We start from the raw sequence: 113,961 nt of genomic DNA, 5'->3' as shown, positions 1-113,961 counted from the left end.
AACGTCAGGTTGGGGATGGTCGCAAATTCTAGTTAGTCTTTTATGGGCGTAAATTATTTTATTTGACATTTATTTGTCTTCAGTTATAGTTACACAAAAGCCCAGCCTCAGCTGAACTTACTGATTTATACTGCATTGTTATTTATAGCGCCTCTCGCGTACCTTTTCCAAACATCTTGAGTAATGAGAGCAACTCAGCAGGTCGGGTAGCATCTATGGGAAAGAAAAAGAGTCGACATTTCGTGCCGATGCCCTTTCAAAATATCCCAGTGTTTTGTAGTTAATGAAGTCTTTTTGAAATGTGGTTCTTATTTCGCCGACTTGGCCATTACGTGCACCGGCAACGTAATAATTATATTTGGGTTGTAGATACAGGGATAAATGTTCACGGAAGTCTCAGTAATTACTTTCTCAAAATAATAGCATACCATATTTTACTTCAGCACAAGAGAGCAGGCAGGACTTTTATCTGAAAGATGATTGGTAACTCGAGAAGCAAAATCTGGTTGAACGGGTTAGATGTTTAATGCTGTGATCCTTGTTTGCATAGCAATTTCTGTTTGGAAACAACACTGCATTCATTGGGTGTGCAAATACTTTAGATTCCTGAAATTATTTTAGCACGGGTTAGCACAACACACTACAATACTAGCGACCTAGGTTCAATTCCTGCGGCTGCTTGTTTGTACCTTCTCCCCGTGAGCGCGTGAGTTTCCTTCAGGTGCTCCAGTTTCCTCCCACAGTCCAAAGATGTGATGTACTGGTTAGTAGGTTATTTGGTCTTTGTAAATTGTCCTGTGATTAGGCTAAGATTAAAATTGGGACTGCTGGAAGGGCCTATTCCAAGCTGTATCTCAATAATTAAATAAATTTCAACAAATGCAAAACATTTACACCACAATGCATGGTTTGATGCAGAGTACCTTGAACGTTATACAGCAAAACTCAGATAATCTTCCGTTCATTGTTTGGAAATCCCAGTGGTTCAGCATTTCACTAATAGGGCCTTGTTTCCTTCACTCCCTCCCTAATATCACTGGCATATGTCAGGAAATTTGATGTCTTTGTGGCAGCAGTACAATGCAATATACAATAATATTAAAAAGAACTGTAAGTATATTTTAAGTAGTGTAAAAAAGTAGTCAGGTAGTGTTCACAGGTTCATTCAGAAATCAGATGGCAGAGGGGAAGAAGCTGTTCCTGAATCGCTGAGTGTGTGCCTTCAGGCTTCTGTACCTCCTACCTGATGGTAACAGTGAGAAAAGGGCATGCTTGGGTGCTGAGGGGTCCTTAATAATGGAGGCTGCCTTTCTGAGACACCGCTCCTTGAAGATGTCCTGGGTACTTTGAAGGCTAGTACCCAAGATGGAGTCGACTAAATTTACGACCCTCTGCAGATTCTTTCAGTCCTGTGCAGTAGCCACCCCCCCCCCATACCAGACAGCGATGCAACCTGTCAGAATGCTCTCCACAATACATCTATAGATGTTTTTGAGTATTTTTGTTGACATACCAAATCTCTTCAAATTCCTGATGAAGTATAGTCGCTGTCTTGCCTTCTTTATAACTACATGGATATGTTGGGACCAGGTTAAATCCTCAGAGACCTTGACACCCAGGAACTTGAAACTGTTCACTCTCTCCACTTCTGATCCCTCTATGGGAATTGGTATGTGTTCCTTCGTCTTACCCTTCCTGAAGTCCTCAATCAGCTCTTTTGTCTTACTGACGTTGAGTGCCAGGTTGTTGCTCCACTAGTTGACATATCTCATTCCTGTATGCCTTCTTGTCTCCATGGTTATACCAACAGCAAATTTATAGATGGTATTTGAGCAATGCCTAGCCACACAGTATGTTTCAATGTAACTGGGACAAAGCTAATCTTTTAAAAATTAAAAGTGGGTTGGGTATTAATAGGAGTAATATTCAATGGTCTATAAAGCCAGTCTGGCTCAAGCAGTCTGAAGATTCTGGAATTTTGGAGTTATACTATTACATATCAGTGCTGCACAAGAATTTCAAGCCAAGAGTAAGTTTCCAACCTACAGTTCCTGGTTTCGAGGGAATGAGACAATCTCGACCAAAACATATTGCTTGAGTTGGCAGGGTTAGAGTGGGGACTGAGGCTTTGGCAAGATGAGGTAGCGGCCAAGGTGAGTTTCTAGTAAGTTTTGCTTTCTTTCTTCATTGCTGTATAAGTTGAGGCACTGTTGATGGAGGATAGGCAGAGGACAGGCCATAAATGCAGACAGTTGAGTGGGTTAAGTTGTGTTTAATGAGAGAAGTATTGGATTGATGAACTTGGGAGCATGGAGCAGTGCACTGATCTCCAATCTTGTGGCTATTAAGGAGATTTGGCTATCACAAGGCCAGGAATAGCTGCTGCCTGTTCCAGGGAAGTTTCAAAGGGAACAGGGAGGGAGGTAAAGTGGCAGGGGAGTGGCATTGCTAATTAGGGATATTATTGCAGCTGCTGAAAGGGGAAACATCATGGAGAGATTGCTGAATCAGTGTCAGTAGAAGTCAGAAATAGGAAGGGAACATTCATTCTATTGGGGGTATTCTATTCCCCCGCCCCCATACAAAAAGGTCATTGTGGACCAGATCAGCAGGCAGATTTTGGAAAGGTGCAAAAATAACAGGGAGCAGGGTTTTGCCATCAGCGACTTCAACTTCACTAACATTGATTGGCACCTCCTTAGAGCAAGAGGTTTAGCTGGGGAAGAGTTTTTTTAGACGAGTCCAGGAAGGATCCTTGACACAATATATAGACAGGTGAACTAGGAATGAAAGGGTTGTCATACGAGGAACGTTTGATGGCTCTGAGTCTGTACTTGCTGGAATTCAGAAGGATGAGGGGGGATCTCATTGAAACCTTTCAAATATTGAAAGGCCTAGGCAAAGTAGATGTGGAAAGGATGTTTCCCATGGTGGGAGAGTCTAGAATAAGAGGGCACACCTCAAGATAGAGGGGCACGCTTCAAAACAGAGATGTGGAGAAATTTCTTGAGCCAAGGGGTGGTGAATTTGTGGAATGTGTTGCCACATGCAGCTGTGGACGTGGCATCAAAGGTTACGGGGAGAAGACCGGGAACTGGGGTTGAGGAGCAGATTTTTAAAAATGATCAGCCATGATTGAATGGCAGAGCAGACTCGATGGGCCAAATGGCCTAATTCTGCTCCTATGTCTTATGATCTTACTAGAGGAGAGGCCATACTGCATCTAGTCCGAGGCAAAGAACCTGGTCAGGTGACAGATCTTTTGGTGGGTGAGCATTTCAGATACAGTGACTTCTGGCATTGCTTTGGACAAGGATAGGGGCAGACAGTATGGAAAAGTATTTAACTGGGAGAAAGCAAATTATGGTGCTATCAGGCAGGAACTTGGGAGTGCAAATTGAGAACAAATGTTCTCGGGAAAATGTTGAGGTTGTTTAGGGAAAAATTGTATGGTTCTGGATAGGTTTGTCACATGGATGCAGGGACTGGATGGCAGGGTAAAAGAACCATTTTTGACAAGAGAGGTGGAACATCTAGTCAAGAGAAAGAAAGAACCATCCTTCAGGTTTAGGAAGCAAAGATCAGGCAAAGCCCTTGAGAGTTACAGGGTAGCCAGGAAAGAGCTTAAGAGTGGACTTGGGAGAGCCAGAAAAGGAGGCATGAGATGGTCTTAGCAAGTACGATTAAGGGAAATCCCAAGGTGTTCAACCTGTATGTGAGGAACTGGAGTATAACTCGTGTGAGGGTAGGACCAATCAGGGATAAAAGAGGAAACGAGGAGTCAGAGGATGTAAGAGAGGTCCTTACTGAATACATTGCTTCAGTATTCACCGGTGAGCGGGACCTTGATGGATGTGAGGCCAGTGTGTAACAGGTGCTGGAATATGTCAAGGATGTATTGGAACTCTTGAAAAACATAAGGATAGATACTTCCTTGGGTCTGATAAGACATAATCCAGGTTATTATGGGAAGCAAGGGAAAAGATTGCTGCACTTTTGATGATGATCTTTGTGTCCTCACTGGCCACAGGAGTAATACCAAATGAATGGAGGATAGCAAAAGTTATGCCCTTGTTCAAGAAAGGTAATAGGGATAATCCTGAGAATGACAGATCAGTGAGCCTTAATTCAATGGTGGGTAAACTATTGGAGAGGATTTTTGGAAACAGGAGGTAAGAGCATTTGAAGAAGCATAGTCTGATTAGTGATAGTCCTGACGAAGGGTCTCGGCCCGAAACGTCGACAGTGCTTCTCCTTATAGATGCTGCCTGGCCTGCTGTGTTCCACCAGCATTTTTGTGTGTGTTGTTTGAATTTCCAGCATCTGCAGATTTCCTCGTGTTTAGTGATAGTCAGCATGGCTTTGTGAGGGGCAGTTCCTACTGAAAATGTTGATTGTCAACTCTCCTCATAAATGTTACTTGACCTGCTAAATTCCTCTAGCACTGTGTGTGATGCTCCAGATTTCCACATCTGCAGTCTCTCTTCTGTCAGAGACTGTAATTCTCTGCTTGATGGCTGATTCTTCTTCAGTGTTAGAATATCATTTCAGATTTTGTGTGTGAATCCAGAATGAAACTTAAAATCAACATTTCAGTACAAGATGAAATCACAACGGTACATGGAGCTTAGAAAAATAGAGGGCTATGGGTAACTCTAGGTAATTTGTAAGGTAAGGACATATCCGGCACAGCTTTGTGGGCTGAAGGGCCTGTACTGTGCTGTAGGTTTTCTTTGTTTCTACAACACATCTAAAGTACAGCTAAGATTTAATATTGTAACACAATGATAATACTTTGTATTAAAGTGAAGGCAGCCAACTAATAGCACCACCCTGTGGTTACAAATAATGTTGGGAGGTGGAGGTATGGGAGGAAAAGACAAATGGCCACCATGCAGACAAATGCTAAGAGTTCGTTGCATTTCATATCCCTATGTCTATCACATTCACTGGCTTTCTCAGCCAAGGTCTCTGTGCAACAGTTCTATCCTTTTTGCTGCCTTCAATTGTCATAACTGAGTTTAGGAATTCCAACCCTAAGGCTCTTTCATCCAATTTCTTTCTCTGTAACATTCCTTATGCCTCACACCTCTAAAAAAAACTCAGAGCAGAATCTCCTTGTTTACCCAGTCCTTCAAATCTTGTGGGAATGTTTTATTCTGTTGCAGATGTCAGATAAAGAAAAGTTGTTGTGACACGATGAACTGTACTTGAGTACCAAGGAAAGAGAAAACATGTTTTAACTCCTGTTTGTTAAACTATAATACCATGTAATCAACTATACACTGCAGAAGTGCATGGTTTAATAAGCGCACAAGTGAAGGTGATATAAAATTCAATTACAGTTTACAAGTTTAAAGAATAATTCAATCATCGTCACATTTCAAAAATGAAAATAAAATTAATTACAATTTATATTTTAATCAGCTAGGTGTAATTACTTTAGTGCATCATGACCACTTTAGATTCCACATGTGCTTTGCTCAAACACTTATTTTTAAATCCTTAACATAATTTTATGTGTGGAACAATTTTGTATTATATAAAGCAGCTGCTTTATATTGTGGTTCCCTAAGCTGTTAATAGCTGGGAGCGGTAATGGGTCAAGCTCCTACTGCTTATTAAATGCTCCCAATGGCGTGCATCTCAAATAGCCTCTGACAACCAAGTCCAGCTCCTGGCCTTCACGTGTGCTTCGCTACTAAGCCCTGTAAAACCATTTCTACTGACTGGAGAAAGGACAAAGGGGCAATGCAAACAGTGCAGAGCTGATCAGCAAAGTAGATTGTGAGCAGGTTTGCTAGAGCTGTTGGGAAGGGCTTAAACTAATTTGGCAGCGGGGTGGGAACCGGAAAAATAGGGCTGAGGATCAGGCAATAGGTATGGAAGTCGACGTGTAGTGAGACGGTGAGGAAGGACGCGCAGATGATATGGCAAAATTGCAGACAGTGGAATGAATTGGTGTAACACGGGTTGAAAATTGAAAAGGGCGATAAATACAAGGCTGAAGGTGTTATATTTGAATGCATGCAATTTCCAGAATAAGAAAGATAGTTTTGTAGTATAATTAGAAATCGGTAAGTATGATGTTGTGAGAAGATCATAGTTGGGAACATAACGTTCAAGGGTACGCATTGTATCGAAAGGACAGGCAGGTAGGTAAAGGGGGTAGGGTGGCTCTGTTGGTAAAAAATGAAATCAAATACTCAGAACAAGGTGACATAGGACTGGAAGATATAGATCCCTTGTGGATAGAGTTAAGAAACTACAAGGGTAAAAAGACACTGATGGGAGTTATATACAAGCCCCAAACAGTAGCCAAGATGCGAGATATTAAGAAGTATTCTAAAGGGAGGATGAAGGAAATGCAGCTGACCAGGGAAGTCAAAGAAAGCATAAAAGCAAAAGAGAGGGCATATAATGAAATAAATGGGAAAAAAAATCAAAATGAAAAATAAAATCAAAATGAAAAAAATGAAATCATATCTTTTTAAAGAGCTGTTGAATCTTTGTGGTTAGAGCTAAGGAACTGCAAGGGTAAAAATACCTTGATGGGAGTTATATACAGACCCCCCAAATAGTAAAGAGAATGTGGTCTACAAATTACAATGGGAAATAGAAAATGCATGCTAAAAAGGCAACGCTACAATAGTCATGGGGGTTTTCAATATGCAGGTAGATTGGAAAAATCAGGTTGGTGCTGGATTCCAGGAGGGGGTATGTCTAGAGTGCCTACAAGATGACTTTTTAGAGCAGCTCATGGTTGAGCCCCCTAGGGGATCAGCTATTCTAGATTGGGTGTTGTGCCAAAATTGATGACAGAAACCAGAATTGATTACAGAGCCTAAGGTGAAAGGGGTAAGCCTTAGGGGTAAGTGATCACATAATGATAGAATTCACCTTGAAATCTGAGGAGAAACTGAAGTCAGATGTATCTGTATTACAGTGGAGTAAAGGGAAGTTCAGAGGCAGGAGAGAGGAGATGGCCAGAAATGATTGGAGAAGAACACTGGCAGGGATGACAACAGAGCAGTGATGGCTGGAATTTCTGGAAGCAATTTGGTAGGCACAGGATATATACATCCCAAAGAGGAAGAAGTATTCTAAAGGAAAAATGACACAACCACGGCTAAAAAATGAAGTCAACGCCAAAGTAAGCTAGCTAATAGTATTAAAGAGGATGCCAAAAGTTTCTTCAGATACATAATATGTAAAAGAGAGGTGAGAGTGGATATCAGACTGCTGGAAAATGATGCTGAAGAGGTAGAAATAGAGGACAAGTAAATGGCAGAAGAATTGAATAACTATTTTGCGTCAGTCTCCACTGTGGAAGACAATAGCAGTATGGTGAAAGTTCCAGGTGTCATGGGTCATGAAGAGTGTGAGTTACCATAACTAGAGAGAAGGTTCTTGGGAAACAAAGGTCTGAAGGTAGATAAGTCACTGGACCAGTTGGTGTACACCTCAGAGTTCTGAAAGAGGTTGCTGAAGAGATCGTGGAGGCATTAATAATGATCTTTCAAAAATCACTAGAATCTGGAATGGTTCTGAAAGTCTGGAAAATTGTAAATATCATTCCACTCTTCAAGAAGGGAGACAGGCAGAAGAAAGGAAACTATAGGCCAGTTAATCTGACCTTAGTGGTTGGTGAGGATGAGGTCTCAGGATACTTGGAGGCACATGATAAAGTAGGTCATAGTCAGCATGGTTTCCTCAAGGGAAAATCTTGCCTGACAAATCTATTGGAATTCTTGGAAGAAATAACAAGCAGGGTAGACAATGGAGAATCAGTTGATGTTGTGTACTCAGATTTTCGGATGTCATTTGACAAGGTGCCGCACATGAGGCTGTTTAACAAGCTACAAGCTCATGGTATTATAGGAAATATTGTAGCATGGATAAAAGTGGCTGATTGGCAGGAGGAAAAGAGTGGGAATAAAGGGAGGCTTTTCTGGTTGGCTGCCGGTGACTGGTAGTGTTCCACGGGGGGTCTGTGTTAGCACCGATTCTTTTTATGTTATATGTCAATGATTTGGATGATGGAGTTGATGGCTTTGTTGCAAAATTTGTAGATGATATTAAGATAGGTGAAGGGACAGGTTGTCTTGAGGAAGTAGAGAGGCTACAGAAGGGCTTAGATAAGGAAAATGAGCAAAGATATGGAAGATGAAATATAGTGTCAGGAAGTATTATTCCTCCCAACTCCATTCTCCTGCCTCCTCCCCTTAATTTCTGATGCCTGAGGGGAGGGGTAACAACTTCTGAACCTGGTGGTGCAGGTCCTGAGGCTCCTGTACCACCTTCCTGATGGCAGCAGCAAGAAAAGAGCATGGCCTGGATGGTGGTCGTCCTTGAATTTGGTTGCTGCTTTCCTGCGACAGTGCTCCATAAAGATATGTTCAATGGTGAAGAGAGCTTTACTTATGATGAGCTGGGCCATATCTAATACTTTTTGTAGACTTTTCTCTACAAGAGCATTGGTGTTTCCATACCAGGCTATCATGCAACATGTAATCAAATATTACGGAAAGGCAGAGCAGGCTTGATGGTCTGAGTGCCTGTGTCTTATGGTCTGCCTTTTGAGTCAGTGATGGAGAGGAGGCTACTTCAAGAACACAGAGCAATAGACAAGACTGTGTGTGCATGTAAATCTATCTCACTTAGAATAGTTGTTTAGGTGAGACTGGATGGTAGTGGGGGGGAGGTGTATGGACAGTTGTTGCACCTCCCATGGTTGTAGAGGAAAAGTGCCTGGGGATGGAGAAGGATAAGTGAAGCAGAGTGTGGAGAAAATGATCCCCGTAGATAGAAGAGACTAGGGAAGGGAAATCATGACTGGTGGTTGGATCATGTCGCTGTCAAAAATGTTGAAGAATAATGTGTTGGATAGTCTGGCTGGGAAAAGGTTAGGACCAGGGTTTTGGCCCAAAATGTCAACTGTACTTTTCCATAGATGCTGCCTAGCCTGCTGAGTTCCTCCAGTATTTTCTGTGCTGCTTGGATTTCCAGCATCTGTAGATTTTCTCTTGTTTGGATCTCTATTCCTGTTGTCATGGGTGAGTTTGGATGAAGGGCTTATCAACCACATGTATTTAACAACATGGCTTTGTCATGGAAATTTATTGCTGGTTGGCAAAAGGCCTTTATTCAACACATTTCTAATTTAAGGCTCATTCTCTTGTATATTTTAATGAACAATGACATAAAGCATGGTACCTGTACCTACATTATTTACCTATTAACTGAGATTAAGGTGACCTTGATTCTGTAGGTTAGGAGACAAAGTGAGGATATGCTGTGCTGGTGAAGATGAGATTTAAAGGTGTAAAGATCCCCTGGAACTATTTGTAAAGCTGTACATAATGTCACTACCGACCAGGTGGGAATGACTGGAATATTACTTTGTGTGTAACATCTGGGAATTGCTGTGCTAAAATTGATAGAGGCTGATTTTATGTACATAATGTACTTGACTCACTGTATTTTTGGAGAAATTCCTCTGCTTTTAATAAAAGAATTTGCTGTAATTTCACTTATCAGCTTTAGTCATTCACTCTTTCAATAGACTTTCTTAAGAAAGTAACTGTTAGCTTAAAAATTTTGAAAAAACAAAAATCAAATTAGTTTGAAATATTTCCCTCTCTAATACATTAATGGAATAGGTGGGTTTTATGACAACTGGTCTCATATAATTATTTAAATTGTGAGGATTTTGAATTCATCTTACATCTACAGTTTTTGGAATCTGCAAACTTAAAAAGTCTACTGTGCATTGTATTAAAATTTTGCTCTCCATAGAGGGTGATGACTGGTCAGCTAATTATTTTCAGCAGTTTTGGCTTATAACCAAGGGAGCTGTAGTTGTATTTATTGTCAGAGGATTGGCTTGCTCATAGAAACATAGATTTTTAGATGGACTACACAGATGTAATATGTATCAGTGGATTCAATAAGCAGATATGAGTCAGCCAAACATCACCCTTCCAATATGTAAATTTCCACATAATTAATGCATTTTTGTATGGCGACTTGTTTCTTCACTAAGTTTGCACTTCAAATACACAAATCAAAATTCTTAATTCATTATACCCAATGGTAGCAGCGCCATGGTAGTGTAGCTGTTAGTCACATGCTATTACAGCTCAGGGCGCTGGACTTTGGAGTTCAATTCTAATGTCTTCTGTAAGAAGTTTGTACGTCCTTCCAGTGAGCATGTGAGTTTCCTTTGGGTGCTCTGGTTTTCTACCACATTCCAAAGCATATCAGTTATTATGTTATTCACTGTAAATTGTCCTGTGATTAGGCCAGGGTTAAATAGATGGGTTGCTGGGCTGTTCCAAGCTGCATCTCTAAATAAATAATTAAAATGTGTAAAAAAAACTATTTCCCTTCATGTTAAAAATTGATTACATTTAAGTACAAAATTTAAATGCTAAAGGTCAAAGTAAAACATCCAGGAATTTTTAAAAATACATGTTCAACTAAATTGAAAGATTCCCATTAAGTAGTTTTCATACACATTTTATCTTGCATTTTGGAATATCAGATGACCCTCTATTTAGCATAGTGATTGTTTTCAAATTACCTATTAACCTGTTGCTCACTCAAATTTCATTGAAACTGCTCAGCAATTATCAGTAGTGCCGAAAGAATACAGAAAGATTGCACTTCAAACACAGTGACTCTGTTCCTTAACCTTATTCAACTTATGACTAGTAACAGCCATTAGAATTGCACAGATAACTAACATCCGTTAAACACTAGTTCTACTAGTTACATCACATCTGATGATTTGTACCTTGATGTTATTTATTTTATTCAGAATCTCTTAATATTCAACAAAAATGCAAGTTACAGCTATTGAATTTCTCATTATAGAAAATCACTTCCACATAATGGAACAAAAGTACTGCATGGAAGCAAGGTGTTCACAACATTAATCCAGTAAATTGCACTCCCCTCTTCTGCATGATTCACAGAATTGGGCACAGTAGTCCCACTGTAGCTGAATTAGTTCTTACTAAATGTGTATCTTGATTTGCTCTTGCAGACATTATACCTGTTATGAAAGCCAGAATTCCATGTTTATTTTAAAACAGTAATTTTTTTCTTTCAATGATTTATGCACAACTCTTGGCAACAGATTTCACTGCTCCAGTATCCTCTATTTCTTCATCTTTCTTTATTATGCTAATAAAGTATAACACTTCATAGTTTCTGTTATTTTTTATGCCATATATCCCACTGCCTTTACTCTGGGAGGGAGCAGGGGACAAACAAATCATTCAGAATTCTTGCACCCGACTTAGTGATATTTGTGGTAAAATTTAAAGACTTTCAGCAAAACAGAATAGGAATGAGATTTGAAAAATGCTCAGTGTGTTACTATAGTGTGACCAGAACTTGCAACCTTCTAAATTGCATTTTGATTCACCACCTTTTAAAATGTGTTGAAATTGGAGGGGAAATGAACAAGGCTAGGATTCAAAGCTACCGGTATATGCAACACAAAAAGGAACAGAAACACCACAACACACAGTGAAATTCCGTATAGAACTTTATCTGTTATTGTTGTACTTAACGAGATCCTGACTGGTGACAGTTTGATAGCACTGTATTCTTGTGTGGATTAAATGAACAATGTCCCTCCTAAACTTTTTATTTAAATAATACAATGTACAAAGTTCCTGCAATTCAAATGCATTAAAAATGTTAAATCAGCAGAATATTCTGGGAGCAGTAGTATTCTATTGGGGAAGTACTATCCTTCATTATTATAAATGGGAAGATTACCATCCTTGTATTAACTTGTGGAAGGATGGCTAATAATAACAATTCATCACACCACGGATAAGGATAATTGACAAGTTCATTTTATAGGATCATTCGCAGTGCACTACCAGAAATTTATCTTTTTGTAAAGAGGGCGTACAACTTTTGCAATTACTTCTTCAAACCCGGAAACATTGCAAAAGGGATCCCCTGGCAATCAAAACTCCATCTGAGGAATCTGCAGTGCATGTTTTACGCATTTCCCCTTTGTTGCTGTACTTTGGCATGAAACCGTATTATTGACTTACAAGTAGGAAGGAATTTGACAAATCAAGTTATGGCAACTGATTAATTTAATCCTTCATAACATGGGATTTTAAGACTTGTAAAAATCAGAATTTCTGGATTGAATTCTGTGATGCAGCAAGTCCAATACGAGTTAATGGCTGAATGCATCTAATTCTCACAGGAATTTTCACTGGCATTTTTAAAATGGATTCAGTCCACAAAAAAATAGCTAACCTGTTGTTTTGTCCACATTGCAAAAGCTGAATATATGAACACAAAGAGGACACCAAAACACTTCCATGAATAGCTGTTGTAAATTTAAAAATAAGGAAATTGAAAAGAAATTAATGGAAATAGTTCACATAACATAAAAGAACCTTCATTTAATTTTATCCTTTTTACAACCAGGTTATAAACAATGGCTATAAATGAAGTTATTTTATTTCTATAGGCAGAACACTGCACTTGACATTGTTCAATATAGAACAGCCACTGTAGTCTGAAGTGGCTGAGATTATCAAATGGGACCTCAGACCCACAACCCATCCCCATTTCTTCACAATTACCCCCCAGTACTGCCAACAACTTAACCATAACAGTGAACAGTTAGATTTTGATTAATAACGTTATTTTTTTTTTACATGCACCGAGGGCCACACTGTAAAAGTATTTCCTAAATTTATCAACTACAGAATGGAAGTTAATTTTTGCTGTCAAGCTGGTGATGTCAGTGATATTTCAAACAATTGTCACAGGGTCACCTTAAGGATCATGTTCATTTCTTTGTTTAAAAAGCTAATCACAAATACGTGTAATGTTTTCATACAATCTTATACACAATTAAAGAAAATCTGAAAATCTACATGAATGAAAAACATGATGTTAATCATCCCATATGCTATATTAATTTAAACACTGACTCTTGCTGGTCTATTCTTCTAAAATTCTGGAAAAATATTTCAGCAACAGAAAAAAAATCTTAAGCTTTGCCAGCTAAACAGTTATCAACAAAAATGCCACTATTGTGAGAAGGCGAGGTATATAATCACTGCTGTTCGTTCAGTAGATTTTTCCCCCAAAGACAAAAGAATCTTGTATGTTGGCAGATGATCTGAAATGACAGTGCAGCTAGGCATTCCTCTGTGACAATTCTGGTTAAAAAAACTTGGAGATTCACAGAAAGCTCAACAGATGAATTTCACAAAAAGTTGATGAGATGCTTTTGCAAGCTGGAAAGCCCAGTTTTGTTTCAATTTCTTGTTTACAACTTGCTGGCTCTTCACCCCAAGTATTCGCCTGAACATGCAAGTGACAGTAGAAATCGTTATTTTGAGTTCCTGGTTGCAAAGATACCCTCGACTTGCAGAAGAACTAGTGGTAGTGGTAGTAAGGGTTGGGCTGGCTCACGCCTCCTGCAAGATTAAGAACATCCAAAAACAAAATATAAGAAATCTAAACAAAACATATTTGGTTTAACATTAAATTTACAACAATGTAGTTGAATGTATTTTCAATAGTGTCAGCCTCTTCTATGAAGCATAAAAACTGTCCATGTGCAAAACTAGAATCTGTATGGTTATAACAACAATGCCCTATTTACTCATTTCTGTACAGTTTAGTTAAGGGAAGGAATGGAATAGCATGCTGTTTAGAGTGAGAGGCACTAGACAGCAATCAGGGTCAGGACAGATGAACTCTTTCTGCCAGCTTGATCAATAACATCTAAGTCAGGACAGACTGAGGGAAACAAAACTGGAAACAAGTTAGCAGTAACAGTACTAGGAATGCACAGGCAAGCCAGTATCAGAGAGCCTCAAAATTCTGAATTTGCAGACTCCTAACTCCTGATGGATTTTTAGAGCATTTAATCAATCGTAAATTATAGTTCTGCCAGGGGAAAAGGAAGGAAGCAAAAATCTAGAGAATTGCACAGTGGGATTAAGAATCATTGATGTCTTTATTTAGTCTCATTTTAAAAAGTCTCTTCTAGAATGCCACCACACCTCCAATCTTTTGTTACGAACGATGAACAACTCTGATGGGCAGAAGGGTACAGAATCGCCAATGCCCCCCCCCCCCCTTTTGGAGAATCGCAAATCGCTACTATTCCGATGCTGTTATCAAGGGAGATGAGAGAGACACAGGAAAGCTGCCAAGACAGTTGTTATTGATAACAGCTCATACAAATTAATGAGAGAGAGGCACAGCTAAGGTGGAATGTCTCCAGCTAACAAAAGAGAACGGAACCATTGATTACTGCTATTGTCTTTTGGAGAAGGTTTGTGTACTTGGTATTGTTCTATTCATTGAAACCCCTCAGGGGGCAACCAGAGTGGGCTGGTTTGATGGGTTGCATCATCTCAACCTGATTGACACCTGAGACCCCATGAGTGGGGATAAAAGTGAGGTCTGGGGAAACACCCCTCAGATGCACCAGGAGAGACGCTATGAGACCGGTGGGGGCTTGTGTGTGTGTCCACCCTTGCCTGGGTGACGAGTCCATCACGGAAGAATGGTCTAGCTAAAGGACGGAGGGGTCATACGTGAATGGCCACAACAACAACGCATCGACGGATCAAGATCGTAAAGGAAAGTTGGCAAATCAATAGCTGTTACTGTTCTCTCTCTCTCTCCAACAATTGCAACACAGCGACCAACAACTACCGCAGCCTGCATGAACTGAACTGAACTTTATATTTCCATCGGACAATTCATTATCCCCTAGACAACGATAGAGCTTATTTCTTATTATAATTATACCCGCACTTTTAGGTTTAGTATTGATGACGTATATTATCTGTATATTTGCACTGATATTATTTTTGTGTATTTTTACTAATAAATACTGTTGAAAATACTATCACCAGACTCCAACGGACACTTCTATCTTTGCTGGTAAGACACCCAGTTACGGGGTTCGTAACACTTTAAATACAGTGGATTATGGTTAATTAGGACATATTGGGACCAGCACATTTTGGCAGCTGTCCCAATTAGCTGAAGTTTCATGAAAGTTATTAAAAAGATATAAAAAGACAAACTACCACCTAATGGAGTAACAAACTGTATTTAAATGAAATACAGAAAAAATTAGAACACCACCAGTGCTATTACAGTACTATGAAATTGTGCATTAGTTCCTAATAGTTATCGACGGAGGAAATGATTCAGTGTATGCTGATGTGTTCCTTTTGTAAATGAACAAAATCAGCGCAAACACCTAGCATAGATAGTGGACTGCTTTCAACAATCACATCCTCCAAATTTTAATTTTAATTGTAACATTCAAGATGATTGTCGATACCTTCAAATTCTTTGTAGCTCCTGACTTGAAGTTGTGAAATAGTTTCATTTTTGGGCATCTCCAAGCCTCCATGCTTAAAACCTAAATAGTCCTACTGCTTATTTCTCACCAACTATCAGTGACAAAAATCATTGCATTTTGAACACAAACACACAAGCGACGCTACTTAAAATAGTTCGCTCTAAGTATAGTGTTGTGTCCGATGGTCACATAATGTGCATGTTACTGATGCATGTTAGAAAACATTCGTTAACAGTCACCTGCCCCAACTAAGTATCATAATACCCTAAATAAATAAAGGGGATCCCGGCTATTTTCTGATTTGTTTTGTTCTTTAACAGTTGTTCAAATTAACCTGAATCCACTGTATATTTTCTGTCCTAGTGAATATGAAGTAGTTGCAACTTGCTCTACATTCACATTAAAAAAAATTAAACAATATGTATTTCTACAATCACTACCAGGCCCCCTGGACAAAAATGTTATCTTACCACATGTGTGCGCATTTCTGATTAGCTGTCAAAACAACACTCACCTTATCTGCTGTTAGGACTGTTCTTCATTGCTGGCACTGGGGGTTCGGCTCCTGATTTGGCTCCGCAACTGTTCAATTAGCTCTGGGTTTTGCTGTTGCATCTGCTGTGCAAACTGCTGCCCTCTGTGTTTAAACAGAAATAAAACTAGTCATAACAGAATTGAGGCATTCTCCTGCAATCAAGCACTTTCCATTAAGAAAACTGGCAGTAGGGGTAGCATCCCCAATTTTCTGCTCTCACAGTATTTCAATTTTGCATGAATATCTCACAAACAGTAAAATCAGCAAAGCTGATTACACTGTTTAACATGTTACTCAAGCCTGTAATGGAGCATTATTGTACCTGAACATGGTAATTACCCAAAAAGCCAAAGGAAGTCGCAATCTCAGTAACTAAAAGGGGACTTCATGGAAAACATACAGGATTCTGAATGATCCTGACATGGTGGATGTAGAAATGTTTCCTCCCCATGGAAAATCTCGAACTAAGGGTCACTGTTAAAAAGTCATCAACCTAAGAAAGGGTTGAGGTGAACCGTGCTCATCTTTAGGACTCTCTTGAAAGTTGGAGGTGGAAGGAAAGTTTTAAGGGAGAGGTAGAAAGAAAGTTGGTTAGGGAGGGTGTTGAAAAATTATCACACGTCAACAGAAAAAAAGAGTCAGCTCCCTTATGAATTGAAATGAGTTGTCCTTATTACTTACATCCTTCAAATACATGAGTAAAAATACTTACGTTATGTCTCTGTTCAAATGTGCAATGTACAATTATAGTAATTTATAATAAATATTATGTACAACAGGACAGCCACTATTACACAGATATACAATAGCGTCAGCAGTCTGATGGCCTGGTGGAAGAAGCTGTCCCGGAGCCTGTTCTGTTGGTCCTGGCTTTTATGCTGCGGTACTGTCACGGTTACATCAGCCATGATCTTACTAAATGGTGCAGTGGGTGTGTGAGATTAATGCATCTATTCCTATTCTTAAATCTACATTTATATGAAATTTATTCTTCAATTAGCATTTTGCTAGTTACACCACCACAAAATCTTATAGGTTTAAAAAACCCTTATATTTATAGTGAATCCTTCAAATCTTTGGATCAGTCCAAATCACTTCATATTTAATTAAACAGTGACTATGTTAAAAATAAGAGAACAATGTTGCCAACATTTGTAAAGCAATTTTCCTAAAAAGAGATAAATAAAATTTTATTGTCACTGGTTTTATGCAATGTGTTCACCAGGAGACCTACCAAACCATTTTCAAATAAACATCATGCCCAGCTGAGGTGGCATGGAGAAGGGCAAATTGTATTTTGGCCCAGTAATTGTGTAGTTTGGCACTGAAGTGTCTGAGCAGATTCACATCCATTGGTATTGGAGATCAATGACTCAAGCTCCACAGAATTTACTTTATTTGCTTTAAGCCCCACAATGTATCAGAGTACATTGAGGAGAGGTTTCAAAATATTGACTAGGGCGCAGAGAAGAGGGTCACTATGTAGAGAGAACACTCACGCTTGGATGAGGCCTGCAATGTCATTGGCTCCTGTTCCAGGCCCTCCTGCACTTCCTCCTACTGGACCGTAAGATCCAGACATCATTCCAGAAACTCTATCCAACAGAAAAAGAAACAAAGCTCAGTAAAGAAACCCTGAAATTCAAACAAAGAAACAAATAATTGAAATACTGGTACTTACAATTGCTGTACTTGTGAATTCTGCATTAAATTAGATGCCTAAAATAGAAAATCAGCAAGAAAAGCTGTTTGTTAAAGTGTTTTTTGTTTGTACACAATTAGCTCCTTTTACATTTCTAGAATTTAAAAAACATGTTAAATTGCTAATTATTGTTTATTGCAAGATGCAAATCTCATGCAAAAATAAAGAATTCAACGTGAAACGCCATACTCTCATAAATATGGAATAGCTTTCCAAATAGCCATTGGAGAGAATACTTTAGTAGTTCAACTGTCAGAAGAAGAAATCATACAGATTCTCCATCTCACCCAAATGGAAGACAGATGAAGTGCTTGTCACAGAACAGCTGTAGGAGTCAGGCTAAAATTAGCTTAAATGACATCTTAAGGTAGAATAAATTGCAGAAAAATGAAGCCAAAATAATAAAAAAGCAGCAAGTGAAAGAGACTATACAATATTACCATATTCATAAAGCCTGGATTATTCAGTAAACCTGCCAGATCAAATCCACCGCTGCCGCCTGTCTGGAGAGAAAGAACAAATTCTCTGAGCTATAGGTAAAGTCTTCTTTTTGTCAGGATGGGTCATCACTAAGAAAGCATGTATACCCTAAGGAACTTCATTTACATGTAACTGCAAGGCAAAAGACTCCTGTTTCAGTAATCGTTCACCAAACTAGATTAGAAGATCAATTTATTTTCTGCTTACAATTACTACTATCCCATCTTGGATAGAAAGAACTGCAGACTCACATTTAAGTACAAGGGCTGATTGATAAGTTTGTGGCCTATGGTAGAAGGAGTCAATTTTAGAAAACCTAGCACATTTATTTTTCATCATAGTCCCCTCCTACACTTACACACTTAACCCAACGGTCGTGGAACATATGGATCTTGGACCTCCAGAAAGTGTCCCCAGATGGGTGATTGATAAGTTCGTGACCTAAGGTAGAAGGAGATGAGTTATACAGCTCTCATTACATGCACGTGCAGTTCAACTCTTCGAGTGATTATGCAGAAAGTTTGAAGTTAATAACTCATCATCTTCTACCTTAGACCACAAACTTATCAATCACTAAGTGTGTAAATGCAGGAGGGGACTATGTTGAAAAGTAAATGTGCTAGGTTGGCCACAAACTTATTAATCACCCCTCGTAGTTACAAGACAGTTAAATGGCATCTAGTCCCTTAAACATTTCCATTTTACCTAAAGCTAGAGCACAAGAATACCAACTGTTATAAACTCTGCCCTGTATCCAAAAAAAAAGATTACAACTAGAATATTGCAGCCAAATAAAGATACAGATTGATGTACAGAATTGGGAATGTAGATAAAGATGTTGCCCCAATTGGTGTAACATACTATATACCTGGTGTAATCTTATGGCTGAAAAAGAAACACTCATTTGATAAGAGTCCTATTTAATTAATTTTGTGTTTAGCAGCAAGTCCTAAAATATGCTGGATTTCCAGTCAAGATGGTCTCCATTGAGGTTGTGCCTCAGATTTAGTAATTTTTTGTGTTCATATGGTTGGTTTTTAGGGACAGAAAAGGGAGTTAGGGATCAGCTTGGGGCTTAGGGACAAGGATGTGGGGATGATCTGGGGGAGTTAGAGGCCGGTTTAGGGTTTAGGAGCAGGGATATGGAGGAGTTAAAGTTAGGCCTCCACTCTGTGCTCAAAGCCCAGCGACAAAGACATAGGAAAAAAGACATCTGTGGATGCCAGGTTGGTGGGTCTCGGGATATATGTATGTTGTTTTACTGTTTGTTGACCCTTGTGTTCCGTGTTGTTCTGCTGAGCATTGAGGCCATGCTACGTTGGTGTCAAAATGTGTGACGATACTTGCGGGCTGTCCTCAATACATCCTTAGGTTCTGATTTAACGTATATGATACATTTCACTATATGCTTTAATGTATATGCGATAAATAAATAATCTAAATGCTAGAATATTGCATAAAACTGAAAAACACATGCTAAAATGAATTTCTAGGAGTTGGATGTGAAGGCGAATGATAATAAAATAGCACAGTAGGGTAAAACATCACAAAAAGTAACCAAAAGTTTGATAGCAGATGGAAAACAAATATGGAAGCACATTAAGATTTTATGGCGACTGAGAGGGTAGATGCTGTGAGCGGTTTTCCTTGGCTCCACTGTCTTAGACTGGTGGCATGGTGTCAGGATTTGACCCATCTAGGACAAAGCCATGAAGAAATTTCTTCGCTTACAAAAGTTGAACCTTCTTGGAATTCACTACTCCAGGACTGTGGATACTTGCATAAGTATATACAACACTGGAAATAAACAGTACTTTGGACATTAAAGGAATGCAGGGATTTGGAGAAAGGGTGGAAACGGTATAAACCTCAACCATAAACTTACTAATGCACCACATTGACTACATCTACACCTACTTATATTTTATAGGTTTTGAGGTAGAGGAAAGATAAAATAATTTAAGAAGAAAATTCCTGAGGGTCAGATTAAAAAGCTCTGCCAATGGTTTGCCATAATCAACACTATTAAATCCCTAAAAACTCTAAATATTTTGAAAATATAGAGACTGTGCTAGTTAATTCTTCCCTGCTATAGCCTTTAATGTACAGTGAAAATTATTACATACAGTAGGTAGTAAAGAGTAAATCATTCAAGCTGATGTTTAAAGAAGAGGCCATCTTCTGCTCTCGTTTTATTATGCATTTAGAAACAAAATAAACTGTAAAAGCTGTTATTCTGAAATTAAAAACAGTAAATACTGGGTTCAGCAGGTTAGGCAATGTTTGTTAAGGGGTGTGGATGGAAACGGGCTAATGATCATGGCATTTCAGGCAAAGATTCATTCAATCTTAAATGTTCACAGATGCTACTTGAACAGCTAAGTACCTCCACTATTTTCTATTTTTTTTTACCCATATTCATTTTTCATGTATCCAACAAGTTTTATAATCACAAATCCATCTTCCTCAACAACTCCAGGATAACTAGCTTCACGATAACAAGACTAATAAGCTCTCTTTCTGTAAAGAAATTTATCTTAAAATCCTTATTTGAGCTACTATTGGTCATCACATATCCATGCTATCTTCATAAGGAATCTGTCATGTGGAAAAGTTCCCCTAAACCTGGCCAAAATATAATTATAACTTTAACCAAATCATTTGGGACAACTTCTCAGTAATGGCAAAATGATTAACAAACTCTAAGAGAACCCTTTCAGGAAAAAAAAAATCCTCTCAATCAGAATATTCGCTGATATTCTCAAACAGAAATAGTTTAAAAATAGATAAGAGGAATATCTTTTTTTTTACACCTGAATCCATTCTTCAAATGCTCTCATTTTATAGAATTGCTGGATATAGTTTTGTACAACATTAAGACAACTAAAGACCCTTCCAAATTCAGATAAAATATTGCAATCTTTACAAAGTCGTGTAACACATGTAAACACTTATTTCAGTACTTACTGGACTTGGTGCATCCTTAATCTTCTGTTCTGCTACACTGAGGTTTGCTTTGTATGATTCATTGTCAGGATCCAACTCCAGAGCCTTTTTATAGTAATTAACTGCCTCACTGTATTTATTTAGACTAGCCAGGGCCAACCTGAAATGAATCAAATCAATTCTACTTAGGAACACATCTAGCATCCTTTAAATAAGGTGCAATCTCTGAAGAACAATAGAGAAAAGTAAAATGTTATTAATTACATTTTAGGTAATCTAAGACATTACACAGAGTTAAAGAGCATTTGAGTGTGCATGGTGCTTTGTCAACCTGACCACTTTAGACACTATAGAATTCACTGCAGAGTATATCAGTGCAAGGTCTAACTGTGATAAATAACCAATTAACATTTTTTTTGGTGAGCTGTTACTCAAAGGAAAAACACATTAGCCAGAACTCCGGAAATATCTAATATTCAAGATGTACCATGAGATCATTTGCTTCATCAAATAGGTGAAGCAAAAGGTCTTGGTTTAAGGCACAAATAACATACCAACTCCTACGTGAGGAGCGACTTGGATGCACTCTGATTTCCCTACTGTCACAACAGGTCAACAGCAGATCCATTTCATTGACTCTTCCTTAAGCCTTTGAACATCTGGACAGTGAAAATATATACATCAGGATTTTCTTCATCGACTACAGCTCTGTATTCAAAGTAAATTTATTATTAAGGTACATATATGTCACCATTTACAACCCTGAGACTAATTTTCCTGCGAGCTTAGTCTATAAATCTATAGAATAATAACCATAACAGAATCAATGAAAGACCGCACCAACTTGGGCATCCAACTAATGTGCAAAAGACAACAGACTGTACAAATAGAAAAATAAAGAAATAATAATAATAAATCAGCAACAAATATTGAGAACATGAGATGAAGAGTCCTTGAAAGTGAGTCTATTTGGTTGGGGACATTTATACTAATCAATGAGCTCCAAGACATGGGCCTCAATACCTCCTCGTGCAACTATCTCCTCAATCTCCTCATTTGCAGATAGCAGTCAGTTCAAATTGGCACTATCTCCTCAACAATTACCATTAGTCAGCATATGTTCACCACAAGGGTGTGTGCTAGGACCCTTGCTCACTCACTTTACAGTTATGTCTCTGAGGCCAAGTACAGCTCCTAGACCATATTTAAGTTTGATGATGACACCACTACTGTTGGCTGAATCAAAGGTGGCAATTAAGCAACATACAATGTTGAAAATCTGGCTGAATGGTACGACAACAACCACCTCTCATTCAACATTAGTAAAACCAAAGAGCTACTTGACTACAGGAGGAAGGAATTGGAGGTCCATGAGTCAGATCTCATCTGGAGAGCAGAGGTGGAGAGGGTCAGTAACTTTAAATTCCTCTACATTATTTCAAAGGGAACTGTTCTGGGTTCAGCACATATGTGCCATTTTAAAGAATGCACGGACAGCACCTCTACATTCTTAGAAGTTTGCAAAGATTTGACAAGTCATCTAAAATTCCAACAAACCACAGTGGGGAGTACACTGACTGGCTGCATCATGGCCTGGTATGGAAACACCAATGCCCTTGAATGGAAAAGCCCAAAAAAGACGGTTCTGGTGACGTCATCGTTGAGAATGGCAGCTTAAGTCACAAGCTCCTCCGGGAAAACGCGTATTAAGCCCCGTTATCCCATCAAATATAATATTTTTCGAAAAATATTTGAACTGAAAAGAGGGGCAAGAATGGGGAGAAGAAATGGAAATAAAAAAAGCGACACTGAGGAGCCTGGGTCCGAGAGGAGTGCAGCGAGCAGCTCTCCGACCCGACCGCATGCAAGCAAAGCGGCTGCTGGGCCTCGTTCAGGCGAAGTGGCGAATATCTTCGAAATCCTGAAAGAAATAATGGAAGTCCACAAAGATATAAAGCAGCAGCTCCGTGATATTAAGGCAGAGCTCGCCAGCGTTAATCAAAAAATAGCGGTGGTAGAGACTTGAATTGAGAAGGTGGAAGATCGTGTTCAAAACTGAGCGAGACAATAAAAATAATACATCACCAAGAAGGTAAACTACTTGACCTGGAGGGAAGATCACGGCAGAAAAATATCAGAATCTACAACGTTCCCAAAGGAGCGGAGGGCTCGTCTATGATGGAGTTTGTCGAAAAGTTACTGTGGGACGCGCTGGATCTTCCCTCGGTTATGGAGCTGGAAGTCGAGAGAGCCCACCGCATGTTCATTCTGAAACCTACCCAGGATAGAAAGCCACGCTCAATAATAATTAAATTCCTGTGGTACAGCACCAAGGCGCAGATTCTACAAAGGGCCTGGGGTAAGAAGAGAGTGTTTTAAATTAATATATTTCGACCAAGATTACCCCCCCGCGGTCCTGCAGAAACGCAAAGAATACTCTGAAGTAAAGCGAGTACCGTACTAAAGCAAAACAAGATTAGATTTCAAACTCCGTACCCTGCTAAACTTCGAGTGTTTTATGACAACGGGATGCGGTTGTACCAGGCGGTGGAAGAGGTGACTACAGACATGAAGGCCAGAGGGTTGCCCCTTAGCGTCACCAAAACAAGGGAAAGCCTGACTGAGGAATTATCCCGCTCCGCTTGGGAAATAGTGCGAGAATCGAGAAGGCAGGAGACGGGAGGAGGCCGAGAGAAATATATCAGGAAGAGACCGGGAGTTTCCCCAAAGACAGTCCTCACCCCCTTCAGAAGAGCCATAAGGTTTGGCTAACTTTAAAAATGTTGAGAAGCTAAATGGAAGCAAAAGTACACAGTGATATACCTATCTCGAGAAATACTTATTATAATGTGAATTTTATATTACTTAGTTGTTATTCTTTATTCTCTCACTTACTCCTTTTTCCTCACCAAAATGAGAATATATATATGTGTATGTATAGGGAAATCTTTTATGAATACTGCATTGGGGGCCCTCAACTCACAAGTGGGAGGGGTTATCCCCCACAGCTAGACATTTCCTCTAGCTCAACGCAGGGTCATCTACTAGAGACCTCAGCCTTGGAATCACATGTTCGTTGCCATTTTTGTTGTTATTTGCATTTCTTGGTTCTTATTTGTTCAGGGAGTAGATCAATTAAGTTTTATTCTAATTTCAATGGTACATTGACAGATAAATACAGATGGCTAAGGACAAGGTAAAATTCATTTCTTTTAATGTCAATGGGCTATTAAATCCAATCAAATGTAAGAGAATTTTATCCAATTTGTAACAATTTGATTCATACTGGGAAAAATGGTTTAACTACATAATGCCTCATAGGCCTGATTTTATTCTCACAAATCAATGGATCTGTTGTAAAAAAAAAGAGATCACTCCCTACTTGTACATAGTTCTTTCCTTTTGCTTGTTTTTTTCTTTCCACTCTTTTCTATGAGTGTATACCTCAGATAAATACTTTGTGGAGATTTGTGATATATATGATATATATGTACAATGTCTGAAATACATCTTATGGAAATGTTTTTGATGATGAACTTCAATAAAAAAAATAAGTTACAAAAAAAAAGGAAAAGTCCCAAAAAGATATTGGACATAGCACAGTACATCACAGGTAAAGCCCTCCCCACCACTGAGCAAATCTATAAAGATCACCATCACAGGAAAGCAGCAATCAACATCAACCACCACCCCCCCTGCCCATCATCCAGGCCATTCTCTTTTCATTGCTGCCATCAGGAAGGACGTACAGGAGTCTTATGTCCCACACAACCAGGTTCAGGAACAGTTATTACCCCTCAACCATCAGGCTCCTATACCAGAGTGGATAACTTCACTCACCCCAACACTGAGATCCAAACTGATTCCACAATCTATAGAATCTTCAAGTCCTGTTCTCAATATTATTTATTACCTATTTGTCTATTATTTTGCTTTTCTTTTTGTATTTGTACAATTTTTTGTCTTTTACACAAGATCTCCAACCTTCACAAGCTCTCAACTGAGAACAATGTTGATTACTGCAGCTTTGGTAAGAACGAGCACTGAAGTAGAAATATTCTAAATTAAAACATTTTCTAGTTTAGGGAATACATTTTGTAGTTTATTGAAGTTTTGCATTCAGTGAATATAATGAGGTCTTCTCTACCTGAAGAAATAAAATGCAAATTCCTGAAACATCGCTACTCATTCTGCAAGGATGACTGCAACCTTCCAGCCTCTTGTCATTTGAACACCATTGCATTTCCATTCTCTTCTCTGAATCTTCAGCCTCTCACATTGCTCTTTTAATGCTCAACAGAACTGCAAAGAAAAACACCTCATCTTTCATTTGGGTATGTTATAGCCCATGGTAATTAATAACGAATTAAAGAATTTCAAATTATCTTGTTCATCCTCTCCACATATAGTACCTTTGATTTTCTTTTCATTTCCACATGCAACTATTTCCATGACAACTTAAATATTCACCCTATTGGAATCTCTATCCTCCTCGTCCTCTGAAACTTCAAACACACTACTTTTTCAGTTCCTCGGTCTTGGCAAAAGGATAAAAAAAGAAGTCTAATTATGTTACTTGATCTGATGAGCACTTCCAGCATTTACAGCTTAATCCAACAAATAGAAATATTCCTAGCTTGGCAACATCATTGTCCCAAACAAAATCTTTATCTGAATAGGCACCTCTACAGGAAGCCTGAAAGCAAATGCCAGCAGTCATTGGGATTAAAACTAGAATTTTGCTGTCCAATAAATATCTATCTGCATGTTTATTTGACTACAGGACTCTCATATAGCAAAGCTACTTAAAAACCCCTGTATTGTTACTTCCTCCTTGACCTTGAGAATTCATCTTTAAATAGCTACATGATGTAAACGTAGGTTTTTGATATTGTTGAAGCTGCCTGGGAGAAACATTACAGTATGAAAGAGAAATCACAATTTGACATTTTTCTTAAGTAGATGAGAGATTTTTTTTTAAACATAAAACCATTTCCTGATATTTATTAACCCAATCAATTTAAATCTTCAAATAAGATAAGATATAGCTGGAACTACAAATATAATTAATTGGGATGGGATGTTAATTCCATAATGCTGAGTCCAGACAGCTAAAAGCATGGCTACCAAAGTAAATAAAGATAGATGTGATGACAGGGAAACTGATTAAACAAGTTCAGAATCAAGAGATCAAAGAATATTTGGATGTATGACTAGAGGAGATTCCAGTTCAAAAAAATAGGAGGCACGATCACTGAGTAACTTAAACAAATACAAATGTTCAAACTGAGATGCTGGAGCAAATTAGAACATATGAGGAATGATGAGCAAGACTTTTTGATGAATTGACATGTAGCATAGGTGGAAGATAAGAAGCAGGCCAATTCAGATAGCACGCTAGGATTGGTTATGATAAAACAAAATCAAAAATAAGTTTATCATAACTGGTTTTTTACTTTGGCTCATTGACCTGAAACATTAATTCCCTGTCTCCCTGGCTAATGTTGCCTGATCTGCAGAGAAATCTGAGCATTTGGTTCATCAGAATAATCTTGTCTTCAGCTGTCAAAAGCATAAATGATTTACATTATGGACAGGTCAAAGGGCTACACTTATGGTGGTAAAAGTCAGCTGCCTGAGAAATGACAACAGTCAAAAACCTGGAGATATGCACAGCCTGCTTCAACCCATTAGAATGAGCTGGAAGAAATTATTAGCGCATTCACAACTAGATATCAGTTCTTTAAATTTCTATTCATTCACAATATATAGTCATCAAAGGGTAATAAAAGCTGAAATTTCCAGCTGTGAACCAGATGTACTTTTATATACAGTAAAATCACCAACACTAGCTTTTTAATCCCAGATTAACTTTTTAAAAAAAAAATCACCAAATCCCTGGAGGATTTTGAGCTCGTCTCTCTGGATTAATGATCCAGGCCTCTGAATGTTAGTAATTTTAGCACCCTGCTACAATATGCTTTAGTGAAAAGAGAATCGAGGCTATTTGAATTAAGTACTAGAGCAAAGAGGAACCTTCCTTCAGACATAACTAGTTGCAGCAATTCCTAGTTTGCATGATGTTGAAGCAGTAAAATAACAAACCCATTGATAATCTTTTATCATTGATTGCTGAAATTAGTGGGAGATGTTGGATTATTTACAAGGGTTGGTGATAATACTAACATGCAACTATTATTGCATCAGTGCTTATTTCTATTCCATAATCTGCTTTTATACTGGTTACATTATTATCCTTACAGATACTATTGCATAGAAAATAATTTTGGATTTAGATAGTGCTGTAGTGCTTCACAGTAGAGGAAAAAGTGCTGGACAGTAAAAGGAAAATAAGAGAGTAAACAAATTTCACCAGGACAAAATTTTTGATAGCATGTGTCCAAAAAAGCACCATTGCTATTTACTGCTGCTGGCTGATAAATCAGCCACCATCCCCATGCAGTAACACACATACACACACATGCACAATAACAATAAAATTCTTCACCAAATTTTGTGACTAAAATCACAAGAATCAATGTAAAACATAATTCACAAACGTCAGTACTGATTGAATCTGTGTATTGCTTCAATAGCTAAAGGGACAAATGACTTTCTACACACAATCTTCAATATCTCAAACAATTAATGGCTTTAATCCCTGTTAAGTGGCAATTTTTCTAATATCAATTAGCAAGATGCTGAGTCACAAGGTTTTGTATTAGCCATGTAGGATTCCTATTAGTTTCCTTGCCAGCTAACACAAAAGACAGCTCACAAGAATGATCTCAATTATGCCTAAGATGCTCTCCCATAACATTCAATATTTAGATTGATCAATGAAATTCTATTTGAGAAAAATGTGCCCACAATTACCCTTTGTAAAGGCATTGAGCTAACAACTTCAAGAAGCAGAGGAAAGAAAAGTGTTAAAATAAATATAAAATTCTCTTCACCCCATTCTGCCGTAGGCTTTGCTATAGCATGGGTCAAATGCTATTGCCTTTTCACAGTCTTGTACTGCTCCACTGTAGTTTCCTAATTTGCTGTATGCTGCTGCCCTGCAAAAGAACAGACCAGATGAAGGTGAAAAGCAGTTAATATTTTAGAAGTCAACTTAGAATAATACATTGCACTCTGCTGCAGTAAACTACATCAGAGATATCAGTGATATCTTAGGCTGCAAATTAGTCATATAATTTCAGTTACAACTCAGTTACTCAACATTAGGATAGAACACTACAGCACTGGAACCGATCCTTTGAGCTAGAGTGGTGCTAAATGAATTAAGCTAATGATGCCTAATTAAACTGATCCATTTCCCTGTACATAGTCTGTATCCCATCATTGTTTGTATATTCTTGTGCTATTTAATGGTATCTGCCTTTACCACCACTCCTGGTACTGCATTCAAGGTATCCATCACTCTTTGTACAAAAAAAAATTGCCTACACATCTCCTTTGAATTTACCCCATTTCAGTTTAAATGCATGCCCCTTAATATTAAACATTTTGTTGGTGGGGAAAAAGACATTGGCTGCGTACTCAATCTATGCCTCTCATAATTTTATAAACATTTATGAGGTCTTCTTTCAGCCTCCAAAACTCCAGAAAAAACCCTAGTTTGACCAATCTCTCTCTTTAGCCCTCTAATACAAGTAGCATCGTGGTAAATCTCTTCTGCGTCCTCCACACCCTTCCTATACTGGGCAACCAGAATTGAATGCAATACACTCAGATCCCACTTAATGCTGAGGATGTGTTCCTCAGAGGTGGAGTGTTATGTAAATCTGTGCTCCGCGAGATCATTATAACATTATGTTAACAGACACGTGTATCTGATTTAAAAAAATTAAACCCGAGATATATATTGTTTTATGTATACACAGTAATTTGTGGAGTAACAAACATGCAAATAGGCCTAACCTGTACATCAGTAGAGCAGAAACACATGGCAGCAGCAGCAGAGGGAAGTGGGTGGAGGTTACATCTTAGAGGAGGGACCAGGTTGCGGGTCCTCCTCTAACTTTGGCTTCTTCTTTAAGTAGGCATTGAGATTTGACTGCCTTTTGTTAAGTTTCCTTTCATGAAGCAGTTCTTGGTAGCAGGATATCATGTCGAGAATACCTCTTCTTGCCTTACAGCTTCGGCCCCAGTCAGGGTCATTATCGATGAACTGGTCCATGATTTGTTTGATTGTGGTGATGCTAGTGCTGAGAAATTTTACGGTGAGGTTTCTTGCTGGTGTTTCCTCTTCTCCATCCGTGTCCTCAGATTCACACGGGATGAGTTGCTCTGTCACTTCTCAAAGTTCTTCATGACTAATGCTCTCACCATGAGAATGCAGTAACTCTTCAACATCACCATCATTTACAGCCTCACGCCATAGCACTTGCAGTTTCACGTCCATGCTAATGCTCTTCCTGGACATCTTAGATGTACTACTCTCACTGGAAGTTGCAGGCCACTTTCCAGGCATTATGGGTGAAAAAATGGAATAAGTTGGCGAGGGAGCAAGAACATTTACACACGCAGGGGAGGCAAAGCATGAACTAATAGGTGATTGGCTGTGAATGGCTCAGAGCATATGAGAGCTCTCACTGGCTGATTGAATGTTTGCTGTACAGGTGGCCACACTTGAGAAGCTTTAAGTGTTGTATAGAATGAATTTTTGTTACTTAAAAAAATTCGATAAGGAATTGAATAACAGCATTGTAATGAACCAGTGCTATGTGGGGTCTGAGTGTACTCCGAATGCAGCCTTGCTGCAGAGTTATAAAGCAACAAAACTCCCTGACTCTTGAACTAAGTGTCTTAACTAATAAAAGCATAGCATATACCTTTAACTGTTCCGGTATGACTGCCTCTGCCTTTGTACATATTAACTCAAATGCAAACCTGACCTTCAATCTAGCTAGATAACAATCAGCTGCTGAATCAACAATTGTTTAACTTTAACTCAAAGCTTACACTTCAACTTGAAAATATGTTCTTCTATTTTTCAAATATGACATTCACAAATTAGAAATGGAAGAGAAAAGCTATTCAATTGAATCATTATGTCATGTGCCAAGTTCTGAAATCATTACTTTTATTACAGTGACTGGAAGTCAATTCAGCTTGTAAGAACTCTAAGAGAACACCCTTGTTTTATAAGTTAATTCACAGCCCATTTTATTCATTGAGTAGGAGTACTGTTGCAGTTGTCAGATGCTAGAGGATGCAAATAAAAAATAAAGGTTTTCTGTACAAGGGCCAGTCACTCAACTGTAGCACTTTAGCTTTAAATTTACTCCAAATTTTATAAGCTTACAACACAGCAGATAATTATATAGCACACAGTACCATCACAAGAACTCTGTACATATGCAGTGCTATTTTTCTACTCTTAAGCTTTAAATAACATCCTTGTTTAAGTCTGGCCTTCCATAAGTAGGTAACAATTCCAAATACAGCCAGTTTTAAAGTCTTAATGAGTAGAAAAATATTCAATTTGTGGAAAAATGTTCCCCATGTGCAAACAGCTAATATTCAGAATCAGAATCTGGTTTATTGTCATTGACATTATTCATGAAATTTGTTAGTTTTGTGGCACTAGTACTGGGCTGGCATAACAAAGTACTATAAGATACAAAAGGATCTAGTGCTTTCCTAGCGTATATGACGAATAAACTCTTTTTGGGCTTCCAGCCGGGTATAGATATCGATTATAACCAACGTTTTGATGACAAACCTTGCCATCTTCACCATCCCTAACATCAGTTAAAAACGATACCTGTACCCGGCTAGAAGCCTGAGAAGAGTTTATTCATACTACAAGATACAAATACAAATAAATAGTGCAAAAGAGGAATAGTGAGGAGTGTTCACATGAGTTCATGGTCCATTTTGAAGTCTGACAGCAGAGGGAAAGTTGTTCCTAAAATGTTTAGTGTGGGTCCAGGCTCCTGTACCTCCTCCCTGATGGTACAACATAGAATGGTACAGGCTCTTTGTTGCCAGTAAATGTTGTGCCAACCTTTTAACCTACTCTAAGATCAATCTAACACTTCCCTCCCACAGAGCCCTCCATAGTGTAGTGTAGTGGTTAGTGTGAAGCCTATACAGTTTGGGCAGAGTTTAGAGTCCAATCCCAGTGCTGTCTGTAAGGAATTTGTACATTCTCCCTGTGACTGTGTGGCTTTCCTCTGGGTGCTCCGATTTGTGCCCACAAACCAAGTAGGTACCATTTAGCAAGTTAATTGGTCATCGCAAACTGTCCTGTAATTAGGCTAGCATTAAATAGATGGGCTGTTGAGTGGTGTGGTTCATTGAGTCAGAAGGGCCTGTTCCGCACTGTATCTCTAAATACATATAAGTAATAAATATCTTTATCTTCTTTATGTACCTATTTAAGAGTCTCTTAACTGACCCTAATGTATCTGCCTCTACCAACACTCCTCGCAGCACATTCCATGCACCCATCACTCTGTGTAAAAAAAACCTCCCTCTGACATCCCTTATACTTCCCTCCAATCACCTTAAAATTATGTCCTCTTGTATCAGCCAGTTCTGCCCTGGGAAACTATCAATGCCTCTTATCCTCTAATACACTTCCATCAAGTCACCTATCATACTTATTCACTCCAAAGAGAAAAGCTCTAGCTCACTCAACCTTCCTTCATAAGATATGCTTTCTAATCCAGTCAAGCTTCCTGGTAAATCTCTGCACCCTCTCTAAGGCTTCTACACCCTTCCTCATTATGAGGCAAACTGAACACAATATTCCAAGAGTGGTCTAACCAGAGCTGCAACATTACCTTGTGGCTCTCAAGCTCAATTCCCTGACTAATGAAGGCCATCATACCATACAGCTTCTTAACCACCCTATCAACTGGCAAGGAAAAATTATGGGATCAATGGACATGGACCTCAAGATCCCTTTGCTCCTCCACTCTCCTAAGAATCCTGCCATTACTCTTGTATTCTGCCTTCAAGTTTAAACTTCAAAGTGTATCATTTCACACGTTTATAGACTGAACTCTGTCACTTCTTAGTCCAGCTCTACCTCCTGCCGATGTTCTGTTGTAACCCATGACAACCTTCTACACTATTTACAACACCTTCAACTTCCTAGGAGGGAATCCATTTCTATATTTCCATGTGCTCTTATGCTTGACTCTGAACACCTCCAAAAGAAACTTTGGTCAGCTTCTAAATCCCAATAGCCCATTCTCTTTCAAATTTAGTCCTCTAACAATAGAATTATTTTCTTGTTTCTTCTCTGTATACTCTTGTTATACAGATGCTGGAATACAATGCAAGAAAAGGAACATAAAATTTATTGTGCCTTCCACAATGCCTGGATAGCCACATTATATTACAACCAATAATGTACTATTTGAAAAAGTACTGACTCGTAAATGTAGAAAAATTGGCAACCTAGCTGCAAGCTCTCAAAACAACAACAGTCATTGGCGTACAATCTGCTTTGATGCAGCTAGTTGAGTAATGAATATTAACTAAGGGAAAGTAGAACTTGATATCCCTTCAACTACTTTAGTCTTTCACTGCTGTAGTAGATGTCTATGCAGGGAAAAACAAATGTATTTGAACATAGAAGGTTTAGATCATGATTGCTCAGTAGGTAGTCAACAAGTAGCACCAGAAGGCCAAACATCAAGAATAAAAGTTACCTGATAAAAATGGTAAATACATTTCTCATGTCATCGTGCCACTAAAGATCATAGTTCATAGACAGACTTATCATATACTGCATTGAAAATTTAATACAGATCTATCTGTAGCATGGTCTCTCTCCTGTTGCTCATCCCTGCAGGTGGCCTGGGTGCTGTACTTATCCATTTGGCTCCTCCCTTGCCTCCATTCATGGCCCCGGGCAGCCTTTCTAGTTGAAGCAGTGCTTCACATGCAAATGTACTGGGGTCTACCGTTGTGTCTGGTGCTCCCGACATGGCCTCTGCTACATTGGTGGGATCTGTCTTGGATTGGAGGCCTCTTCATCAGGTATCTTTGCTCCATCTGCTGGGAATTAAGCTTCCTGATGACACAAGCATTTTAATTCCACTTCCCATTCCTCCTTTGCCATGCCGGGGGCTGCCCTCAGGGTGAAGGAGCAGTACCTTGTATTCCATTAGGGTGGTATTTATTCTTCTTCTGGTAAAAAGATTCCCCCTGACCTTCTACTCCCTACTCTGGCTTCTTTTTGCTTCTCACCTACCTATCACCTCCGCCGGGTCTTCCTTATTCCCCTTCTCCAGTGGCCCGCTCTCCTCTCCTATCGGATTCCTTCCCCTCCGGCTCTTTGACCTTCCTACCCACCTGGCTTCATCTATCACCTATTGGCTGTACTCCTTCCCCTCCACACACTTTTTTTGTTCTGGTGTCATCCTCTTTTCCTTTCTGCTCCTTGGTAGTTGGTGGGGGGGGGGGGGGGGGGGGTCCTTGGGCCGAAACAGTATCTGTTTATTCATTTCCACAGATGCTGCCTGACCTGCTGAATTCCTCCAGCATTTTGCATGTGTTACACAGTAACCAAAACTAGTTTCCATCATACCTGTTGCAAAAGTAAACTGCATTGTTTGGATTCAATTCAATAGCTTTTGTGTAGTAATCCACAGCACTCTGATAATTTTCTATTTTCATCTGTTCATTTCCTGAAAGTTAAAAAGGAAATAAGAGAATCAGTAAAGTGCAAAGTGAACATCCTCTTCCTTATGGATATGGTGCCCTAAAAAAGTCTAATAAAGTGTTCAACCCCCAACCCTTTGTTCACATAATGAGTATTACAACCAGGGTTTTTGATCAATTTAACTGAGAATTTGTATTTGTGAAACATGTGCTCCTTTTTTACCTCTCACAGTTGAAACCAAAAAATGTGGAAAATTGTAAAGCATGAAAAACTAAAAAATCAAAAACTGAAATGTCAGCAGTTTGAAAGCATTTATTCCCCTTTGAACCACCTCTTACAATTACAGCCAGTAGTCTGTTTGAATAAGTCTCTATTAACTTTGCACAATGTGATAGAGCAAGATTTGCCCATTCTTCCTTGCACAATTGCTCAAGCTAAGCCAGGTTAGTTGGGGATTTGTGGTTTTGAAGTTATGCCAGAGATGTTCAATCAGGTTAAGGTGAGGACTCTGATCAGGCCTTTCAAGGACAACATTCTTCATTTGAAGCCATTCCATGGTTGCTATGGCAGTGTGCTTTGGGCCGCTGTTCTGCTGAAAGACTAACTTACTCCCTAGTTCAAGCTTTCTGGAGAGGCTAGCAAGTTCTTAATCCACAATCTCTCTGTATTTTACAGCATTCATCTTCCCATCAATCCTGATCAGATTTCTAGTCCCTGTGATGAAGAGCAGTCCCACAGCATGATCCTACCTCCAGAATACTTTTCACAGCAGGGATGGTGTTATCTGGCTGATGAGCAGTATTAGCTTTATGCTGTACATTCCACTTTAGCCTCATCCAACCATAAGGCCTTCTTCCATATCTTAACAGTATCTTCTAAGTGATGCTTTGCAAAGTCTTTACGGGCAAGGACAAGACCCCACTTGGATTACTGTGCTCAGTTCTGGTCACGTCACAACAGGAAGGATGTGAAAATTATAGAAAGGAGGCAGAGGAGGTTTACAAGGATGTTGCCTGGATTGGGAAGCATGCCTTAAGAGAACAGGTTGAGTGAACTTGGCCTTTTTTCCTTGGAGCGACGGAGGATGAGAGGTGACCTGATAGAGGTGTATAAGATGATGAGAAGCATTAATCATGTGGATAGTCAGAGGCTTTCTCCCAGAGCTGAAATGGATAACATGAGAGGACACAGTTTTAAGGTGCTTGGAACTAGGTATAGAGATATCAGGGGTAAGTTTTTTTTTTTACACAGAGTGGTGAGTGCATGGAATGGGCTGCCAGCAACTGTGGTGGAGGCAGATACAAAAGGGTCTTTTAAGAGACTCCTAGATAAGTACATGGAGCTTAGAAAAATAGAGGGCTATGGGTAACCTGAGGTAATTTCTAAAGTAAGTACCTGTTTGGCACAGCATTGTGGGCCGAAGGACCTGTATTGTGCTGTAGGTTTTCTATGTTGCTATAACATGTGTCTTTTTTAAAGCAGTATGTGTGGCATGAATCTAATACTGTGCATCAGCCGTGTTACACTATCCCTACTGTACAGTATAGTGGAGGTAGCATCATACTATAAAGATGCTTTTCAGAAGCTGGGACTGGATATCTGGTCAGGATTGATGGGAAGATGAATTCTGCTAAATACAGAAATCCTGGATAAAACCTGCTGGCCTCTACCAGAAAGCTTAAACAGGGGATAAAGTTCATTTACCAGCAGGACATTGACTCAGAGCACACTGCCAGTGCAACCATGGGGTGGCTTCAAATGAAGAAAATTGTCCTTCAGTGGCCCAGTCAGAGTCCTGACCTTAACTCGACTGAAAGTCTGTGGTAAGACCTCAAGACTGCTGTCCACCACTTCCCAATTAACCTGACACAACTTGAGCAATTTTGGAAGGAGGAATGGGAAAATCTTGCTCCATCATGTTGTGCAAAGCTAATAGAAACTTATCCTAAGAGTCTACTGGCTATACACACAATATGCTGAAGGAACTCAGCAAGCTAACCAGCTATGGAAAAGAGTTAACAGTCGACATCTTGGCCCAAAATGTTGACTGTTTATTCTTTTCCATAGATGCTGCTTGGCCTGCTGAGTTCCTTCAGCATTCTGCATATGTTGCTTGGATTTCCAGCATCAGCAGATCTTCTCATCTTGAGACTACTGGCTATAATAGCTGCAAGAGATGGTTGAACTAAGTACCGAGTAAAAGGGGATGAATATTTTTGAACTGCCGATTATTTGTTTTTAAATTTTTAGTTTTTCATTCTTTATAATTTTCCCTGATTTTGGGGAAATAAGCATATGATTTCCAAATAAATAATTCTCAGTTAAATTGATCAAAATTCCTGGTAATACTCATTTTTTGTGAATAAATGGTTAGGAGCTGAATGCTTTTTCAAGGGACTGTCATTATAAAAAATGTAAATTCTAACGTCTCCAAGTATAGATCATGTTCAATTTTTTTTTCATACAATTCCCAACTTTCAGTAAATCATCGATTGGAATAATATGTATTATAGAAAAAAAGACCAAAATTAATTTGGGGATTACAATCACACAAAGATTTTAATTAATGGCTGAAAATTTAAATAAAGATAATTAAGCAAAGACAATTTAAAGTAAATGTTAATCATGAAACACTGTCAAATTCGGAGTAGATCATTGTCTGCATCTAGTGAAAATAAACCTGTGCATATTTGTTCAACTCTGTGGTTTAACCATAAGCAGAAATCTCATGATAATCATTTGGCTCACTCTGGTACCGTCTATTTGGGTATCTAATTAGTTCCATGCCCATCTTTCCTGATAACTTTATAATTTCTTCCTTTATTTATACATTGATATATCCAAATTCAAAGTAAATTTATCAAAGTACATTCATTATCACCATATACTACCCAGGGACACATTTGCTTGCAGGCATTCACAGTAAATACAAAGAAACACGACAGAATGAATGAAAAACTGCACACTAAAATGGACAAATGTACAAAAGACAACAAATTGTGCAAGTAATTTTATTAAATAATAAGTAATAGATATTGAGAACATGGGTTGTAGAGTCCTTGAAAGTGATTCCATAGGTTGTGGAATCAGTTCAGCATTAAGCTGAGTGAAGTCATCCACTCTGGTTCAGGGTTAATAACTGTCCCTTAACCCAGTGGTGTGGTATCCACTGAGAGAAAAAAATCTTAACTAAAAAATAAATGCTTTGTTAAGGCGTCTTTGTTAAACAGAAAGTGAAAAAATATGCCTGCTAATTATGGATATCTACTCAGACACTAAAAAGTGGCACCCTATTTAAGTGACAACTTTTGCAGAATTAAATTCTTGGCAAAAAGTGATTGTTTAATCCAATAAATATATTAGCAGTGAGATGATGTAACATAATTATTTTTACCTTCAGTTTTCAATAGTTCAGCTTTTGAGATATCTTCAGCAGTTGGAGTGTGAAGCACAGGGTCCACAACCACATTGGGTATCTCCTGTAAGCAAGCAAAGTAAAATTTTATTTGAAAAAAATTGCAACTTGATTTTATCTTTAATGTAAGATTGGCAAATTTTCAACTTAGACTTAAAATCACGAGGAAATCCAAGATTCATTCAAGTACACCAACACCTTTAACATGAAATAGCTGAACTGAAATGCATCCAATTAGGAAATAAATGGAGAACATAGGTTTCAATTAGTTTCAAGCAACCTCCATTTACAGATGAATTTTTCTCTTGCAACAAGACAGTTAATCATCAGATGATAAAACGAGAGAAGTACAAAGAAGAAATATGAAAGAAATAAAGAAAAACTTTTGCCTGGGCATTATGAAAGACAGATGAACAAACATTTAAAAAGCCAAATCTTTTTAAAATTACTATATGGGGTTGCAACTAAAGTTTCTGTACAACTAATCACATCATGTTCATTCAATGAGCAATGTTTAAAAAATATAAATACTGAAAATTTAACTATTCCAGAACAGGTCACAATTATCAGACAAGAAAGTTGATTAAACAACTGCAGATGCAAGAAATGTTTGTGAACCCTTTACAATGACCTTTTTTTTTGCATTAATTACTCATAAAATGTAGTCTGATCTTCATCCAAGTCACAGTAACAGACTAACACAATCTGCCTAAACTACTAACACGCAAAAAATTGTACTTTTCACGTCTTTATTGAATGCATTGTTTAATCATTCACAGTGCAGGCTGGAAAAAGTATGTGAACACTTGTATTAGTAGCTTAGAATGACAATGGCACCTAATGTTAACTCCTTTGCTTGCATCTTCGGAAACAGCTCTATTTCTATCTTTAATATCTTTATTTTTCTCTTTCAGGGTTCTTTTGAAGACCCTGACCTGGAATTACACACTGACTTCGGTTCTTTGTGGGAACAGGATTCACTCTCAGGGTCTGATGACTGGCCGCTACTTAATATACCCAGAACGCGGAGACTAGCACACCTTCAGGGTTCCAGGATTTCCTGGCTCTGGAGGGGGTGCCTCCGCAGGAAACTGGTGTGTCGTGGGAGTACACGAAAGACCAAAAGCAGCTAGCTGGCTGCCAGCTGTGTGCTCAGAGACCCGAATTCTTTGGGCACACAGCTCAGAAAAAGCAACACAACAGACTTTTAACATCGTAAATCAGCAAGTTGTTTGTCACATTTCCCCTCTCGCTGTGAAACTGGGACACCTCTTTTTCCCTTACTAGGGAGAGAGAGAACCTCTGGTATGCCGAATTACCAGGTGAATGGGTAGTCTTTGAGGTACTGCAAGTCTGTGTCTTTATTGATGCCTTGCTGCAAGCTTGATCTTCGGTGGGGGGACGCTGATGGGGGGGATTTTTTGCTGGTAGGGGAGGGGGGATCGTTGCTTTGCTGCTGCTTATGAGTGGGTGGGGGAGCTGGGGGGGGGGCTTTGGGGTTCTAACACTTAACTGTCCTTCATTCTTTGGGGGAACCCCTCTGTTTTCATGATGGTTGCGAAGAAAAAGAATTTCAGGATGTATATTGCATACATTTCTCTGACATTAAATGTACCTTTGAAATCTCTGAAATAAGTGCTAGCATCTCCTTTAGCAGCAATAACCTCCACCAAACGTTTCCTGTAGCTGCTGATCAGACTTGCACAATGAGAGGAGGAATTCTAGACCATTCCTCCATATAAAAATGTTTTAGTTCATCAATATTTCTGGGATACCTTGCATGAACAGCATTCTTCAGGTCACAAAGCATCTCAATTTGGTTAAGGTCTGGACTGACTTGGCCATTCCAAAACACAATTTTTTTTTTTTTTTTAAATCACTCTGTTGTTGATTTGCCCTTGTGTTTTGGATCATTGTCTTGTTGCATCACTCAACTTCTATTAAGCTTCAGGTGATGGACCACTACATTGATAACCCCCTGTAAAAAGTCGATACGATTTTGAATTCATTGATCACTCAACGATTGCAAGCTGTTCAGGCCCTGAGGCAGCAAAACAGCCCCAAACCATGATGCTTCTTCCACCATACTTCACTGTTGGGATGAGGTTTTGGTTTGTTGTGCAGTGCCCTTTTCCCTCCAAACCTAGCAGTGTGCGTTTCTGCCAATAAGTTCCTCATCTGTCCACAGAACATTGCCCAAGAAGCATTGTGGAACATCCAGGTTTTGCAAACTTGAGCCATGCAGCAATGTTTTTTTGGAAAGCAGTGGTTTCCTCCATGGTGTCCTTCCATGAACACCATTCATGTTCAGTATTTTTCTTATAGTGGACACATGAACAGAGACTTTAACATGTTCTAGAGATTTCTGCAGGTCTTTTGCTGTTATTCTTGAGTTCTTTTTCACCTCCTTCAGCATTGCACGTTGTGCTCTTGGTGCGATCTTTGTAGGTTGCCCACTCCTAGGGTGAGCAGCAACAGTATTGAATTTCCTCCATTTGTAGACAATCTCTACAATTCTTCTTCGAAGGTCCTCTGAAAGTTGTTTTGGTCGAGGCAGGGTGCACATAAACAGATCTTTCTTGAGAAGAGCAGGCTCTGTCAGTAATCTAACTTTGTGTGCCTTTTTGAAAGGGCACAGGGCACCTCTACAACCCATACCTCCAATCTCATCTCATTGATTGAAACTGACACCAAATAGCTTTTGTAGAAGGTATTACCCCAGAGGTTCATCTACTTTTTTGAACCTGGGTACTCAGTATTGACAAGTAGTACAACTGTTTGTGGTTATTAGTTTTGGCAGATTGTGTTTGTCTATTATTGTGATTTAGATAAAGATCAGACCACATTTTATGAGTAATTAATGCAGAAAACCAGGTAATTGTAAAGGGTTCACAATCTTTTTCTTGCAACTGCAATATTTTTTGATAGTGCACACATTTAATTTCTCCCATCTCTCTTGTTCTGGTTCCAATTGTTAAAAACCAAGCATCCCTGCACAAAACAAAACAAAAAAATCACAGTATCCAATGCATTATTGCCACTAGTCCAGTACATATTAAGTAGAGAAGATGTTGCCTTTTACAAAATTAACAGAACTTTTTTTTTACAATTAGAACAACTGTGTTTGGAAATGGAGGATAGCAAGATGTATCTAAGCTGATAATTGCTGGGTCCTTAACAGAAATCTCTGGAACCTCTTTATCAACAGGTGAGGTTCCAGAGAACTGGAGAATAGCCAACGTGGCAATAGGGACAAACCTGGAAAATTATCTGCTGGTGAGTCTTGCATCATGGCAGAGAAATTAATTGAGATGAAACTGAGGGATCTGCTCTCATCTGAAAAATCACAGACTTATTAGGGGGTGTCAGCATGTTTTGTGCAGGGAAAATCATGCCTTATGGATGATTTTGTTTTGCAGAAATAATAAAAATTACTGCTAACAGCAAGGCAGTAGGTGTACATGTGGATTTTAGTAAAGCTTTATACAAGATTCCTCATGGTCAGCTGATCCAGAAGATTAAAGCACATGAAATCCTTGAAGTCTTGGCAGGCAGATTCAAAACTGGCTTGGCCATAGAAGACAGGGGGTAATGAGGGAGGGGTGTTATCCTGACTGGAGGTCTTTGATCAGTAGCGTTTTATAAGGATCAGTACGAGGACCTCATTTGTGATTTTTTTGTAAATAACTTGGATGAAAATGCAGATGGGATATTTAGTAATTTTGCAGATAATGCAAAAAATGGCATTGTTGTGGACAGTGAGGAAGGTTATCAAAAAGATTCACCAGGATGTAGACCAGTTGGAAATGTGGTCAGAGAAATACCAAATGGAGTCTTATTGGACATGTGTGAGGTGTTGTACTTTGGGAAGTCACATATAAGAAGAGAGAATCCAGTAAATGGCAGGACCCTTAAGAGCATTCATATATAGAGCGGTCTTAGGGTGCAAGTCCATAAAAGTGGCAACATAAATAAGATTGGGTGGTAACAAAGGCACACATCATTCTTGTCTTCATCGGTCAGGGTGTTGAATAGGAGAGTAAAGAAGTCATGTTGCAGCTGTATAAATTTTTTGTTAAGATTGTATTTGGAGTATTATATATAGTTCTGATTGCTACATTATAGGAAGGAAGCGGAGGCTCTGGAGAAGGTACAGAAGAGGTTCACCAGAATCTTGCTCAATTTAAATTGTTTTAATGATAATAGAAGGTTGGACAAGCTCAGACTGTATCCTCTGAAGACTGAGGAATGACTTGATAGAACTACATAAAATTGAGAGGTTATGGATAGGGTGTGTAATCAGTCTTCTTTCCAGAATGGAAACATCAAGGAGGATGAAATGAGTTTAATATGGCATTATAGTCAGCACAGACATCATGGGCTGAAGGACTTTTCCCTGAGCTGTACGTTTTCTATGTTCTATGAATTCTCAACATCTTTAACAGAGAGTACGGAATCAACTCACAGCTCTTGAGTTCAGAATCTATCCTGAATAGAGAGAACTATTCAATTTCAGCATCAAAGTGCTACAGGGTTGAATATAAACTCAGCAAAGCTACAGATAGTAGTTGCTTGCAGCTGCCCTTCCTTCACAAATTCAGTTCTTACCTCAGTAACAGCAGCCGCGAAGATCTCTGGGAGTGTCCGAGACACAGCAAGATCCTCGTTATCCACTGAGATGCTAAATGCGGTCTCCAAACACTGAACTGCAACTGTGGTCAAGATCATTCATTTATTATTTAAGATATAATTATACATTACCCTAGCATTTCATCCAAATGAATTACTAACAATCAACAACCATCTTTCTTTAAAACATCAGAGTTTTCAACTAAGATACTCAATTTCCATGTACCTGAAGTGTTATTAAAATTTCTTGGGGTTGGCTTGGTGTTAACTATGTTATAATTTTGCATAACCAACTAGAAATAATTCCTCCAAAATTTATCAATCAATGATGTTTAAAGTCCCATGATATTATTTATGTAATATTCCATATTTACAGGTAATGACCTACTTCTTCCTCATCAAAGACGTTAAAACTTTCAAAGAGATAACTAAATTCAGAGAAAGCATACATTGCTTCACAACATGAAGATGCATGTAGGATTCTACCCAGTACATTCCCTAATGAGGCACTTCATGCAAGCTGTCCTATGAGTACACTAACAAATATTACACCACAAAGTTGCTCATAAGGAAATGACAACTGAAAGCTGACTCCATTCAGTTGAGAAAGCAAGAACGTAGGACTGGAAAAACCAATTACTTTACTTTACTGTCACCAAACAATTGATACTAGAGCGTACAATCATCACAGCGATATTTGATTCTGCGCTTCGCGCTCCCTGAAGTACAAATCAAAGTAAATATAATAAAAATTTAAATTATAAATTATAATTAGAAAATAGAAAAAGGAAAGTAAGGTAGTGCAAGTCAGGTCCAGATATTTGGAAGGTACGGCCCAGATCCGGGTCAGGATCCGTTCAGCACTCTTATCACAGTTGGAAAGAAGCTGTTCCCAAATCTGGCCATACGAATCTTCAAGCTCCTGAACCTTCTCCTGGAGGGAAGAGGGACAAAAAGTGTGTTGGCTGGGTGGGTCGTGTCCTTGATTATCCTGGCAGCACTGCTCCGACAGCGTGCGGTGTAAAGTGAGTCCAAGGATGGAAGATTGGTTTGTGTGATGTGCTGGGCTATGTTCACGATCTTCTGCAGCTTCTTCCGGTCTTGGACAGAACAACTTCCATACCAGGTTGTGATGCACCCTAGAAGAATGCTTTCTACGGTGCATCTATAAAAATTAGTGAGGGTTTTAGGGGACAGGCCAAATTTATTCAGCTTTCTCAGGAAGTAAAGGCACTGGTGGGCCTTCTTGGCAGTGGACTCTGCTTGGTTAGACCAAGTCAGGTCATTTGTGATATTCACCCCGAGGAACTTAAAGCTAAAGTGTGCTAAAGGCAAAAAAAAACTACTGGACAAACTCAAGCAAGTGAAAATCTACAGATGTTGAAAATCCATCCATGGTTTGCTGTATAGTCTGACCATGGATTCCAAGCTCCTTCATCAATTTGATGGTGGATGTGGCTATAAATCGCTTCACTGAATTTAGTTGACTGACTTCACAAGAGGTACTGGTCAATGCGACGCCCCTGTCTCTGCTCCCTCAAACACCCTCTCCTCCCTTGATGGATCTTCAACCTCTTTTCTGATGTTATTTTCTCACACCCACAGATGCACAGCTGACACGTGTCCCACTACTGCTGCTGGCGTTTTGGTGTTCTCTTGTGCAATACTCTCTTTATTTATGGTAGATTCCATTCCTAAGTTTGTAGCCGTTATCAGTCATTGAGCCATTTTGCTCTCGCAGGCTCTGGGGGTATCTTCCTTTGTTGCCTTTTCATCACCGTTAATGGGTGTCTCCAACATGCTGAAACAATGTTGAGGACTGCTGCCATGGGTAGAGAGCCAGTGTGGTCTATTCCCTCCTGTCAGCTGTCTTTCCATGCCATCATAAGGTCTTTCCCTCATGGTCTTCTGCCTTTTCTCAGCAGTCACTGGACAGGTCCAGTTAATCAAAAGCAAAAAGCACAGGATAAGATGTTAATATCCTTCATGCCAATGGGGGTATTACTGAGGGTATGACTGTGTTGAATGCCGAGCTGTAGTCAATAAGCTGCAGCCTGATGTATTACTATTGTCCAGGTGATCCAAGGCTGAGTGGACAGCCAGTGAGACCTATTTGTGATGGTAGGCAAATTGCAGTAGGTCCAGGTCTTTGCTTATGCAGAAGTTGATTCTAGCCATAACAGACCTCTCGAAACACTTGTTCACAGTAGATGTGAGTGCCACTGAGCAATAGTTATTAAGGCTCTTCTTGGGCACTCGCATGATTGTCGCCCTTTTGAACTTCCAATTGCAGCAGCGAGAGATTGAAGATGTCCTTGAAGACTCCCACCAGTTGGTTGGCACAGGTTTTCAGAGCCCTACTTGGTACACCATCAGAGCCTGACGCTTTATGAGGGTTTATCCTCTTGAAAGATGTTCTGAAGTCGGTCTCCGAGACAGAGATCACAGTGACTCCAGATGCTGCAAGGATTTGCAAAGGTACAGTTTTATTCTCCCTTTCAAAGTGTGCATAAAATGCATTGAGTTCTTTTGGGAATAACATATCAATCATTTCACCCTTAAAATAGCCTTCCAAAGGTTGTACCTGGACTTCTTGTATTGTTCTGGATCACCAGTCTTGAATGCCACAAATCTAGCCCTCGTAGACTATGGATCTCCTGTTTTATCTACGGCTTTTGATTTTGGTATGTCCGGTATGTTCTCAAAGGCACATATTCACCCACACAGGTCTCGAAGTTAGTGACAACTGTGGCATATTCATTCAGACTTGAAGATGAATCCCTGAAGATTGTCCAATCCACCCACTCAAAGCATTATTCTAAATGCTCCTTCGCCTGCCTTGACTAAACCTTCTTGATCCTCACCACTGGTGTTGCAGTCTTTAGTCTCTGCCTATATACTAGGAGGAGAAGTACAGCCAAGTGATTGGACTTTCCAAAGTGTGGGCAGTGGATGGCACAGTAAGCATCCTTGATAATGGTAAATTGTGGTCAAGCGTGTTGGTTTCTCTGAATCCACAGGTGAGATGTTGGTGGTAGTTGTACAGAGATTTCTTCAAGCTGGCCTGGTTGAAATCTCCCCACAATGATAGGGAAGGTATCATGGTGCACAGTTTCATACCTGCTGATTACGGAACTGAGTCCTCCAGTGCCTGCCTGATATTGGCCTGAGGTGAAATGTACACCCCTACCAGGATGATGGCAGAAAACTCCCTTGGCAGATAAAATGGATGATATCTGACCGCTAGATGTTCCAGGTTAGGGGAGCAGGACTGAGAAAGAACCGTCACGTTTGTGCACCATGATGAGTTAGTCATAAAGCATACTCCACCTCCTCTGCCTTTAAAAGACTGAGCTGTCCTGTCTTTACAGAGAATGGTCAAGCCATCGAGTTGCAGCCCTGTATCCGAAATGGTGTTAGCCATGTTTCCATGAAGCAAAGAAAACAGTGGTCTCTGATGTACTTCTAGTACAGCAATCTTGTTCTGAGGTCTTCAGTTTTATTTTTCAGAGACTGTACAGTACCAGCAGGATAACTGGGAGAAGAAGACTGAGTTTCAATTGTACCTGTAGACAGATGTGGTGTCCCACATCTGTTTTAGTAAAGGGCAACTACACTCGTGACCCAAATCTGCCGTCTGAAGTTCATTGATTTTGAGTACATTGAGTATTACGGCACACTGTAAGGACATCACTGCCTACCCCCAAACCCCAAGACAGATTAGAGACAGTGATTCCTTTGGTCCGCAGCTTTCGTCCGATTGGCCTCTGCATCCTTTCATGTAATTCCACCAGTTGCAATAGGACCCCACCAATATCTTCCCACCCTCATTTCTGCTGCCTACAGGTAACATTGCCTCCGGGACTTCCCCTCCCTTTCCCATCCAGTCTTCCCTGTGCACTAGTATTTCTTCTACAATAAGTGACCATTTTGTGAGCATCTATAGTCATGCTCAATGGCCATTCTGAGCTTCTGATAGCATGTCATTTCAACTCCTCTTTCCAGTTCCACACTGACCTATCAGTACTTAGACTTCTCCACTGCCACAACGAGGCCAAATGCAAATCAGAAGAACAATACCTCATATTCCACTTGGGTGGACATCAACCCACTGGTACAAACATTTAACTTTCCATTTTCAGATAATCTATACCCAAATGTCTTCCTTTCCCACTCCTACAGGTCCACTTAGGTTCCCTCTTCCTACTCCACCGCCTCACTCCATTACTTAGATTTGTTACCCTCTCAAACATGGTTCCAGCTGCCCTTCCTTGTCTTGTTCCACATCATCTTTCACCTCTGCCTCTACGTTCCCTCTCCCCCGCTTTATCCCATCTAGCTTCATCTGCCCAATTTTTTTTGTTTTATCTATTTCCACCTACCACCCTCTGTCTCAAAACATCCCCACCTAACTACTTGCCCATCGTCTCCCATTTATTCAGGTGCAATTTATCATTGAACAGTCCATTCTCACCCCTCCCTCTCATGGTTATATTGCTCATCTTCCTTCTGCAGTCTCAGTGCTGATGCAGGATCTTGACCATTCCTTTGCTTCCACAGATGCTGCCTGAACCAATGAGTTCTTGCAGCAGTTTTTTTTGCTCTGCATTCCAGCATCTGCAGTCTTATGATCCCATTAGTACTGTATATTGAGCAATGAATGACAACGTTTCTTACAAACTTTCAATCATTCAATTTCACATGCAGAAAAAAATCTTTTCTAAAAGTTTAGAAAATAGGAGCAGGAGTAGGCCATTAGGCCTTTCATTTAATATGATCACGCCTGGCCTCAATTCCTCTTCTCCATACTCCTTTGTTCATCAATTTATCAAATATTTATTCATCTCCACTTTAATTACTCATAATCAGGCCCTCATCTTGTAGGTTTGTCCATTTCTTCAAAACTTTCCCACTTGTGAAACATCCCAACATCTACACTGTTAAACCCCTGCAGGATATTCTATGTTTGAATAAAGTGACCCCTCATTCTTCTAAACTTCAAGAAATTCGGGTCCAAACTATTCAGTCTCTGTTGGTAGGACAGCCCTGTCATCCCAGGAATTAGCCTGGTGAATCTGCTTTAACTCCCTACAAAATTGCCTATTTTTAGGTAAGGGGACCAAACCAGTCCACAGAAGTTCAGGTGAGGCCTCACCAACACCCTGTACAATTGCAACACAGCCTCGCTATTTTTAAACTCCAAACCTTCAGCAACGAAAGCAAAATGTAGTTTGCTTTAACTACCTAATAGACCTGTCTGCTACCATTCATGATTCATGGCCTCAAAAATCTACATCCCTCTATACTTCACTCATTTGCAGTCTCTCTAACCTGCCATCTTAATTTTCTTACATTTCCCCACTTTAAACTCTGTCAATCTTTTGCCTACTCAATCTATATTCTGTTGTAGAATCAAGAGTAACATGCTTCTCCATGTATTTTTATAATATCAGTAAATATGGAAATATTAATTACCTTGAGCAAGCAACAGCATGTAAATAATGCAATGTAAGTAATGAATGACCAAAAGTCAAGAACTGATTCCTGCAGTACTCCACTTGTTACTTCCTTCCATTCACGTATTCCAATTGAGCTTTCCATGAAAGTACCCATTTTCAGTCCATTCTAACACACTTCCTACCATGGGCTTTTAATTTATTCACGTTTCATTGCAGCATCTTGTCAAGTGCCTTGTGGAAATCCAAATATACTACATCTGCACGTTTCTCTCTATCAGCTCCCCTTGCTACATTGAGCTATAGAGCTCAACGACAGAATTTTCAGTTTATCATCCTCATTGTCTCTCCCCAACAATGTGCTGCTCCAAACGATCACTTACCCTCTAAGCTTTCCTGAGCATCTGAAGTCAGATCTCCAGATTGAAGCTGATCACGTAAAAACTGAATGATGGAATAGGCGAGGCGTTTATTGTCCGTCATTATGAAGTTTCTGTTATAAATTCGTCAGATCGATGTACTTAATAGAAACAAATATTTTAATTAATGAAGTTACTCAAAAATGACAATAACATTTTAAAATGCTGAATTAACATGTTTTTTTTTCTTTAGTGCAACATTCAGGATTCGGTCATAGTAAAGTATCTGGAAGTGAGACTGATGTCTATACAAACTGTCAGTCACACTTTCATATATTTCAATGTGACTAAATGTGGTTTTCTTTGAAGCATGCTGTTTAAGTTGATTACTGATTTAATGCTAGCATTCATGTGCTAGCCTTTTCAGACATTTTTTCATGAACAAAGCTTAAAATGGTCCAGCCTGATCACAAGTGTCAGTGTATGACATATCCTAAGAATCCGTGTCACCCAGTTATCATAGACTATAGAACAGTGGCCCTTCGGCCCATAACATTGGAATCAAACATAATGCTAAATTAAAGTGAATCCTTCCTTCCTTGTACATGATCCACATTTTTCCATTCCCTACATTTTCATGTCCATCTAAGAGTTTCTTAAATATCACTCCCACTTCTACTACCACCTCTGCCCATACTAGGCACCTAAAACAAAACATTTTTAAAATATTTCCCCTTCACAGCATAAAGCTTGTGTAAAGTTTAGCACATATTAAAAACAAAAGACTATCCAAAACCACATTAGGTAAATGATGACTTAGAGTAACTTGGAGGGATGTTCATCAATGATAGTGCATCAGGTAGGCTTTTCTAAGTGTGATGGAGGGACATTTTAATCATATATGAGACATTTACATCATATTGATCTGAAAATGGGAAGCTCAGGGCCTTTGAGTACAGTCATTCAAATGCCAGTATGATTAATTCCAAGGTGAACTATTTCCCTGTCATTTCCAACTTCTTTGAATACATAAGTGTGCTGGGGAAGTTATAAATTGTGACACATACATGCCACATACATACAGATACAGGCCCCTGGATTTTGTAAACATCTACAGAAACTTAGCAAATGAAGATCAGGTGCCAAATCCATTAGTCCTGCTATCACTTCAGATTAAAGACTTTTTCTACATAGTTCATTTAAAACTGTTTCTTGTTTGGAAAATCCACTTAACTTGGTTATGGATAACACATCTCTTCTATTTTGAATAGTATACTGAATGTGCTGGAAGATGAAATTAAAATGGATGAATGTCCATGGGTTAGCATGGACAGTGAGCAAAATGGCCTGATTTCACGCTGTATGACTTTATAAATGATTTAACTCAATATATTTTGCCAAGCATAAATGTTTTTGTTTAAATACAGTATTTTTCCTTGTTACGGCATCCTTATGGGATCAAAGATACTGGGCAAAACAGATGAAGTCACAAGTTCTGCAACTCTACCTGGAATATGGGTATTGCAGTATCTGAAGTATGACACCATTTATCCTTAGTGATGTTGACAGAATGGTTATTTCTAAAGTTCCACTTCAGATTTTATAAACTGAAAGCTTTTGAAAGTTGTGAGTCTCACTGATATACATTCATCTTGATATTTCAGGAGGTGTGCTCAGCCAGCTGCTGCTCCATACTGCTGACGCATTACCATTTTGCTGGATTCAGCTCAAACCGTATCTTCAAGATTGTGGAAGACACAACAGTGGTTGGCCTCATCAATGATGATGACAAGACGGAGTACAGAGAGGAAGTGAAGCAGCTGGTGAATTGTTATGAGAGGAACAACCTATCCCTGAATATGGAGAAGACCAAGGAAATCATTGTGGACTTCAGGAAAGTAAAGATGAACCATCCCCCTCTGCAAATATGTGGCTCCCCATAGAGAGAGTTAAGTGCACCAAGCTCCTGGGAGTTCACATCACAAATGACCTCACCTGCTCCCTTAATATCACCTCGGTGAACAAGGCAGCACAGCAGCACCTCTACTTCCTAGAGAAACAAGCAAGGCTCCCCCCCACCCCCCAATCTTAACTGGATTTCACAGAAACACTACTGAGAGTGTCCTGACAAGCTTCATCTCCATCTGGTATGGGAGCAGCTGAGTATCAAACCAGAAGTCCCTACAAAGGACTGTGAGAACAATTGAGAGGATCATAGGGATCTCCCCACTATCCATCAGGGACATTTATCAGGAGCATTGTGTACACAGGGCCCTTAGTATTATAAAGGATCCCACCCATCTTTGACTTTCTACCATCAGGCAGGAGACTCTGATGCATAAAGACAAGAATGGTCAGGATGGATAACAGTTTCTTCCCTCAGACCATTAGGCTTCTGAACTCCCTGCTGCATTACCTTTGAAGTGATAGTGGTTAATTTGTTCCGTACCTTTCAATATTTAATTTATGCACTTTAATTTGTTATTTATACGTGATTCATCTGTAGATTTTATCCTATAGGTTATTGGGTGTTATGTGTACTACTGTGCTGGTATGGAGAAACGTCTCATTTCTATATACATTACATCGTTATATACAAGCACTGTATATAGTTAAATGACAATGGACTTGATTTGACTTGAACTGCTCCAAATCCCTGTGATTTGTCCTGGGGGAGTTTTCAGGAGGACCAAGTTCAGTTTTCTTTGTTTCTACTCCATACAACTCAATTACACAAGGGACTGAATTAGCCAGGAGTTTATTTGATTTCACAATCACCATTTATTTGCATAATACTTGGTCTTAAATGTGTACAAGTGACATAAAATATAATTATTGATATAATAAGGCTATACAATTGCTATAACAAAAATGCTTTGAAGTGAGGCAAGTGATAATTGGTAATTATCTATGTCATTCCATTTTTACCAGGGAAATTGAATCAAAAACTAGATTTAAACAGGTTTAAAAGGAACATGAAGGACAACTTCTTCAGAGGGTGGTATGTATATGAAATGAGCTGTCAGAGAAAGTAGTTGAAGCAGGTAGAACATTTAAAGAGCACTTGGACAGATATACAGATAGGAAAATTTAGCGCAGGGGTTCCCAACCTTTTTTATGCCTTGGACCCCTACCATTACCTGAGGGGTCTGTGGATCCCAGGTTAGGAACCCCTGATTTAGAGGATATGAACCAAATTGAACTAGCTTAGTTGCATATGTTGGTTATCATGGAAAAATAGAACTGAAGGCCTTGTTTTTGTACCATATTACTTTATGACTATCCACAACACGCAACAGAAAATTGTCGAGAATTAATATTTTCTGCTAAGATGACAAAAAGAGAAGTACATGCGCAGGCAATCAAACAAGACTGCAAGTTCGAGTGTCCCGTTACTGGGGTAGGGATAGAAATATGGACAGCAACTGGCTGAGTAGACAAAGATAAAAAAGAAATAATATTTTTATATAATCAAAGCCAATATTAAGAATGCATATCTTTGTTCTTTGGCATTAAGCATATACAACAGTTCATCTCTGTGCGACAGAACACACATCATAGTACAATAGTCTTTGTTTTATTATTTTGTACATTATTATTACACATTGGTAAATTATTAGTGTATACAGGCAGTCCCCGAGTTACGAACGTCCGACTTACGGACGACTTGTACTTACGAACCGAGGAAGGAGAACGCCGTCCGCCATTTTAAGTCAGATCGCGACGCCGTCTGCCATTTTAAGTCATTGCTGTTGACACTGTGTTGAGTGTTTAACTTTGTATTTGGCTTAAATTTTTCTTAGTAAGATTCACCCTGACCCCGCTCCCCCGTTCCGGTCGGCTGGTGGCGCAGTGAGATCAGTGCCGGGCTGGAGAACGGAGATTCACGAGTTCGATCCAGCGACAGACCGCTCCCGTGCCAGGTTGGTGTTGATCCAGTGACTCCCGTACCATCCGTGCCGTGTTGATTTCGAGCTTGCAACTCGACCTCATAAAAAAAACACAGCCACCTCCAGTTTAAATTCCCACGTGGAATATTGTGGAGGATCAAATACCCAAACCCAGCACAGCCCCCACTTGTCCCATTTAGCCTGTCTCAGTGCGGTGGTCCTTTGGACCCAGCGGACCTTGGGAGCCGGCTCAGGTTGGGAGCCGCCACCCGCATTGTTTCTGTTCCATTGACGGGAAGCAATCGCGATTGAAAATAAAGTGAAAATAATAAAGCGTTTGGAAAGAGGTGAAACGCCATCGGTCATTGGAAAAGCGTTAGGCTACAGTCGGTCAACCATCAGAACAATTTTATAGGATAAAGGATAAAGTGAGAATAATGGAGCATTTGAAAGGCCCTGCCCCAATGAAAGCTACAATTATTACTGAGCAACACTGTGGTTTAATTATTGGAATACATACGTTTCTTAAGTGTTTTATATGCATAGAAATATAAAATATATACTATATACTAAGACAAACGTTTGACTGACGCTAAATACCGGATGTACTTGTTCTGGCTTGCGTAAAAATCCGACTTAAAGACGGACTCAGGAACGTTACTCGTATGTAACCTGGGACTGCCTGTATTATTATTCTGTACTTTATTATTAGTTAATATTATTATTGCCAAGTGTGTTTTTAAATGTTGCTGCTATAACAAAATAATTTCCCACTCAGGATCAATAAAGTACTTATTATAACCTTCAATAAAGTACTTATCATTAGGTTCAGATCTTATCTCACCCCCACAACTTTGCACGGCTGATCTAGCAAGATGAGTGAGAAAGTGGAAATTATAAACACCACTGTTAAGAGCCTGATCCACTCATGGGATGAAGAAAACTTGCAGTTTTGTTTCAAACTGAAGAAAGAAAAGATCCAGTTGCAGACTGAATCCTGAGGCAAGGTTGCTATGATTTTTTGTATAAGGATGAAAGTAGCACTGCAGAACACATTGAGATTGTTGCTACATTATTCAGGATAATTTTCTGCCATTTTTTCCAAAGACAGATGTGAACATGATTTCATAACCATCTTTCATTATCTTTTCCACTTGGTCACTCCCTTTCGAGTACACTTTTTAAAGATTTAAGCTTTGTCAATTGAATCATATCCTGGAATAACTAGGCGGGTAGTTGAAGAAGCAATATGTTTGGCTGTCAAAGCTCCTGCTTTTGCCTGTGCCACAGAAATACCTGCATTCTTCAGCAAAAAGCTAATAGTTGACCTAGTTTCCTTGGTTTTGGGACAGGATTAATAACTAAATTATTAGCTAATTAAGACATGATTTCAAAGCCTTAATGGGTACCAAACCTTCAATGGTAAGCAAGAAAACATGAAATTTCATTACACCAATTATTGGATTGTGCTAAGCCCGGCCAGCCACTCCGGTACTTCTCATGCTTACACACTTTTGGACTCCCAGTCCAAAATTTGTGAGGGACAATCTTAATGGGCTTCAAGTCAGAGAGGGGCGGCACAGTAACATAGTGCTTAGCACAAAGCTTTAACAGTACTAGCGACCTGTGGTCAATTCCTACCGCTGCCAGTGAGGAGTATGTACGTTCTCACCATGACTGCGTGGGTTTCCTCAGGGTGCTCCGATTTCCTCCCACAGTTCAAAGATCTACTGGTTGGAAGGTGAATTGGTCATTGTAAATTGTCCCGTGATTGGGCGAGGATTAAATCGGGGGATTACTATGCAGCACAGCTCAAAGGGCTGGAAAGGTCTATTCTGTGTTGCACCTCAATAAATAAATAACTAGAGTGATCAGATATCTGGCTCAAGTGTAAAAGACCCCAACCTCTTGACGTGTTTTGAAAGGAAAGTTATAGGCAATGCTTTGCCTTGCATCTGTCAAGGATCTTGATTTTTAAAACTGACATTTGGAAACATCTAAAAACTATGAAAAGTTGAAGTAAATTATTACACAAAATAAACATTAAAAGCACTGAAAAATAATGTAAGATAATAAACTAAAACAATTAAAAGAAATTGTTTCCCTCCTCTTTTGCATTTTAATCTGAAGGCCAATAATCAGTTAGAATAGTGCATTTTCACATCTTATACGACATATGAGCAGCCATTAGAACTGAATGACAATTTCCCAGCATAATGCCAGACCACATAGAAACAGCGAATCCAATGGGGTAACAGTAACAAATAAAGCACCATTAACAATCAGCAAACCTCCACATTTGACAGCATCTACAGATGTCCAAGAGTTAATGCCAGCCAATGAAATTTGACTCCAAAATTATTTCTAAAGTGGAATGATGCCATTCAAGATTGTTTAATATCATTTCCTGTACACAAGTGTAAAGGGGAAAAAATAATTTTTACTCCAGATATGATGAAGCACAAAAAACACAATAAGATAAAGAATGCAATAATTTTAAATATATATGTGTGTGTGTGTATAAATAAATAAATAAGATAGCTTATATACATGAATTGATTTTATGTCCATGAAATAATGCTAAGCACAGGAGTGTCTGTACAAAAGGTGACTGACAGGAAATGATCATGTAGTGGTGATGGAGGTGTGTGGAGGAGTGGGTAAGTGGGTAGAGGTGTGGATCAGCCTTACTACTTGGGGAAAGTAACTGATTTTGAGTCTGATGGTCTTGGCGTGGATGCTACACAGCCTTCTCCCTTTTGGGAGTGGGACAAACTGTCCATCAGCAGGGTGGGCAGAATCCTTCATAATGTTACTGGCTCCTTTCCATATACAAGTGTTCCCCCCCCCCCTTACAAAGGTACAGTATTCCTATGAAACCTTTCTTAAGCCAAAATGGCATAAAGCCAAGAACCATTAATTTATATGGGAAAAATTTTCATAAGAGCGAAAATCCTCTTTGTAATGCGAAAACAGGTTACTAATGTAGGTCTTTTGTAAAAGCAAAGTGACGTAAAGCGAACATTCGCAAAGCGGGGGACACCTGTATATATTCTTGATGGCGGGTAGGTTGGAGCCGGTGATGTGTTGAGCAATTTTGTCCTCCCACAGTGGTGCCTTTCTGTCCACCACAGTGCAGTTTCCATACCATATAGTGACGCAGCATGTTTGGATGCTCTCTGCTGTGTATCTGTAGACTGCCATGAGTATAGATGTGCATAGTTCAGCTCTCTTCAGCTTCCTCAGAAAGTAGAAGTGTTGGTGAGCTTTCCTGATTCTGTGACATGTGCTCTGCGGCTGTAAGTGCGAGATGTGCACTCCCAGACAACGTTCCCTCTAAGTTTTAGTAGTCAGTGTGTGCAAAAATCTTAAGCTGTGCAATTTTTTTTTCCTGTGACAAAAGTACGTGCGCACTGAATGCACACATGGCACAGTTTATGTAGGTTTACAAAATATTTGACATAAAACTGCACAGAATAACAACAAAATAACATACATATTTAAGTCACTCAGTTATTTTTTCTCTCTCCTGTCTTTGGCATTTACCCATTCTTTGTAAACTCTATCTGGACTAATAGAACTTCCATCCAATTAACAGCTTTTGATTCTTATTAACATATCCAAATGACATTCACCTTCTCAGCTTGTTTTTGAGGCTAAAACCTTGCTCACAGTCCGCACTAGACGCAAGGAAGCCGCCTTATAGGGGTTGACTCTCTGCAGAGTTAAATAGCTACATCAACAAACAAGTAGGGAATTTGTCCATCCCGAAATGTTAACTCTTTTCTTTGTTCCTTAGATGCTGTTTGAACTGTCTGGTTTTTCCAGCATTTTGTGTTTTATACTTGTTTCTTCGCAAAGGAACTCTGCAAAATGTAACGTCATTTCACCTCAGAAGTGTCCAACATTTTATAAATGTTAATCAAAACAGTTTAAAATAAGTTGATATCACAATGCGACAAAGAAACAAGTAATCAGCTCGACATTCTATATTCACCAATATAATCACACCATACAGTACTTTGATTCAGGCAAGAGCCCAAAGCCATGGTGGGAATAAAACAGAATGAGCCTTTGTAAAACAAGAGATAAACAACAATAGCAAAGGGTACCATAAAGAAATGGTGATGCAAATTCATATTATAAAAAGCATGAATTATTTTCCGAACTACACAGAGTGCTCAAAAACAATAGGCAAATACAAACCTACTAAATAAAACCAGTCTCTCCTGGAGACTCGTCCTCCTTTCAATAAGATCATGGCTGGTCCAAATTAATATCATACATGAACTGAGTTTCATAACAAGCTAAAAAAAAATTGAACTGTAAGCCAGGCAGCCCTCCAGACATTCAATAAGATCATGCCTGATCCTCAACTGAAGACCATTTTCTTGCCCCATCCTCTTGTCTCTGGACAACCTTTAAAAATTAAAATCTATTTCAGCCTTGAATATAACAAGTATTTAAATTTCTCCAGGATAGTGACACCAGTGAAGAAATTTCTAATCAGTCAGAAAATCTGGAAATTAAATTAAGACTTCTGGCAGCACCTACAGTGAGAGAAAGAGTTGATGACAACTTTGTGATGTTGTGTACCCCCAGGGTTCATTTTTTCTGTGGACTGTCACTTTAAAACGCCGGAAGAATGAGACTGACTTTTGGATACTGTTTGAGGGGGAGAAGGTGGGAGGGGGAGGGGGAGAGGAGAGGGGTGGAGTTATTTGATGGACAATCAAGGACAGTTACAGACACACAGAAACACACAGTTAGAGTCAAGATGGATTTGGTCAATGGAAGACACCAGTGAGTCGGTCACTGTTTAAACTTTCAGTAGCCCAAAAGGGGTGAGTTGAGATTGATCCAGAGTATTGATAAATGACCCTCACAAGTTTGCTGCAACTGGAAGAAGTTTGCAAGGAGAAGAGGAGAGGAAGGTTTGAAACAGAAGAAACCTAGTGACAAAGAGATCACTGTTTGGACTCTCTCTCTAAGCAGCCTGTGAGGGTGGGTTTGATTCAATTTGAATACAAAAGTGTGGTTGTCACTTAGTTAATCCACAGGAGTGGGTTCTCTGGTGAGGGGAAACCTTTGTGAATACGTGTTTGTTTATCCTTTGTCTGGGTGTGGTAATTCACTGAAGAAAGGCACTTCTGTGGCAAATCACTGTTGGAGTTATTTCGTATGTCGTGGAACTGAATTAGTGGCTATCACGTTGTGTGATTGGGGTAACTTTGTGGAATCAACCGGTGTGTCAACCCTTGCCTGGGTGGTGGTTCCCTTGAAGATGGTCCCCTTTGTGATAAGCTACTGTTGGTGATAATCCATACGTGGATTCTGTTTGAATATCCTGTGGCCACCACTTTGGGATGTCCCGTAGCTGAATTCAGGTGTGGTACCACTTGTATTGAAAGGATATTCATTGAAGATCACTGTCTGTGATACTTCGTGTGTGGAGTGGAACAACTTCGGAGATAAAACCTACTGCTAATGTTACTTTGTATTGCTGTCTTGGAATCTGTGGAATATCGATGTAATTGCCTTCTCACAACATTCGACTTTGGATTACAAACATCTTGCATTAATTAACCTGCGCATTTGAACTGAACTTTCTTACATACCATCGTAAGACTGTATCGTTTACCACTTGAGCTTGAATAAGTTTGGGTACTTTATTTACACCTATATATGCATAACACCGTTAACTCTTGACTTACCTGATTTAAGTTACTATATGACGTAGTTACTAATAAGATAGTGTTTTGTTAACATCAAAACCAGACTCCAGGTGTGTTCTGTTGCTGCTGGTACTTTTACAGGGTTGCACGTATGTGACAGTGGGAACTGGTAGCATTAGGATTTCAGTAGCATCATTACAGGATCTACCTCAGATAGATGTCTTTTTGCAATCCTAATTTATTTCCCAAGTCCTCTCCCTCACTATATTCCTTAAGACAATCCTTTGATTCTAGTTGCCTTTACACAGAATCAAAGGATTGTCTTAAGGAATACAGTGAGGGAGACGACTTGGGAAATAAATTAGGATTGCAAAAAAAAGTCATGAAATATCTTTGGCAAGTAAGGTTAATGGGAATCCCATGACATCACACAAGCATATCAGGAACAAGACAGTAGCGAGGGTAAGATTGGTAAGGTGCTTGTCTGATTGGAAGTCTGTATCTAGTGGTGTACCACAGGGATTGGCATTAGGATCCTTGATGTTTCTAATATATTAATGACTTTGGATGTGAATGAAGTCAGTATAATTTATAAGGAGATGACAATGAAGTTGGTGTAAATAGCAAGGGAGGTTGATCACACATAAAGTGGGATGGAACATTGGCAGATGGTATTTAATCCTGATAAATACAAGGTGATGCATTTTGGGAAGTCAAATAATCGTAGGACATAAAGACTAAATGCTAGGGCAATAAGAAATGATTAAGCAGGGAGACTTTCAGGTTAAAGTCCATTATTCCCTATAAGTAATAATACAGGTAGATAGACTGATGGAAGATATGTTACAGGCCTGCCTCAACAGGACACATTGAATATGAAAGTTGAAACATCATGTTGAAAATTTACAAAACACTGGTTAGATTACACTCAAGAGTACTGTATGAAGTTCAAGTTGCCATTATGTGTGAAAAATGCGCTGGAGTACAGAGGAAACTGACCAGGATATTGTCAGGAATGCAGTATTTCAGTTATGAGAAAAGATGAAAACAGTTATTTTCTTTGAAGTGGAGAAGGCCGAGGAAGAACCTCAATCAGGTAAACAAAATATAGAGGAGCTTTGAAAGATTGATATTTATACCAAAGGTTACAGTCTTGTCAGGTTTAGAGGGGATTTGAGGGAATATTTTTCACAATAATAACATTGATCTGATGTACATTGCTTCTGAGGATAGCAAAACCAGACTCTAGATGACAACTACAAAAACAGCTAGATGAAGGGTTGAATAGCCAAAGCATATGTTAGGTACCATTATCTGGAGAGTGAATAGTGTTACATAGCATAATATGGATTAACTAAAATAAGAACCAGTCTTCAGGAAATAAGATGCTGTACACAATTTAACTTCCAACTGATACACTTTGTGGCTACTGAAAACAATCATGGGTGTGGGTCACTCTGATTCTATCCCATTGAAACTTCATTGGGCATGACAATAGATGAATGTTCCTGCTGTGAGCACAGTGTTTTAATAAACTGGTAAGACTGCACTTAGAATATTGTGTGAGTTCAACTTCATAGTTCACTGAGGGCTAGATCTGTGGCATTCAAGACAGGTGACCCAGAACTATACAAGTCTAGGTATGACCTACAGAGGTGACTTTAAGAGTGAATAAACAATTCCAATTGAGGTTAGAGATTAAATCAGACGTGCGTCAGTCTGGCAGGGTTTGCGGGTCATTACTTCCTACAAAGCGAAATAACATCATGAATGGCTATGATGCTTCGTTCACAGATCAGCTCAATGCCTTTTATGCATGCCTTAAGTAGAATAAAATGATGTGAATCCCTGCAGCATCCAGTGACACTGTGATCTCTGTCTCAGGGGATGATGTCAGAACGTCTTTCAAGAGAGTAAACCCTCACAAGACATCAAGCCATGATGGTGTACCTGGGTAGGGCTCTGAGAACCTGTACCAACCAACCAGCAGGAGTGTTCAAGGACATATTCAATCTCCCACTGCTACAGTCAGAGATTCCCACCTGCTTCAAAAAGGGGCCAATCACACCAGTGCAGGGTGAGCTGCCTCAATGACTGTTGTCCAGTGGCACTCACATCCGCTGCAATGAAGTGCTTTGAGAAGTTGGTCATGGCTAGAATCAACTCCTGCCTGATCAAGGACATGGACCCACTGCAATTAGCCTATTGGCCACAATAAGTCAACAACAGATGTAATCTCACAGGTTCTCCACTCGTCCTTGGATAACCTGGACAATAGTAATACTTACAGTGGTGCTAGGAAGTTTGTGAACCCTGTAGAATTTTCTCTATTTCTGCATATTTCTCAATAAATAAATGAACAAGTACAATATTTTTGTGTTAAGTATTTAATTGGGTTCTCTTTATCTAGTTTTAGGACTTAAGAGAAGATCTGATCACATTTTAGATCACATTTATGCAGAAATAGCGAAAATTCTACAATGTTCACAAACTTTCTAGCACTACTGTATGTCAGGCTACTGCTGATTGACTACACCATTTAGGTCACCAAAGCCTCCTGTAAATTTCCACAGATGTATAGTGGAGAATATTTTGACTGGTTACATCACAGCCTAGTGTGAAGGCTCCATGCACAGGATCAGAAGAGGCTTCAGAGCATTATAGACTTGACATGTGCACAACACTCTCCACTATCAAGGACATCTTTATGAAACAGCACCTCAAGAAAACGGCACTCATCATTAAGGACCCCCACCACCTGGTATCTATCTTGTTTTCTCATTACTACCACCAGGGAGGAGGTACAGGCGACTGAAGACCTGCACTCAACAATTCAGGAACAGCTTCTTCTCTATTATTGGATTTCTGAACAGCCCTTGAATGCTACCTCATTATTCCATTTTTTACTTTGCACTATTTATTTTGCAGTTTATAGTAATTTTATGTCTTTGCGCAGTACGGGTGCTGCAAAACAACACATTTCATGCAATTTATGGCAGTGATTATAAAGCTGGTTCTGTTTTAATTTTTAACTTATTCCAGTTCTGAATAAGTCATCAACCTAAAACATTAACAGCTTCTCTCTCTGGAGATGTTGCCAGACTTATTTCAGATTTCTGGCATCTGAGTTTTCACTTCAATTGCTTCAGATACAATGGATATGGAGCATTGTGTAACAGCATTTTAATTCTTTCTACATTACCTCAATCTATCAAGTTTACTTCAAAGATGGACAATCTGAGTATTGGAAATTGTCAACAAACAGTTTTGTTACTTCCCAAATGTCAAATATCTGAACATTCAGTCAAGCGTAGCAATCTCATCCAATTATAAAAGTTTACAGATGTTTTCAATATTTTCTATTGTTTCTTTCGGATCTCTAATATCCACGGTATTTTCTATAGCTCGTCTTTCAAAGCGGGATTCCACTAGAATGGAACATTTTCCTTTTTCTCATGCATTCATGGTTACACATCTGTTGTGATAAGATTGAATGAAACGGCGAAACTGCCAACGTACAACAAATGCACTATCAACCCTATTGAATCATTAAATTTCACTGTTACTTCTGAAGATACCTTAGTGTAAAAGATGTGCACGGAATCTGACAGCTATTGCTGCATGAAATAACTACACACAGCCAAAAGAAGTGCAGAACATTCCAGTTTCGGCCTACCATATCTGGGAGCCTCCTCACCTGCAAATACCAAACTAGCTATCAGGAAATGAGCCCGTTCACATGATCTAATCTATAACGCTAAGATTCGGCGGAGACTTTTCTCATTATACAACACTTCTCCGACGGCCCTGCATGATCTCATTATAAGAATACCCCTTTAAACTCACCTTTTTTTCTAATACTTAACAACACCAACACAGCACTTCACAAGCGCCGTCAGCTGTACGTCCAGATTCCGGAGCGCATGCGCTGCTTCCACGCGTCTCTCTCTCTCTCTCTCTTCAGCCACAGCGCATGCGTTGGTGCCTTGCATCGCCGTGAATGGGGTTGAACTTTTTTTTTGCTCGTGATTGTGGTTACGGAACAAAGGTTGAAGTTGACTGTAGTTGGAAAAGTAGTGAGAAGGGCAAAGAAAATTCGAGAATGTATTGTGATAACATTGGGAGGTGATACACATAGGTATTTGGGGTATGATACAGAAAGTGGGGGAGTTAAAAACTAGATGTATCGCCGGTTTTGTACGGTAGGGAGAAGATTGCGGTTACTGACTCTGAAGAAAAGCAGAGTTATTAGCAAAAATATATGTCAGTGTACATAGTTCGGCCAATTTAAGTAAAGATGAAAGATCTTCTAGAGAAACGGTTTTGTCAGGCAATCCCCAGACTGCCAAGGAAAGAATAGAATGTACCAGTTCCTGCTTGGAATTCGAATCTGTGTTGTGTGAACTTAAAGGGGCAACTAATGGTACTGGTCAGACATCACTTGGGAAAGATGATATTTGTTATCGGATTGGAAACTTACGTTGGTTTTGAAATTTTTAAATACAATACTGCTTGAAGGACGACTTCCCGTCTCCTGGAAATATGCGGTTGTTATCTCTATATTGAAACTTGGTGAGAATCAATCAGACCCTTGCGCTGATTGACCTATTTCGCCAACTTCACAAGTATGTAAGATTTCACAAGGGAATGTGTGTAACCCCCTCCTTTTAAAATCTGATTAATGATATTTTCTTAAGTGCTGACTCAGATATTTCCAAATCATTATATGCTGTTGATGGTGCAATGTGGAAAAGAGGAAGGAATATTAATTATATAGTTGGGAAAATGCAGGCAGCCGTTAATGAGTGGAGGAATGGGGACATTGTTAGGGGTTTAAATTTTCTGTTGCAAATACTCAAGTTGTATTTTTTTGAAAAGGAACATTGCACCCACAATTGATCTCAAGTTATACGGTAAATCTCTTAAACAAGAATCACTGGTGAGGTTTTCAGGTATGTGGATTGGCACAAAGCTGACATGGAAGGTGCATGTGAATAAAATTCTGGAGAAATGTAAAAAAGCCATTAATGTGCTCAGGTGGATGTGATTGGGGCATGAGTAAGAAGTCTCATACACAAATGTATATTGTTTTAATGAAATCTGTCATTGATTATGGATGTGTTGCTTATGGGTCAGCCTCGCCCTAGATGAAGTTCAAGCTCAATTTTGATGGTATCAGAAAAGATCTGGCAAGTGTGGGTGAAACAGGCTGTTTTCTGGCAAAGGTGTACTTGCTAAGTGGGAGGCCTTCAAAAGTGAAATTTTGAGAGTACAAAGCTTGTATGCGCCTGTCAGAATGAAAGGTAAAGAAGATAAGTTTCGGGAACATTGGTTCTCAAGATATCTTGAGGCCTAGGTTAAGAAAGAAAATGGAATTGCTTAGCAGGTATAGGCAGGTAGGGACAAATGAAGTACTTAATGAGTATAAGAAATGCAAGAGAACACTTAAAGAAATCCAGGAGGGCTAAAGGAAAGCGTGAGGTGCCCCAGCAGGCAAGGTGAAGGAGAATCCTAAGGGAATCGACAGATATGTTCAGAGCAAAAGGATCGCAGAAGACAAAATTGGTCCTCTGGAAGATCAGAAAGGTAATCTATGCATGGAGCCAAAAGAGATGGGAAGATATTAAATTGATTTTTTTGTATCTGTATTTACTCAGGATATGGTCCAAAACAACAGTGAGGTCATGGACCCAATACAGATTACAAGGGAGGAGATGTTTGCTGTCTTGAGGGAAATTAGGTTGGATAAATCCCCAGGGCCTGACAAGGTGTTTCCTTAGACCCTGTGGGAGGCAAGTGCAGAAATTACAGGAGCCCTGGCAGAGATAATTAAATTATCCTTGGTGACAGGTGAGGTTATGGAGGGTTGGCGATAGCTAATGTTGTTCTGCTGTTTAAGAAAGGTTCTTAAAAATAAACCAGGAATTTATAGTCTGGCGAGTCTGACATCAGAAGCGGAAAAGTTATTGGAAGGTATTTATGAGTATGAGATGTTATGAGTATTTGGACAGATGTGGACTGATTAGGATAGCTAGCATGTCTTTGTGCGTGATAGGTTGTGTCTAACCAATCTTATACTGTTTTGTGAGGAAGTTGCCAGGAAAGTTGATGAAGGCATGGCAGTGGATGTTGTCTACATGGACTTTAACAAGGCATTTGACAAGGTCCTACATGGGAGGATGGTCAAGAAGGTTCAGTCGCTCGGTGTTCAAGATGAGATAATAAAGTGGTTAGACATTGGTTTTGTGGGAGAAGCCAGAGAGTGGCAGTAGATGGTTTCCTCTCTGATTGGAGGCCTGTGACTAAAGTGCTGCAGGGATCAGTGCTGGGTCCATTGTGGTTTGTCATCTAAATCAATGATCAGGATGATGATGTGGTTAACTGGATCAGCGAATTTGCGGGTGACACCTAGATAGGGGGTGTACTGGACAGTGAGGGAGACTATCGGAGCTTGCATTGGGATCTGGATTGGCTGAAAACTGGCAGATGGAATTTAATGCAAACAAGTGTGATGTGTTGTGCTTTGGGTGGGCCAACCAGAGTAGGTCTTGAATAGTGAATGGCAGGGTACTGAGGAGTGTGGTAGAGCAAAGGTATCTGGAATCCAGGTCCATAATTCATTGGAAGTGACAGCATAGGTAGATAGGGTCATAAAGAAAGCTTTTGGCACATTGGCCTTCATAAATCAAAATACTGAGTACAGGAGATGTGATGTTGCGTTGAAGTTGTGAGGTATAATTTGGAGTGTTTTGTGCAGTTTTGGTCACCTGCCTACAGGAAAGGAGTAAATATGGTTGAAAGAATACAGAGAAAATTTACAAGGATGTTGTCATGACTGGAGGACCTGAGTTATAAGGAAACATTGAACAGGTTAGGACTTTATTTTTAGGAACATTGGAGATTTGATAGAGGTATACAAAATTATGAGGGATATAGATAGGGTAAATGCAAGCAGGCTGTTTCCACTGATGTTGGGCGGGGCTACAACTGGAGGTCATTGTTTAAGGGTGAAAGTTTAAAAAGTTTAAGGGGAACATGAGGGAAACTGCTTCATTCAAATGGTCATGAGAGTGTGGAATGAACAGCAGCGCAGGTGGTGCATGCAAGCTTGATTTCAATATTTAAGAGAAGTCTGGATAAGTGCATAGATGGTAGAGGTATTCAGGCCAGTGATTTGGATGCAGGTCGATAGGAGTAGGCAGTTTAAATGGTTCAGCGTGGACTAGATGGGCCAAAGGGCCTGTTTATGTGTTGTACTTTTCTATGACTCAAAATATGAGATTATGTTGTGCTATTAAATCATCCCCAATTTTGGCATTATTGGTCGGTAATAGTGAGTATTGGTTTATTGAATTAACATAAGTGATGGTCGATCAATATTGGCAACACTAGCAGTGTTGGGAGCACTGTATTCGTAAGGTTTTCAGTTTTGGGTTGATGGGAAATGAATGAGCACAAAGTCTTGGGTTGTTTAATGTGGAATATGGTCCTAGTGTACCCATTTCTGTCGGTCTTCCATTGTTTTTCCCTTTGCCTGGGGTTGACTTAGGCCTTCAGGAAAAGATCAAGATGAGTGATTGTCAGTGGCACAGGAAGTTCAGCAATATTTGCAAGACAGTTATTATGGATTCTTGCAGATCTACACAGAGGGTTCAAAAGATCCGGTGACAGGTCGTACAGGTGTTTATGTCCAAGGTTTCAGGTGACTATTAAGTTATTAAACAGAGTATAAGAATTCACTTCTGAAATGGTTATTTTACCCTTTGAATGGGTCAGAGAAGGGCACCCTGATTATGTACTTCTCTGCTCTGATTCATTGTTGGTCCTGACACTTATTAGAACAGGTACTTCAAATTGTAAGTCAGACATTCTTCTTGAGATTGAACATCTGTTGAGGCTTCAGGGTCTAAGACTGTGTATACATTTCATATGGGTTCCTGCCCACGTTGGGTTGAAGGAAACAAGGTGGCAGACGTTCTTGCCAAGTGATCACTTTAAAATTAATGTTATAAATGTAGTGGTGCCTTTGCATGAGGCGGAGGTGAAAGCCACAATTTAAAAAGTCTATTCATTCACTGTGGCAATAAAGAAGGGATAAGGAGGCATTTATATAAAAGTCGGGGATGGTGGGAACTCAACTGGTAGATGGGTCTAAAAAGAGAAGTTATACTTGCATGTTTATGGATTGGACATATTAGGTTGAATAATTCCCTGTTCAGGTTTAATATGCATGATACTGGCGTCTGTAGGGAATGTAATTGTCAAGAAATGGTGCGGTATAAATTGTTTGGATGCAATACCTTGGAGGTGCAGAGGAAACATCTAATTGCTAAATTGAGGTTTTTGGGACAGACACAGTCTAACATGGAGAGTTTATTAGGATGTTGTCCTTTGGGGGTGTGCCTTATTCTGATTGTCGAAAGTTGCTTCCATTGGTTTAGAAGCTGCAGCTGCTTTTTCCATTGGATAGCTGTCTGGTATCCAGTTTCAAACATCCTGGGTATATAAAACAGCATGTGGAATGGGCTTGCTTTCTTCTTCCTTTGATTAAGACAAGGAGGCACATGACAATTGGGAAGGTATGCTCTGCGTACTGTTTTAACTGTGTATGTTTGTTGAATGTACATAAGTTTTTTGAATATTCATCTTTATATTGTCTGTAATGGGGAACATGAATGGTCAAATTTTTATTGTATGTAAAAAAAAAATGATTACTATACCTATTCAAACTCAATGCATTTCCTGTCTCACTTTCCGGACTCGCAAACCTAACTCAACATTACTGATATCTCTGCCATTGTAATGTATATACAGTTAAGTGTGGTTTTGACTTTCTGAAAAAGCTTTAGACATTTTTTTGGGGGGGTGGAATTTAATGGATATGCTTCCTGTTTTCTTTGCTGCACTTTCCAACTCAGTAGGTGATGGGGATGCACCTGATGTTGGTCTGCCAACCGCCATTAAACATTACAAGAAGAAGAAGGGTAGATGTTTGTGTATCATTCGTGATCACTGCATGGTGTCTATTGAGCTTTTTCTCTGTGTTACTGTTTAGTGATAGGCAGAGAGCTGATTCACTGTTAACAAGATGAATTATTTTAATTTAGCTTAATGGTTAGAAGTGTGGTTCTTACTCACTTGTAATTCATCTACATTAGATTAGATTAGATTCAACTTTATTTTCATTGTGTCGAGTACAGATACAAAGCCAATGAAATGCAGTTAGCATCTAACCAGAAGTACAAAAGAATAGTGTTATTTACAAAATAACTGTAAATAAAAGGTAAGTGCTACAGCACACAAATATAAAAGCACGAAGACAGTACAATATAGGTGCAATACTGCTTAGCGATGTGATTCATTGATGAGTAAATTGTTGATGAGTAGAAGTTATGTGATGTTTTAGATACATTCATTATATTTTAACTAATGTGTTTTCACTATTTTAACTAATGTTAACTAACGATGTACAGCAGATAATAAAAAACACAACACAAAAACATGTAACACACAAAACACTGGAGGAACTCAGCAGGTCAGGCAGCATTTATGGAGAGGAATAAACAGTTTTCATTTTGGGTCAGGAGCCTTCATCAGGAATCCTATTGAGTTCTTCCAGTATTTTGTGTGTGTTGGCCTAGTTTTCTAGCATCTGCAGACAGAATTCCTTATGTTCACAAAAACAAGTATTTCAGCCAACTGGTCATGTGTTTGTACTACCTTTTAAGATACTCTCCACCCTAATTCAGATGATGAAGTACCAACATACCTTTGTATTTTTGACCTATCACGTGAATCTATTTCTTATCTCAATTGAATGCAATATCGTGAATGCACATTCTAACCACTTAGAGTGACCAAATTAGCTTGGTGGTATGAAACAAAAGGTTGACAGCTATTTTTAACAACTGAAAGATTGTTACTCATGGAATTCTACATAGCTCAGTACTTGATTGCTTGAATTTTATAGTATGCATTAATACTAGATGTAAACAGAAGAGATGTGATAAGGTGGTTAGAAAATGACATTGAAAATTGGCAATGTAGCTCACTATGTGGAGGAAACCTTTAGGTGCAGGAGTACATAAATGGTCATCAGTGGAATGAAAGGATCTCTGTGTGAAGTAACACATTTGGAAAGAAACTGGAAGATACTGAACTGAGATGTGGACGAGCAGAAGACCTTGGACTATAACTCCATAGAAGCTTAAAAGCAGTAGATTGGTCAATCTACAACACACACAAAATGCTGGTGGTCCTGACGAAGGGTCTCGGCCCGAAACGTCGACAGCGCTTCTCCCTATAGATGCTGCCTGGCCTGCTGTGTTCCACCAGCATTTTGTGTGTGTTGTTGTTTGAATTTCCAGCATCTGCAGATTTCCTCGAGATTGGTCAATCTATTGGTTTAAAAGGAATATTAATGTTTTTTCTTTAATTGCAAAGGCATAATATGTAAGAATGGAGAAGCACAATTCAAGCACCATGGCCAATTTTGACCAATGTTTTATAGGAGAGATGTGACTGAATTGTAAAAAAAATGTCAAGGAGACGTGCAAGAATGTAACAGAGTCTGGGGAAAATAGCTAATGACTGAATAGACTGTGGAATTTTCCTTTGGAATAGATGATGTCAGAAGGAGAATTAATTGAAGTATGTTAAGTCATGAGAAGTTGATATTTCAAAGGAATAGAAATGAATTGAGGTTTAAATTAATAGAGAAAAAATATATAAGATTTTGTCCTATCTAGATACAAACAAGAAAATCTGCAGATACTGGAAATCCAAGCAACACACACAAAATGCTGGGGGGATTCAGCAGGCCAGGCAGCATCTATGGAAAAGAGTACAATCAATGTTTCGGGCTGAGACCGTTCAGTGGGACTGAAGAAAAAAAAAGAGTAGGTTTAAAGGATGGGGGGGGGGGGGGGGGTGGGAGAAACCAGGAAGGGGAGGGGATGGAGTAGAGCTGGGAAGTTGATTTGTGAAAGACATACAGGTCTGGAGATGGGGGAATCTGAAAGGAGAGGACAGAAGGCCGGCGGGGGTGGGGGGGGGAGAAAAAAGGGGAGGAGCACCAGAGGGAGACAATGGACAGACCAGAAGATGTGAGAGGGTGAAAGGGGGATGGGGAATTGTGAAGGGGAGGGGGGCATTACCAGAAATTCGGGAAATCTATGTTCATGCTATCAGGTTAGAGGCTACCCAAATGGAATACAAGATAATGTTCAACCTGAGTGTGGCCTCATTGCCACAGCAGAAGAGACATATCAGAATGGGAATGGGACATGGAATTAGAGAAAGTGGGATCTCCCAGTGGCCACATATTTTAATTCCACGTCCCATTCCCATTCTGATATGTCTATCCATGGCCTCCTCTACTGTCAAGATGAAGCCACACTCAGGTTGGAGGAACAACACCTTATATTCCATATGGGTAGCCTCCAACCTGATGGCATGAACATTGATTACTTCCATTAATGCCCCTCCTCCTCTTCTTACCCCATCCCTGATTTATTTATTCCCCCTCCCTTTTTTGTCTCTGCCCATCACTCTTTGCTTGTTCTCCATCTCCCTCTGGTGCTCCCCTCTCCCTTTCTTTTTCCTTAGGCCTCCTGTCCCATGCTCCTTTCCCTTCTCCAGCTCTGTGTCCCTTTTACTAATCACCTTTCCAGCTCTCAGCTTCACCCCACCCCCTCCGGTCTTCTCCTATCAATTGGAATTTCCCCCTCCTACTTTCAAATCTCTTACCATCTCTCCTTTCAGTTAGTCCTGATGAAGGGTCTCAGCCCAAAACGTCCACAGTGCATCTTCCTATAGATGCTGCCTGGCCTGCTGCGTTCCACCAGGATTTTGTGTGTGTTGCTTGAATTTCCAGCATCTGCAGATTTCCTCATTTACCAATTACATTATATCTGTTCATAATAACAATCTCATTACCCTGTATTTATGTAAGTTAATCAATAGTTATATTGAAATATACTTATTACAAATAAAATCTAACCTCTACCAAGACCAAAGCTGTTCATTAAGGAGAAAATAAGGTAAAATACCTTCTCATATAATAAAAATTAATAATAGCCAACATCTGAGTTTAAACAATGAATTGAATATTTTGTAAATAATTCTGTTCCGTACCCCGTAACGGGTTAAAAAAGACCAGCAGAAATGGACACACCTGGAGTCTGAGTCTTCCGTTGTAAACTCTATTTTATTAGTAACTACGTGATAAAGTAATATAAAACAAGATTAGGTAAACAGATTGGCAGAGTATATGCATGTATAATTGAGTAATAAAGAAGCTTAGGTGATAACAGTCTTACGGTGGTATAGTAAATAATCAGTTCTGGAATTTGATTTGAGTAGAGTTGAAGAGAGAGAGTTGGTTTGTCTTCCCAATGCCGATCCTCCACGTCGTCCTCCTGCTCCTGAAACTTATTTAAAGTCACCAATTTGTGACCACAGAAAGAGGAATGCCGGTTTTCCACAGTAAGCTATCAACCCAGGCGAGGATTAAACACACCGATAGCTCCCCACCGGTCACACCTTTGTCCACACTGTGAACAAAATCCCCACCCTTGTCGTGGGCACACAAAGCTCACCACTGTCCTCCCTGCCTCTGGCGTCGTGGGTCTGATTAAAAAATCAACTGACCTTGCATATACACTATCTCCAGTGTGGAACATGAGCTGTCCATCATATAGCTCCGCTTTTCAGTTTCCAAGGCAACTCACAGAATTTCTCTACTGTCGAATTAGCACACAAACTGTTCGCTCCCTCTCTCTCTCGTCTAAAGGAACAGTTCACTTTAGGTTAATCCTTCAGATCTCGTCACAAATTCATAAAAGGTCCCCACAATGTTTGAAAGTCTGGACGAGATTCAGAAATTGAACAACGAATCTTCTCTAAATCAGAGATAGATTTTTAATTGCACAAACCGTGATGCTAATCGCTGGAATGTTAGAAGTTTGTAAGAGCCATTTTATGGAATATCTCAAGGTATTATTGGGAATTGATAAGGTGGAAATAAAAAACATTTTCTGGTGGTTAGGAAGTCTTACTCAAGTCTAATTTTTTTTGCAAAGCTCTTCTGGCATGAAATTATGAAGCACTTTATGAAGTTGCTGGAAACTTGCAAATGGTTATGTTGGATAAATTGAAATAAGATTATAAATACAAAAGATTCTGCAGATGCTGGATATCTTGAACAACACACAGGAGATGAACTGAGGCTGTGGTCTGCAACTAATGGGTAGGAGTGATGACTGGCTTCATGGCTGTGCACTCACTTGCCTGAAATATACAAAATGCTGGAGGAACTCAGTGGGCCAGACAGCATCTATGAAAAAGAGTACAGTCGCCATTTTGGACCGAGACCCTTCACTTCAGTAACTTCAGTTTTGAATGTCATTTACTTACTTTTTAATTGTTAGCACGATTTGCTTTTTTGCACACTGGGTGTTCGAATGCATTTTAATGTGTTCTATTGCGCTTCCGTGTTTTGTGGCCTCCCATAGGGAAACGAATCTCGAGGTTGTATTTACTTTCCTAATAAATGAACTTTGAAGGGTCTCGGTCTGAAGCGTTTGGAGGGGCTGAATGGTCGTTTGTTCAGGGTGAAAAGTGGTCGCAATTCTGTCCAATGACCGTGGCAGACTTGTCAATCAGTTCAGGCATGATTGACGTTTTTGCGTAGGAGAGAATTAACCAATGAGGTAGAGGTAGAGGTGGGACTTGGCATCGTCGGTTGGAGAGAGTCCACGTTTGAATCACCGGCGTGTTGGTGATTTGAGTGTGAAGTATTGGTGCTAGAGTTTATTGGAATTCCAGCGTGGTACCAATATATATTGATATTGTAGTTAAATAAAATATAAGATCAGCATGTCTCCCGTCGGCAAAATGCTAATCAGCGCGACAGGAGAGCCCGCAGGCCCGAACCGACTGCGCTGGAATCTGAGCAAACAGCAAATCGAGGAGGAGGCCCAGGCCATAATGTGCAGGACGAAGCAGGTGTACGATCGCGTTGGCTCGCTCGACCTGGCCGAGGTGACCTACGAGAATACGCTGAAGGAACTGGCCGACATCGAGGTGGAATACACAGGTGAGGTGGGGGGTGGAGGGCGAATGTTTCGGGGATTGTAACGCCCTGAAATTTAATGAGGTGACTCATTCATTAATTTAGCAGCAACATCACTGGAATCAAAACATCACCAGGTGCCTTGATTAGCTTCTGTTTATTAAGCGAGTGTTGCATATTGAAATTTTATTAATGACTGCACAACTCTCCCTGTGATCTTGGACCTGCTGGCTTGGTTTAAGTATACAGTGATAGTATTCTGAAAGAAATTGAATGCAGACTGGGAAAGAAGCATCAGAACGTTATAGAATTAGTGGAACTGGCAGATGTGGCCTAGTGATAGTACCGCCACTCCGGAGAGTTGAGTGCAAAATCTGGGCTCAGTTGTATTCTATTGGATTAGCCAGCCCTTGGCAGCCCTTACGTGTTAAGTACCGGTACATGTTTTGAGTATAGGTGACTGTATCTCTGGTGACTTGCTCACCGTAATTATTAACTAGTTTAGTTGCCTCACAACTTGAGTCCCAGGTTAATTCCTAAATTTGAATCCATGGTTGTCTGTGTGGAATTTGTACATTTTCCCCCATGACGGAGCATTTCTCCTGCTTGTGCTGGTGGGTTAAGTGGTGCCTGTAAGTTACTTTGTAGAATGGTGACAAAAGGTATCGAAAGGGAATTGATGGGTAGCTGAGAGTAAGTTGCAGGACGGCATGTAAAAAGTGGGAAATTGCTGGCCTCTTGTTTGGTATCATGTATTTATCCTTTTATCCCAAGGTTGAAAAAGTCTTTATCATGGAAACCCAAGAGACTTCAAGTGCTTTAATTCATTCTTGATGCAAGGTATCAGCTCAAAACACTGTCTCCAGATGCTGATCTCCAGAAGCTTGTTTCCTGAAGTTTGATTTTGATGAGAGCAACCACAAATGGCCAATATCTATTTCTTATCATATTGCTGTGTGTTGAAGTGTTTTTGCCTGCTCACTACAATGATTGCATTTCAAAAAAAATTACAGGTTGCAAATGGAGTTTGAGAATACCTAAGTCCACATATACTACGTAACTGCATAACTTCATCAGAGAAGGTTCTGCAAAGTGCTATTTAGAGTTGATGGGCAGAATGCCATCCTTGAGGCTGTTAATAGTTGAAATTGAAGATGACAGAGCCGTGGTGAGGGAGAGCTGACTAATTGGATTATTTTTAATTTTCTAGTTGAAGAGTCAATACAAACAGACCGAAAGACCTGCCTGCAAATTATAAACTTAAATATTATGCTGATAGCTTGGATTTCATCAAGCACTACAGGACAGAAACAGGCCCTTCAGCCCATCTAGTCAATGCCAACCTGTTTTACTGCCTAGTTCTATGTACCTACACCCAGACCATAGCTCTCCATACTTCCCTCATCCATGTACCTATCCAAACTCCTAATTCATTGAGTTTGTTGGATCAAAACCACCTATGAGCATGAAAGTATGCCCATCTGTAGAATTAAAAGTCAATTAGGCTGGATTCAGAAATTGGTTCAAAGTTAGGAAAGCATTGTTAATTTGGTCGTTTTATCCGCAATTTAAAAAAAATCTCCTTTTGGAAAAGAAACAAAAGCAAAAGGAGTATTATCCATTGTGTCAGCCATGACTGACATGCCTCATAAAATGATATCAGATTGCACTGAAAGAAAAAGAAAGCTCGCCTGTTGAATTAGCTGACTTCACTTCAACGCTTGATGGTGTCTTGCATTTCATTGAGTCACAAAGCATGGAAGGAACCAGCTTATATTGGTACCAACTCTTTGATATAGCTTTTCAATATACTCTCAATCGCCTGCTTTTCCCATTTTCTTTTTGTTTACAGATTATTGCAAAAACCTTTGTAAATTACTATTGAATATATTTTCATTATCCTTTCAGGTATTGAATTCCGTATTATAACAATATAGTACTGAAAGCTACCTCCAAATCCAGTGTCTGCCTTTTGGATTTGTTTTTAACCAATTATTTAAATCTGAGGTCACCAGCAATTTGTATAAGTAGGAAGCAAATTTTCCTTGTCTACTGTACTGTCTCGGATAGAAAGGACTAAAATCTGGATAGGAAATTAATAAATCCCAATATAAATAATTTTTGTATACTGGATGAAATTGTATTTATTGTACTATAGTTTTTCATTTGTGCCATCTTGTATGCTGCTTGCAGAGTTGAATTAGTCTACATTTTTAACCAGAAAATCATCTAAAAATTAATTTATGACTTTAACTCATGATCTTTTGGGCTTGTTTGCATGCAGAGATGTAAATAGCAGTACAGCAAGCTCTTTAGGGAATAGTTGGGATGCCAACAATGTTGGGATGCCATATTGATTACGTCTGTACTGAATTCACTATCACCTGTGCCTCATTTGTCAGTGCAGTATTCAGTTTATGCTGGCGATTTGTAGCTAAGCCTGAAGACCATAATCTAGCCTGTATGCATGGAGTCAAGTTGTCAGCAGATGGTACCGTGATGAAAGGGAAAATCTGCCTGCTGAATATTCAGTCTTTGACCACTGGTGCTGCTTGTACAAATCATTATTTCTTTCAGTGTCACAGGTGCCAGATCATTGCAATAGATGCCCTTTATTTCAACTTGCATCCATAATATTCTATTGCAAACTAATGCATACACATTGTGCATGAGCAAACTCTATTATTAGTACCTAAAATACAATTATTTTTACTGAATAGGGAGAAATGTCACACTGTTCATTTGTACTGTAAATAGCATAAAGAAAATTCAGTGGTGATCCCATCAAATTGATTGTTGTATCTAGAAAGCATTGTTCAAAATGGTTTGTTTTGTGGAAATACCTTTGTAAGCAATAGACTAGACATTCTATTATTTTGTGTAGAGATCACTGTTGATAGGAGATTTTACCTCTGTCTCTCCGTGGCTTTGTTGGACAAAAAGGTCAGAGGTTATGTTAGTTTTCACATTATATAGTGTAACCAAGAGATTAAATGAAAGTTACCTAATTGCCTGCACTCACCTAAATATGCTATGTACGTTATGAATGAGTTTTCATTGTATCACTTTAAATAAAGTTTCAACAATTTATAACTTAGATTTTCCATGAGAATTGATGATTTTTAATGATCCTCATTTAATGAAGGAGTCCAAGCTTGCATGCAGCAATACCCATGCAATATTCAAGCATGGGGTGGTAAATGGTAAATAACATTTGCATTACACAAGTGTTAGACCTCGAGTGGCATGTTGCTGCTATTGGTAGTTCAGTGTCTTGTGGCTCAAGTGACCTAGGTTCGATACTGATCTTTAGTGCCATCTGTGTGGAGTTTGCCAGTTCTCTGTGAATGTGTGGAATTCATTCTCCTGGGTGCTGTGGTTTCCTACAGGTGATTAGAGGATGACAATAAATGTTCATGATGCCTACTTCTCAAAATAGGCAATACAGTAGATCAGCCAGAAACATCAACTATCATCAATTTCAAAGTTGTAATGATAAACCCGAAGAAATATGCAGATACTGGAAATCTAAAACAACACAAAATTCTGGAGGAACTCAGCCAGTCAGCCAGCATCTATGGAAATGAATACACAGTGGACATTTGGGGCCAACAGCCTTCTTCAGGACTGAGAAGGAAGGAGGAAGACACCAGGAGGAAAAAGGTGGGGGGGGGGGGGCGGAAAGGGCTAGCAGGAAGGTGACTGGTGAAGCCAGGTGGTGGGAATGGTCAAGGGCTGGAGAAGAAGGAATCTGATTGGAGAGGAGAGTTGATCGAAGTAGAAAGGGAAGGAGAGGAGGACCAAGGGGCAGTTAAGAAGAAATAAAGGGTCAGAGTGGGGAATAGAGGAAGAGGGTAAAGATATTTTCCCGCTGGAAGGAGAAATTGCTATTCATGCTATCAGGTTGGAGACTGTCCAGAAGAATGTAAGATATTGCTCCTCCACCCTGAGCGTGGCCTTACCTTGGCACAAGAGGAGGCCATGGACTGATATTTCAAAACGGGAAAGGGAATCAGAATTAAAATGTTCGGCCATTGAGAAGTTCAGCTTGTGGTGGGGAGAGCGGCGGTGCTAGATGAAGCGGTCCCCCAATTTATGACGGGTCTCGGCCACGTAGAGGAAGCCACAGTGGGAGCACAGGACGCAGTAGATGACCCCAGCAGGTTCGCAGGTGAAGTGTTGCCTCATTTGGAAGGATTCCTTGGGGCCTTGAATGGATGCGAGGGACGAGGTGTCTGGCCAGGTGTAGCACTTGGGTTGCTTGCAGGGATAAGTGCTGGGAGGAAGATTAGTGGGGAGGGTCGAATGGGTCGGAATTGTGGAGGAAGTGATCCCTGTGGAAAGCAGGAATGGGAGGGAGGCAAAGATGTGTTTAGTGGTGGGATCCCTTTGGAGATTATGGAAGTTGTGGAAGATGATGTGTTGAATGCAGAGGCTGATGGGGTGGTGGATAAGGACAAAAAGAACTCTATTAAGGCAGCGGCAAGATGGGTGTGTGCAGATCATTTCTTGGCATTTCTGTCTGAGTTGCTATAAAGTTGGAAAGTGTCTGCTTGAGCTCATGTGAGGAAGCTATCTGTTTATGTTCTAAGACTTCCTTTCTGTCAATAAGCCCATATCCTTTTATTCCATGGTGAATGCTTATCTTGAAATGACGAACTGAAATAACAAAGTATGGAAGTTAAGAGCAGTAAGAATGCCCTTCCCAATGAACTGTGCATTATACTAGATTTTTCTCTTAATATCTCTCTAGTGTAATGGAAGATTGCTTTGTTGAATGCTTTGGATCTAATATTGAGATATTGTTTGCTATTTCAGTTCAGCGGAATATTCTTGACTTCCCACAACATGTTTCTCCTTGCAAAGAAGTTCGGGCTGCAAGCACTGAGGCAGATAAACGGTTATCTGAATTTGATGTGGAGATGAGCATGAGAGAAGATGTTTACCAGAGAATTGTTGCTCTTCAGGTGAGAAATGACACACGTTGAATAAAGTATGGGGGTGCTGAAGAAAATTTTAGGCCACTTTTATTTTGCAAGATTCCTTTTTTGATAGTTCTACAAATATTAGTTTCAAAAGTATTGTCAGAGCATTATACTTAGTTTTTTATATTTCTTCAGTTGATTCCAGCTCAATGGGCTAAGGAATGCTTCAGCTGATGAGAATAAGTGGACATGGCTCATGATGGCCCTAGTAATTTACAACAGTATTTTTTGAGTAATTTTCCATAGATGAGTAGCTTGCTGGGATATCAGATAGTTACAGAACTGAAGACAACAGGGAAAACACCTCCTTTTGTTTAGCATGAACCAGTCTCTTTTGGTTTGCTTTGAACATTGGTACTGACTCTGGGGTTTGTGTTCCCATTTTAGACACCATAATAGCTCTTTTTTTCTAAAACCATGAACATCTCACTTTTGTGATATTATCATATTCTTCAGAGTGGATTTGCTGATACACTTCAGATAGAGTGCTTGTCTACTCTAACATAATTACTTTATACCTGTTTGCTTCTACATCGTGGGGTCATGGGTTAGATAGATAGATAGATAGATACTTTATTCATCCCCATGGGGAAATTCAACTTTTTTTCCAATGTCCCATACACTTGCTGTAGCAAAACTAATTACATACAATACTTAACTCAGTAAAAAAAAATATGATATGCATCTAAATCACCGTCTCAAAAAGCATTAATAGCTTTAAAAAGTTCTTAAGTCCTGGAGGTAGAATTGTAAAGCCTAATGGCATTGGGGAGTATTGACCTCTTCATCCTGTCTGAGGAGCATTGCATCGATAGTAACCTGTCACTGAAACTGCTTCTCTGTCTCTGGATGGTGCTATGTAGAGGATGTTCAGAGTTATCCATAATTGACCGTAGCCTACTCAGCGCCCTTCGTTCAGCTACCGATGTTAAACTCTCCAGTCCTTTGCCCACGACAGAGCCCGCCTTCCTTACCAGCTTATCAAGACGTGAGGCGTCCCTCTTCTTATACTGACATTCAGGATTATAAAGCATAATCTAAGCTGGCATTGCTGTATTTGAGGAAATGTTGCACTTTTGGAAGCGTCATTCAACAATTATATTCTCAGTAAATCAGTTATGGTTCCTTTGATCGCTTGCTTTGTTACTTGGATAAGTGTGGAAATTATAGATCTAATACATGCTGACGAGCACTGAGCCCACCCCGTGGTGGTGCATGCATTTATCAGACCAAAACCAATCCGGGCCCGCCCAGTAGCTTTGGTGACTCTCAAGTTTCTCACATTGAGCTGAAAAGATGAATGTCAATACTAAAATCAGTATTTCTCCAGATGTCTTGATTTCCCCATCATTCAGTAGGATCAAAGTAGGTTAATTGGTCTGTGACCTTTATTTCATTTACACTTACAGTCTTAGAGTTGTACAGCACAGAAAAGGGATCCTTAGCCTAATTTGATCATGACAACCAAGATGCCCATCTGAACTAGTCCCATTTCCTTGCTTTGAACCCATATCTCCCTAAACATTTGCAATCCACATACTTGTCCAAATGTCTTTTATATATTGTTATTGGTCCTGCCTCAACTGCTTCCTTTGGCAGTTCATTCCATATATGTGCCACCCTCAGTCTGCATAGTTTTCCCAAAATATTGTGTAAATATTTGTTAGTGTAAATAATATAATTAGCATTGGCTTCACTTATAAGTTATTAGGTAAACAGGATTTGTTGGAGAATGATTTGGTGACGGTAAGTGTTATATCCTGCAGTAATCTCTGAAGTAAAGTGTTCTAACTTTGGAATAAAGGATCCTAATTGTCACTGTTCCAGCTGACAAATCAGTAAAAATTATGCTCATGTAAAAAATGCTTTTTGTCTGTATGAAGATATTTTCTAGATTCCTTTATATAGTAACGTAAATTCATTTAAAATGATTCTTTGCTTCTAGTCACTCTGGAGGTTTCTTTTCTCCCTCAGGATAAATGTCAAGCTGAAGATCTACGGCCAGAAGCTAAGCGCTACATGGAAAGACTGTTGAAATTAGGAAAAAGAAATGGACTCCATTTGTATAAAGAGAAGCAAGAGGTAAATGGCAGTAAAATTGTGGCATTTATAGATATTTAATCAAAATGAGAATGCTAGTAAATAATGCAGGATTAATATCAATATAAGCGGGAGTAATATGCTCTTTTTGTAGTCGTATTGGGGGGACATGGGTAAAAGTTAAAAACGTGTCACTACCCAGCACATATGAACCGTCTGCCATTCTTGGAGAGATGAGTTTCCTTTAGTTAATATATACGTCAGGCTCTTGCAATGCTTTTGGGAGCTGATTATAAAGCTAACCACAGCTCCTGTTTTTTCCAGGCAAGAAACTAAATTAAAATATGATGAAGGGTCTCAGCCAGAAACGTCAATCCCTCCACAGATGCTGCCTGCCCTGCTGAGATTCTCCAACATTTTGTGTGTTGATCTGGATTTCCAGCATCTGCAGAATCTCTTGTGTTTAAAATGAAAATCTTGATGATCCCAATGAGTAGTTATTCGCAGAAATATTATGTAAAATTAACCCAAGTAACTTGGAAGTAACTGGTACACCAGCTAATATTTAACTGAACATCGAAGAGAAATGGCATATTGGAACTTCTGGTTCCATTGTCAGTGTAACTTTTGGTTCGGCTAGCAGCATAATCCAGGGGAAAACAGCCCTCGGCCTGGCCAAACTTAAGAAATCTTGTTTAGGTGGATGCTGCACGATGTGTCCCCTGTTACAAATCAGTACCACAAAATAACAAATAGTTTAATGTGATTTAACGATTGTGCTTTATAATTCCTAATTTGACTATATGGTAAGTGAAGAATGAAAAAAAAGAAAAGGGCCCATTCGCATGAAACAGTCTAATGTGCAACATTGGAGCTCATGGTTCAGTCCACTGGTTCCCTGTCGACCTCCCCTGAGCATAACCGACCCTCACTCCAAGTCCACTCTGTCCGGCGGTCTGCCAACTCTCTCCATTCACGTCTTCTTTCCACATCTCTCCCCGGCAAAAGACCACGAAATCCTTGCTCCCAGAACCTCAAGAAAGAACAACCTGCCTCTCATTGGCTAACATACATTCCAAAGGTCCCGTCATCTCTAGTCATAACCCAAACATTGCTGCTGCAGAGAAACCATTACCTTAGCAATGAAACATTACAGAGAGGCCATTACATCAGTATCACATTACTTGGATTTTTCTGCTAGGTCTCCAGGAAATTCATCTTTATTAATGGCTTTCTAATTGGGGCACTAGATCTTCCTGTACTGTCAAATGTTCTATTTAAATACTTTATTCAGGAATGTACAATATTCCTAAAATATTGGGAATTGCTAGTGAAAGGACTTAACGTGATTTATTTTGTGCTTCAGGAGATCAAAGCTATCAAGAAGAAAATCAGTACTTTATGCATAGACTTCTGCAAGAACCTGAATGAGAATACCACGTGCCTGGAGTTTACACAGGATGAACTCGGTGAGTTCATCCTGAATTGGAATTTATCCCTAATAATAACTAATGAAACTGTATTTATACATTTAGTGAGCCCACTATTTCAAGCTTAAGATCATGAATCTACAGACCTATGGATTTAATTCTGTGGTGTGTATATGTATAGTTTTGATCCATTGTTAGTTGGAGCATTCATTGTCATTTTTTAGAAGTGTGGTGAGATAAAACAATCTTATCTACACAGTCATTTAAAAAAACGAGCATTGAAAGAAGTCAGTGAGTCGTGCAGTATCTGTGGAGTTACAGAGGACTGCAGCACAGAAATGGACCCTTTGGCCGATCTAGTTATGTACGAAGCTATTATTCTGCCTAGTGCCATTGACTCGTACCTTGACCTCAGCCCTCCACATCCCCACCCATCCATATATTTATCCAAGCATCTCTTAAAAGGTATAACTTGATGCTTCTTATGAAGACTATATCAGACTGAGAAAAAATCTAAAAAATTACTGATATATAGCAGTATGAAGGCTGTTAGGTGATAGGTGGAGCCAGATGGGAGAAGATCATGGATAGGTGCAACCAGGAGTGTAGAGGGATGAACAAATGGACAAGAAAATGGTGAAGAAGTGAGTAAGTGTGGGTAACCCAAATCATCAATTATATTATAGAGTTGAAAGTGAAATATGAGATGCTTTCTTCTGATATGTGTGTATCTTCTCCCTAGTTAAGGGGAGATAGGCCAAGGGCAGACAAGTCACTGTAGGAGTGGGGAGGAGATTTAAATTGATATGCAGCTAGAAGTTTGAGATGGCCATCTGTTGCTTCCACAGATGATGTTTGACCTAATGAGTAATTTGAGTGTTTTTTTTTGGTTCTTGATTTCTGCATTTGCTATCTCTCTTGATTTCATACTCTGTGGCCTTGCTGTGAGTTTTTGTTGCCTTTATACACTTAGTGGCCACTTTATTAGGTATCTCCTATACCTTATAAAGTGGCCACTGAGTATATGTTTGTGGACTCCTTTTATAGCCCATCCACTTCAAGGTTTGACGTGTGTACAGAAATACTCTTCTGAATATCACTGTTGTTGAGTTAACTGTCTCCTTTCTGTCAGCTTGAACCATCTGTTTGTCTGGTACTAATGCTCGTTCCATGGTCAAAGTCACTTGGATTAGATTTCTTCCCCATTCTGATGTTTGGTCTGAACTGAACCTTTTGTCCATGTTTACATGCTTTAATACAGTAAATTGCTGCCAAATGATTGGCTAATTATATATTAATGGACAGGGGTACAGATGTACCTAATAAAGCGACAACTTACAGATTAAACTATCCAGCTGGACTTCTCCATTTAACAAATATTCTTGTACTGTTGTGATACACTCAGTTCATCATTTGAAATTGCTTTTATTCAGATATTAGGGAAAATATTATCGAATGTTAGCCTTGGTTCATTTGTATGTTGTCTATTTTCTTCCCTTAATGAGGAAGATTATATTTCTTTCAATCCTGAGGACCCTCTATCTTATCCAAGTGGCTGTGTTTTATGTATACCTGGATTATTTCAATATATGGACATGAAACTGAACCCATGTCTTACTCCTTTGTTTTTTTCAGACCATGTTTTAAAGCAGAGATAGTAATTCTGTGCCTGTTTTGCTAGTGAAATACTGAAACCAATAAAGTTCAAAGTACAATTATTATCAAAGTGCATATATCTGAATGTACAACCCCAAGATTCATTTTCTTGCAGATATTCACAGTAAATACAAAGAAATACAATAGAATCAATGATTGACCACACACAAGAAGACAAACAGCCCATGCACAAAATACAACAAACTGCAAATGCAACAAATGAATAAAAAAAGCAATAAGTATCAATAACATGAGATGAAGAGTCTTTGAAAGTGAGCCCATAGATTCTGGGAACAGTTCAGTGTTGGGGGTAGGTGAAGTTATCCCCTCTGGTTCAAGTGCCTGATGGTTGAGGGACAATAACTGTTCCTAAACTTGGTGATGTGGGTCCTGAGGCTCCTACCATCTTGATGGCAGCAGTGAGAAGAGAGCATGGCCAGGATGGTGGTGGTGGGGGGTGGTCCCTGATGATGGATGCTGCTTTCCTGCAACATCATCCGATGTAGATGTGCTCAATGGTGGGGAGGGCTTCACCAGTGATGGACTGGGTTGTTGGCTTTTCTGTTCAAGGGCATTGGTGTTTTCATACCAGGCCATGATGTAATCAGTCAATATATTTGTTATGCTTTGTAACTCCAAAGCATTAAAAACTAATCGAAAGGTAAACAAGGGAGCTAAGTCATTTACTTCGATTTTACTTTAAACGAGGCACATGCATATTATGTGGGGTGATGATGTATGCCATTCACATACTTTGTACATGTAACCATAATGAATTACTTAAACAACAAAGAATGCTTAATCAAACAATATTTACAATATTACTTAAATATTATTAAATACACAATGCTCTCCATTGCACATCTATAAAAGTTTGTCTAATTTTCAGATGACATGCTGAATCTGTGCAAACTTCTAATAAAGTAGGGCACTGCCGTGCTTTCCTACAGCAGTGTGTAGAGTTTCCTGCAACTGTTTGATTAAATTAAGATTACTTGATGCAGATTAGAGAATAATTGAGACTCTCTTCATATCACTGAATGAGTTTAGCAGCTTTTCCAGAGGCCAAACCTATGTTTCTCGTTTGAATCAATTGTTCGATCTTTTATTATATATTGAGTAAGTAATATAAATACTGAGTTTTATTGAAGTGATTTTTGGCTTTGATGTTGATAATGGCATATTGTGCTTCTAGGTGGTCTCCCTGATGACTTTATCAGTGGTTTGGAGAAAACAGAAACTGGGAAGCTAAAGGTGACACTAAAATATCCACATTATTTTCCCTTAATGAAGAAGTGTTATGTCCCAGAAACCAGGAAGAAGATGGAACAAGCCTTCAACTCCCGTTGTATGAAGGTAGGCTAGGCTTTATTTGATGACGTCTGTTCACTAAAAGAGAATTTACAGCACAAAAACTGGCAAGTTGATCTGCCCTGTTGTTTATTTGTTTCCGCTAACCTTTCATTATTTCTTTCTGGTGCATGATTATTTCCTGTTAAATACACGTATTCTGTTTGCGTCAGCCAATGCATCCTTTCTACTTTCCAATTAAGGAACGTTATGTTAAATCTCTTATTAATGCCTCTACTTCTGTTTAATATAAATACCATTACCACTTTTTTATCATTAGTATGTTTACGCTCCATATTAAGCCTGTCCTCCTTTGAAGTTCTTAAATGACGTATCTATTTTAGTAACGTCTAATATTTGCAAGATTGTTTTTTTTAACTGTTCACCTTGAATGCCCAAAAGATATACTTGTAACTATGTAGATAGAGGGTGTTGTTTCTATTAGAGTTAAGTCATTTCCCTCTACCCATGCAGTTTATTGCACATGCCCAATAAATTCCCTATGATTCTTTCCTGCTCTTAATTTACACTAGCAAATGGTTTATAGTAGCCAGATAAATCCACCAGCAGGTTATTGGGACATGGAAGGAAATCAAAATACCTAGATGAAGCTAATGCAATTGTGTGGAGAACATGCAAACTCTGCACAGACAGCATCTGAGGTAAGTATCAAACTCTCGATTCTAAAACTATAAGGTATCAGCCCCGCCCCCACAGGAAAGTGTCATTCCTTTCTAGTAATATTCCTTATTTTAAACACTTACGTTAATTTTTTCCATAAAATCTCTCAGGTATGCAATCTATATGTTGTAGCTGCACTCAGAACATTACACAGCTCAGGAACAGGCCCTTTGGGCCACAATTTGAAACATTGTACCTTGCACTCCCCACCCAGAATCTCTAAATTGTAATCAACAGGAGTGTAGTATGACTTCTGTATTCCCCTCCTGTCACAAAGTAGAGTCCCATTGTCATTGGAATGTAGGATCTTTCTGTTCTGCATAACTAAGTATTCTACAGTCGGCCCTCCTTATCCACGGGTTCCGCATGTGCGAATTCAACCAACCGCAAATCAAGAAAACCTGGAAGTGCTCTTCCAGCACTTCCTGTTTGAGCATTACAGACTTTTTTTTCTTGTCATTATTCCTTAAACAATGCAGTATAACAACTGTTTCATAGCATTTACATTGTATTAGGTATTATAAGTAATCTAGAGATGATTTAAAGTATACGGGAGGATGTGCATAGGTTACCATGGATCGGGATCGAAAAAAATTGGAAGTTCTCTTACTATGTAAGTTGGAACAGGTATATCCGGTATTATTTAGTGTCAGTTAGTCAAACGTTTGTCTTAGTATATAGTATATATTTTACCTTTCTGTGCATATAAAACACTTAAGAACATATGTCTCAGCGCTGGGCCAGTGACAGACCACTTACGAGCACGCTCTCCATCTGTGCCTGGTTGATGTGGAGGATCAAAAACCCAAAACCCAATAATTCAACCATTGTGTTGCTTAGTAATAATTGTAGCTTTCATCGGGGCAGGGCCTTTCTCACTTTATCCTTTAAAATTGTTTCGATCATTGACCGACTGTAGCCTAACGCTTTTCCAATGACCGGTGGTGTTTCACCTCTTTCTGATCGCTTTATTATTTCCACTTTATTTTCAGTCGTGATTGTGATTATTTTTGTGAACAGAAACACTATGGATTCAGAGCTCCGCCGCCGGGTCCTAATGTGTTAACCTCTGAGACAGGTTAAATAAGGTCTGGGGTTCTGCTCGGTCCTAAGGTCCACCGCATTGAGACAGGTTGAATAAGGAACTTGAGCATCTGTGTTTTTCGGTATCCGCGAGGGGTCCTGGAACCAATCCCTCGTGGATAAGGAGGGCCAACTGTACATTAAAAATTCAGCAAGTAGCTTCAAAACATGATTGGGCATAGCAAGGATGTAGAGGCGCTTGTATTACTTAGTGCTTTAGTATAAAGACTTAAGGAAATTTTTTCTTTTGTTGATCTAGGACAACACAGATATCCTTAAAGAAGTGGTGGCACTTCGTAAAAAGAAATCGGCCCTCCTGAACTTCAAGACCCACTCAGATTTTGTGCTAGAAATGAACATGGCTAAGAACAGCAAGAATGTCACTGTCTTTCTTGGTAATTAATGTGATTAGAATATAAGATACAGGGAGTCAATGGAATGTATTTTTGTTTAAGGATCTACAACATACATGTTGTATGTTGGCATGGAAGCCTCTACAATCTACCAAGTGAAAATGCTCAAAACTTAATTTAATTTGTAATGGGCCTGATACTGTACGTAGTAGTTGTTGTAACTTTGCAGCTTAATACAGTAGAATTGCTGTACTGAAAAACAAAGTGACTTAGTGTTGAAGTTAAGAACTGTTGCCACTTGCGGACAGCGTTGTTCAAATTATAAATTCTGAAATGAATGATCTTCCTAAAACCTTGACTGCTATTTTGCAAGATCAAGTAATTTTGTAAATAGATTTGGTTATCTTCCTGGCAGGAATGGTTCAGAGGCACTATGAAGGCCATGAGAATTTGCCTATCTACTGCCCTATTCCTATCTACTGCCCTTTTGGTCGTGACAATTGTTATCTGGCTAAATTGATCCCTAAAGGATCAAGATGCAAACTCTTTTAATAAAATGCTTTAAATTTTCAATCTGTTTTTCTAATTTTTTTGCACACCAGCCAGAATCACTGTTACTCTGTCTATACTGACACCAACCAATGAATCTGAGATTTTATCTCTTCATGGGGTATGGTTGCCCCTGATAAGACTGGCATTTATTTTTCACCTTTTAATAGTTTGAACTGAGAGGCAATTCAGTGTCATTTGTATTAATGGGTTTGGTGTGTGTAGGTGGAATGGCAATTTTTATTGTTTACAAATGCAGTTCGCCAAGGAAGTAGAAATGAGTCTTGTGTTTTCATGAAGAGACCATTTTTGTTCATCTGGCTTCAGTGCATCTAAATCTTTATATTGTGTTTCAGATGAACTAGCAAGGAAACTAAAACCACTTGCTGACGAGGAAAGGGCAGTTATCTTGGACCTGAAGAAGGAAGAATGTGCAAAGCGACAACTGGATTTTGATGATATTATAAATGCCTGGGATTTACGGTACTACATGAACCAGGTGGAGGAGGTGAAGTATTGTGTGGACCAGAACCTGCTGAAGGAGTATTTTCCCATGGAAGTGGTAACAACTGGCCTGATGAGTATCTATCAGGAACTGCTAGGATTGACCTTCGAGCTTGTTGAGAATGAACCTGTATGGCACGAGGATGTAAAGTTGTACTCTGTGAAAGACACAGCATCTGGAGAGCTGTTGGGACAATTCTACTTAGATTTGTACCCAAGGTAATTTACAAGTATATTCATTCAGAGTATAGAAAATCTGAACCAAATTCAGATGTTATTGTCATAAACTTAGCTAGATTCCTTTGCCCAGTTTGCAACAGATCAAGTAGACCAGAAAGATTGAAGTTTGTGGTCTGTGCTGAGTGAAGGTTGCAAGTTTAGATCTGGTTATATTTTCATAAAGATTAGTTGTAGAGGTCCTGGTTCTCCATGAAGCAGTAAGAAATGGGATAAATTTAGATATCATCAGAATGGAGCCATAGAGAATGAAGAATGTGACATATAGCATGTAGTTTTGAAGTAGAAGAACTGAAAGCACAGAACATTAATAACTGTGGAATTGTATCAATAAATTAGAGGACAGCAAAGAATAGAGTTGGGGATAATCATGGATGAATAATAAGAGAACTGTTCCATATCCTTAAAGAAGGAAAAGGCTTGAAAAGAAGTGTTCAAAATTCAAATGATTATAAATTCAGTGTGACACATTTTTTTGTTCAAGTCAATTGTGGAAATGATTAGAGGTATTCTGCTAGCAGTTGTATTTAATTATAAGTGGTGACATTAGCTGTTGGGAGATATTTGTGTTAAGTTAACGATGTATGTATTTACAGGGAAGGGAAATATGGACATGCTGCCTGTTTTGGACTTCAGCCAGGCTGCTTATTACCAGATAATACAAGGCAAATCACAGTAGCTGCTATGGTCGCAAACTTCACTAAGCCAACTCCCAGTGCTCCATCTTTACTTCAGCACGATGAGGTTGAAACCTACTTCCATGAGTTTGGTCATGTGATGCATCAAATCTGCTCCCAGGTGAGATATCCATCAATGGCCTATTGCTGTAGTAATAGTGGCTGTCCACTTCCTAAACCAATTTGCCATGCTTCATATGTGGGGCTAGACTGTTTATTGCTAGTTTATTTGATTATTGGATAATATTGCCTGAACCTGCTTGTACTCTGTGGCCATACGTGTGGTTCCCAATTAAAGCCAGTGGATTTCAATATAGAATGTGAACAGTTTTATATGGTGTTGCGCTTCGATTTAATTACTGTTATTAATTATTGAACGTAGAAATGATCTGTCTCCTTTGCTTTAAATGTTAGCTACAAACAAGGCCAGCTAATTCCAGATGAGTAGATCTTAAAATGGGTATTTTCTTAATGTTCTTTGGCCTTCATATGTAAGTGTGACTTTGACAAAAAAAACTCAAATTTAGTCCATGCTGGCTCTCTAGAGAACAATACAGTTAGTCCTATTTCCCCCCACTCTATCCATTTGCCTCTGAAAGTTTATTCCTTTGTAGTGTCTATCCAATTTACTTCTGAGTTCACTGTTTCCTTTTGCATCCATCACCTTCCAGGCAACAAGTTCTAGATCATTACTATTTTTTTGTGGGTGGAAGGTGGGGGGGTTCCCCCCCTTTACCCTGAACTGCCGTGTCCAAATCCTTCCCCTTATAATTGTAGCCTTAACTAATAGAACATCTTATGTCTACCTTATTTAAATCTATCATAAACCAGTAAGACCATAAGACATAGGAGCAGAATTAGGCCATTCAACCCATCGAGTCTGCTCCACCATTCTGCGGTGGCTGATCCCAGATCCCACTCAACCCTATATACCTGCCTTCTCACCATATTCTTTGAGGCCCTGACTGATCAGGAAACAATCAACTTCTGCCTTACATATGCGCATGGACTTGGCCTCCACCACAGTCTGTGGCAGAGTATTCCATAGATTTACTACTCTTTGGCTAAAAAAAAATGTCCTTGCCTCTGTTCTAAAGGGTTGCCCCTCAATTTTGAGGCTGTGCCCTCTATTTCTGAATACCCCCATCACAGAAAACATTCTCTATACATCCTCCCTATCTCGTCCTTTCAACGTTCAGTAGGTTTCAATGAGATTCCCCCCCCCCCACATTCTTATAAATTCCAGTTACAAATTCCAGTGCCAAATGCTCCTCATATCTTAACCCCTTCATTCCCTAAATCATCCTCGTGAATCTCCTCTGGACTCTCTCCAAAGATAACATATTCTTTCTGAGATATGGGGCCCAGAATTGTTGACAATTCTCAAGTGCAGCAGCACACCACCTGCTAACCACTTTTGCTTAAAAGAGAACAACTCTAGTTCTCTCAGCAGGACCTGTCATTAAAATTCCCCATCCCTGGAGTTTTTCATCTCCACTTCTTCCTCGAGTCCTTTGTATCTTTTTTAAGGTTTAGAGACCAAAATGGGACTTGTAGTGCAGTTGCACCCTAAATGGAGTTTTACATAGAATAGCTTCCTTTAATTTCTACTGAATGATTCCAGCCATGAAGCACTTGATACTGTGCACTTAGCTACAGTATCTGATGCTTCATAACTAGAATCATTCATCAGTAAAAATGAAAGGAAGTTATCCTTTGTAAAACTGCATTGACTATTGGTCCTATTTTCTGAGCTAACTAGTTACTAGTTTCTCAGTGTGTCCTGGCATCTTCCAAAAAAAAAACCTCGGGTCTGTCTTTTCCTTCAAACTCTACATTGACCCTCCTGCACTCCAAAGATGCATACTTAACATGAGACATGCGAGACTGCAGATGCTGGAAGCTGCAGCACAAAACAAGCTGCTGGAAGAACTTGGGTTCAGCAAGAAATGGACAGTTGTCACTTAGTGTCAAGGCACTTCATGTGGACTGATATCTGCGTTACACTTCTCTGTAATATATTCCATTAGAAAATCTATCTATTGTATTGCAGTCAATAACCATGATTTGGAACTCCTCAGATGCCATAGTGGAATGTGAGTTCAAGTTTTTGGATTTTGGATGTATTTTCTAGATTTGTGACAATTAAATAAATAACATAATCTCTGTACTATGAATTCGGATGCTACCAATTCTAACAAAAGGCCTTCAACCTGAAGGTTGTATTCACTTTCTCTCACCATAGTTGCTACCTGACCTGGTAACTTATAGCATTTTCTGATTTTTTTTTTTAAATTTAGATTTGTATTTACAAGTATTCAGTGTTTTGCTTTAGCATTATAGTATCAGTATTCCCATACCTTGTTTGCTAGGAGTCATAGCAAAATATGAACAACTGGCGTAACTTGTACCTGATTTTCCATCCCCCACTTGTCTCATCATCTCTGTCAAATGTAAAGGTGTGGACATTTGCTGGCAAGATTGGCATTAATGCCCACTCTTGAAACTGAACTGAGTGACAGCTAGGCTATTTCAGAGAGCAGTTAAAAGGTAATTGCAATAATATCTGGAGTTGTATTGTGACTAAACTAGGTATGGACAGTAGATTTTTCTTTCTTAAAAGCCTAGAGCCAGTTAGATTTATAAAGTGAAAAGCAGTGTGGGAGAAAATAAATATAATTTATTTAATTAACAATTTAAATTCCCCTGTTTCTGAGGTGGAATTTGTATTTGTGAATCTGGACCATCACTATTACCTTACTAGATTGCTTATCCAGTACTGTAACCTCTTTGCTATTATATTTACTTTTTCACAACTTCAGACAAAATACACATAGAAGTTTTGTACTTCATATCTCAAAATGTTCTATTTTAGTTTTGATTATTGGGGAGAAGAAAGTTTCTTTCCAACCCATGCATTTGATTGGTAGTGCTCATTACCACTCATAGTATGTATAAAGAGAAAATGGAGACTGAAAGCTGTCCAATCGAATTAGCAGGAGGAAGGTTTCCTTTAAAACCTTGTGTGGTCCATTTCACAATGTTGCCATTGCCAGTGGTGGCTTTAAAGGTGATTCTTCTGCTGCTCTTGATTCTGTAGAGTAGTACTTTTACACTTAAAATTAGCATAAATGGTGCACCAGTGCTCCAGCTTGTCAGCTGTTCCTCATCTTATAAAAACTTTGTTTCTGACTGCTCAGTTGGTAACTCCCTTGCATCACTGGAGCTGAGCCATAGGTTGTTTGGCTTGATAAGGTGTTACCTGATTTCATCCAGTTTAACAGAAAAAGCACCTTAAATGGTGTGTATGTGTGTGAGGAAGGAAATTTGCCCCACCTGATTGCATTCAAATAGCCCCTCCTGCAAACTACAGTGTCATAATGTTCTTCACTGGTAAAATACCCTGCTGATTCTTGTGGACTGGGGAAGTTTACCAATTTTTATGAAGTTACAGGCAATATCTGATAAATTTAAAACTTATTAATCAGCACTGTGGAGCGGGAAGAAGTAATTATGTTAACCATTCTAATCCTAAATTTCATCATGTGATCATATAACAGGCTGAATTTGCCATGTTCAGTGGAACACATGTTGAGCGAGATTTTGTGGAGGCTCCCTCTCAGATGTTGGAGAACTGGGTTTGGGAAAAGGAGCCCTTACTCCGGATGTCTAGGCACTACAAGGATGGGAGTATGATCCCACAAGTTCTTCTGGACAAGCTCATTAAATCCAGACTAGCTAACGCTGGTAGGTATTGATCCCTTGTTTCACACCTGTGTAATGCATTAAATTAACAAAAGAGCAATAGTTAAGAGCTCACATGGGTTTGTTCTTCCAATTTATTATCAATTCAGCACAGTATAGGCCCTTCAAGCTGTACTGCCCAGCAACTCTTGCTTGACCCTTGTCTAATCATGGGATAATTTGGAATGATCAATTCTAAAGTAGTAACTGGTATGTCTTTGGACTGTGAGAGGAAACTCGAGTACCTGGAGAAAACCCAGACTTTCTTCGGGGAGGACGACAGACTTCTTACAGATGACATCAGAATTGAACTCTCAACTGTAATGCCCCAAGCTGTAGTAATAATGTGTTAACTGCTATGCTAGCATGGTGCCTTCGGATTAATGAAATGGCAAATATTTGTAGGTATAGTCCTGTATATGAGTGCAAAATAGTATCAGTGTTCAAAAAGTAAATGCTCTCTAACACCAAAATAGTGCTGCTCACTATTCCTAAGGGGAAGAAAAGCCCTGTGGTGTGGTGCAAGGGAAATTTTTGAAAAAATATATAAAATTTTAATGATCTTTCAACTGTCAGAACGAGTATTTGCTAATTTGGAATCTTCCTAGGGACGATCTGCCAAAAACCACCTAACTGGGGTGGGGGGAGATACAGTTCCTGGAATTGCAATTTACTCTAGTGCGAAATCAACTTGATGCGTATATTCTTCGCCCAGTTTTGTGCCTCCTTTGACAAGAATTGAAATCTGTATTGAATAGGTTATGTATTGGGGTTGAGAGGGATAATAAATCAGCTAAGATGGAATGGCAGAGAATGGCATGAATGGGCTGAATGGCCTAATTCTGCTCCTGCTGCTTTGTCTTATGATATTTGACAAATCTGTGGCCCTGACATTGTCCAAGTTTGAGTGCCCATTCCAGTAAAATGACAATTCTTTTTATCAAAAACAAAGCCAAAATACTGGAACTCAGCAGCGTTTTATATTTTACGTTGTTTTGGATTTAATTGTTGGCACCTGAGCATTTGAAGTTTATTTCTGATGCCTTGGAAAAGTCTTTATTTGGCTGCTTTTCCGTGCATTCATGTGGAAAATATCAGCTGAATTTGTACTTGCCTTTATTAACATGTCCAAAAAAAATCATTCAAAGTCTGGGAGCTGTGGCATTACTTACTCTTCAAAGAGTAGTGCTTAGCTTGGGAAGGAAAATAAAAAATGACAGTCACCAAATTTCTTTCCCTCTTTATTTGTACACAGGCCTCTTCAACTTAAGACAAATAATTTTGGCAAAAGTTGATCAGTCACTGCACACGAGCTCGAATACAGAAATTGATGCCAAGGAAGAGTATGCCAGATTATGTAAGGAGATACTGTGTGTTCCAGCATCACCAGGTAACTATATGTTCCTTAGTGTGGAATAGCCCAGAATGTGTCATTTCATTAGATGCTGAGAAAGCATTTGATAGAGTTGAATGACCATATTTATTTACTGTGCTTGAGAAATTTAATTTTAGTTGGCTATTTATATCTTGGATTAAATTGATATATTGTAGCGGGGTGCTACGCGCAGCGCTGAAATTACGACACGGAGTCGATAAACTGCAACCACAGAATAAGTTTATTTCAAAAACACAGTCTTGCTTTAAAGCCTGTCTCCCCCACTCAATACTTCGAGAGGCACGTAACTGAAACTCCTTGAGGCTATCTACCTTGGCTCTGGCTAATTGTCAGCCGGTTCGAGTGTGCTAGTGATTGGGTCGCCACATAACCACCCCTCTCAGAACCGGCGGTAGACCCCCCAATGTCCACAGTCTGGGCCGGGCCCTGTTTGGGAGGTCGGCCTCTGCGCCGCGGTGCCGGAAACTCGACCGGTTGCGCCAAGTCCACATGGGCCGGTTTGAGTCGGTCCACCGTGAAAACCTCCTCTCTCCCCCCAACGTCCAGCACGAACGTGGACCCGTAGTTTCTGATCACCGTAAACGGCCCCTCGTAGGGCCGTTGCAGCGGTGGCCAATGCCCGCCCCGGCGTACAAACACAAACTTACAGTTCCGCAGATCTTTGGGTACGCAGGTCGGGTGCTGCCCATGCTGCGAAGTGGGTATGGGGGCCAGGGCACCGAGTCTCTCGCGTAGTCTGCCCAGGACCGCTGCGGGTTCTTCCTCTCGCCCCCTTGGGGCTGGTATGAACTCCCCGGGAACGACCAGGGGCGCGCCGTACACCAACTCGGCCGACGAAGCGTGCAGATCGTCTTTGGGCGCCGTGCGGACACCGAGTAGGACCCAGGGAAGCTCGTCCGCCCAGTTAGCTCCTCGCAGGCGCGCCGTGAGAGCCGACTTCAGGTGGCGGTGGAAACGCTCCACCAGTCCGTTCGACTGTGGGTGGTAGGCAGTGGTGTGGTGCAGCTGAGTCCCCAACAGGTTGGCCATCGCTGACCAGAGGCTGGAGGTGAACTGGGCGCCTCTGTCGGAGGTAATGTGGGCCGGGACACCAAAGCGGGAAACCCAGGTGGCGATCAGCACCCGGGCGCAAGATTCGGAGGTGGTGTCGGTGAGTGGGACCGCCTCTGGCCATCTTGTGAACCTGTCCACGATAGTGAGGAGGTGCCGCGCCCCGCGCGACACTGGCAGGGGGCCCACGATATCCACATGAATGTGGTCGAAACGCCGGTGGGTGGGGTGGAACTGCTGCGGCGGGGCCTTGGTGTGTCGCTGCACCTTGGCCGTCTGGCAGTGCAGGCACGTTCTGGCCCAGTCACGGACCTGCTTGCGGAGTCCGTGCCAAACGAACCTGCTGGAGACCATCTGGACGGTAGTGCGGATGGAGGGGTGGGCCAAGTTATGAATGGAGTCGAAAACACGTCGCCGCCAAGGTGCCGGGACGACGGGACGGGGCTGGCTGGTGGCGACGTCTCAGAGTAGTGTCCTCTCACCTGGGCCTACGGGGAGGTCCTGGAGCTGCAAACCGGAGACTGCGGTTCTGTAACACGGGATCTCCTCATCTGCCAGCTGTGCCTCAGCCAATGCCTCAAAGTCTACCCCTTGGGAAAGGGCGTGAATGTTAGGGCGAGAGAGCGCATCCGCCACGACATTGTCCTTACCCGAGACGTGCCGGACGTCCGTCGTGTATTCAGAGATGTAGGACAGATGGCGCTGCTGGCGGGACGACCAGGGATCGGACACCTTTGTGAATGTAAAGGTAAGCGGTTTGTGGTCCGTGAACGCGGTGAAGGGCCTACCTTCTAAGAAGTACCTGAAATGCCGGATTGCCAGGTATAGCGCCAACAGTTCCCGGTCGAAAGCACTGTATTTGAGCTCGGGTGGCCGCAGGTGTTTGCTGAAAAATGCCAGGGGTTGCCAGCGGCCCGCGATGAGCAGTACCCCACCGACTGCCGTGTTAGATGCGTCCACCGTGAGGGCGGTAGGGACGTCCATTCTGGGGTGCACTAGCATCGTGGCATTCGCCAAGGCCTCCTTCGTTTGAATAAAAGCGGCAGCGGACACCTCGTCCCAGGTAATGTCCTTGCCCGGACCGGACAGCAAGGCGAACAGGGGGCGCATGATCCGGGCAGCTGAAGGGAGGAAGCGGTGGTAGAAATTGACCATACCTACAAATTCCTGGAGGCCTTTGACCGTGGCGGGTCGGGGGAAATGGCGGACCGCATCTACCTTAGCGGGCAGAGGGGTTGCCCCATCTGTGGTAATCCTGTGGCCCAGGAAGTCAATGGTGTCGAGCCCAAACTGGCATTTGGCCAGGTTGATCGTTAGACCGTAGTCACTCAGCCGGGCAAAGAGTTGTCGGAGGTGGGACAGATGCTCCTGACGACTGCTGCTGGCTATGAGGATGTCGTCCAAATAGATGAATGCGAAGTCCAGGTCGCGTCCCACCGCGTCCATTAACCGCTGAAACGTCTGTGCGGCATTCTTTAGGCCGAACGGCATGCGGAGGAACTCAAAAAGGCCGAACAGGGTGATGAGAGCCGTTTTGGGGACGTCGTCCGGATGCATCGGGATTTGATGGTATCCGCAGATGAGGTCTACCTTGGAGAAGATCCGCGCGCCATGCAGGTTTGCTGCAAAGTCCTGAATGTGCGGCACAGGGTAGCGGTCCGGTGTTGTAGCCTCATTCAGCCTGCGGTAGTCGCCGCACAGTCTCCAGCCCCCTGTCGCCTTGGGCACCATGTGCAGGGGAGAGGCTCATGGGCTGTCAGACCGCCGAATGATCCCCAATTCCTCCATCCGCTTGAACTCCTCCTTCGCCAGTCAGAGCTTGTCCGGGGGAAGCCGCCGAGCGCGGGCATGGAGGGGTGGTCCCTGGGTCAGGATGTGGTGCTGTACACCGTGTCGGGGCATGGCTGCCGTGAACTGCAGTGCCAGAACCGATGGGAAATCCGCCAGGACCCTGGTGAAGTCGTTGTCGGACAGCGTGATGGAGCCGAGGTGAGGGGCTGGCAACTGGGCTGCACCCAGGGGGAATGTCTGAAAGGTCTCGGCGTGAACCAGTCTCTTCCTGGGCAGGTCGACCAGTAGGCTGTGAGCCCGCAAGAAATCCGCACCCAGAAGCGGTTGGGCTACGGCGGCCAGTGTGAAGTTCCACGTGAACTGGCTGGAGTCGAACCGTAGCTGCACCGGACGGGTGCCATAAGTCCTTATTGTGCTGCCGTTAGCGGCCCGTAGGGGGGGACCCGGCACCCTGCTGCGGGTGTCGTAACTCGTCGGAGGTAAGACGCTGATCTCGGCACTGGTGTCGACCAAAAACCGGCGTCCCGACTGTTTGTCCCAGACATACAGGAGGCTATCCCGACGGCCAGCCGTCGTAGCCATCAGCGACGGCTGGCCCTGGCGTTTTCCGGGAACTGGCAGGGCGGGCGGCAACGGCGGGCTTCTGCGCCCCACCGCTGGTGGTAGAAACACCAGTGCTCGTTGGGCTCCACACCCCGGCCTCTGGGTTTAGCGGGCTGTGCAGCCGGGCCTGGACTGGTTTGCTGCTGGGAGCGTGGCCGGGTGATCTGTGCGACGGACGCCCCACTCGCCTTCTTGGCGTTCCACAGCAAGTCCGCCCGGGCCGCCACCTTCCGGGGGTCGCTGAAATCCGCGTTGGACAGCAGCAGGCGTATGTCCTCGGGCAGCTGCTCCAGGAAAGCCTGCTCAAACATGAGGCAGGGTGTGTGTCCGTCGGCCAGAGACAACATCTCATTCATTAAAGCTGATGGAGGCCTGTCTCCCAAGCCATCCAGGTGCAGTAAATGGGCAGCTCGCTCGCGGCGGGAGAGCCCGAAAGTCCCTATGAGCAGGGCTTTGAATGCCGTGTACTTGCTGTCCGCCGGGGGAGACTGTACGAACTCTGCGACCTGGGCCGCTGTGTCCTGGTCGAGGGAGCTCACCACGTAGTAGTAACGGGTGTCCTCTGAGGTTATTTGCCGAACATGGAATTGGGCTTCTGCTTGCTGAAACCATAGGTGAGGTTGTAGCGTCCAGAAGCTTGGCAGCTTCAAGGAAACCGCGTTAACAAACGCAGCGTCTGCCATCTCCGGTCCAAAAAAATGTTTGGACCGTCGGGGTCACCAATGTAGCGGGGTGCTATGCGCAGCGCTGAAATTACGACACGGAGTCGATAAACTGCAACCACAGAATAAGTTTATTTCAAAAACACAGTCTTGCTTTAAAGCCTGTCTCCCCCACTCGATACTTCGAGAGGCACGTAACTGAAACTCCTTGAGGCTATCTACCTTTGTCTCTGGCTCTGGCTAATTGTCAGCCGGTTCGAGTGTGCTAGTGATTGGGTCGCCACAATATCACACCCCAGTAGCCTCGGTTCTTACTAATTATCAAAAATCTCCCTTTTTCTTTTTGCCCATTTCGGGGTACTAGTCAAGGTTGTCCTCTTAGTCTGTTACTATTTGATATTGCCCTGGAACCTTTAGCAATTGCTATTCGAGAATCAGCTAATATTCTTGGTATTCCTTGTGGGATGGAGATACGTAAGTTATCATTATATGCAGACGACTTCTTGTTATACATTTCTAATCCTGAGAAATCCATTCCCGCAATTATATCCTTGTTGGCTCAAGTTAGTAATTTTTCTGGTTGCAAACTGAACCTTAATAAGAGCGAACTGTTTCCCCTAAATATGCAGGTTCCAATTTATGGAAGTTTACCTTTTAGATTGGTTACCGATCACTTTATATATTTAGCGGTTAAAATTACGAAAAAAGCATAAGAATTTATTTAAGGCTAATTTCTTACCTTTGATCGATCAGATTAAACATTTGTTCACTAAATGGTCACCATTGTCTCTGTCACTGATAGGTTGGATCAATGCTATTAAGTTGATTATTTTACCTAATTTTTTATATATATTTCAAACGGTACCAATTTTTATTCCGAAATCCTTTTTTGATAATGTTGATTCTAAAATTTCTTCATATATATAACCATATAACCATATAACAATCACAGCACGGAAACAGGCCATTCCGGCCCTCCTAGTCCGTGCCGAAACTCTTAATCTCACCTAGTCCCACCTACCCGCACTCAGCCCATAACCCTCCACTCCTTTCCTATCCATATACCTATCCAATTTTACCTTAAATGACACAACTGATCTGGCCTCTACTACTTCTACAGGAAGCTCATTCCACACAGCTATCACTCTCTGAGTAAAGAAATACCCCCTCGTGTTTCCCTTAAACTTTTGCCCCCTAACTCTCAAATCATGTCCTCTCGTTTGAATCTCCCCTACTCTCAATGGAAACAGCCTATTCACGTCAACTCTATCTATCCCTCTCAACATTTTAAATACCTCGATCAAATCCCCCCTCAACCTTCTACGCTCCAATGAATAGAGACCTAACTTGTTCAACCTTTCTCTGTAACTTAAGTGCTGAAACCCTGGTAACATCCTAGTAAATCGTCTCTGCACTCTCTCTAATTTATTGATATCTTTCCTATAATTCGGTGACCAGAACTGTACACAATATTCCAAATTTGGCCTTACCAATGCCTTGTACAATTTTAACATTACATCCCAACTTCTGTACTCAATGCTCTGATTTATAAAGGCCAGCGTTCCAAAAGCCTTCTTCACCACCCTATCTACATGAGACTCCACCTTCAGGGAACTATGCACCGTTATTCCTAGATCTCTCTGTTCCACTGCATTCCTCAATGCCCTACCATTTACCCTGTATGTTCTATTTGGATTATTCCTGCCAAAATGTAGAACCTCACACTTCTCAGCATTAAACTCCATCTGCCAACGTTCAGCCCATTCTTCTAACCGGCATAAATCTCCCTGCAAGCTTTGAAAACCCACCTCATTATCCACAACACCTCCTACCTTAGTATCATCAGCATACTTACTAATCCAATTTACCACCCCATCATCCAGATCATTTATGTATATTACAAACAACATTGGGCCCAAAACAGATCCCTGAGGCACCCCGCTAGTCACCGGCCTCCATCCCGATAAACAATTATCCACCACTACTCTCTGGCATCTCCCATCTAGCCACTGTTGAATCCATTTTATTACTCCAGCACTAATACCTAACGACTGAACCTTCTTAACTAACCTTCCATGTGGAACTTTGTCAAAGGCCTTGCTGAAGTCCATATAGACTACATCCACTGCCTTACCCTCGTCAACATTCCTCGTAACTACTTCAAAAAATTCAATAAGGTTTGTCAAACATGACCTTCCACGCACAAATCCATGCTGGCTACTCCTAATCAGATCCTGTCTATCCAGATAATTATAAATACTATCTCTAAGAATACTTTCCATTAATTTACCCACCACTGATGTCAAACTGACAGGTCTATAATTGCCAGGCTTACTTCTAGAACCCTTTTTAAACAATGGAACCACATGAGCAATACGCCAATCCTCCGGCACAATCCCTGTTTCTAATGACATCTGAAAGATCTCCATCAGAGCTCCTGCTATCTCTACACAAACTTCCCTCAAGGTCCTGGGGAATATCCGGTCAGGACCCGGAGATTTATCCACTTTTAAATTTCTTAAAAGCGCCAGTACTTCCACCTCTTTAATTGTCATAGGTTCCATAACTTCCTTACTTGTTTCCCACACCTTACACCATTCGATATCCTTCTCCTTAGTGAATACCGAAGAGAAGAAATCGTTCAAAATCTCTCCCATCTCCCTCGGCTCCACACATAGCTGACCACCCTGATTTTCTAAGGGACCAATTTTATCCCTCACTATCCTCTTGCTTTTAATATAACTGTAGAAGCCTTTCGGATTTACTTCCACCTTATTTGCCAAACCAAACTCGTAACTTCTTTTAGCTTTTCTAATCTCTTTCTTAAGTTTCCTTTTACATTCTTTATATTCCTCGAGCAATTCCTTTACTCCATGCTGCCTATATCTATTGTAGACATCCCTCTTTTTTCGAACCAAGTTTCTAATATCCCTTGAAAACCATGGCGCTTTCAAACCTTTAATCTTTCCTTTCAACCGAACAGGAACATAAAGATTCTGTACCCTCATAATTTCACCCTTAAATGACCTCCATTTCTCTATTACATCCTTCCCATAAAACAACTTGACCCATTCCACTCTCTCTAAATCCCTGCGCATCTCCTCAAAGTTAGCCTTTCTCCAATCAAAAATCTCAACTCTAGGTCCAGTCCTGTCCTTCTCCATAATTATATTGAAGCTAATGCTATTGTGATCACTGGACCCGAAGTGCTCCCCAACACATACATCTGTCAGCTGACCTATCGCATTCCCTAACAGGAGATCCAACACTGCCCCATCTCTAGTCGGTACTTCTATGTATTGTTGCAAAAAGCTATCCTGCACACATTTCACAAACTCTAAACCATCCAGCCCTTTTACAGAATGAGCTTCCCAATCTATGTGTGGAAAATTAAAATCTCCCACAATCACCACCTTGTGTTTACTACAAATATCTGCTATCTCCTTACACATTTGCTCTTCCAACTCACGCTCCCCATTAGGTGGCCTATAATACACTCCTATCAGTGTTACTACACCTTTCCCATTCCTCAATTCCACCCAAATAGCCTCCCTAGAGGAGCTCTGTAATCTATCCTTCCAAAGCACCGCCATAAGATTTTCTCGGACAAGCAATGCAACACCTCCTCCTCTGGCCCCTCCTACTCTATCACACCTGAAGCAACTAAATCCAGGAATATTTAGTTGCCAATCACACCCTTCCTGCAACCATGTTTCACTAATAGCTACAACATCATAATTCCATGTATCAATCCACACTTTAAGCTCATCCACCTTTCTTACAATGCTCCTAGCATTAAAATAGATACATTTAAGATACTCTCCACCTCCTCCTCTCTTTTCATCCCTAGCAATGCATTCAAATTTATTATCCTTTTCTTTCTTCTCCCCTACAACTTCGGGCTGAGAGCATCCCTCCTCCATCACCTGCCTGTCCTCCCTCACACACGGTCTACTTACTTGCTCTACTGGTGAACTAACCTCCTCTCCCATAGTTTCCTCAAATTGATTTCCGCCCCCCCATCTTACTAGTTTAAAGTCTGCCCCGTAGCCCTAGCAAACCTCCCCGCTAGGATATTGGTCCCCCCAGGATTCAAGTGTAACCCGTCCTTCTTGAACAGGTCACGCCTGCCCCAGAAGAGGTCCCAATGATCCAGAAACTTGAATCCCTGCCCCCTGCTCCAATCCCTCAACCACGCATTCATCCTCCACCTAATTCCATTCCTACTCACACTGTCGCGTGGTACAGGCAGTAATCCCGAGATTACTACCTTTGCGGTCCTTCTTCTTAACTGCCTTCCTAACTCCCTATACTCTCGTTTCAGGACCTCTTCCCCTTTCCTACCTATGTCATTGGTACCTACATGTACCACGACCTCTGGCTCCTCACCCTCCCACTTCAGGATATCTTGGACGCGATCAGAAACGTCCCGGACCCTGGCACCAGGGAGGCAAACTACCATCCGGGACTCCCGATCACCTCCACAGAACCGCCTGTCTGAACCCCTGACTATCGAGTCCCCTATTACTATGGTCCTCTTTCTTCTATCCCTACCCTTCTGAGCTACAGGGCCGTCCTCTGTGCCGGAGGCCCGGCCACTGTCACTTCCTCCAGGTAGGCTGTCCCCCCCAACAGTACTCAAACATGAGTACTTATTGTCAAGGGGTACAGCCACTGGGGTACTCTCTAGTACCTGCCCCTTCCCCTTCCTGATCGTGACCCACCTATCTGCCTCCCGTGGCCCCGGAGTGACCACCTGCCTGTAACTCCTCTCTATCACCTCCTCACTCTCCCTGACCAGGCGAAGGTCATCGAGCTGCAGCTCCAGTTCCCTAATTCGGTCCCTCAGGAGCTGCAGTTCGGCGCACCTGGCGCAGATGTGGACGTCCGGGAGGCTCGGAGACTCCAGGATCTCCCACATCCGACACCGAGAACAACAAGCTGCCCTCACATTCATACCTCCCGAATAACTGAAAATAACAAGAACTAAAAGATAAGCCTACTGTGCCCTCTTCCGCCTAAGCCCTCTGAGCCCAAGCCCTACACTCTGCTCCCGGCTCACTCCGCTGCCCGCAAACGAAGCTGCCCGCTGCTTAAGGCTGCGTTCTTTTTATATCTTCCCTCCTTCCCAGGCCTCCTTCACGCGCCTGCGCAGTCCCGCCTCTCAGAACTCCGATCTGAGAAGCAATTTGAAAATGGCCGCCGCCGCACTTCTTCTCAGCCTCGCTGTCCTCTTCCAAAAGAGAACTGCCTCACTCCTTCTCTCCTTTTTATATCTTCCCTCCTTCCCAGGCCTCCTTCACGCGCCTGCGCAGTCCCGCCTCTCAGAACTCCGATCTGAGAAGCAATTTGAAAATGGCCGCCGCCGCACTTCTTCTCAGCCTCGCTGTCCTCTTCCAAAAGAGAACTGCCTCACTCCTTCTCTCCTTTTTATATATGGCAGAATAAAAACCCTAGGTTAGGTAAAAGATACTTACAGAAGTCTAAAAAGCAGGGTGGACTGGCTTTGCCGAATTTTAGATTTTATTATTGGGCAATTAATATCCTATATTTGAAATTTTGGTTATGGGACTTGGATATAACTTCAAGTCCTCACTGGGTAAATTTGGAAACCAAATCTGTACAAGAGTTTTCATTGGGTTCTATCTTAGGGACTTCACTTCTCTTTGCTTTTTCTAAATTGCATAAACAAATGGATAATCTGATAGTTAAATACACTTTACGAATATGGTTTCAATTTTGGAAATTCTTTGGGTTGAATCAATTTATTTCAACAATTCCTGTTCTATCTAATTTCTTTTTTCATCCCTCTATTATGGATCAAGCCTATTTAGCTTGGAAAACTAAAGGTATATTACAATTTTCCAATTTATTTTTGGATAATTGTCTCATGTCTTTTGAACAATTATCTAATAAATATAATTTGCCTAGATTCCATTTTTTAAATTATTTACAGATTAGAAACTTTTTAAACACTGTGCTTCCTACCTTCCCGAATCTGGATTCTGTGGGTATCTTGGAAAAAAATTTAAATTTAAATCCTTTTCAGAAAGGTGTAATAGCAACTGTTTACAATATAATTATGAAAAAACGTTCAGATGTATCTTATAAAAGTAAGAATGATTGGGAAAGGGAACTTAAGTTTACTTCACCTATTGAAAAATGGGGAAAAAAATTCTTCAGTTAGATATTCTTCAGTTCTCACCTAGATGGGGTCAGTTGTGCTGTGAGGATTACATTCCTTGACTTCTCTAGTGCCTTTAACACCATCCAGCCCAAGATCTTAAAGCACAAACTAACGGAGATGGGAGTAGACTCTCACATGGTGGATTGGATAGTGGACTACTTGACAGATAGACCTCAGTATGTGCGGTTGGGAGACTGTAGGTCTGACACAGTGGTCAGCAGCACAGGAGCGCCACAGGGAACCGTACTCTCTCCGGTCCTGTTCACCCTGTACACATCTGACTTCCAATATAACTCGGAGTCCTGCCATGTGCAGAAGTTCGCTGATGACACGGCCATAGTGGGGTGTGTCAGGAATGGACAGGAGGAGGAGTATAGGAAACTGATACAGGACTTTGTGATATGGTGCAACTCAAACTACCTGCGTCTCAATGTCACCAAGACCAAGGAGATGGTGGTGGACTTTAGGAGATCTAGGCCTCATATGGAGCCAGTGATCATTAATGGAGAATGTGTGGAGCAGGTTAAGACCTACAAGTATCTGGGAGTACAGTTGGACGAGAAGCTAGACTGGACTGCCAACACAGATGCCTTGTGCAGGAAGGCACAGAGTCGACTGTACTTCCTTAGAAGGTTGGCGTCATTCAATGTCTGCAGTGAGATGCTGATGATGTTCTATAGGTCAGTTGTTGAGAGCGCCCTCTTCTTTGTGGTGGCGTGTTGGGGAGGAAGCATTAAGAAGAAGGACGCCTCACGTCTTAATAAGCTGATAAGGAAGGCGGGCTCTGTCGTGGGCAAAGTACTGGAGAGTTTAACATCGGTAGCTGAGCGAAGGGCGCTGAGTAGGCTACGGTCAATTATGGAAAACCCTGAACATCCTCTACATAGCACCATCCAGAGACAGAGAAGCAGTTTCAGCGACAGGTTACTGTCGATGCAATGCTCCTCAGACAGGATGAAGAGGTCAATACTCCCCAATGCCATTAGGCTTTACAATTCAACTGCCAGGACTTAAGAACTTTTTTTTTAAAGCTATTATTAATGCTTTTGAGTTAGTGATTTAGATGCATATCATATTATTACTGAGTTAAGTATTGTATGTAATGAGTTTTTGCTACAACAAGTGTATGGGACATTGGAAAAAATGTTGAATTTCCCCATGGGGATGAATAAAGTATCTATCTATCTATCTATCTATCTATCTATCTATCTATCTAATTCATCCTCTATATGTTCCAAACATTCGTTGATACAGTTTAAAGTTGTGCACAGGGCCCATATGTCCAAGGATAAATTAACTTGTTGTTATTCCCATATAAATCCTATATGTGACAGATGTCATTCTGAGATAGCCTCTCTAACTCATATGTTTTGGTCATGTCCGTCTTTGAAAAAATACTGGAAAGACATTTTTGATATTATCTCTACGGTATTGAGTATTAATTTACAACCTCATCCTATTACCACAATTTTTGGTTTACCAATGATAGAGCCAATTCATTTAACTCCTTCAGCTCGTTGGATGATTGCATTTCTTACATTAATGGCTAAAAGATCTATTTTGTTGAATTGGAAAGAGATTAATCCCCCTACCACATTTCATTGGTTCTCTCAAACTCTGTTATGTTTAAACTTGGAAAAAAAATTAGAAGTGTTATATATGATCCTTCTATTAAATTTGAAAAGACTTGGAGGCCATTTATTCATTTTTCTTCTGGTTTTATACATGTAGAGAGGATCGGAGTTGATGACACTTATGGTTTTTTTTAGATATTATAAACAGAAAAAGTTTCTTTTTCTTTTCCTTTTTTTAGTTGGTGGTTAGCCTTGGATAGTTTTTTAAATTAATTTTTTGTTCTTTTCTTATTGTTATTCCAATTCTCTTTGCTTTGTGTATATTATATTTGTACTATGCATGATTTTGGGAGACTTAATTCCCTTATACCAATTGAGTATATATTCATGTATGTTAACTATTAACAATGTAATCCCAATAATTCTGCATTAATATCTGTTATTTTTAATATGTTGAAATTAATAAAAAGATTGAAAAAGAAAGAAAGAAAAGGAATAGCCATCTGTGAAGTATCCCTGTTGCTGAATTGTCTGATACTGTACATTATCTCATTAGACAGCATCCTATCTAGGATCCTGCTAAGTTGAAAAGATTAAAATATTAGTTGCCACTTGCTCATTAATATTAATATATAGTGCTGCTTATGGTTAAAAATTTGCGTGCAACTGAGCTAACTTAACAAATTTAACTAGCTCTCACCTATGGAAATGTAATAAACAGAAACAAATTATGTAAAAATATATTGACTGCAGAAATAATGCTTGCTTTTCAGAAACTAATATGCCAGCCACATTTGGACACCTAGTTGGGGGTTACGATGCCCAGTATTATGGTTATCTCTGGAGTGAGGTTTACTCAATGGACATGTTCTACACCCGATTTCGACAGGAAGGCATCATGAGCTCAAAGGTACGGATTCGTTAGAATTCTCTTTTGGGGGGGGGGGGGGGGGAATATTGACATCTCAAATGTAACCTGACTGTCCTAAGTCATTTTACAAAGTAGGTTATTAGATGGTCACTAGGAGCATTTTCCTTCCCTAACCTTGACTGCATTGTCCTAGAATGAGTGTATATTTAGGAGGGCCATTTTAACCTAACAGATTTTTGTCTCATTCCTAGAGAAATGCAATAGTCCTACATTTTCTCTTCCCAAAACTGTAACTTTCTTGGTTTAAAATATTTATCCAATTTTACCTTAGAAAGACTTTGTGCCAAAGTATTCTATTCTCCTTAAACCTTTTTGTGAGGAAATAACTCCCCATCTTTCTGCTCTATTTGTGGAAACTTCATCTTGATGTTCCTTGTCACTGACACACCAGCTAGAATATTTCTTCCTTCACGCTTTCAAAGCAATTTCATTTTATATCTGTCTCGTTTGTCTCTGTTTAACCTCACTGTAATATTTACAGAACTTTTGAATATCTTCTGGAATACTTAAAAGCTAGTGCCATTTCTGTGTTGCTGTAGTTTTAAGTCATTATCCAGCCTGCTGCTGTTGGGTGCAGTTATCTGTAGCAATCGCACCTTTTTAGTTTTGGCATCCTCTGAAATATATCTTTGCCTGAATGTCAAATGAAGTTTGAAATTTGGACCCTCTATTTAAGAGAAGATGGGCTACCATTGGAGAGGAGTTCTGGAGGAGGTTCGTGATAATGATTCAGGGAATGTATGCGGAGTGTATGATGTCTCTGAGCTTGTTTCACCTGAGTTCAGAAGAATGAAGGGGAAATGTCTCATTGAATATTGAAAGGTCAAGATAGAGTGGATGTTGAGAGGATGTTTCTTATAGTGGGGGTGTCTTGGGCCAGAGATGGTGAATCTGTAGAATTCATTGCCGCAGCTGGCAGTGGAGGCCAGGTCATTGGGTATCTTTAAAGCAGAGATTGATAGACTCTTGAATAATCCGGGCTTTAAAGGTTATGTGGAGAAGGCAGGGGAATGGGGTTGAGAGGGATAATAAATCAACCATGACAGAATGGCAGAGCACACTTGATGGACCGAACAGCCTAATTCTGCTCCTATATCTTATGATCTGATGAAGATGATCTCAGATTTATTAAGTACTTTGATATGAGAAAACATTTTCCAACTTGCATATTTCAACAGCATAAAGTGGGCTATTCACACAACTAGATCTAAGTTGGTGTTTGTACTATGAATTGCTCTCCTTGCTCACCACCTCCTTTGATCCCATCAACATTTCCTACTTCTCTTTCACCTTCATGTATTTGTCCAGCTTTCCCTTAAGTTAATCCATATGCCTCAGCTACCCTATGTTCAAAGGGGCTTGCTGGCAGACTAAAACCTGGCTCATTATCAGGAGCATAATATGGAGGTCTTTCTGGTTACATGTCCAACAATACAGCTACCATTTACTTGATAAACTACATTTATAGGCAAGCTCTGATTTTCCATTGTTTGGTGCTTCAGTTGTAATCATTCCTAATTTTTTTCAGTTTATAATAAAACAACACTTAATGATGTTATATGCTGTCAGTTATAAAACAATCTCCTAACCTCTTTATGCTTCTCTCTTGTAGGTCGGAATAGATTATCGCAATTGTATTCTTAAACCAGGTGGTTCAATGGATGCTGAGGACATGCTGAAATGTTTTTTGGGCCGTGAGCCTAAACAAGAAGCCTTTCTTCTGAGCAAAGGGCTGACAGTAGATATAGAGAAACAGTCTGCACCTTCAGCCTGTTGAGATTGTTTCACTGCACATCATGTACATCTTCCACCATGGCACAGTAGATGAACTGCTCTCCAGATGGATTTTTTTTCATATATGTGTTGTTCAACTGCAGCCTGCTAATGGGTTAACCAGAACTTGCCGAGTTCTAGCAAAACCCTTCCAATGAAACAAGATACATTAAAACTTGTGTGGGGAAAAATTCAATTGTAATCGCTCCATAGAGAAAGGAGAACCAAACATGAGCCCTTTTCTCATAAATGAACTCTTCACCGCAGTCTCTCCTTGTTTACCTAGAAAGAGTAAAATTGTCTGAAGCTGTTGCTCTGGATCAGTGGCACTAGTTCAATTATGTGAGGGTATTGCCCAAAAAGTTAGACTAGTCTTAGATTGATTGAGTTGCAGAGTAATAGGATAGTTTGCCATTTTTCACTACCTAACTCATGATGTGTACCCAGTTCAAAACTTCAAAAATCAATTGCCACCTCCTAGAGAAGATGATAATTTTCATCTTTCAAAAAGAAAACAAATCAATTATGTGATTTGATCAGAGTATAAATCTTACTACAATAGAGAGGAAATGTTCATGGCAATGTGCTTATTTTTTCGTATTTTTCTTTCCACAAAATGTATCTGGTGATTGCCTACAGTAGTTGGCACAAAAATTCAGGAAATTTTTCAATTTGGGCTTAGTTGAGCTCAACCAATGTGACTATATTGGGTTTTCTCATTTGATTTAAGGAAAGATGGAGAGATGTGGGGGCACCCTTGCTCTCCAAAGTTGTCCAACAACCTTATTTGAAGATTTGTTCCATGAGTGATGAGAGAAGTACATCTGCCATATGTGGAATTTTACCTAAGGATAACAAAAGTAGAACATTAAAGAATGAATATAATATTGTTTTATGGTGCATTAGATTACTTTTCACTTTGGTCCCAGTGCATCTGATGCTGGGATACCTAAGTATCTAAACTTTTAGTGTGATATACAGTATTACTAGAGTGTGGAGATGCCTTGTTTTTTTTTGTGTGGGAAAGAATAACATTTCAAAAGCTCATTATGAAAAGGTCCTTGATTAGAAACATGGCATCTGGACAGTGCCCCCTTCCTGTGTTCGCTGAGGTAAAAGCTATTGATGTTGAATAGGAATGTCTCTCTGAAAGCCTCGTACTCTTCCTACTTGTTCATGTGGCTCTACAGGCTCTGTGTCATGGCTCCCAGGTCTCCATGCAGTTCTTTCTCTGTCTTAATGTGGGTAGTTTGCAGAGCACAGCACACACCGTGATGAAATCTCCACACCTCTTTTCCTAAAACAAGTCTCATTCTTTCTTTCCAGCAGAGCAGGGTTATATAATGATAGAAGGGTATTTTCTGTCAGTTTGTTCTTGTACTGAATACTGCTTGGATTCTGGACATTTAACCTGCAATATTTTCTTACTGGTTATTAAGTACATCAGTGTCAAACCAAGATCTAATGAGATCTTCCTGCTAATGTACTGCAGCTTAAGCCCTTGAGCTGCTGGGGCTTCTAGTACAAAGGAGTATGAATAATCATTTGGCAGAACTGAGCACCAGTACTGTGAAAATTCATTAAAAGGGTTTCTTGTGTAAGGTGGAGATAAAGCAGGAATTTATTTTCTTCAATAAATTGATGTTACTTTTAGCAATGAAAGTCTGTCAATGTCAAACAGATTACTGCCTAATATTTGACAAAAATATAATGCTGGACAAAATTGCCCCTTGTTTTGAAAGTGGCACAGCCTTCAGTTTCAACATTTGTAATTGCAAGCACTGTCTTGGACCATCATGGCTAATGTTTGGTGGAGGAATTAAGATCTGATGCTATGATTCTCTGTACTTTCAATAGTATCTGTGGTCAAAAGTTGATTTCTTTACTGCGTGTCAAGGTTGCTCTTGAGTGACTTTACCACCCATTCTGCCCAAATCCTTATCTCAAAAGACCATATCTTTTATTCTCTTACTTTGTAGTTCTCACTTGCATGATCAAACTAAATTGTAACATTATCCTTTAACCCTACAGTTTTTAAGCATTGCTAATGATATCAGTATGAAAAGAGTTGGCGGTTAAGTATGATCACAACAAAATAAGTGTAACAAAGGCATTTCTTAAATCTAGAAAATTTATACTAAATAAAGGGAGTTGCAGTGATTATGGGGTTGAAGTCGTGTGTTAAAAGGTGAATTCATGACCCGTAAAGAAAGGAAGTTGTACAACTTAGTAATCTAACTAAGGTTTCTCATAAAGAATATGTTTATATTGTTGCTTGTGTGTTTTAAGCAGAGACCCATTACCTCTTATGTGACACTGGTGCTGTTGGGAAATTGCCCATTTGGGTCCCAGGATTTAGTATAGTTTACTTTAATACAGTGACATGATAGAACACCATGAGTAGGAGTCTAAATATGTACTAAGGGAAGTACATGATGTAAAGAACACTACCATGTAATAAATGCATTTGTGTCTCTTTATGATCTGGCTGAAATTGTGCAAATTTTTTTTGAGAGGATAACCTTAAGTGAGATGCAATTTGCTAAGGTTTTACTGTTAGTGTGTAGAATAATGTAATGACTACTTCCAGAAATTATCAGTATATTTTGGAATTTGGTTTGATAAACTTAGATAAGACTTTGTTTCTGTGATTGCTTTTTTTTAACTTGTGCACTGTGAAAGTCACTTGTAAGGCCAAATCTTATTGCTCTTGTCCTTGAAAATAAGGCAGTGAGCTTCCTTTCTGAACTACTCTTCATTTTGGTGAAAGTACGTACTTCCATTTCATTGCATTAAAATCTGGAATTCCTTAGCACAACAATTGTGATACATTTCTAAGTTAGGATGCTGTGTGAAATAGACAATTTGTAGGTAGCAGTATCTGTTGCTTTGTTCCTACATGATAGTGTTTGTGTATTGAAGGGTGACCGTGGATGTATTTGGTGAGTTATACTGTATGTGTGGTATCCAGAAGTTACCCAGATTGACAAATGAACTCCTGCCTCAGCAAGGACCTGGATCCATTGCAATTTGCCTATCGCCACAATAGGTCAATGGCAGATGCAATCTCAGTGGCTCTCCACACGGCTTTAGACCACCTAGACAACAGAAGCACCTATGTCAGGATGCTGTTCATTCACTATAGCTCAGCATTTAATACCACCATTCCTACAATCATGATTGAGAAGTTGCAGAACCTGGGCCTCTGTACCTCCCTCTGCAATTGGATCCCTGACTTCCTAACCGGAAGACCACAACTGGCACACCTCTGAGATGTGTGCTTAGCCCACTGCTCTACACTCTGTATACACATGACTGTGTAGCTAGACATAGCTCAAATACCATCTATAAATTTGCTGGTTAGTAGAATCTCAGGTGGTGATGAGAAGGTATACAGGTGTGAGATATGCCAACTAGTGGAATGGTGCCACAGCAACAACCTGGCACTCAACGTCAGTAAGACGTAAGAGCTGATTGTGGACTTAAGGAAGGGTAAGACGAAGGAACACATACCAATTCCCATAGAGGGATCAGAAGTGGAGAGAGTGAACAGTTTCAAGTTCCTGGGCGTCAAGGTTTCTGAGGATCTAACCTGGTCCCAACATACTGATGTAGTCATAAAGAAGGTAAGGCAACTGCTATACTTTATTAGGAGATGGAAGAGATTTGTCATGTCAACAAACACACTCAAAAACTTCTATAGTTGTACTGTGGAGAGCATTCTGACAGGCTGCATCATTCTGTCTGGTATGAAGGGGCTACACAGGACCAAAAGAAGTTGCAGAAGGTTGTAAATCTAGTCAGCTCCATCTTAGGCATTAGTCTACAAAGTATCCAGAACATCTTTAGGGAGTGGTGTCTCAGAAAGGCAGTGTCCATTATTAAGGACCTCCAGCACCCAGGGCATGCCCGTTTCTCACAGTTATCATCAGGTAGGAGATACAGAAACCTGAAAGCACACACTCAGCAATTCAGGAACTGCTTTTTCCCCTCTGCCATATGATTTCTAAATGGACATTGAAGCTTTGGACACCACCTTACTTTTCAAAATATACAGTATTTATGTTTTCGCACATTAAAAAAATCTATTCAATATATGTAATTGATTTATTTATTTGTTTATTATGTTTTATTTTATTACTTTTTTTCTCTGCTAGATTATGTATTGCATTGAACTGCTGCTGCTCAGTTAATAAATTTCACGTAACATGCGGGTGATGATAAACCTGATTCTGAATGTTCAGGGTGATGGATCATAGGCATTTAAATCAGTTGCTTTGCCATGGTGACAACTGGGGTTGGGCTTGTCGAGGCCAGTGCTAAGCATTCTATCATCTGTGACTTCTGTGATGCAGGATGCTGGAACGATTTGGGGAATCAGGAATGCCCTGTCTCTGAGCTAAATTGTAGCCATGGTACTTGCATAGCTACAAGTTACTGCCCATCAGTACTTTCCAGGATATTCTTTATGGGTGGACTGCCTTTGGTAATGCAAAATTTTGCTACCTTGTATGGAGATTGAGGTTGAAGGAAAGAGAAATTGCCTCTGAAAATGTTATTTGGTGGTATATAATAACTGCTGAGTACTATACTTGGCTTCTGAAATTTGGTTCTATTAAAGTTCATAGAACTGAATTTCAGCAGCAATGTTACTTGTGTCAGTTTTTATTTTGAATTCACAACAGCTTCACTGTTTTTGCTTTTTATGCCAAATATAAATTAGTTAATTTGTATTTTTCACTTGTTTCTGATGCGCTCCACAGCACTCCTCTGAACTCCATTGAATATACAGTTCTATAGGTAGTGGCATCCTTTTTAAAAACTTCACTGGACCAGCCATGTGAATGAATGCAGGTCGGCGTCAGCGGGTTATTCAAACACGGGTACCATCCCAATTGAGCTTTATTTCTTCCTTATCAGAGATACATGCTTTGTAATAGAATTGAATGAATTGCACCCTCAAGAAGAAATTGGGTTCAATAGCTTCTTCCCATTCTGAGAACCAATGGAAGTGTAACAACTCAGTACAGTCCTGCTGTTGCTGTGGCCTCATCTTTAGACCTTCAGATAGGAGAACATATGACAAACCCTCCTTGCTACCTTGTGCAGGTCAATGGGAATAGGCTGAATAACAGTTTGGCGTGGACTAGTTGGACTGAAGGGCCTGTTTCTGTGCTGTAGAGCTCTATGACTTTTGGTGAGATCCCCCTGTGCCAAAGTAATAAGATAAAGGTACGTTGATGAATTGATGTTCTGATACTTCAGTCCTTTCAGAAATGGGGGCCTCACAACCGGCGGCTTTTCAATATGCCAAGGATGCGGCCTGGAAGACTAGCGTGCCTTCAGGGTGTCGGATTTTCGTGGCTCTAGAGCCGGGCTGATGCCGCTGCCTGATGCGTCATGGGAGATGTAAGATCATAAGCGAGCTGGTTGTGTGCCCAGGGACCTGAGTGCTTTGGGCACAGAGCTCAAAAAATGCGATGCAACAGTCTTTTAACACCATAAATCAGCAAGTTGCTTTATGTCTCCCCTCTCGCTGTGAAATGGGGACACCTCTTTCCCTTACTAGTGAGAGTGTGTGGTATGTCGAATACTAGGTGAATGAGTAGACTGGGCTACTGCAAGTCTGTGTCTTTATTGATGTTTTGCTGCAAGTTAGAGTGTTCGGTGGGGGGGGTTGCTGATGCTTGTTTTTGCTGGTGAAGGAGAGAGGTTGTTTGCTGCTGTTTGTGGGAGGGGGTAGCTGGGGGGTCTTTGGGGTTCTTACATTTAATTCATTCTTTGGGGCACGCCTTTTTCATGGATGTTTGCGAAGAAGAATAATTTTGGGATGTATATTTTATACATTTCTCTGATATTAAATGTACCTAAGAACACTTCAACTTATTGATGTAATAGAGTGAGCTTTTCTGCTATAAAGAGGGATTAGAGAGTTTTTTGCTTCAAGAACATGTCATTCCTCACATTGGAGTGCTGGAAGATGCAATAATTGTCAAAAGTAATTGACTTCATTTTGCTTTTAAGGCTGAGTCAAAATGTTCACAACTTTAGTGTCCTATTTAACTCTACCTTGGCTCACATGTTTGAGCCATCACTAATATTACTTGCATCCCTTTGCTGAACTCCATCTAGCCTCAATTTATATGCTGCTGTGAACCCGTGTCAATCATTCCAATGGATTCTTGGCCAGTCTTCCTTGTTTAGGGTTCAGCAAACTTGAAGTAATTGAAATCTCTGCTGATGTGTCCTAACTTGCACCATCCTTTTCATACCACCCCCTTCCACCAAATTCTCATCCCAAAACTAGTCTCATCGATGATGGTGCTTGATCAACCCCAAGGTCAACTTCTGGCATGAGTATAAACCTCTATATAAAGACCTTAAGATATGGGAGCAGAATTAAACCATTTGGCCCATTGAGTCTGCGTCATCATTCAATCATGGCTGATCCTTCTCCTCTCCTCAACCCCACTCCTCAGCCTTTTTCCCCATGGCCTTTGATGCAGTGCCTAATCAAAAACATATCAAGCTCTGCCTTAAATACACCAAAGACCTGGCCTCCACAGCCGTGGTAACACATTACACAAATTCACCATCCTCTGGCTAAAGAAATTTCTCTATCTCCATTTTAAATGGGCGGGTCTCTATCCTGAGGCTGTGCCCTCTTGTCCTAGACTCCCCCATCATGGAAAACATCCTTTTCCCCATCTACTCTGTCTAGGCCTTTCAACATTGGAAAGGTTTCAATGAGATCCCCCTCATCCTTCTAAATTCCAGTGAGTACAGGCCCAGAGCTGTCAAACATTCCTCATATGATGAGCCTTTCATTCCTGGAACCTCATCGCTGTGAACCTCTGAACCCTCTCTAATGCCAGCACATGTTTTAGATGAGGAGCCTAAAGCTGTTATTAATACTCAAACCTCACCAGTGCCTTATAAAGCCTCAGCATCACATTCCTGCTTTTGTATTCTAGACTTGTTGAAACGAATGTTAACATTACATTTGCCTTCCTCGCCACTGACTCTACCTGCAAGTCAACCTTTAGGGTGTTCTACAGAAGGACTCCCAAGACCCTATGCATCTCAGACTTTTGTATTTCTCTCCCCCCCCCCCCCACCCTGTTTAGATAATTGTCTGCACATTTACTTCTACCAAGGTGCATGACCATACATTTTCCAACATTGTATTTCATTTGCCACTTTCTCGCCCATTCTCCTAATCTAAGTCCTTCTGCAGCCTACTTGTTTTCTCAACACCATCTTCCCCTCCACCAATCTTCGTTTCATCTGCAAACTTGGCAACAAAGCCATCTACTCCATTATCTGAATCATTGATATACAGCATAAAAAGAACCAGTCCTAAAACCATCCCCTGCGAATCACCACTAGTCACTGGACAATACCTGTCAGGATGCTGTTCATCAACTATAGCTCAGCATTTAACATCATCATTCCCACAATCCTGATAGAGAAGTTGCAGAACCTGGGCCTCTGTACCTTCCTCTGCAATTGGATTCTTGACTTCCTA

General features: G+C 40.3%; 2 protein-coding genes across 4 annotated transcripts; one reads left to right on the top strand and one right to left on the bottom strand.

Annotated features, from left to right (window-relative positions):
- Positions 1-11,544: 11,544 nt before the first annotated feature.
- Positions 11,545-61,061, bottom strand: LOC140739824 (small glutamine-rich tetratricopeptide repeat-containing protein alpha-like). 2 transcript variants are annotated; one of them, XM_073068386.1, is made up of 12 exons: positions 60,950-61,061; positions 47,563-47,699; positions 41,703-41,806; positions 37,074-37,158; positions 33,605-33,704; positions 28,005-28,109; positions 21,070-21,208; positions 18,063-18,125; positions 17,602-17,639; positions 17,420-17,515; positions 15,900-16,022; positions 11,545-13,472 (listed from the first exon to the last, which is right to left on the bottom strand). In XM_073068386.1, exons 2-11 carry the CDS (start codon positions 47,660-47,662, stop codon positions 15,911-15,913), a joined length of 942 nt encoding a protein of 313 aa, XP_072924487.1. In that variant the 5' UTR covers positions 47,663-47,699; positions 60,950-61,061; the 3' UTR covers positions 11,545-13,472; positions 15,900-15,910. The 2 variants fall into 2 exon arrangements, with proteins under 2 accessions (XP_072924487.1, XP_072924489.1); XM_073068388.1 differs by lacking the exon at positions 18,063-18,125.
- Positions 61,062-62,452: 1,391 nt separating this feature from the next.
- Positions 62,453-109,075, top strand: LOC140739823 (thimet oligopeptidase-like). Of its 2 annotated transcripts, none has more exons than XM_073068385.1 (12): positions 62,453-62,689; positions 75,996-76,144; positions 78,137-78,244; positions 79,569-79,671; positions 82,484-82,644; positions 84,662-84,797; positions 85,661-86,027; positions 86,642-86,843; positions 90,283-90,469; positions 91,722-91,856; positions 104,503-104,639; positions 106,273-109,075. In XM_073068385.1, exons 2-12 carry the CDS (start codon positions 76,100-76,102, stop codon positions 106,435-106,437), a joined length of 1,746 nt encoding a protein of 581 aa, XP_072924486.1. In that variant the 5' UTR covers positions 62,453-62,689; positions 75,996-76,099; the 3' UTR covers positions 106,438-109,075. The 2 variants fall into 2 exon arrangements, with proteins under 2 accessions (XP_072924486.1, XP_072924485.1); XM_073068384.1 differs by lacking the exon at positions 62,453-62,689 and adding an exon at positions 70,822-71,201.
- The last annotated feature ends 4,886 nt before the right edge of the window (positions 109,076-113,961 follow it).

This window comes from Hemitrygon akajei, chromosome 16 (assembly GCF_048418815.1).
Source record: "Hemitrygon akajei chromosome 16, sHemAka1.3, whole genome shotgun sequence".
Classification (NCBI taxonomy): Eukaryota; Metazoa; Chordata; class Chondrichthyes; order Myliobatiformes; family Dasyatidae; genus Hemitrygon; species Hemitrygon akajei.
The sequence above is the reverse complement of the archived record's forward strand: the minus strand, read 5'-3'. Positions and strand labels throughout refer to the sequence as shown.

What these genes read in the sequence shown, in the direction of transcription:
- LOC140739824 (XM_073068386.1), bottom strand. Translation starts at nt 47,662, where the DNA reads ATGACGGACAATAAACGCCTCGCCTATTCCATCATTCAGTTTTTACGT. An exon ending in TCGCGGCTGCTGTTACTGAG is followed by an intron (nt 37,159 to 41,702) that starts GTAAGAACTGAA and finishes GCTTGCTTACAG; the next exon opens with GAGATACCCAATGTGGTTGT. An exon ending in ATCCAGGCTTTATGAATATG is followed by an intron (nt 17,640 to 18,062) that starts GTAATATTGTAT and finishes TTTCTATTTTAG; the next exon opens with GCATCTAATTTAATGCAGAA.
- LOC140739823 (XM_073068384.1), top strand. Translation starts at nt 70,982, where the DNA reads ATGTCTCCCGTCGGCAAAATGCTAATCAGCGCGACAGGAGAGCCCGCA. An exon ending in CATCGAGGTGGAATACACAG is followed by an intron (nt 71,202 to 75,995) that starts GTGAGGTGGGGG and finishes TTGCTATTTCAG; the next exon opens with TTCAGCGGAATATTCTTGAC. An exon ending in GTTTACACAGGATGAACTCG is followed by an intron (nt 79,672 to 82,483) that starts GTGAGTTCATCC and finishes TTGTGCTTCTAG; the next exon opens with GTGGTCTCCCTGATGACTTT.